Genomic DNA, 144179 nt, shown 5'->3' on the forward strand with positions numbered 1-144179 from the left:
ATGCCTTCTTGAAGGTAGCAATTGGAAATTGGAATGCGGAGGGTGGGAAAGGTCGTCAACGATAAGCTGAGCTGTCCTTTGAACTGCAATATAATACAGCTGTTGTTGACCATTGTCTTACTACAGTAGCAGTATTACCAATTATTCATGTAGTATGTTGCATACAGTATATGTCAAACCTTCAAAATTTAAAACAATCTTAACTGATCTTTTCTTCTGAAAATCCCATAAATTAAAATCAATCATTATTGTACTGTAAGTCTGACTGAAAAATGGAAAATCAAGAAAAAACTATTAACTGTGTTATGATTCTTCAAAGTGGCCTGGTAATGTCATATTTCTTTATTACGAGCTAGTGAATAATTATATATGGACAATTAACATTTGCTTTATTTAAATAACCAATTTTTACATCAAACATTAAAACTGTAATTTGACATTTTGTTCATGCTGAAAACTTTTGCCTACATAAAAAAAAAACTTTGTGGGCTGGAGATCACATGACTGAAATACTGTCATGGTGGTCCTTAGCTGGAGCTCGCATTTTTATTATTCCCATTTTGGTGTTTCTTTTGACTCAGATTATTCCAGGATGGTAGAGGACTTGAAACATCAAGAACAACTAAGAAGCGATTGAAAGAACGATTGAAAGAACTTGACAATCCTGATCTGACTAACATGGCCGCTGGACAGGACTAGTCACTGGATCAGTAAGCACAACTGGTGAAAAATGAAGTGACTGCAGTGATCTCCCAGATTGCTCCAAAGGCTGAGAACTTAAATATGACAACTGTTCAACAATTAGTCTTCAATCTAGACTTTTTTTACAAGCAAACAATGGGCACAAATAAGATGCAGACAGTTCATACATAAAAGCTGGAAATGCCAGCGCACAAGACAGTTGAGCAGGAGAATTGCTCACATAGCAACAACATGTAGGCTTACCAAAAAGGAATGAGCAGGATGTTCCTATGTGATTCATGAAATTCAATTAATGAATTCCAACGAGGAAACTTTTGCTTTTTGTTAACTTGATTATAGGAAAGTGAGCTTGTGTTTTGGGCATGATAGTGTTAATGGCACCGATTAAACGTAGGGGGGGTAAGGTGGAGTCATGGAGTCATGAGGGCTCCCATCTGCGGTCTCCTCTCACCCAGTTGGATCTCTTTTATATCCTATCCAGCATACTATGAGCATGACACTTGATTTACTTTCTGGTAAGAAAGACCAGTTATTTCATTTTGGAATGTGTGAGGGGTAAATTGTCGCACCAAATAAACTGGTTGTTCAGATTTCCTATGAATCTCTTCTTGTCAGAAGATGGCACCAATCTGGGTCTCCTCCAGCAACAGAAACAGATCTGGTTGTCTCATCTGACTGTAAATACAAAGTGACAAAAGTGAGTGTAGGACAAAAGGATAAGGTTGCCATATTGACGTTATTTATGCAAATGTGTCTGCTGTGAAAGTGTGAAAAATGTGAAAGTGTCTGTTTCCTCTCCTTAAGTCTCTGAGCCTCCTCAGCACAAACAGTAGAGCAGGTGCCAATCAACAAAGACTGAAGGAACAAGTACAGGTTTATTCCATGCTGAAGAGGAGAAAGGAAACACAATGTTTCAGCTGTTTGTGTTTCCTTTCTTCTCTTTTCAGCATGGAATAAACCTGTACTTGTTCCTTTGCAGCCTACGCACACTCACTGACGCAGGCACCTACTTGAACTAACAAAGATTGAATGGCACTATCCAGGATAACTGTTTGACTAGACCCAGGTTAATTGCCCCACAATCATTGGTGACATGTTAGGCTATGGAACAGCCTTTAACTGAACCGAGGAGATGGAGAAACACTACAACAAAAGATAGAGAGACAATTCATTTTTACACCTGAACAACTGCATATACTCAGTTCATTTATTATGCCCCCCTCTTGCCCGTCATTTTAGTTCTGGGGCTCTGCCCAGGAAGGGTATAAAAAACCTTTGGCCAGAGGGGCTGAGGGCAGCAGGAAAAGGATTTGGCACACCGATTTAACCATTGGACACATGAGAGAACTCAGAGACCGGGGGGGCGTTCTACAGAGAGTGGCAGCAGAAGGCTCAAGCATCGTCTTCCTCCCCTACTTTGTTGCAGAGAGACAAAATATTGATAGCATTGTTAGGACTGTTGTGTCTAGAGAGAATGCTATTGACTATTAAGGGACCACATGGAGTTCCATCTTCCTTTGGTGTGGCGGACAATGGTTCTCCCTGTTTTTACTTTTTCAGTTGGGACTTTGGGTCCCTGGGCACTGTGAAGTTAATGTTTGCTTTAGTGTTTGTGTCCCTTGAAGATAATATTTTGCCTCATGTTCTTTATATGTTTAGATGGAATTGAATTGTAATTTCTAGAGTAATTTATAGGTAATTATATTGTACTACAGTCTTGTGTTGCTTGGTGTGTTTACTGGTGGTTCTGGGAGATACTTTTGTGAGTTGAAGCCATTCAAAAGGTGGGTGGAGGAAAAACTTAACATTTTATGCCTTGTTCTAATACTTGTTGAGCCAATGATACTTTTCTCTCACTGAAAGGACAACTGAGGGGATTTTGTTTTTTGTTGGGGCAAATAAAGCTTACGAAAGTGATGAATCACAGCAGAAAGCCAAGAGTTTGTCAAGAGAACAAGAGGGGAGGGACAACAGATACCGGTACTTTTAGAGGTACAAAATGATCTTACTTTCCTTCTATGGTATCTTTGTTTGGGGTTCTCTGCTCATGTGGTCAAACATAGTGTTGCTTTGTGGCTTCATCAAAAACTGTTATCATGTTACCTTTAAATTTTGGTGTGAGGCAGGACTGAGGTCACAAATGGCACAGTGTGTGTGGCTAGTGTGACTTCATTAGTTACATAGAACTGTGGGAATTGGTTTCCTGGGTGACCCCCAAGCCACAGAGGCCAGTATTTTACAGATGAACCTTATTAGGCCTTTCAGTATTTAAAAAATAAACATACAAATAGAATGTAGTAAAACAGTATTTGTTTTTTTAAGACCAATAAATCTATTTAGCTTTTTCTTGTTTTAACACCTCTATATTATTAGTTAATTTGCATATAATTTGCAGTGTATAGTTTTATAAGACTCTCACGATTTCTTGAACAGAGACTTGCATTGCCATATTCCACATCTAATACTCATCTCTGTTTTAATACGCTAATAAAAAAAATGGTAAAAACAACAGTACAAATCATAATCAAGTTCTGGTGTATTTTTCTCTAGTGAATGGAGTTGGTGAATCGAAAAGTCTTTTTATATTCTAGGATATCTAATTATACCTCTGTCTTCAGAAAATAAATGTTCAAAATATGTTTGTATTAACATTTTCATTCAAAAAATTCAGATTAATGAAGGAATGGAACACTGCTATTATATTCATTCATGCTTTATATTTAAGCATAATATTTATTCGTTTTTAAAAGAAATGACAAATCAAGTTAAAAGATCAGTCTCTAATGCTCTAATGCCTTCCCTTAATCCACTGAGACCAAACTAATGATATAACTGTTTTAATTCTAAAACAAAAGAGCTTTCTCTGTATTCACAGACAAAACATTAAGCTATGTCCTTTCACTTCACATGAAAAAGTCTACAAAGCAATGACTGTTTAGCACCTGTTGCCCAGTGTAAACCTCCTAGGTGAAACTGTTGAAGTTCTATTTAAATGATGGCTACATTTCTTTTGTTTTGCATGGTTGTTGTAGTTGAATTCCTAGTATCTACACACAGCAAGTTCTTTCAGCCATGTAAAAGAATCCTCTCACTACATTGGGTTCAAGGAATGGTCACCCAGATAGCGATGACTGTGTGTGTCTGTTGCATCTTAATTGACCATAAGACATGTGTTGTAGGTGACCGCTGGTGAATGGGACACCTGCATCATTGAAAATGTTGTGCATTGTGTCCTCTGGCCTGAAACTATAAACCACTGCTTTTAGGATGCACAAAAAATGGTGTTCCAGAGCATCAACAAAAAGACTGGGAAAGTGTTCTTCATAGCCAAAAAGAGGGATTAGCATCAAAAATGAAAAAAAAATGAAAACAAGATTTAAATAATAAAGCATTTTGGAGTTGTTGTTTTTTTATATAATAGCACAATTTCTGTGCCACTGGAGAATACTCTATTGTGATTTTTTGCACAATCCCAATTTGAATTAATTTTAAAATATGCTGTTTATCATATCACTTTCTCTGGTTTCCCACCAGCTTCAAAGGCACTTGGTGTTCCCTATCTTACCAATGCCAGAGTGTGACTTTCACACTAGAAAAAGAGAAGAGTTATTTGGTTACGATAGTGAATAAAAGTAAGTGTTTTTGTGGATGCCCTCTGACATTACAGCTTAGAACATAATAGTAGCAAAAGAGAATCTGGTCACATACAAAAGGTTTGGCTGCAGAGCTTCTCTGATTCATTAAAAAAGCGCAGTTGTGGAGTTTTGTCAAGTCTGTTTGCTGTCAAGCAATGTTTAACTCTGCATGCAGAGTTTCCCACAGTCATTTCTCTCCATTTCATGCTAAGCACAGGTGGGTGAATAAAATATGCAGCTAGATTAAGAGCTTAAGAGCTTGTATTTTCTCCAAAAAAATTCCATATGCAAACTTTTACCTTTTGATTTATCATTTTAATATCTACTGTACAGTCATCATTTTCTTTTTTTAAAATAAAATCCCCTTTATTGATTGACATAACGTATTTTATTGTTGTTATCTTTGAATACTTTCAAAGACTTGACATTGTGGGTGTCATGGTGGCACAGTGCAGTGCTGGGGGCCTGACTTGAATTCCAGCGACATGGGGTGCTATGTGCATGGAGTTTGAGTGTTCTCCCTGTGTTCATGTTGGTCTCCTCCAGGTGCTCCAGTTTCCCCTTAGAGACTGAATACATTCTGGTAAGTTACTTGGTTTCTGGGCAAACTTGCCCTGTTGTGAGTGTGTGTCTGTGTATGCCCCGTGATGGACCAATATCTCATCCAGGGTGTGTTCTGCCTTGCACCCCTTGCTTGCTGCGATAGGCTATGGCTCCCCTGCGACTGGATGAATTGGATGAAAAGGTTAGAAAATGGATGAATGGATAAATGTCATTTAATTTACTGTAAATAAATAATTCTCTTTTTTGAGACATTTTTAGTTTTGTCTTAGTAATGTATTTAAAAATAGGAGTAGAAATTATGAAAGTGACAGTCCTTAAAATATTTTCAAATTTCTTCATCAAACCTTTAATTACAAATACACAGTTAAATTTGCCCCTCTGTTCACACTAATACAAATTTCTACAAATTCCAAGCACGCTAACATACAGTATTTGCGAGTTTTTTCTGAATGGCCTCCTTTCACTAGGTAACCTCTTTATGTTCTTACGTAGCATCACTGAAAGTTGTTTTTTTAACTACAGTACTTAGAAATAATTTTTCCATCTCTTTTTCAAGGTTTGAAGTCAAAGTATCTTAACCTGTAGATTGTAACACAGTATATGTATTCCCTTGATACAATAAATAGCTTTAAACAATAAGCCTACATTTATTTTTGTCAACTAGACTTCTTTAAAAAACAGCCATCAGTGACCTGAATTTAAAATCATATGTGTATTTGATAAGTTAGAAGAAAAAATGTTGTACTGTATCTAATTAACACGACAGAGGTTCTGCCTGTCTTTGGCAGAGGATATCTGTATTGCTTGTTTAAAGGAAGGCAGGCTAAGGGGCAATACATGCATCATAAGATGTATTCAAAGGATAATTGGTACTAGTATCTTCTTTCCAGCTGCTGCAACTTATAATAAGGCTGAATGTTCACACAGTAATACCAAGAAAGCCACATCAGACTACACTGTGTGAGGGATGAGCTTTTTGTTCCATTAAGGGAATTGCATTTGGTGCACTGATCTCAAATAATAACTGTTCTCTGGTCTTGGCTACTTGTATTTGGATGTCTAACCTCTGGCATAACAAGCAAAAATAATTTCGAGTGGGTGGTTAATTACTGTAGCTAAGGAGAAAGTATTAACTTCAAGGTGGGCGAATGGATTACAGATAAGTGGGTATGAATCACTATTAAAGTTCCTGTTCTAAAAAAACATATTGAGAGGCAAATACAGGGGACTCTATATATTTATTTTAAAGCATAGTAGAATCTCCTTTTATAAAACCTATTCATTCATAATATTGTTTTTTATTTTATATATTATATATTTAACTTTTTACCCACTATGGTTTCGATTTTTGCTTCCCAGTAATTTACGTTTCCTACAACCTATCATATAGCAGCTCTCAGTGAGTCCATCTGTGATATTTTTTATACTGTATGTTTTGAATGTAGCTCAGCAAGAACTGAAAGTTCCCCTGCTCAATCTTTACTGTTTACATCCTTTCACAAAGCCATCCAATCCTGTCATTTGTTCTCCACTGAGCTTTTCATGTTCAAGTTTATTTTACAGAGAAATTTTGGGACCCTTAAAATCAATGGGAGGATTTGCACTTCAAATGCAGTATGTTATTTGGATGGACATTTATAGGTAAAATGTTTTTGTTTTTTTTCCAGCAGGGTCACTCCTCACAACAGATTAAGCATGTTGTTGTATTGTTTTAAATCCACTGGTTCTATTCCAAGAAGTATTTTAAATAGTGCCTATTATAAGCTTATAAACTCACAGAATTCATAGCTCCTTTTTACATTGAGTTTAGTCACCCAAAGTAGCCATACTGAATATTATTCCCAAAATAAATTAAAATTTGACAGTAAAAGATAAACCTGTTTGGGGGGCATTATATATTTCTGACCAGCAACTATTTTTATGTATATAGAAATCAAACTCGTTTTTGTGGGGTTTGTGGCAAGGACATTGCTTTTTATATTCTTGGTTGGCTAAACAATTAGAAACCTGCTGTAATCTCTTGAAGTGAATCAAATTATGTATCTGCTTGAATGTTGATTACCTCATTATATATTTTCATAAAGCATTCTAATGCATTTTAAGTAAAATTCTCTCATGGAAAACATGATTAATACTATGATGTTTGCCCCTAAAATGTGTTTATTAAAAACTGTTTAATGGTTTAGTTATTCCGTGTTCCATGTTTCTGAGTGTTGTCAGAAAATAGTTAACACATGTAAAGCATTATAGACGTCATCTATACTCATGTCTCTTTAAGATGAGGTCATTGGTATTGTGTTTAGACAGGGCAAAGAACATTTTAAACAGGGATGAATTCTCACTGAAGCCAAATCTAAAAGAATTTAAGTCAATGCTTTTGAATTCCATTGTAATAAGACATTGACTAGAGCTTTTAGGAGTGTTATAAAACATCCAAAGAACAGGAAAATACACTGATTATTTTTCTTCAAGAATTATTAAGTTCTGTAAAAAGAAACAAACAAGCAACAAAAACAACTATAGAAAATTTGTTAAAATTAGATGAAAAAATTGGAATCTTTTTAACACACATCTCCAATTCTTCTACACTTCCACACAAAATAGTAGAAGAATCAGAGGCGGAAACAATGCATGCATGCTGCACTCTTCTGGAATGTTATAAGTGATAAAGTACAGTACATGCATGATGTTATTTTAGCACTTACTCCAACAGATTTAGAAGAAATGGGCTGCAACAGAAAGACAACATCTGTGGATTCAGGTTTGTAAAATAAATTACGTAATTATTTCTGTGGGAAATTGTGCAGGTGGTTGAGTTATATTATAATTTCCTCAACTTAATTAAATCAGGAATAGGAAAGCATATCAGTGTATCCATCTACATTTCTCTTACCCAGTAGTTTAATTTTAATTTTCCTCCATCAAAGAACAGTTGGTGCCTCCTAAGATTCACCAGGATGTGAAAGGTAACAAGGTCCCACTGAATCAGAAAGGTGACTTTGCACCAAGGGACTATGGCTGGCAGCTGAATGGACTGAGCTCAGTTTAAGAGCCCTTAAGATGCAGTGACCCGGGTTACAGCAAGCTCATGTGTTAGTGTAACTGAAACTGCCAGTAATCCTGACTCAGACTCCCAGAGTGTGCCTGCTGTCTCTTTTAATAGACTAAACACATATGTCTCTTTTAACAGTTGGAAAGTGACTTCATAATTGGCTTGTCACAAATGACATTTGTTAATGGTTTTAATGGGACATGACAATCAAAAAGAAGTTGAGCAATCTGCAAATGATGTGCTTTCAGTAGTTTGCATTGTTTGCCTATTGTGCGCCACTGAAACCTGATTTAAAAATCATTTTAGTTTCTTGAAGTCAAATAGCTACAATTTATATTCAATGGAAATACTCACAGAAAAAATACAATGCAGTCTGAAAACTGACCTCTTAAAAACATGTTGGATATTAGTTAAGAAAGAGAATACATTTTTGGCAATTTTTAAAGCAGAATATTAAAGCCCTGAAGACATTTCAATAGGCATTGCTAGTGATGTCTTTAAACATGCTCCCAATGTAAAGCAGTAAGACAGTAGAAGAGATTTTCACTTTCTTCGAACAGCAGCCAAGGGATTCTTATGGGGTCTCTGGGTGAACTTGGCCTTGCCCTCACTTTGTTGTAACCCTATACCCAGAGAGAGATGGCTGATATGCAAGAGGCTGAAAGTTCAATCTGCTGGGACTAGGATTCATTTCAAACCCATCAGTGTCAGTTATTTCGCTAAGTGGTGACATAATCACAATCCCGCATTCCACTGGGACTGTTCTTGGTCTGTCTCTCATTTGCTGACTTTACTTCCAAAGAATGCCAAATCCAAAGCTAATTGAGAAAAGGGACTTTGAAGGACTGGTTGTGATTTATGAAAAAAGGATTTGGTGACAAAATAAGTATAGTTTATAAGGTAATATTTGCTTTGTACGTAACTTTCAATTTATATTGTCAAACTGATTTTTCTTTCTGCTTAATGTCTTAAAAATAAAATGTAATTTTTTTACAGTAGAAATGAATGAAATACAAAAATTCTCAAAAACCAAAGTCTTGGGTAAGATGCTTCAAGTTAAATTTTCATCACTACAAAAGGCAGAAAAGTCAGCTTTCTGTGTTTCGGTTTTGCCTTTTCATCATACTGACATCTTTGGTAGCTGATAGCATTTAGGTTGTTGGTAGTCATTTTCATTAATCTGACATGAGCATCTCTTTCATTGTGGGGCCCCTGTTTAGCATAATGGAAGAGATGGGAGTTTCACCTGGTTGTTATTATTCTAGAGTTGAAAGGTTGTACAGGTTCACTGAGAATAAAACTATACATAGAAAAAGAAACTCTTCTGTAGCACAATACATGTACTATACATTTAAATTTATTTATTTTAAACTGCAATACAAGTATTAATCATGCACTGTACATGCAAAAGTGGTGTTATCACCAAAATTCTGCAAAAACACTGAGGTATGTTTCCTTAACCTTACAAAAAATCTACCCCGAGATCCCAACCAAGCAATAAGAGCAAGTTAATGCTCATCATCTTCCCACTTCCCTAACCACCTATACCCCCGTCTAGAAAAATGACAATATATAGACATGAAAGAAAGTAAACCAAGCCGCCCAGTCATAGCAAAAGCAGAGCAGAAGAAAACATTCATACACATGCTCAAAATGACTGGTTCCCCTTTTCTATACATTTTTAAATGATTTTGGTTCTCTCACTACACACATTTTCCTACTAACATTCGGATTTACTTCTAAGAAAGTACTTTCTAATAGATTTCTATGTATCACGGGTACAGAGAAGTGTGAATCACACATGTATTCAGAATACGATTTTTTTAAAATTTTAGAAATAAAAAGAATACATGAAAACCTAACCCCCCCAAAAATATGCTACAAAGTAAAAACTATGGTGCAGTACATTTTTTTGTAGATGTTTACTTACACATATAAAACACATTTTAAATAATTGTGATAGTAAATTAGACATTTTTCTTGGAGTTCCTTATGAACTGCCATTCCAGTGTACCTTGAAACACACTCGGTTTTTAAATTTTTATATGTTTTGACTATAATTTTTTTTTTAAAAAAAAAGGTCTTTATCAAACTAATGCATCCAAAAGTACAGTACAGTATCAGAAACCATGAAAAATGGACAGTTACACACTAGTGGTGGAAAACGAACGTTGAACATTTGAGTTTACAAGAACTGCTTTAAACTTCTCTAATGTTAACAGGACTGAAATCTAATAAACAGGGTACACAAAAGCTAAGGCTGTGGACCCATTATGTCAAAGAAGAGAGATCTTTGAATAACCAACAGTTCTGAAATTTAGTATAATGTTTAAGACTCTATGATAAGGGGGTCCTAATTCCATAAAGGACCTCATACATTATTGAGAGAAGTTTAAAACCTGAAACTTTCCAGTGACCAATGTAGAGACCTCTGCATTACAGTACAATGTTATATAGTAAGTGATCTGGCTAAGTTCTAACGCATCTTAAAGAGTTTAAAGTGTAAAAACTAATTCCTATTGTGTTCCTATTGCTTTTTGAGCAGTCTGAGCTGCTTTTTTTTTCTTTACAGTGGATGGTTGACATCTTACACAAGAGCATTTTCAATCTCTCATGCATTGTATCTTAAGTGTTCCTTTTAGCCATTTCAGAAAATGCTGAAAAATGAGTTTTGGTTTTTGTGTTCCCTATAACATGAAATTTCTCTCTTGAAAGGGGTCAAAGGTCATCAATTTTCTGGAATTCCTGATGACTGACTAGTAGTATTAAAATAGTATTACAGGAAATGCATTGTGCTGATTTTATCAGAATCCTGATATAAGTCTTCATGCTGAAGGACAAGTTAATGTTGTGTGGTGCTGGTTCTCAACCATATGACTGTAAACATCTATAAATGCAGCTTTGAACAGATGAATCATGCAGTAAGTACAAACTTTGGCCTAAGTATTGATTATGGTCTGGTTCGAAATCTTACTGTACCCACCTTAGAAGTACAATTCCCACAGATAATGAAAGCAAAATGGTGTTCACCAAGTCCTGGCTAGGGGAATGCCTAGCTCAGACAATATGACGGAGATGTGAGGCACACCATGCATGCGAAGTGTAGTGCCAAAAAAAATGATTTCATATCCTGGGAGAAATGTACACTGTATAGGTTTCAAGTGGGTGACATCATATTCTCTAGCAGGCTCCTGCCCACTAAGCCCCATCATACTCTCCTACTCTTAATGTCTTCTTTCTCTTCTGCAGCAACCACAGCAACTGATACACATCACACTCTGTGACTAAGTCACAGCACCAATGTGATGAGTTCAGCTCTAGCCCTGCTGGGATTTGATAAAAGATGCTTACAGTTTTAGACTACACAACAGCAACATAACCAGAACGTTTGAGAACTTCACTACGCCACAAGTCTGGGCCCACTAACATGGGAACATCATGCACTTGTTTAAGGGCCAGGCATTATCTTCTGCATCAGTGTCTCACACGCTGATCCCCGGTATATACTCTGGAGATTTTTCTGCAAACTTTGTGGTGGAATCATTATCAAAAACTTAGTAACCCATCTGTGCAACTGAAACAACATTATCAGTAGAAAGCATCCATTGCTGCATATTCCTTTTTTAAACATTCTAATTATTGCACAAAAGTCTGACACCAACCACATTATTTTGACCAAAGTGTATACAACATAGATATTTAACTACAGTTATATACAGTATAATAGCGTATATAAATTCATATCCCTTTATGATCTTGGCCTTCTACCTATTACGTGCCAGTTGTAATGGTTTTTCCTATACATTCTTTCCATTGAAGCATTTTTCTTTTATTTAACCACTACAGCATTACCTCCTGGAAATTCCACTAGCAGCATGGAAATGGAAAAATAACCTACAGTAGCAGGTTTCCAGGAGCTAATTAGGCAAATGTATTTTGTGCAACTGGACTTAAAACGTAGAACATTAAAAGCTATGATTCAACATAACATTAAAATCTTTTAGCCGGATCATCACTACCGTAACAAACAAATGGAGGCAGATTCAATTTTATCTTTTGTGGCTTCTTGGTGGATAACACCTTCTCTATTAACAAGTAGCACTGGGCTCAAGAAACACCTACATTTTGATTCTTATCTTTTCTTCATAGTCCAGATATGAACACATAACTTGATACCATTTCTGGGATCCACACTACATTTTCCATTAGTAATTAACTTGCCTCTTTTAAGTTTTATGTTTCTAAATGATTCTAAATGATTTATTAAATGGAATTCTGTGAAAAATATATAGAGAGATGATTGCATAATGCATCAGTTTTAAAATTAATCATATTTGGTTTGAGTGTTTTACACCACATTAGTTGTAGTATTTCAATGAGCTCTATATTATCATGTTTAGAACACTTTTAATATTTACACAGTCAAAATGCTGGGGTTTCAAATAAAAAACAGTACACTTTGAATATGATAACACAATCAAGTAGTGTACTTGATTGGAAATAGATTTACATAAAACTATGCAAGTACAAGACCTAGGTGTTGGTTAAATTCTGCATAATTTAGCTTTCTGAAAGCTGTTTTGTTTATTTTCATTTGAAATAGTTAATATTTGGTGCATGACTTATAAATTGAAATTACAATTTAAATATCCCTACAAAACTGCAAAATACAGGATACTGCTACTATAACTAATTTATTATTAATAGTAGTAATAATTCATATACTCTATACAATGGCAATTAATGTGAATAGTCCAAAATAATGAATATAATAAAAATTAAAAATACTTAAAAATCATTAAAACACATTTTCAAATATGTGTTTTACTGTACAGTATACGTACCGTTGATGTATACTGAGCTATTGCAAAGAATTCAATTCAGTTAAATCAATTTGAAAAATATAGCCTATAAAAGGAGCAACATTTAACAGATACATTACAATTAATTTGTATATTTTCTCATCCTCATTTTATATTGGAGAAATTTTGTGAAAAAAATGGCAAGAAAAGAAACGTCACAGATCTTTTCCTTTAGTTCTCATTTTATTAAAAAAAACTTTTATATTGTCTGTTTGGGTTTATGGTACTAAGCAATGTACTTACACTTTTTTGTGACAAAAAAGAATGTATTATTGCTGTTGAAATGTGTGCACTAGGTGGCACTAATGAATGAGTGATGAGGTACAGAAGCGATTTGAATACTTAATTGGCATCTTTAATAAAATGTGTTTTGGTAGCGTTCTGCAGATGGTGCTTTTCTTTTTATAAAGAACTTAGGCATATAATTTCTACAGTATGTATCAGTTATAAGACATGTAACAAAGCTACCAAAATCTTACCTTTAAAGCCATTTTAATATTTTTAATGTACTTTAATAACTTTACTCTTCATAAGGTTGTAATAACCATAGTACTAATATATCAAAGACAGTAACAATACACCTATACTACGATCATGATCCATTTCTTATATAATTGTATATGTATTAGAATGTAATAGAAATACCTGCTTACTACACAAACAAAAAATCATTCCTTTAGAACAAAAATAAGCCTAATGAAGCATTTTATATTCCTAAGAGAGCTTTTATGATGATTCTTGAAGAATTCCCATGAGTACAACATTGTTAAGGGCACATTATTACAATGTTTCTTTTTTCCTTTCCCTGTTGAAGATTTTTTTAATCGCACTAAAATATTTTATTGCCAATCCTGTTTTTATGTTCTACTTGGGACTGTGAAGTTTTCCAACATTTATGGATGATTTACAAACGTCAGAATTTATGTTTCCACTTTAGGGCACTTACAGTACTTGTAGCAGTAAGACTTACTTGTAGCAGTATTCATATGACATGACTGATCTCCAGCGAGCAAATCTATCACTGTTCTGTCACTGAGATGTACTTTTGTATGTTTTTAAGTAATCCAAAACCTAAAGTTTTAAAATGTACAGAGATATATACTGTCAGTCCCAGTAGGTATCTGATAATTTTGTGAAGACAGTTTTTTTAATTCAAAATGATCTTTTTTATATATATATAAATCAACCTAAGTTAGAATTAACATACTGTATAGTGACATATAGAATTCACAATAGCTAGAAACATACAATTGTCATTGAATTCATCATACTGAACTACGTGGACATAATATATTGCATACACCATGGGCACATAGCAGCTCTATTCATATTGAGTATTGTCTGAGTTTATTTTATTCAATTTCTCTTGTACTATTATGTATTATTATGTAACCTTTTTTAACTTTTGTAAATTTTGTGATCCCCCCCCCCTGGTGAGCTCGTAGAAAATACATTTCATTGCCATCAACTACTGCTGCATGCTGTATTGTTGTGCATTTGATAAATAAACTTTGATTTGATTCGATTTGAATTGCAGATTTCTACAAAGACTTAAATTACAGGCATGACACCTGTACCACATGGACAGAATGAGGCCTGGCTGACATGCTCCTCTGACAAGCCCATCTGTCAGAGTCATTCACCTGGTGGCACACTGCAAGGTCCACTTTTTCTCTTAGAAGAATCTCACAGCTCCAGTCAGTGCAGTCAGCTGACAAGTCAAGTGAGTTACTGTTTCACTTAAAGATGAGAAAACCCTGGCATGGTCTACCCATTTCTAACAGTTATGAATCACCACATTTCACAGTCACCCAATTAGGTGACCCATTGTCAAAACAGTGATGTTAAAATACAGGACTCAACTTGCACTTCAAACAAACAACTTTACTTTTTGAGCCATCCAAGATGATTATTTGAGGTTTCTTTAAGTTGAAAGAAGCAAGTTGGCAGACTGTAAGTGAAAGAAAAAGAATAAACACAATTTATTTTTTATGAAAAAAATATAATACAGTATTAAACTAAAGATTCCATCTTATTTTTAATCAATAAGTAAACTATATGTGATTATAAATATAAAAGAAGGTGAGATTTTTGTTCTTTTTATTGCTACAGTTTTCAGTTTACATACATGTGGGTACTGTATGTCTGAATTAATAAATGAAATTATTCTTGATATTCAGGCAGAAAAGCAAATTTATTTGGAGAGTTACAATTGCATAAATTTCGATTTACAGGAACCATCAGTTGATGCCATAACCTTTAAGGTATGCACCTTCAAAAATTCAGATCAAAAATCAAAAAAGATCTAAATGCAACGTGAATGGCTAAAAACAATAGCAACTTCCTGCAGAATTTTTTGTTTTTGTTCCTTTTTTCGTCCACAGCCAGCATATTTTGATAGTGTCTTTCTCTTTGTGTTTCATTTTAATTCCTTTCAAGATAAACATTTCTTCACGTCTGTTACCTCATTGATAAATTGAATTCAATTAACAAGCCCTGTGAACAGTTTGTAAGAAACTGTGGTTGAATCACATCCTGGTGAAAACTTGCAAAGGTTTCGATGTGCCTTATTTTTGTAATGACATTTTGTTCTAGAAGTCAAAGAGGGCAAATCATGAAATGACCTATTATACAGACATTTATATGAAAATAAGTTAGTGTTATTGGAATATACATTTAGTTCTTTCTTTAAGAAATACAAATTAAGGAAACTTTAACTTGTTTTAACAGGCACAGTCATCACAATCTAAAGGCAATAAACAGTTGTCTTCTTTTTGTAAAACAATAAGGTAAGACACAAAAGAAAATGAATGTTTTGACCCTGAAGTACAATGTGACTGGAAGCACTTGTGCCCTGCCTTAACTCTCATTAATACACATTATGTCAGTTCTGTTTATTCAGAGACCTCTTCTCAAAGCAATCATTTAATCTGTTAATGTGGTATGTCTGCCTTGATCAATTTATTTAACATGGGGACTCCGGGACATATTTGTTTGACCAATCTCACAAATTGTCAATTTCAAAAGCTGTCTTAGATGACTTGTTTTTAGGAAGTGATATTTTACTCAATAGAAAAATGTTCCCTCAAATCAAAACCACTTTTCACCACCATGTGCATGAAGCAAGAAAGCCAGATAAATCCAATGTGTTATCTGAAACATATCTGTTATTTTTATTTCACTATTAAATCTTGAAAATATTTCATTGAAAAATGTCTGCTAATGCAACAATTGTAAAATAAATGAAAAATGCTAATAATGCTAAATGCCTGAAGAATGCCTTGCCTGTCAGAATACAAACCAGTTCTGTTAAAAAAAGAACTAAAATAGCATGTGCAGCACAAGACGTATAGTGTTTGTTTTATTTTTTATTTTTTCCAGTCACAGTTATCTGAATCCAAATGATGCTGGCTCAGATAGCCTGATTCGTCCTTGATCCTAAAGTAAAGGGATGATCCCCAGTCTGTTCCTTAATCACTAAATCAAAGTAGTGTGACCTAATGTGCTTTATGGAGCCAGTATGAATTTTACATAAGTTTCTGTTTAATATTTTGGTGACTAACAAAGACAGCAGTTTGTGGTCTTCTGGAAAATCTTTTAAATGTACACATTCAGAAATTGAGCAGTGCATAAACTAATCATTTGTGTGAACTCATATTAAAACTATAAAAAATACATTAGGGGGCATATTTTTTCTTTTTTTTCAATGCTGACTTTTCTCTTCACAAAACATTCCCCATGGTTAGTGATCACAGCAGTGTGCAATCTATATTGTCATAGAATTGTAGCAGCATATCTTGATTTCATCTGCCCAATTCATAATCCATTAGAGCATAATTATGCTGGCAGTACCTTTTCAGCTTCCCTTCACATTTAAAAAGAATGGCCAGTCTGTTAAGTCAATTTTTTTTTTATTTGAGCCCTAAACCCTGTCATTTATAGAGGTAACCAACATAGCTTTATTCACAGATTTAACTATTTTATTTGGGTTACTATGTCTTTATTTGGAGGTCAAGGATCCCTATTACAAGAGTTGAGATTAGATTTTACAGAGGAAACTACAGCATTTTTCAGTTGTACAAGAACATTAGTGAAGCAGTACAAAGAAAGAAGAAATGTTCTTCATGGCTACATGTTGTCAGTGAATTAATAAGTGTATATTCAAGGTCAGGGTCTGTCTAAATCTCTTCTTGTGGTTTGTAGACAGCTTGCTGAAACAATGAGGAGGGAATAGTTTATGACCTATTGTTGTTTGTGTGGTAAACTAGATAGACATCACAACCCTGTTTCTTATACCTATATGCTGTATACCAAAGTGTACGCTTTGCAAACCATAGCCTTAAGAAAAAGAACTGTGGTCAGATATATTTGCATGACTTGTGTGCCTTTGAGAAAAAAAAATAATAACGAGGCTGTAGCTTCTTTGCTCCAGTTCAGTATACATAACTATTTATGTCTTTATGCATCAGTGATGTTTAATAACAGCTTAAAATAAATGTGTTATATAAACTTTATGGTGTGCCTGATTGCTTTTCAAACCTTGTACAAAAGCAGATGTAATCCTGCTACAGTACACACAACACTCTTATACTGTATCTAGCCTTACTGTACATCTTATCTAAGTTATGTTATTTGATCAACTGATTAAAACTCCTGAGAATTTAAAAGTGCACTGTAGTACTAAAGCAGGTATAGCAACAACAATGCAACAATATTATATACTTTAATTGCAATTAATGAAAGAACCATATCCATTTGAGCAAAGAAGAAATGTAATAGTTTTCTTTTGGCTACCTGGTAGTGCTGACTTTATTCCATGGCTGTGTATTATTGTCCACACAATCATTTCACTGAAAGAGTTTGTTTTTTTCTGTTGGTGTCCTTTTATTTTAGAATTGCCAATAACATCATGTTTAGAATAACACCATGCAGCTATGTTGGGTAAAACTTTAAAAAATTGTCTGCAAAAAGATATGAATATCGAAATTCTAATTATAGTTCTCAGATCTGATATGGTATGTTTCAAAAGATGTGGGACCCTAATCTGGTGACTATCCTTATGTACTAATGATTACCTTTCACCAATTAGCTAAACACTAATGTATTCTTAAATCCCACATTCCAAAGACATGCTGGGTAAGTCTGAAGTGTCCCTGGCTACATATGCTTGTATTTGTGTGTGTTCTGTGATGAAACGGTATTCCATACAGGGTGTGGTCCTCTGCACCCTGTGTCATCTGGGTTAGGCTTCAGCTTTCTGCATCTTGTAGAAGCAGATATGGATCTTATACATAATATCTGTAATGGAACTGGGAACCGTACCTGCCAAGAAGTTAATGAGAATGAACAGTTAACACCGAAAAAATGAAATGTTTAACCCCATTCTTTTCTAAATATTACTGTATGTATTCTACCATCTTAGTTGCAGGAAGAGGTTGTGATGTTATGGGCATTTATTAAGTTTACTGTTAACCTGTTTTGTGTGAAGAAGAAGATATACTCTGTAAGTAAATGAACAGGTAATGGGTTTATTCTATGCTGAAAAAATAAGAAAGGAAACACAAAGTTTCAGCTGTGGAGCCTTCTTCAGGTGTGAGGGCTTATGTATGTAAATTACATACATGTAACGATCGCAAACCCCTCCTCTTAAGGGCGCTCCAGCCCTTCCTTGTTTGTTATTTATCTTCCGCACCTGCTTCCTGTTCCAGCCCCTTTTCAGTTCCCCCTTAAAAGCCAGGCACTGACGCTATTCCGGGCTCTGCATTGGTTCCCGCATCAAGCGAGCCCAGGACCTGGATGTGCCTGGCCCCATTAAGCTTTTAGTTTCTGTTCCCATTCCCATTTCCCCTGCCGGTCCCGACCCGGTTCTGGTTTTTTAATCGTTTGTCTTGGAAGGATCGCCTGGCCTTGGACTTTTGCTCTGTTTTGGATTTCCCTTTTGACTCATCCCTGGATTGTTTGCCTCGACCACACCTCCCCCGACCACCAGCACTCCATGGACACGTTTCCCATTTCCCAGTGTTTCCTCACTCTACCCTGGATTGTGTCTTCTGCACAGGGTCCGAAAATAACGCATCCTGACAATACAAACAAGTACCTAAACAAAAATATTGGATATTCCCATTAGTAGATTCTTCGATATCAACAAAAAACAAAAAAAATGCTTTATTTCTCTTTCTGTAGTGATACAGTACTGAACTGCACCACACCACAGTGTGATCCTCACTTGAGTCACCAGTCATATACAGTACATTATTATTTCAATTACGGAAAAAAGTTTGTCTGTAGCCTAGTTTCCCTAAGGTAGAGGAACTTTATACAATTGTCCTATTTATGTTCTGTGTTTTACAAATGGAAAATGGATAAAAAATAAAATGAAATGAATCATCACGATTTGACAGCATAAGTAACCAGGCACTTTCATTTCTTTCTGCACCCCCCCACCTCTGCAAAAAAAAACCCAAACCAATAGGAAGTTATAAATGCATCTTCAGTTTATTCTGCAGGATTAAAAAACAAATGACAAGACAAAGCCCGGGATTCTGTGATTTTAACCTATTTTTAGGATATATTTATTTTTAGGGAATTAAAACCGAAAATGTCAAACAAACTATAATTTTTTCATACATTTCAGAAAATGAGTAAATTGCATTGTGAAAATGCTGACGTTATAATGAGAAGGTCTACTGATCAACTGATGCTGAATCACAATTGAAAACCCAAGGATGATAGCATTGGATGGCAATTCAGAACTAAAACACAGGTGTTGACATGCTGGTTCGTGCAATGGCCAAATGATTTAACATTATGATTTAACAAAAGTCAATCTCTACCTCTTAACCCACTAATTGGAGACATAGCCATACAAAAAAATAATACAAGTGCATGGAATTCAGTAAAACCTCAATCTGAATCATTTTCAGGGTCTACGGGAAATTAGTGTAGACATACAGTAGGTGTTATGGGTTCAAAAGCTGCTTATCTGGATTTTTTGCCATTCATGTACTGTGGTTGTATTATCTCACTAGTGATTGTCTTTACAGATAATTGTTCAAAGCTTATATATTGCATTATTAAATATGTTCCAGTCATATATTGGATGCTACAACTTCACTGCAGCTTAACAGACAAATATATGAAAAAGTAATCCAAAATCAATTAGTAATCCATATTAAGTGTTATTAATTAAGGTTACATTATTTTCTTCATTTTCAAATTACTGTGTTATATGCAAAGCTTAACTGGTGTTTGACACTGTTGTGTGTTTATAAAATGATAATGTATATCTTTCTTAAACGAGAATACATTTTTGTGTGTTTTATCTGTGATTGGGTTCACAAAATAAGATAAAGGAATGTGCAGCTAAATTAATGTAAAACCATCTGTCTAAGCATTTTATTAATAACAAGTATGATATAAGATAAAAAGAAGATATTTTTCTCTGTATATACAAGAATATTAAACTATGTAGTAGGCAAATTGTCTGGTTTCAGGGTTATCAGATTTAGTTATAATATGCTTTTTAAAAATGCTTGTAGTGATTACTCGTTCAGCAAACAAGTACTGTACTTCTTGATCTGCGATAACCGCAGTCCTTTAGGAACCATATTGCATGCTGATTTCTTGAGTTGTACTTGTGTCATACATTTCTGTGGTGTATCAGCTGTCATAGGAAAAGGAGATAGTTAATACTACATACAGTATACTAAGTATATGGATATATTTATTGGAAGAAAAGTACTATATTAAAAGTGAAGCAGTTTAACGTTTCAACAATTTGATACAACACACAGTACATATGAACTGAGTGCTTGCAAGCAATATACAGTATAAACTATTATAAGAGGATTTTTCAATGTAACAGTCCCCCTTAATACATTTGCCCCGTGTATAAGAAAAAAAAAGACATATGTGTGCTTTTGCTTTATTAAGTATTCACTTAACCTGTGCTAGTTGAAGCTTTTCAACCAGTTTTTGGAATAGCAAATGAGTAGATCATCAATGTTTATTGCATGTAAGAACTATTACAATGAAATATATCTAGCATGTGTTGCAAGTGAATAAAGAGATAAGAAGTTTTGTTAATGGCTCCACTTGTTGATCCAAATATCCCTAAATCAAAAGTGCAGTAGTGTTTTTTAGATAAAAATACTGTTTATGAATTCTTATTAATTGTAAAATATATTTCTGCTAATCATTTACATATTCCTTCAAGTTGAAATATATTGGTGTGATGTGCATTCCCTCAGCAAGTTCATTGTGTCCCTTTTAATATTTTGTATTCCGTATAGATTCATAATTTAGTGCATTGTTTAGATTGGTAGAAATGTTAGATGTTTTTATATTGCTATGGTCAGGCATAAACATTAGGGACATATATATAACATGCTGTTTTTAGTTAAAAAGTTTACATTTTTTTTCCTTTTTCAAAAAGTACAAAAGAACTGAGGAAGTCAAAGACAGACTCTAGTGTTGATTACTAAACAAGCCATCAAAATAACATCAGCAATTGGCATTCTTATGTGATGTGATATTAAAATGATGAAACAAGGTGAAAAATAAATTTTATAGAAAATAAGGAGATATATGGATAAATTCCTGAACAGAACATCATGGTATATCATATTTGTTTTTAGAGGCAGTCATTCTTGTACAGCACTTTTCTTATTTGGCTATAGTGGAGGGCACCATGGTGGCATGGCAGTTAGCATTACTGCGTCACATTTCATGGCTCCTGGGCTTGATTTTCAACTGGCACACCATCTGTTTGTAGTGTGCATCTTCCCCCTGCGAGTGCAGGTTTTTCTCTGGTTTCCGTTCCTGGTTTTCTTTGCAAAGACATACTGGTTAGGGTAATTAGTGTCTCTAAACTTGCAGCTGTGTGGAGTAGTGGTTAGGGTTCAGAATTTGCAACTACAAGGATGTGACTTCAAAATCCCACATAAGACACTAATACTGTACCTATGATGAAGGTATTTTATCTGAATCCAGTTAAATACCCAGTTGTTAAAATGGGTGTACATGCTGAAAGTCAAATTATTCAGTAAGTAAAACACCCCTGTGTGTGAGTACATGTTGGTACTCTGACACTTTAGCCACTCCTTCAGGGATAGGCTCTAGTTAGATGCTACATTTACAGCTTTTGGATTATTGATAGTTAGTTATAATGGATTTCTTACATATATTTTATGATGGGGTTATTTATTCAGCACTACATTCATAAACCATTTCCATCAATCCGAATACCACAACCAATGAAGTTAGTTACCATTTTATGTCAGAGATTTACCATTTACAGAAACGTATATAGTATGTCCATTTTTATATATTCTTATGTACTCAAAGGCATTTAAAACACAACAAATGCTATCAGCTATATTAATTATTAGTTGTATTTTTACTGCCTTTCCATATACTGTATATCCTGTTTTTACACTCACAGGTTTGAAGGATTTACATACATGTATTTGCAAATACAAGTGTCTCAAGAATGAAATTGAAGTGTGACTCTACTCAGAAACATCAAAAAGGCACTCTGTATCACCTGCACTATGGCTTACATTACCCCTTCACTTGGTTTACATCCAAAAAGACACATTGTTTATGCCTTGATGTTTGGTTCCATATGAGAACATTGTGAGATTACATATTTTCTTCTTAGGGAGAGAAATCTTCTTAAACATTCATATCACGCTCTTAGTATTAATCCCATCGAGTCTCTCTGGAAATTCTGCACAGGTGCTCACTGACAGCGTAAGCCATAGCAGAAGTGATATAAAGTGTTAAAATGTCTCTTGCCAGAGAAACAAATAGGTCTAGTTTTTAGATATTCGTATTTGTGTATTTATGCATCTTTCAAAATTAGCTCACATTATTTTAAAATGTTAAAATGGGAATAACAAGACTCGCATGAATTAACATGAAACTATTAATGTATATAAATTATAAACAATCTTCTATTTACAATATTGGTTATTCAATAATGAAACCTTTAAAAGGGGGAATTTCTCAAATGTTCAATTTTAATGATAAGTTCAGAAAATTAGTAGAATTAACTTTTCAAATTATCCAAATCAAAATAAATGAAAAACATTTGGAAGTAAACAGAAAGGAAAATATGATACTTGGTGGAGGACCCACCTGCACGTACAGAAGTCTTTTTAAAAAAATACTTTTTAAGGGACAAAGTTTATGCTGTAGTCTAACAATGATATTTATGATGGACATTTATTCCTGGTCAAACTTGTATACTCTCATCCCTGTGCAAAGCAAAATGCTTTAGTTCTAGCTGGTGTTGTTGGTACTTGGAAAAACAGCACAGTAAATCCATGTACTGAATAAGCAGGATCTTCTGAATGCCTGTAGTTTTCTATCATTTGCACAATTAACTGTTTTATGAAACAAATCCTTAAAAAAGTATTCCTGACTTTAAATTCATATGTTTTTTACAGTAGCTGATAACTACTCTTATTTATTCATCAATATATAAGAGTTATTGGTAACTAGTGCTGAGAAAAAAATTGAAATTTAATGCATACTTAACCAGATCTCCTAAGTAGTCATATGAATTTAAATATTTTACATTGACAATAGGAAGGACTACAGATTTCGCTCTTCCCTTTCTACAGTACTTTCTAGTTCTGTATGTTTTATCATGTAATGTGAACATAAGAGTGGAAGTGGAAAATTCAGGTCAGTGTGTTTTCAAAGTGAAGCAAATGCAACCAACATTAAGTAATATTGAATTCTCAAGAAGGACATTTAAAAATATTTAAATAGTTGAAACTATAACACCTCACAACTTTTGCTCTTCTAATTCTGGTCTACTAACTGTCCCCCCAAGCCCGTCTACATTGTATGGATGACAGGGCCTTCTCCTGTTATGCCCCCAAGCTCTGGAACTCTCTCCCCAAGGGTATCAGAGTGTCACCTTCTCTAAACTCCTTCAAATCCAGAGTCAAAATCTTCTTCTTTAGAAGAGCCTTTACTTGACTGGTTCCATTCTTTACCCCTCTGCTCCTACTATACTTAGTACCATCATCGACAGTCTCCTCTGTGTATTGTAATTGTGTTTTATCTTGTGTATTCTTTTTATTTATTGTAGCTGTCATTCTATAAAGCGTTTTGAGAAGCCACCTTTAAAGATGCTATATAAAATAAAGTTTATTATTATTATAAGCTGAAAACAGAGAAACAGCATTCAATATATATTAGGTTCAAAATCTAAAAAAAAATAATATTAAATTCTTTTAATGTTTAGATGATAAATTTTTTATTTCTATAAAGATAGAGATGTAGATTTTAACAGCCCATTAGCTATGCTGTTTATCAATACAAGTCTGTTTTGTAATAACAATCACTTGTAATGAAGCCACTAATTGCATTGGAAAAATAATGGAATGCTTTTTTTATGAATTAGCACATCATAATCATAACACACACTTTGATGACGTGAAGATAAAAATTTAAAAATAAAACTAAAAAAATGATATGAGCATACTGTATAACTTAATAACAAAATCCAAAAATAATGTCAATAAGTAAACACTTAACTTCAACATCTTTTCAAACATTTTACTTTTTCTTTTTTGTCTTCACATTTTTAGCTAAAACATTTATCTACTTTGAACAAGTAGCATAATTGTAAAAAACAATGCTGTTCAACATACTTACAGTACATGCTGTAGAAACTGTAGAGTCACTTCTTTCTGTTAACTTGACATATTCGTGCATCAGATTTAGAGTCTGAAAGACTACATTCAGTGTTGGAAGGGCTTAGTATTGTGAAACTAATCTATATTGAACAAAACTGAGTAAACATGATCTGTGAAACCAGTACCCATGCAACATTTAATGATATCACCATTTTAATGTCGTTTAGACATGAAATTTTTAATATTGTGAACAATTAAATATGTCTAACAATGAACTCAAAAAGATTTAGCATTTATTTGTATTTTATAATTAAATATAATGCCATTTATTTCATGTGATGTGGGTTCTGTCTGGAAGTTGTTTTTAATTACCACTGAAAAAACAAAAATCTGAAGCATACTTAAAGGAAAAGGTAGTATAATTATACTCAACTTTTTTTTTTACTGTAGGTTGATAAAAAACTGCGCAAACTGTATATCACTGCAGCTAAGCATGTGATTTGAGCTACACATTAAAAGTTCATCTTACATACAAAGCTTAATACAGTTATGTCAGTCGACCTGAACTTTTTAATTGAGGTCCATTAAACTTCTGCCTCCATGAAATTTGTCAGCACAAAATACTTGTAATATAATTTTAGCTATATGTTTATAACATGATTTAAGAAAAAATAGATATTTCCATTGTACAATTATTACATATCTACTAGCCAAAGTCATGGGAATCATGGCTTAGGGAACCTATTCCTGCAATTTCTGCAAGTATCAATCTTCTTTCACATTTCCTTGGATTAAAGTTTGTATTTCCTTTTTATGCTGTATTACTGTACATTGTGTCAAATTTATTCTTAAAAAGTCAAACATAAATTTCCCCTCTCTTTTAGGTGGTACTGTATACTCTACATCTTTGGTAAACTAGCAAATACACACATTTCTCAGAGAACATTTTTGGCAAAATTTCAAATTTCAATAGTAGACCACATCCAGCACATAATAGACTGTGCGTGTGTTTCTTTCCACGATAAAGATGCATCTTCCCCCAACTTCCTTTTCTCTTTTTTTCTTACCAAGATGTGTAGGAATATTGCTTCCAATTTTCTGTGATAAGGGCTTGTGGAAACTAACCACCAATGAAGGTGAAGCTCTTTAATGTAATCATTTATTTTATTTTGATTGCAGTTTTCAGATTCAGGTCAGACTTTTTTGTTATACAAAATGCTAAGGTAACATAAAGATTTTGAAAGCAATGCTGACCTTTGAAAATACTACTTTAAATCAGAAAACAAAGTATGACATCACATCTGATGTACTCGGAATGTACAGAGGTCATTTTCAATAACCACTAAATGCATTATTGCTGTAACTGTAACATTGTAGAACCACACTGGTATTCTGTGATGAGTAAGACAAGCTCTTGTAAGTACACAAAACTAGGAAACTGTTTTCTATGAATTCTCAAGTGGTTAGGGCAATAGCTTTTCAGTATGTATCACTGTTTCATACTCAGAATTGTGTATTTTTATGGACTAATTGTTCATTTTTTGCCACCAGTTAACAATATTTTCCCCCAAAAGTGAGTTCATTGCTGTCTCTGTGTCAGATAGTGTGTCTGCAGCACGCAGTTCCTGATACTTTGAACTTGTGCACATGCTCAGTAAAGTGATTAGACAGAATGAGTACAGGCTCCAAACAGAGCTGTGAATTTCTAATCTGAGGAGAGGGATTTTACTTTTAATAGGCAAGTATGATCTGGTTAAATACATCTGAAATATTTGAAAACGTGGATGGCAAAGCTTATAATTTAAAAGGTTTAAAAGGCAGTAGATAAGTTACTAAGTAGTATATTATTAAATACTGTTTCTAGACCTATACAAAACCTAGTATATTGCAGTGACAGTTGTTGTTTTTATTCTCCCATCAGGGCACATACTGTATATGGGCTGTATAATATGATCCTGCTGTTAAAAATCCTTAAGCTGCCAAACGTAAAGTTGAGTGAAACAAAAAAGGCAGGAATGGTCACAAGATGGGCAGGCTATACACATTTTTATTAAAGTCATATGTAGCCAACTGCAGGGGAACAGTGTGGTCTCACCAGTAAATATGTAAACAACACCTTTGAGTTTTGGAACAATGTAAGTCTATAGCTGTGACACTGTGATGCCTTTCATCTGTTACAAATGCCAAGACTACAAATAAAAATATGCATTATAAAACATGCATTTAATTTGATAGGGACTGTCATTGCCTATAAAAACTTGCCTTTTGTATAGTTTAGGCCTTTTCTATAGTATGTTTGCCCAAGAGCATTGTTCTTACCGATTTCCCAAATGGGAAAAATGAATTAGTTGAAATTTCTGTTGCAGATATGACTTTAATATTTCTGACATTGAAAAGTAAGAATATTAGCTTTAGGAAAATAATAACATAGCTGACCTCAACCATAACATTTAGAAAGCACATTGCAACAAACAAAGGGTGTTGGCATTTTTAATAAATAAAGTTAAGAATGTAAAGAGTTAAAAATTTTGCTGCAAAAAAGTTTCAATTTTGCAAAATGATGTTTGAGCTTACTGCACTACCAAATGCACATCTCTGACCACAATCAATCACTTCTCTTCATCTACAATGATCATTATCTATATATTCCATTAACAAAACCACTTAGCTTTTTATGCACTTATCTGCAAACTTAAAAAATGATGTTCATTTTTTAAATAAATTTGTTGTCTTTGAAGTGATCACATAATTATCATATTTTATAGTAGTATCAGAGCAGAATACTTATCAAAGTATTAATTTAAAATTTTGGCATGTCAAATACTAATATATATACTCTATACATAGATATTATTATGCTTTGACCAAGACATGAAAAGTAATGCATTGCATGACGTTTTTGAATAGGTTATGTATGAAGCAGCAGATGAAAAAAATAACTAAAACTAATGAAAAAAATAACATAAATATTTGGGAGAAAATGTGAGCCCCCAAAGATTTTGTAAACCATTTTATTTTCTGCACTTCACTTTTTTAACGGAAGAACAAACTTCTGGAAAGACAAGGAAATAGAGTTAACAAGTGAATTACCTAAGAAACTGAATGAATATGAGTCTGAGCGAATATGTTTTATTCAGTTTAAATCGCAGTTATAAGGAAATGATTAGTATTTTCTTCTATTAAAATAATACAAATGTCAACAATTACGCTCAGTCTCCATATATCTTGAGTTTAAAACTGCATTGTGTATGTGTGTATATATGCACTATATTTTATACATATATCAAATATAGAAGAAAAACAAATGGAGTTTATTTTACTAAAGTTCGGGAGGGATGGCAACAACCACGCTCAATCATTCCCAGCCGTCAGCAATCAGCAATCACTCCCTTCGTCCTTCTTCCACCGAACACTATAAACACCAAATGCGATATCTCTCTCCCTCGCGTGCGACTTTTACATTCCACCTCCACCCCAACTCCACCTCTGCAGCTGCCCCTTGGTTACCTTGCGGGGGGGGTCCTGGGCTCCTCGTCCTACGGCCAGGAGGTCGGCCCTCAGCCAGGCGTGTTAAGCCAAATATTCACTCAACAATAGTTTGTTACGCTTCGATTTTGGGGCGTTGTCATTCCTCGTGAATGAACACTTAGACTTGTGGGATACAATCAGTAATGTGTTTGAAAGCAGATCAATCAGGTCGCTTCATAAGAAAATAAACTATGAAATGTTCTCCTAGTCAGGGATAGCCAGTTATGGAACAGAATGCATCACAATTGAGAAATACTAATAAGCAGTTTATTTCTATGTTATAACTATATTCTAAATATCATATTACACAGTATCTGCTCAAAAAGTAGCCAACAAGTCACATATGTAGATTTAATCCTCGGCAATCAATGTTGTAGCTGAATATTTTTTTTAAATAACAGTAGGTACTTGAAGTCTATCACAGTGTCATGCATTTTCTAAAAAGTTCAGGAAGATAAATAATAACTACAAAAAACATCTATGTATTGGAACTGATGTTATTTTGTGGCATAACTGTAAAATAACTTCCCAAGTGACTCTGCAATGGTCTGAAATTTGTAGACTGCTGTTACTGCTAAGTTTAGAGTGTTGTTGGACCATTTAAGATGACACCCTACATACTGCGGTACTGTAATATCCGTTATAATTATTGGTAACTATATCAGTAATTTCTATATAATTGTGCCACATTCACTTCTGTATCATAGGCCAGATTTTTCCCTATAGAAAAAATGTCCTCTTAATGAATTAAAAAATTAAAACGTTTTGCTTGTGAGGACAACAGTGATTCAAGTATTTTGTCAAAATTATCTTTTGGGTTATCTGTGCACTGTTTTGTAATTTAATATTAAAACAGCCATTCAGAAATACCTAAACACTATTTTTTATCAGTTCAAACTGTAATCTTCAAAATCAACACGGAGTACCACAATAATCACTTTGACATTAATGATTAAGTCGTCCATCATCTGAGTAAAATCTTGAGCACACGTGCTTCTACTGTATGTCATAATATTTTTTTAAATGTTGGGCCAGGCATGATGTCGGTGTTCCTTTAAATGTAATATTGAAAACAACAATACATACTTGGAATACATAACAATAAATACTTGGAATTTTGACCTTAGTGAACACATTTGAAAGTTATTTATGTTGCATTCATATTTTTATCCCATACATTTTCTGTATGCTATTTTACTTCACAAAAAGTTTATTCAAAATATAATAGTTGCATAATATTTTCAGAACCAGTACTCAAAATATGTTAGTTATAGAATTAAAAAGGTTATGTGGAAGACCATTAAAACGTGCACAAATCTAACAAATGACAAATTATTGGAATTAATAAGAATCTACACTGCTGGCAATAATAATAATGGAGTTACAATACAAACCATCAGTGCACATGGAGGGGAACTAGAGTCAGAACTGTATTGGTATGTTTACTAGTTTAGTGTCAAACTGAGAAGATGACAAGGATACCTGATTAAAGTATTCAGAATCCTCAAAGGCATTGACAAACTCAACCCTACAGCCTTGTTCAGGGTTATCAGTGAAGCAAAAACCAGAGGACACCAGTGGAAACTACGGTATGTGTGAAACTGACAGCAGGAGGTACTTCTTTAAGGGTGTTTGGGATAAGTGACTCAGCTATGTTGTTAAAGCTGATAATACTAATGTTTTTCAAGAAACACCTGGAAGAGATACTGTACTCAGATTAATTTGCTACCAGAAAACAAACAACATAGATGGGCCAATTGGCAAAGTTTGTAAACTTCCCTACTGTACTGTATGTCCCATATGAGGACTATGGTGGAAGATGGTGGAATCTTTTTTAACAGAAATCCATTTGACACAAAATGCATTTCTTGCACACAACTTTGCAGTATTTCAAATAAACTCTAAAATTGGTGTGAACTTGAAAACAAATTTGTACAATAACATTTTCTTACTGCTAAAGCTGTACAATATATGGCATAAACTAATGACATAGATTTATCAAAACTGTATTTTTATTCTGTAAATAAAATATAATTGAAAATACGCTTTTTTAAGTACAGTTTGTTTTGTGGGACAAGAACAAAAATCCCAGTTTACTTTTGTGATTTGTGTCTTTTTGACTTCTGTAACCACAGTACCGCAATAGGTACAGAAGAAATAATGTGGACATTTGAAAGAAGCATAAAGGCAGCTTTAGATGAACATTCACACTCTAACCTACAATAAAATATATGACGAGAATAAATTCTATAGTGAAATGAATACTGAAAATTGAGGCTATTTTAATGTTTTGATAAAAAATTTTTAAAAGTCAAGCATTTAGATAAGATTAAATGTTTTTTTTAAAAAGGGTTTGAAGGATGCCCTTGAAATGTTAGGAGGTGACGTTCTGAGATACAATAATATTTTTCTGTGAAAATGTCTTTTTCCTTTTTGACCCTTTGTTGAACATCCTTATATTGTTTACACCAAAAGGCAATTATCATTGAGAAATGGTTGTATACCATTTTTAAACAATGCGTAAAAAACATGGTAGATAAAAATTTCACAAAATCATATTCTAAAAATAAAATTAATATCCAAGAAACTGAATGTCATCATTTGTTGAAAGCCTAAATGAGCATTTTTTATGTCAGTGTGATAATTTGTATGAATCCTATTTATAATATAATGACAATATTGCTATTAGACAAAAATCCTGAGAACATTGGTATATGGCACTGTATCTTTCTTAACTGAAAATGATGTATCAAAAACAATCTCTCCAAATTCTATACAAGCACTTAACATTTTGTCTATTAATAAAATGTTCCTAAAAGGAAATGTGCACTGTTGAGAGTAAGACTGCACATAATGATTACAAATGGTTATATCTGTGAGATTCTATACTGAAGATAATTTTGGGGTAATAGTTAATCTGTTAAAGCCAAAGACAAACTTTATTTTTTCGATCGCCCGTCTAATTCTTTCCTATCACCCAAAGGCACATTGTAGGAGCAACGTGCATTAAGGCAAAGCTAATATGTTGGAGTAATAGAGAGTACTTAAGAAATATAAACACATCTCAAAGACAACGGGTCATGCCAAAAACTGGAAATATTTTCAAAGTTTCAAAATTAAACAAGCGTCAATAAAATCTGAGTCACAATGATTGTATCTTAAAAACATTGAAAAAAGTTCAAAATGTGTTTACAACCTTGTGCCACAAAAAGAGTGGTATCTTTAGGTTTGGCAAGACAAGCATTTATGTTTGGCAGACTGCATTGTAAATAGAAATAATTGCACTTTCCCATCTGGATACTGAATTATAAAATGTGTGCCCATTATCTGTTTGAGAAGCCTGTGTTAATATTGTTGTTTTATTGAGTATGCTAGGTTGAAATGACCAGCTTCAGTAGTATTTAAGATAGAGTAGACTTTTTAAATTTACTCTGAATCATTTATATTAAAATAAACTAATTCAGTGTGCATCATTACATATTTCTATTTACATTATTTCTGTACCCATGTAGTTGTTTTTTAACATGCTCAGAATTTCTAATGTGACAGTTATAGTTTATAACTGTAGTTTATAAGAGATTAGTAGAACTGCCAGTGAAAAATGCTAGTGAACTGGGATTCATAGGCCATACAGTAAAAACGTAAAACAGGGAGACCATAAGACAAATAAGACAAATATAAATGCAATATGCTCCTTTAGAAAAATAATAACATATGCTGTGAAACAATAATTTGTACCAACTGCTACTCTTGCTGAAATAGCTTGTCTTGTTTGTAATCAGTTTTCTTCTACTCATGTCTTCAGTTAACCACTGCATGTCAAAGTGCAAACATGTTTTTGTTGTTGTATATTCTGATGCTTATGATGTTTAAGATTCAAACATTAAGTGTGTTGAAATGCAGTTGAAAAAGTATTACAAGACAGCATAAAGTAGAGATGATGGATCTGTGCTTTATGTTGTCAAGGGTGTTTGCTGCCTGTCTTTCTCCAAACCATACTGTACTTCCATCCGCAATTAGAAAAATGCATGACTTTTTTGTGTCTTTTAAGTTTTCCTGTTTGTAAAGTTGACAATGTATACTTGCAAAGGTTCAAAGGGCTTTTTGCCTGGCTTTTTTCCAAGTTTCACTTGCGAAAATGTTCAGTTACTTGTGGTTTATATTAAGTCAGCAATCGCAACTTTTTGCCACAACTGGAAATTATTTCCAATTGCCCATACACCTTCGCAAAACATGGTTCAATTGGTTTTGCAAACTTACTAATCCAATATAATTCTTAAAAGTGAAAATGAAATAAAGTTAAAGATTTCTTAAAGAAGCAAAGTAAATGTGTTATTCTATTAAGAAACAACAGATGTTTGATGAAAGGAAGAATGGTCTGATTTCATCACTGCTCTCTTTTTCATTTCAACAACATCCTTAGTCTGACAACAAATACTACAGACATGCAAGGAAACTTAAACTTTAAGCAGCCAATCGAGAAGCACTTTGTCACGGATAGGGGGGCAATTTAATCTTCAGATACTATTATACAAATTACCCCTTAATTACAGATTGAAATGTATTTTTTTCAGAAAACAAATATTAATATATAGTGTATACACTACATATGATGTATGCATATGTGAATGTGTATAGAAAGACCACGCAAAATCTGCCATTTTCTTTAGTGCTTGAAATGGAAGCAGCTACTAATTAGAGGCCTCATAATTTGCAATCCCGAATGCCATTTGTAAATATTTCCCTGCACAAAACTGATTTTTTTTCTGATGAAGAGTTGGTTTTCCACTCACAATTGGTATGTATGGAAGGAAATTATTAGGTACTACACATTACCGTTAGGGAAAGTTTAGTCGGCATTTTGAGGTTCATCAAAAAGTTACGGGAAATTTGCATAACAAAGGAAAAATAGAAATGTAGATTTCTTTTTAGATATTTGTAGATATTTGGGGGGGGGAAAGCCAGATGCTAGAGTCAAATTATCATTAAAGAAAATCCTTTTTATTTCTTTTTTATGCCAGAATCCAAAAGAGATCTAAGGAAATACGTAATGGAAAAACGTACTAAAACTGTTAACAAACGCTTTCAGCTCAAACAAAACTTGGTTTACTCTAAAACCTATAATAGAGAAATATTAATACTTGTAGGCAAATCTATAAAAAAACAACATTTATATTGCTTTACAAGAGATGGTCTGGGGTGCCTTAAACACCATGACCTCTGCATAAAACAAGTTCCTGTTTAGCTGTTGTGTTTATTACCTTCCTCCTGTCACTGTAATTAATATGGAAAATTGCTTTGCAGAGATAATGAATAAATAAATGCATACACTTTCAACAAAGCTTAATTGAGATCGACTTTATTTGCTTTTCTAAAATTCACAAGCTTATCTTCCTGTTTGCATATATGGCATATGGTTCTGAAATGATAAATGACCTCACAAATTCATGAATCCCCATTGAAGATGACAGGGAGGCATTAGAGAGCATTATAAAACTCAGCATTTCTATCCATAGTTTATGCCATCTCATCAACTACATGGGTTAAATAGGTCAACAGTAACTTCCTGCTCATAATTGCACACAAACCAAAATCAGATCTACAGTATAACATTTAAAAAGTGCATGGATAACCAAGAGCTTCCATGGTTATTTTCAACCATGGTGCCTACTACAGTACTAAGAAAATCTTCAGAATTTTGTTTTCAAAAAGTAATTTCCCTTAGAAGATAAGCAAAAGTATGTTAACAGCCTAATATCGCATACATTTAAATACCATGCTATTGTAAATGCAAAACTTCAAGCTTCAGTCAATTTATTTTTAGAAAGACATGGTTATAAACATTTTTGACATTTAAAACTAACCTTGAAAACATAATTAGATCAATTAGATATTAAGATTTGGAAACGTTATGTGACAAAAAAAGTGGTTCCAGTCCTTACCTTTGAATTTTTTATTTATATGTATGACAGCCATGTAACTCTTAAAGATCCTCACATTAAACCCTGTACAAGACAACTAGCTTCTCTTAACTACTAAAGAGCTGGCATTATCTGAAGATAATGTCTTGTATCCTGGGCGCTTAACAACGCGCTATCTACATTTTGATTTTCACATCCTTGCTGACAGCTAACTCTGATATAGGTCAAGCATATTTTGTTTTTTTTAATTCCAAGAAAGTATATAACAGTTTTATAGCCTATACATTTAAAAATAAAAAAAGAAACAGATATGTTTAAGACTTATTCATGTGTGTGGGAGGAATTTCTGAAATTAGGAACAGTATTATAGCATTAAAACTTATAATAATTCTTAGAAAAGAGCAGAAAGAAGCCCTGAGATTAATCACCAGAAATATCACATTGTAAGTGTTATCAGGAAGCTTGAAAGGTGTTCTGAGAGTGTTGCAAGATCATCAGGAAACTGATCAAAAGAGTCTGCATATTTTTCAGATGAACATGTACTTGAGCTTAAACACAGCACAACGTTACTCACAAAGACATTAACTGGCTGACATGCAAATACAGTGAGACCTCCCTTCAGTTCTAAGAATAAAATTGTAATAGTTGTTAAAATTGGACCTAAAGACCTTCAAAATAGGAAAGACACCTTGAATAAATCTGAAAAAGTCATATTGAAAGATTGACATAAAAAATTCTAAGAAAGTGATACCCATTTTTCAATTTTCTTATGATTAAAAGTTTCAGGTTTAAGAAATGCTGTTCCCACATCTTTCTTATTTTCTTGAAAAAAAAACAACAGTTGTCTAAGAATTACAGTGAATTACTGTGAAAGAGTTTGCAGGTGCATACAGAAACATATAACCAATAGTTTCCAATGCTGCTTTCATTGAATGTATTTTAAAAGAAAGCTGTCAGTTGAATCTCAAATGCTACTTAGGAACTATTTAAGGTTTCTAATAATAAGGAAATAAGAAAAAAAGTAAATAATATATCATACAACTGTTTGCTTGGTTGAACTACTGTCACTATAGAGAAGCTACTATATGTTTGAACAACTAGTTTCCTGGACATTTACTTTATATATGAACAACATGTTGAGCATTCCTTTTTCTTAAATATGAAATATTATTCATAAAATATTCAGTTGTTTTTATTCTGTATTTCTTTTATATAAAACCACTGAGAAACTCTCATGAAGTGTATTTCATAATCTATACTCAAAGTCCTGTCATATGTTTTAGCACTTCCAGGATATTTAATATGTAAAAGATTATGTAGCCTTAAATATCCCTGTATTCAAAGAGGGCATGGTGCATTTGGAAGGCCTGGTCTAGAATGTTAGTTGTGTGAAAGATTAATAAGAGCAAAATTATGTATCTTATGAATTAACCACAGTAACGTCTTTCTTCTACATCATAACTGGGACTTTCCCACAGCCCCCCATATAATAGGTCAATGAGAAGATCTGATTTAAGTTTATGACACTATACAGCGATATCGAAAGCGTACAAATTAAAAACATTCTAACCAAGTCTATATATCAATAATTATATATAGCTTTTGCAACGTAACATACTTTCTGAAAATCCTTTAAACTTAGAAAAATAAGACGTATGTGACATTAAAAGAATACGGATGATGTTCATAGCCATATGGATGAAAGAAAGATAAAACATCTGATCTGGAAAAAAGATTTTCAAAGTTCTTACAATGCTGAATGTGTGAGAAAAAATGATGAACAAGTCTTAATGTAAACCCAGGAAGTGTTTTTTTTTTTGAGCAGGAAATGAAAGTGGTTAAAATGTTTCAACAGCATTTATATTTTTATCTCATCGCTGTATTTTTTACGAATCCTTATGTTTGGTGAAAATTGGATAATTACAACTTTTACTTCAAAAATGATGGGAGCTGCATCCCTTTGGATTTGTGACTACTCAACGATCTTCTCCTGTACATCCACATTGCTTTCCTAGGAAACAAACAGGGACAACACAGAACAAAAAAAAAAATCCTTCTTTTAATTTTTCTTTTCCTGGTTTTACATTTTATCGAGACGTACATGTTTTCCTCATTACTTCCAAGCGTAGTATACACTGCCTTGCAAAAGTATTCAAACTTTTCCTGTGGTGTCCCACTTTGTGAAATGATGCAGATACATATTTTAACTTAAGATTTTATGTGAAACCTGAATGCTTAAACTGAAGACTTCTAGGGGTAAGATCATTTACAGCAAATGTCAGCAAAAACTAGAAAGAAATAAAATACAGTATATTGATTGCATAAGTATTGCATAAGTATTCAGACCTTTGAACTCAATGTAAACATACCTTTGGCAGAAATTACATATTTTTGTAACAGTAACAGTCTTTTAACAGTCTCTACCAACTTTACATGCTGGTTTGGTTCAGTTCTCCTCCTTTCTTCTTGACAGATTTGCATAAATTCTCTCAAGGTGCTTGGGAATCATTTATAAACAGCATTTTTCAAGTTTTCCACCTGAAAAGTGAATGTTTGTCCCAGTTTTAAGTCTGCATCAGTTTTTCCTTTAGGATTTCCGTGTAATTTGCTGCATCTATGTACCATCATTCTTAAGATGTTTCCAAACCCCTGTTGATGAGAGGCAGAACTATAATCTAATGCCATCACCAACATGCTTCACAATAGGAACGATGCTGACTAAATATGCACTGATGATGCACTAAGAAGGTTTTCAGACAAATGTAATGCTTTGGATTAAGATCAGGAAGTCCAATGTTGTCTTGTCTGACTACAAAATGTTTGCCATATTTTAAAGTATTACATGGGTGCTTTGTTGCAAACTCTATGTGGAATATAAGATGTTTTTTTCAGTTATAGACAAACTCTCTTTGTGGAGTGACTAGGATATTGTTTACACAATACCATCTGTTACGACCCCAAGTGTCTAGGGGTAAAGGGGTGTAACATTTATGATAATTCTTCTGGAAGCAGGTGGGTTTTGGTGAGGGACTAGGAAGTGTGATAACAAGGGTAAGGAACTAGAGTGGTGCCAAAGGAAAGAAAATAACAAACAAAATGGAGCTGGCTAGAACAGTGAGGGAAAGCTAATCTGACTACAAAAGAAAACCGGAAACACATGGTCTTCGGCGTCTTCAACACCCTAGCTAACCTGCACTGACTACCCAAAACCATACAAGACAAACGGCACTCACCCGTACTAAACTAGTGTACTAATACAAAATCAACTAAGTGTGTAAAGTGTACCCAACAACCTAAACTAACCTTATATACAAAAGTTCACACAAAAACACAAGTGAACCAGGAATACAAATAAGGGAAAACAAGAATAATCAACAGGATCAGGGTACAAGAGAACACAAAAGTTGAACATGTAATACCTCAGGGCAAGGTAATGGCAAAACAAGGATGAACACACAAACAAACGAAAGTACAAAGAAACTAACAAAAAAAAACAACAAAACAACAAAGCCAAAGCTATACGAAAATACACACACACAAAGCAAAACAAACCAACAAACGAAGCTGAAGCAATAACCAGAAGCGAAGCGAAGCAATAACCAAAACCAAACGGGACCGAAGTCAAACGAAAGGCCTCTCCTTGCTGAAAACCTCCATGTTATATAGTGAATAAAATGTGTAGGCTGAGAGCTAATTGGTGATGACGTCATACTGAAAGTGTGGTGTGATGGTGGGCCAATGGGGAAGGGAGAACAATCAAGGGTCAGCAGTGTGGACATGACAGAAAAAACACACACAGAACACACACTGGGACGTAACACTATCTCTGCCTCAGCTCCTGCACTCTTACTCTTTCAAAGTCACCATTGGCCTCATGGTGGCATTCCTAGCCAGTTTCCTCCTTGCTTTGTTGCTTAGTGTGGAGGAACAGCCTGGTCTAGGCAGTGTCTCGATGCCTTCCACTTATAAATGAGCAACTTTGTCACTGTCAAACAGATACAGTATTAAGGCTCTTTTAAATGTGTTTCTACTTTTCTCTGTGCCAGTATACAATTTTATCTGTGAGTTGTTTTGAAAACTCTTGGGCTTCATGGGTGCTTCCTAGCTTGAAATTCAAACCCCGACAGAGGAAACTTACAGAGACAGGTACAGTATTTTATTCTGAAATTGTGAGAATAACTATCACTGCACACAAATAAAGGTTTAAAGCAACAAAAAAGTTTTAATAGCTATTCATTTAAGTATTTTGTATTTTTCTTACAGATTACTTTGCTATATCTTTCTTTTTTGCTCCAGTACGCTCACAACACATCAGCTATTCGTTGGGAGAAGAGCAGGGTAATGAAGCCAGTTTACAATAGGGGATTATTATTAGGCCATGACTGGTAATGCCGGCATCATACTACACGACTTCACCTAGGATTTTCAGTCGTAGCCTTAACTTACATAATCATAAGAATATCATAGCAAGTTGTAGAGAGTTGTAGATAGTCGCAGTGCGTGCCCGTTACCGTCAGTTGTGTAGTGTGACACCCCCAGCAACTCAGTCATAGTGCCCTTAACAGCTCCTACGACTCTCTGCGACTCGCTACGACAAAATAAAACTGGTTTGATTTTCTCGTGGCGAGTCGCAAGTCGTAGGGGTGGGCTCTTGTGTCTGCGACAGTCAACAGCCAATGATAGCTCAACCGGAAGTACAATGCATACAATGCCCACAAACAGTGAAGAGCAATGGTGGCTGCAAAGAAAGGAGTGAGTGTTTTGGACTGTGCAAATGGAGGAGAGGCTCGTCAAACTTTGGAGCCAGTCCAGATGTCTGTTCAATGTTTCGTGTTTGTCATTTCATGTTTGTTGTTTGTTTACTTTCATGCAGTGCTCCTCTTCTTATTCCGGTGTGCTCCACGTTGATTGGCAACCAATATGAGGCGACCTCGCAGTACTTTCGCGAATAGTGTGTGGAAAAACAACCTTCCCTGGAACAGTGAATGACTTTGTTTGTTTTTTCGACAATAACACAATTCAAAAGGAATTTATAGCATGATCTATTTAAATTATTGTTTTTATGAATTATACTGTAGGTACAGAACATTCAATGTATATACCTGTGTTGGAATTATGTTGGGAATGTATGAAGTTAATTATATTATTGATTATGTATTTTAATTCCCCTTTCTACAGTAAGTCATTCCACTATAAGTTGCATTAAGAAAGTTAACCTATTAAGAAACCTATAATTATATTGAGACTTTCCGTACTGCATTTGGTTAGAAAATTAATTCCTTCATTCCTTTATATGTTGTATCAATATATGTCAATACTTGTGGTCCCTAATCCCAATGTATAATAGGAGCATCCTATATAACCTACAGTGTACAGAAATGGCTACTGCAAAGCTTCATGACTGCAAGCTTTAAAGCGACAGAATGTGAAAACCACAAGGGTCTGAATACTTTTCCAAGGCTCTGCAGTTTGGTACACTTATACTTGCTAGTAAGATAAAAGACAAATATATTGCTTGAACTGGGATTATCTGAGTCATTTTGTGTTTGTATACGTAAAATATGGTTTTAACTCCCCTATTAGTAAGCATTGGCTTTCCAACAAGTTTTTTTTTTGTGGGAGAACAAGTAATATTTTAACTGGTCTTGGTTATTGTGTTAGTTAAAGTTTTTTTCACTCATTCATTCATGGCAAACACTTGCTCCCCATACTTGACTCTTGCAGCATTTGGTATCAGTGTGCGGCTTCCTGCAAGCTGCCCACTAGCTCAGAGACAAATTCAGTTGTACCACTTTCCCACAACTGCCTGAGGCTAAAGGCAATATGAGACATTGGATCCTCTTACCCAGGCAAAGTATTTCTCAGTCAGCGGTTACAGAAATGTTTTGGGTTGCCTGGGCTAACACAGCTCTGTGGTAACATAATGTTTCCTCTATGGATATGTTGCATTAATTACAGAAAACTTTGTTGATATACACTTCTGAGATAAGAGGTGAAAGATAAAATTATTAGTGTTTGAACCTCAGATTCTTTAGTAATTTATTCTGTTTCTGTCTGCTGCAAGAGATCAATGCATGTTATGTAATAAGATCAAAACTAGAAAGTCACATATGTTAATGTTTGTTCTACTCTGTACTTAAAGTTCATTTTCCTGTCATTCACAAATATAATTCTTTCATCGACACCTACTAACATGCTCTGACCTCTTTCTTCAGGGATGTGTTAGATTTCTTTGAATGGCTTCCTATATATAGATTTAAATATTTTTGTGTTTTTTTGTTTTTAAAATAAACTAAATGAAGTACTATACAACAATTTAGGACAAACATATGTAAAGGCAGCTGTATAAGTCACCCCGTAGATTTCTCCTCTGTGAACAAACAGGTATGAGTAAAATTCCAACAGAAAATATATATTTTTTTCTTTATGAACACTTATTGATTTCTGAGTAGGTGGTCAAAAATGTCACTTTTGGTATTTCTGTGTAAAGTTGTATAATGAAGTAGTGGCAAGAAAAAATAATGCTATTAGTTGTAAATATTATGAATCCCCATGGAATTCACCAGAACACTGTGGGTGGGGGACAGCTGTAGATCCATCACTATTCTAAGTATTTTTACTTTTGTTTTATCCCCTCTTAACCTTTTTCTGCTTGCAATGGTTAATCCTCTTCCCACATAATCACTTTGAAAAGATCTTTTGAAATTATTCACCTTTATCTAACATCAAAGATGGGCTTTGCATGCTATTTCTTCTGCAATGCTCTAATGTTAAAAATCCACATATCAGACTAACACCCAGATTTAAAATCAATTACAACACCCTTTTTCCCCGTAATTTAACTGTCATTAAGAGAAGGAGGATAATTTAGACCTTTAGTTGTCACAACTTGGCACGATCATCTTTTTCACACAGTGGGCTTTGCTGAATAACTGCATCCAACAATACTAGCATTATCTTAATTAATTTTGTCTTGGGTTCACAGAAGAAGTCACTAAGAAGAATCATCTCACTATGACCCTTTCTTATTATCAACCTGAGGTCATGGAATATTATAACTTCTGGGTATCGCTAGCTGAGACTGGCACTGTACTTTGCCAAGAATTTAAACTCCCTGCTTTAAATTTGTGGTACATCAAAATGAGATGTGTCAATGCTTTTTATATCAATTGGGGATTCCACATGATTGAGTTTTAAAGTATTCTAATGCTAATTTATTTAAAATATAAATATCTTAAAAATACCTATGGATATTAACAAAAATGTATTCGGTATATTACTTAGTCTGTAGTACTTTATTGCAGTAGATCAGAATGCTTACAGATTTTTGTGATTTTCTCTCTTATTTTTTCATATCTTCATCTATACATCCATCTAAATGTTAAGATTTACTATGTATTGATACATGGGTGGTGTATTCACATGCACATAAAGTATTTACCAAGGAACAAGTAATAGGTTTATTCCAGGTGGGTAGCTGCGTCAGCATGCGTAGGCTGCAAAGGAACAAGTAATAGGTTTATTCCATGCTGAAAAGAGAAGAAAGAAAACACAACGTTTCAGCTGCGGAGCCTTCTTCGGGTGTAAGAAAGATAGGGCAGTCAGCAAAGCTAATATAGCATGGGAAAACAAAAGCCAGGAGAGAGGAGGAGGTGGGAGCAGGGGAGAGGCAGAGTGGCCAATCAAGTGGTGCGAGGTCGAGAGAGGTGAGGGAAGGTGTGAAACGGAACCAACAAATGAATAGGGAGAATTAGAAGAAAACAAGTCTGTCATGAAGAGAAGGGGGAAGGTGTGAACCAAGCTGCAGCGTAATTTTAGTTTCTCATTTCTTTCTGCTATAGTAGTTAAGAAACCCTATTTTGAGAACGGAGAGATCAGTGTGATCATGGCCGTCAGAGGTGAGATGAGAAATTATGGGCTTGGAGAAATCTTTAATCTTCACAGCTCTAACATGTTCTCTGAAGCAGTCTCCGAGTCTCCTTCCTGTTTCCCCATTGTAACTGGCTGGGCATTTACATCAAGAGATACAATAAATAAGGTTGCTGGAGGTACAGGATGTCATCTGAGTGATGTGGAATTGTCCTGAGGGGCTGTGAATTAGTGTGGTATTAGATATGTACTTGCAGGTGATACAGTGAACTCTTTTGCAGGGAAAAGTGCCTGGTGTGGATGGTTGCTGAGGGCGGTCAAGGGAGCTGTGAACAAGAAGGTTACGCAGATTAGGTGGTCGGTGATATGAGATGATAGGGTGGTCAGAAAAAATGGCCCCAATGGGGGGAGCATCCTGTAGGATAGGAAAGTTGTCGTTAATAGTCCTGGGGATAACGAGTGTGTTAGGGTGGTAGGGAAGCACCAGAGGATTGCGGTTGTTAGGCAGGGAGTTCCTGATTGAGTTGAAGGTCCTGATTGGTCTGAAGGCTGTTTTTGGCTTGGGTGAGGGCCTTGGCTTGGGGTATCCTCTGTTGATGAAAAAAGAGTGCATTTTGAGTGCTTGGTTCTGGAAATTGATATCATCACTGCAGAGTCGTCGTTGTCACGGATGTCGGAAAGGACGAACCGTGGAATGACAGGAGAGCGAAAAGACCTTATGCGTAGCGGCGAGACGGGGGTTAGCCCGGGCTCAGCTGTTCAGGGAATGCCGTATAGAAACCTATGCCCTCAGGTAGCGGACGTGGGGCGACCTGGTGCTAGGCGGGTCTCAGGACATCCGAACGTCAATGCTGAGCCAAGGCAGAATGAAAGACCCAGAAATATATAGCCCCAGAGAGAGAGAGAAACACCGGAAGGACAGCAAAGAACCGGAAATGAGAAACAGGACAGAGAAGGAGCGCCCTCTGGCTGCAGAGGGCGTGACAGTCATAGCCAAAGGAACTGTGAAAAAGGAAAAGGGTTTTTAGTGTGTTTGGGGTGAAATGAGCTGTACAGAAAATAGCTGTGTGAATCGGTGGGTTTGTAATAGACCAAAGTATAGAGTCGGGGATGGTTTATGGATAGGTTTATGTCTAGAAACGGAAGAGTAGCGGAGGATATGTTAAATGTATATTTGAGGGACGGGTGTTGAAGTTGGTGAAGTGATGCAGAAAGTGCTCTAGCTGGTCATTAGAGCATGTGGCATCACCGATACAGTCATCGATGTATTGCTTGTAGAGGTTTGGGCCAAAGCCAGTGTGGGAAGTGAAGAAGCATTCTTCTACCCAGCAGACACAAATATTGGCATAGCTGGGTCCCATTCTGGTGCCCATGGCGACTCCACTAACTTGCTGGAAAAAAAGGTTATTGAAAGAGAATGCATTAAGTGTGAGTACCAATTCTGCAAGGTGTACAAGGGTGTGGGTGGGTGGATCAAGCACTGTGCATTTGTCCAGCGTGTGCTTGAGGGCTGTAAGACTGTCATTGTAGGGAATGACATGTCTACTACCAGACCTTAATCTTCTAAGGTGTAGAGAGTTGTGATATCCATGGTAAACCAAGTATTAACCAAGTTATATGTAGCTTTAGCATCATACCAGTTAGTGAGGTATGATGCTATTTAATGGCAGCACTGGTGTGGTTCCTGACCTTGACGTCCGTGTATGGTTTGCAATACATAAAAAAACCTTTTAGAGTTTTGGTTTCCACATAATTCTGGAGCTCATGTGCTTTTCCTACCAATCTCAATAATTTTATATTCTAGATACAGTATCTTGGCCTTTATTGCATGGCTTTATCTAAGACTAATGTTAGATCTTCCTGCCATTTCACGATGTGCTTCTGTATTTCATTAAGGATATTTGTTGGAACTTGTTTTTTAGGACAGAACGCTGGACAGCAGAATGGAACAGGACAGCAGAATTGCTGAGTCACCAAGGTGTATTGTCCTTTAGTGGTTAACAGGTATCAAGGAGGGGTGTGAAGAACAAGTGACAGAATGTACTGTTAATGAGGTAGAGAGAAAGAAAGGAAACTTAAACTGTTTACAAAGGGGGAGACAAATGAAATAATGACAAAAGAAAAAAGTTTAAAACCCTATAATCAAAATAATTAAAGACCAAATATAGCATTCACTTAAAATTGTAAAGTAAATTAATCAGAAAGAATTACATTTTAACACATTTATATATACGGTACATATCACTACCTTAGACTGTAATGTTTAATAATTAAACACACAATGCACAGTAAATAATAAAATCACTTGGGTGCTTCCTTGGCATGATTGCAATATGAATCACTCTCAATATTTAAATACAAAAGTGTGAAATAATGTGCAGAAGTTACCACACCTGAGCAAAACCAAAGTGAGTCTGATCTGTAAAATAGAGCCATGGTGGTGACTGTATTACACTTAGTCTGCACTATTCATCCGCAGAAGGAACTTGCCACACTGGTTGTATGTAATATAAACTCTTCTAACCCAGAAAGTTGTATTATGGGATCCATGGAAGGTTTTTATATAAAGTCAGATGTGTGTAACCCAGGGAGAAGATGTATTTAAGATATCATTTTAGACTGCTTGCATTGTAGGGGGATAATGTGAAGGTTAAACATGTAATGTGAAATGCATATGATTTCATGGGTTATAATGAGCCTGTGGTCTGTCTTCTGCCTGTGGCACAGAAGTCACCAAATAAGACCAATTAAGATCATATATGGCAGGAAGAGATATGAAAATGGCATCCAGATCAGACTAAAAATGCTCTTTTTTTCATCAGAGCTGTTCAGTGTAGGTACACTTAACACAAATGTCCTATATGCAATGTCACGCGCTACCGACATGACTTTTCAACTTGACATTTCTCGACTGGATAGTGAATGAACTGCAAATCAGTCAGTTGTCTTAAGATTGGCGATTTTTAGGAAGCCTTTACTAGACAGTTCCCTATTAAAAGGGTTAAGAGCTCTTTTTGTAAGAACGACGTGTTCAGTTATCAGAAAAGCAGCTGAATTTCCCTGGTGATCAAGATTCAGAGCAAATGCACCTTGCGATTCACTTACAGATTTGCATCCACAGCCACAAGTGACCATCTCCTCCAGTCACTTCTCTACTTGCCTATTGCCTGAGAAATTTAAAAGAGTAGAAAAAGTGACAATAGTAGATAAGAGATACATGAGCCAGTATATAAATATTTTAAAGTGAGAAAGTCATTTCTTAGGTTTAGTCCCACTCCCTCCTCCGTGGAAACTGAAGGCTGGTAGCATAGAGCACTGTTTCTTCTGGTATTTCCTATGATCACAGTGGATAGGCAGTCGTCTGTACCTTACAATGCCTACTACAGTTTACAATAAGCCTTTAAATAATCTCTTCTATCTATGGCACTAGAACACTCTTCATACAGTAGGGTAGGCATTTCTATTTCATGACTAGTTTCAGGCAAATGGTCATCTGTTTTTGCACACCAGCCAAAGTTGTTTTCTAGAGAGTGGCATACAACATCTGCTTAGATGCAGTCAAGTTCTGGGTGCCAGTGGGGACCAAAGAGGGTCAAGCACTGCAGATCTTGCAGCATGTTCACCCTTCAGATGTACTACTTCCCCTTATACAGTAAGTAAATTTAACTGTATAATTACTGTGAGGTACACAGAAAGCTCTAGGATCTGTTGTTATCCTCAACAACCTGTCCACAATGTGGGTTTATTATTTTTTGCATTTCATCTAGCACTTGTGTATTATAGTATTCTAAAAGCACACATCACTTGCAGACATTTTCCTCCTTGTGTACATGATATTCTAATGATAAATCAAGGACAGATTTAACCCTGAGAGACTCCACATAGCATACATGCAACAATATAATGATATTCTGTTTTTATATTAGTACCTTCCTTCCTGATTGATATTTTCAGAAGCTACACTAGACCAGTTTGGTAAGCATTTCGAAAATGGGAAATATTAGATTGTACTCTTATATACATTATTATACGTATATAGGAGACCTCCAAGGAAATTCAGGTTGCTGCTGCGAATGGTTCAGTAGCATTTAAATTAATTTTCATTTAATAGATTGGAAATCAGCATTTTGTAATCCATTTCAGAGTACACTGTTCATTGTGTTGATGATCTCAAAAATGTTTGATAAGCTACAATATTTAGGTAAATAATTTAGATGTAATGGCCAAAGATGATTTATTTATTTTTTTATACATTACTGAATGATTTTGTAGCCCATATACTAATTAATTGCTTTTAAATCGCATCTTAAAAATACCTTTAAACTCCAGCTTTTAATCAAATTTATTTTGATAAATGTGTATCCAGATGTTTCGTCTTTTCTTTTTTTGTGTGGAAAATGCTTAGCAATGATGTTGTTAAGAACATTGTCACAAGTCTGTTACCCAGTAGACATTAACAGATGGATGCCTCTGTGATTTCTGTGCGTAAACATCCATTAGTAACAAATTTAGTACATTACAGAGAAAATAGATTACTTTGATTTCTACTAATTAAACGGTAATGTATAGAAACAATTATGCCAAAGTCCAACTTTTAATGCCCCACAAACTAAATATAGCAAATATGGCAGTTTGAAGATTTCATCTCCAGGTGTACGGGACTGATAGACCTCGGAGAGACCCAGGCGTCTGGAAGGCACACCTGTAGATGTGTGAGTGGTAAGAACGGGTGGGTGGCTGCAGTTGCGAGGGGAAAAAAAGCAACAGAAATTCTTAGAAAATGAAGAGGCTGCTACCTGCTTGGGAAAGTGCTTTTCTAATTTTAGCCCTCTGGAGGATGTGGTGGTTAAATTATAAGGACTTCAGATCTGCAAGGTTAAAAGGGATTGTATTTTGTTGTAAACTGTAAATTGCAGATGGCAGCACAAATAATCTCCTCTTGCTTAAAAAGATGTTCCGTTTCGTTGTCATGGTAAACGTGAGTGTGGCAAGTACTGCATTTGGTATTATTCAATACCGCATATTGAACACTGCTGTTCTATTCCAACATAATTCTTGGCAACATAATACTGTATTAATTAGGATGTCTTCTGCAAAATTGTAAAAACATGGATCAAACAAGAAACTGATAGATACTTCAATTAGCTGTTAACCATCAAATGGGTTATATTGGCCTGAGTGTCTTGAAACCTTTGTTTGGAACTTACGGTTTTAATACTAATTAATCACACTATCTTGCAAGCCTATAACAGAAAAAAAGAGGGGGTTCATGAGAGCTTTTTAAATGAGCCTGTGTGGGTGTAGAGGTTAACTTGTAGAGATGAATACAGGAAATAGCTACACAAGAAATTGATCATCATCTATACAGGTCACTAAGAGTTTATTTTGGGAAAACAGTGCTTTTCTGAGAGAAACAAATACATACAATTTAATATCTGTATTTTAGAGACTTTTAAAATAAGAAATTTGCAAATCTGAACAGTAACCTGTTGGTTTATTTATATGTATGTTTCGGAACGATCTGTATCTTTACAAACTGCCATTTAAGATTTTGTTATCACATATTAAATTATATAGGCATAGACTGCAACCAGAGTTGTAAAAATTTAGATCAATAGTCACGTTATTCTATAAAATCATTATAAATAATTTAAGGTGTTTCACTTATTGTCCAATAGGTGTTAGAAAAGCACCGTCTGTCTGAAAAATGAGATGTGCCTGTATGTTTACTGTACAGTACATCTTACAAGTGTCATGGCCACTTACTGTATGATGTTTCTCTGCTTTTCCTAGTAGCACAATCCACGGTCTCCTCTCTATATTGTAATTGTGTTTTATCTTTTGTATTCTTTTTTATTCTTGTTCTCATTCTGTAAAAAGCTTTGAGAAGCCACCTTTAAAGGCGCTGTATAAAATAAAGTTTATTATTAATATTATTATTATTAATATGATTGGTTTATTTTCTAAACTTCTTTTAGTTAAATTATAACATAACATTAGGGCACAGTTTAGAACATATTATAGCAAAGATAAAAATGTCCATAAAAGGCACATATTAATAAAAGGTTTTTCACCATTCCTTCCTACATTCTAAAGCAACTATAATACTTTGAGATTATTTTAGCAGATGTTCAATGATTCCAATGTACTATGAATATACAGTACAAGTTGTACAACAGGCCTACAGTTAAATATTGGAGTTCCTGCAAGGAACATGTAAAGTACTGACATGAGAAGCACTAAGTTTCTAATAAACCAAAATCGTGTATAAGAAATAGGAAATTATTTATTACCTTCCAACTTAGATATTCCAATGTATATCAAGAGCTGTGAAGATCACTGGAGTTGTTTCTGTGTTCCTTCCATTAGAAACTGGATGATGTTCAACACAACAAACACATAAAGAAAAAATGGGTAATTTATGGACATACAGATAGGAAATATTTCCAAATTAACTTATTGAAAAGAAGACCTCACTTTATTAAAGCAATTATTCCAAATCTTACATTGAGATCAAAAACCCTCTCCACTCTAACATCTTAATAGTTGTTGTATCTACAGGTTTTCAGTCTAACTGGCTTCTTAATGACTTGATTCGCTGTTGGCTTAACTGGACTAGTTTAACAGTTTTTCCCAGCTGTTTGGATGCTTGCTCGTGTTTTGAAAAGACCGGTAAAAGATGCAGACAAATTGACCATCCAGATCCAGGATTAGGTAGGTGGAGGTGGCACGGTTCTCTCTGGACTGAAATTTCCCGGTATGGAGAATTAATGACCCATCAACAGTTAACATGGTACTGTTCGTGAGATCAATGGGATTGACTCTGCTGTTTCACGGTCTCTCTAGCCAGTATGTCTTTGGAATGTGGGAAAACGCAAATCCTCATATGGATAAGGGAACATGGAGACAGCACCCAGAAAGCCCCCCTTCAGAACTTAACCCAGAATCCAAGATCTACAAAGCAGCAACACTAACATCCTTCCCTAATGGAATACACACAGATATTCAGATACACCAGACACACAGACATACCAAACTGAACCGCTTTCCTATTAATAGCTTGTAGGATTTTTTTTTGATCCAGAGGAAAATCCGCTTTCCACTTTCTTAAATTCAGTATGAATTTTTAAACATGTAAAACATATCAAGAGGCAGTATACTGTAAGTGTGTAAAATAAAATTGTTTTTTTTTTCTTATTGATGCATAGTTTTGGAAAATCACCTGAAGCCTGTTTGTCGTTACAGTAAATAAACAGTAGCAAGATTTGCACAAGTGCAAAAAGCTTTGAAATTCAACAGCTTAAAGACAGAGTCCCTGATATCAACTAAACGTTCTATTTATGGTGAAGGTTCAAACTTTCATGTGTATGAAATTATTTTTTTAAAAATCTTCAGAAGTGTTCTTTTGAAGAAATCATTTTTAATTTTTTGTGTATGTAGATAATTTTTAAGCTTGAAGTAAAGCCTTAAAATGCTTCAAAGCTTTGTATTTTTGATTCTTGGACCAGGAAAACTAATTTTTCTTCAAAGAGTATTTCTGTTTTTGTGTTTCCAATGCTTCCGTTATTACCTCTTTCCAGATAAGAGAGAGTTCATCTTCATGATAAAACCTGTTGACTCACTCACTGCTTAATTCCTTTAGTTTGAGCAAAATCATTTAGGGGACTGTTGATGCATCTGTATCTCAATAGATTTACTAAGTTGAAAAATGGATCTGAAAATTCAGTGGTTGCATGCAATATCAGTCTTAAGCATCACCAAAAACATATCTGCTTGGCAATTTAAACGCATTCAGAGGATGTTTGTACAGAATATTTTCACTATTCTTCTAAATTGATGAAACAGAATAAGGCTGTACAGAATATTTTCACTATTTTATTAAATTGATTAAACAGAATAAGACCTATATTAATTTTACAAGAGATCAGATTTTAGCCTTTTTTATCAGATTTTAAACGGGTCCAATTCTGCCAATAATGAGCTGATTCATTAAGAACCCAGCTGTATTGAAAACCTGTAGAAAGACGAGCCCTCCAGGACCAGGATTGGCAACCTTTGGGTTAGATTCTGATTTCATTCTGGAAAATCCTCACTGATCTGGTAAACACAGATTACATAATTTTCTGTTCAAAATGATTTGGAAACATTTCAGGTAAAACCCGACTCACTCCAAGGGCCATAGCCCAGGTTAGCTTCCAAAATTCCCCAGTTTTATGCCAGCTGTCTTCACAATGATGATGAAACTAAATGTTAGCTCCTATAATATCTACTGTACATAGTTCAGAATACTAGAGAAGATTTCTACCATCAGCTATAAAATAATATGTTTGACCTAAAAGTCTACAAAGTATCCCAATATAAAAAGTGAAAAACTACAGTACATTATTTGTTATTTTGTGTTATTCTTGTTCTTCTGTTATGTTTCTCACAAAGAATTGTGTTTTTTGTTAGTTGTACAGTATATCTGTGCACTGGGAATTGTGACTAACAGCTGCATGTTATAACTCTGGATTAAAAGATGCTTTTCCAGAGATTTACACTTTCAACCACATCTCTGTACAAGCCTTGCCATACAGACAGACATGCTTGGAAATGCTACATTTTTGACAAATGTGAGACCCCTAATGGTATATATGGCCACCCCTAACAGGCATTTAGGGGGTTTTGTTCAACAAGAAGTAATTTAAAGTGCTGTGCTGACTGTTCAATCACTTTCTGTAGATGAGTGCTCCTAATTGGACAAAGCTCTGATGGTAACATATTGTAGATGAGAGTTTCCAGTGTTCCATCATTATTTTCCATTTGGTGAAACCAAGATATATCGTAGAAGTGTCAGCATTAATAATAAACATATAAAAATTATACTGTAAAAAGACTTAAAAACAAAAATAAAGTTAATCATATATGGGCCTCTCACTGATCATTCCCTCTGTAGAATTTGTATGTGATGCTTCCTTTTTCATATGAACTCCTAATTTCTAGAATGCATTTTTGAAAATCAAGTAAATTTTAATTTGAAGGTACAGTATTGTCTTTTGTCAGTAATTAAAAAAAAATAGTTCATCTGTTGTGTTTAGGATCTACAGTACCTCTTTATGAATGTTGCTAAAGTCACTTATGGTAATAGCACATAAAGAAACACAAATCATAATACACAGGTATCTGAGGTGTTTGTCCAGTAGTAAAGTAAGGGATAGACTGTCTTTCTGCACAGACTTAGAAATAAAATAGACTTAGACCAATTAGTTTTATACCTGAATAGAGTCCAAAATCATCAAACATAGCAGATGAGGCACGAATAAAAAGTATTGTCAGCATATAACAATGTATCATTTGCTCAGTGCAATATAAAATGTTGAGTATTGCTATAAGTAACTTGGTTAGAGGCATTACATGAATAAACCAGTACTACTGAACCTGTGTGAAATGTTCCAAAGACCAGGCAAACAATAAAGGTGAAAGTGGACATCCATGATGAGACTGTTTTTTAGTAGGTGCTGTAGCTAAAGTAGTTCAAGTAGGTAGCTGCGTCAGCATGCGTAGGCTGCAAAGGAACAAGTAAAGGTTTATTCCATGCTGAAAAGAGAAGAAAGAAACACACTATATTGGCTGTGGAGGCTTAGAATATAAATACTGTAAGTATATGTGACATTACTGCAAGAGCAACAGGACGAAGATGGCTATGGGCTTGACATATTGAAGAACAGATCATCATTGAATCAAGGAGATACTGGAACAAAGTCTAAAAGAATCAAAAACAACTTAGACCTGGTTTATGGTCGAAATATTGTATTAATGTTGCTAGATGGATGAGGAAGGCTGAAGACGGAAATTTTGGGAACAATATCAATCGTGGAGGACATTATCCAGCCATGGAACAATAAAGGATGATGATGACAAAATACAGTATCTTCTTGGTGAAATATACATACTGAGTAGTTCCAATGGTCACAAAACCACTGTGTCACATTTGTACAGAAGGAACACCTCAACAGCAGAGGACAGACTCAAATAGTACAAGTGCAATGTTTTTCTGTTATGCTTGTATACCTATTAAGGTAATTAAATTTATAACATATGCATATAATTTATAATATACACATATTATTTTTATATATACTGTACATATATTCATATTATTATATTATACAATGTCCAAATTAAGTAATAAATAAAATACATTGTTCTTTGGCTTGGGTAATAAATTAACCTTGGATTTTTAACTTTTTTAAAATACTCATCCTATAAACAGGATTTCACAACTAATGTTTAAATGTGGAAAGGGAGACTGTATGAGGTTCAGAAAAGAAGAGTACCACTTTTAAAGATTAATATTCTCACTTATTTTTAAAAACTATGCCTGTTCAATTCAACATTCTTACCTCAAAAAGCATCTTCATTTCTGATTGCTATCTTATTCATATTCACCAGTCAAAAAGATGAATGAATTTGTTGCAATGGAATGATGAATATTGCTGGATTTTAATAAATCCTGTATCCCAGAGTTGTTTAAGTCTTCAAACCTTGCTTGACAACTGCATTTATTTTGAGACAGTTTGATAAATTAATTTGTTTTTATCTGTAAAGAATACTTTCAGGGTTGAATTGATCCTTACTGAAAAATGGCAGTATACAAACTGGAAAAGATTGCTACTATTTTTTCATATGAAAGAACAATTACTTTAAAATTTCTAAGTTTACAACTTAGAAACCTTCAACTAAATTGGAATCTCACTTCTTTAAAGTGAATTATGCCAATTTAAGGCGGTTTCCAGGATTAGTAAAAATGCTTTTGGTTTTAGTAACATTAATTAATCAGTATGTTGGATGCTACTGAGACACTGAATTCTCAGTAAGCTACTGTACACAGAGAATAGAGCTTTTATTTACTTTAATGTTGCTTGAACTGCATATTTTAAAACAGGGGTCTTCCACTCATAGTACAGTACTCTTTTTGGTCACAGTATATCAGATAGTTTTTAAAGGTTCAAAGGAAGTCAGATTTATTAAGAAGAAAAAGAAATCCAGTTAATACAGTAGGTTCAGCTTTATCTGCCTGTTGAGTTCTTCTAGCTCTCTTGGATTCTAGGTTCTAAGTAGAAATCATGTATTGTCACCGATAAAATCATTTAATGGTCACCTACAAAATCTGGTAAAGAGTACTCCAAAACCAGGAGACCTTGTTTTTTTTTTTCTTTTTTATAGGGGGCATCATCACAATATTGTTTTGTTAAGCATTGCATAAACTATTTCCATGTCTGAAAAGCAAAAGATAAATCATGTTTCTGGGTAACTTGGTCAGCAGATTATTATTAAGCTTGTTCGGTAGTTAATTCATCCACAGATTTCATCCAGCCTTTTCTTAAAAGAAACCAAAGTATATTTTTCCACAAAATGGCTGAGAGGCTTCTACAAACTTTGGGTTCCCACAAACCTTGAGGTGCAATCTCTTTGATTGATTGATTGATTGATTGATTGTTGATTGATTGATTTTAAATAAAGCAGTGCCTTACATGCAGGGAGTCAGTTTGTGCCCTCAGCTACTGAATTTACACTTTCAACTCAAGATGAAAATGTTGGAAATATTATATATCAATTATTAATATATGTTTTGGAAAAACAACTCAATAGATTCAACAAGGTAATAATGATTCAGTTTATTGGTCATTTCTGAGTTTTTGTAAATTTTAAAATATGTATTTAATTCTGGGTATTATATCAATTAAAGGACATACAGTAGATACCTGAGAAATTCTAGGGAAGAAAAACTAGAATTTTGGGGGGTTGAAAGATATAAGACATTATGAGAGACTGATAAAAATAATGTTTTAGTTTTAAAGATGAGTACAAAAGGGAGAATTATCTAAGTTTTTAAAATCATAAAATGGTTTGATTCTAGTAAACAGTGTAAAATTGCTTTATTAGTAGAATAAACTTTACTATTTTTACATCTTAGACTTAATAAAAAACATTTTTTATTTCTAGCATTTTTTATTAAAGGAATAGCTGTTTGATCATAATCATGTCATATGAAGTTATACAAAGTAAATCAATTAAAAATATTTTTAAATTGCTGTTTGCCTTAATGCATGAGGGACAGTACTATAGATGACTTAGATCATGAAAAAAAAATGATTGATGATAAATCACCTAGAAACTATGAGTGGAAATCAGAGCACCGATAGCAGTCTAAAATGGGTTAATGAGAATCATTTGTTAACCAAAATACCAAAGGTGAAGAGCTAGTTCAATAAATTACCAAAAATACAGCAGTTACTAATGATTTGGAAAAGGTATTTGAAGCAAACCTACTAAAGGGAACAACTGACACAGGAAATCCGGACTTTACACTCTCCAGTTTCAGAAAGAGTGAAAGCGCCACATGCGATGAAGGTAAAATTGCATATAACATCAACCTATACTACAGTGATCCAGTACTCTGGAACCCTCTTTACCTGCACTGTTGTATAATTTCAGCAGAGACAAAAGTACCAAAGTTGTGTCAAAACAACATACAATATGAATTTCAGCATCTGAAAACAAATGCAGCTATCAAAAATAGTGTTTTTAATCCATTTCACCTTTTCTTTGCAAAAAAGAATCTGTGTTGCATAAGAACTTAATTTTTCCACCATGGATAGTATATATTTTGTGTTGTATGTTTAGAATTTGAAGTCTCGTCTCATGCAGGTGTATTGAGTGATTGTGGTTTTATCGACTGGGAACGTGCAGCAGTTCATATTGTGCAGCATGAGAGTAGTGTACAGTATATCACAAAAACACAATCCCTCCTTCAGATTTCCCCTACAGAGGCTTAAGGGGCAGATAAAAAATAAAAGCAGCCTGAATCTGACTGCACATATACTGATGGAAAAAATAAACACAACACCTCCTCCTCCACACTCTGGCCTTCCCGTCTGCGTGGAACAGGCTGAAGAGCGACTCATCCGTGAAGAGGACCTGATGCCACTGCTGACAAATCCATCACAGCCTCTGTCTGGCCCAAGCCAGTTGGGTGTGACGTCTAGGAGGTGTGAGCAGAGGGCCTCACTGTCCTGTCACTGATGCGGACATTGTGTCTGCCGGCAGTTTCTGCAGCAGTACGGGTGGCAGATCTGAAACGATCTCTCAGATCAGTCGGTCCTGCTCTGGTGTGGTCACTCGAGGGTGACCGGATCTTAAATGGTCATCTGTCCTGCTGGTCTGCTAAAACATTCTCTGCAGTCAGGACACAGTGGAGCGGCTTATTCCATAGTGTCTGACAACGCTGGTACATGACATGCCTGCCTGCAGCATGCCAATGGCCCTTTCCCTTGCTTCTGGTGACACTGGAGGCATAATGGAATGCACAGAAAACTGACTAAGTGTGGCCTTTTGTTGTAGTGACCTAAGCTTTGAATTAAGGCCTTTTTATAGGTGACCTGATCAGGCATTGTTCTACCTGGACCTATTTGGGTAAAAGTGCACCTAACAAGATTTCGTGTGATTGGCAAGTTGCAATGGCTCACTGCACAAGCCGTATTGCTGGTCACAGGGCTTAAAACAAATTGACAACTTTTTGTGAAAGTACATAAGCTATAACTATAGTATTCTCATTCCAGAAAATGTTGCATTTCTTTTTTCCATCAGTATATAAGAAAGACATCCTCAAATGTCTTATTGCATGTTGTAAAGTTAAATGTGGTCTTTTCTTCACGGGAGATAATGAGACTGTCAAATTCTTGATGAACATATCAAATATATAGAAATGCAAAGGAAAGGCTTTACTCCTTTTATAAACTATTTGATGAAAATATTTGTCTTATACTACATCAATATTTCTGGTAAACATTGTTTAATGTAATAAACAGTCAGTTGTAGATTGCCTGGTGCTTTTCAATTATTGAAGAGATACATCAGAGATATCCTATGTTCATCATCTTATGTTAAGTCTATGCAAGAAAACTGAATCAAGACTGTTTCCTGATTTTTCCCTAGAATAAGTGACACTGGAGAATTACCTTATCATTTGAATTTTAACGTTTTTAATGAAATAATGCCACCCACGGGTCAGGGATACACAAGGGTTTGCAAACATGAATTTGGAAGGTTTAGTCCTGTAGTAGAGTGTGTTCCATGTACAGCTCATGCTCTCAATTTTGTTGGTGTTACCAGAATAAACTGCTGCTTGGAGGCAAGCAGTGATTTGCCTTTCTTTAATTCCTGCTCTAAATCAACCTCTTACAAGCAGATAGTTAGAGCAGGATTAGATGAAAATGACAATAAGCGGATTGAGGCTCTGAAAGCCCTGTTCAATATGTGATGGTCTGCATTGTTTGCTTATACCCAGGCTATGAATGCTTGGGCATGTGTGACTTTTGGCAGTTGTTTTCACATGAGCTAATTCAATTCAGTGATTTCACCTTTTAAGACAATGGAGTTAGTTAGACATTCCTTTGTGGATATTTTGTATTGGCCAGCAGCTAAAATTGGAGGGAAATGATCTGACATTAACCTTAATGGAATGTGACTTGCTCTGTCAAGTGGCTCTCAATGACCCTCTCAATGGGTTGCGGAATTGTGAAAATTCTGGGGAGGAAGAAGTGAAGGGAAATGTCAACCATCTCTCACCTCCCATTGGCATAATCGCCGAGACTGCAGTTACCGCAACTTGTGTTTTGAACTCAGCAAGGAACTGGTAAACAAGTAACACAATACACGGAACTCAAAAAAGTGAATCAGGCCGTGATCTTCAGGAAAATCAGATTTATCTGTTTGTTTTCATTTAGAAAAATCCCCATTAACTTCTTTCACTTTATGTACATCATTTTTAGAGACTCAAGATATTATTTTGTGGAAAAAATAGAGATTAATGTTTTAAAGTTGTAGTAAAAGTGAGTAATGCTTTGCAATAGTAGCAAAGCTTACAAGCAATAACTATGGTGCACGATTTGAGACAATAGATTATGCAGATCATGTACAAAATAGTCTAATCTTTCATGTCTGCAATGTTATGCAGGTAGAAGAAAGAAGTCCTTATGATGTTCCTAACATGCACCTCAAATGACAACACAAAGTCGAAAGAAATACCAAGGTTTCTTACTTCCATCAAACTTTGATTTCAGCACCTTCAACAACTTCAAAATTGAAGTCACCAACTTTGCAAAGCTGACATCTGGAGCCTATGGGTAACACCTCAGTCACAGTTTAGTTTAAGAAAGTTTTGTTGCATCCATATCTTAATATCAGACAGACACCAGTAAACTGCAGCAACAGGATTTGATTTAGCCTGAATAAATAAATCTACAGTAGTGCTATAAGCCATGGTGATGAATGAGCTGACAAAGAGGCAACATGTAAACACTAAAAAGTGAAAGTCCCAGAGCAGAATATTTCAGAACATCTCGGCATAAGTTGGATAACACCACATTTAATTACATACAAGATTTACAAACCAATGAAGGGAAACAGAGATTCTAGAATATGTTGCATCCAGTAGAATTCCATGATTTAACAGTTTCAGATTCTGTACAGTAAGAGAAGGATATTAAGTAACCTGGAGCCAAAGATCATGATCAAATCATTAGCTTTTTAACAAGGGTTGTCGCAGTGCTGTGTCTCTGTTTAAATCCTGAATGAAAAGGTATTGTAATGACCGTGGGCTTCAGTACGGAATGGAGCAGGCGTAGGACTGAGCGAATGGGGTTGAACAACATATTTAACAACCAAAACCGGGGAAAGGTACACACACAGGGACAGGGGTTACAGCGCTACACCTACACTAACACACACACGAAGGGAAGAGGCTGTCTCCCAGCCTAAGTCCCACTATATACAGTCCCGCAGTCCCGCCCCCAGGCGCTGTTCCCAGCCCGCTTTACGAGCGCATGGCTAAAGCGCCCCATGTGGCGTTACTTTGCCCCCACCTGAAGAGTCAAGCATCCCACCGACTTCAAACCATCCCTCCAGGCTGCACATACAAGGGAGGCTGCTCTGCGGGCTCCTCCTGCTAGCCTCTCTGTCGGGGCCTAGGACCTCCATCTGGGCAGGCTCTCCGTCCAGGCCAGGATCCTCCGTCTGGGCAGGCCCTCTGTCTGAGCAGGCCCTCCGTCTCGGCTAGGGCTCTCTCCCCGCGCACTGAGCCTCTCACTGCACCGCTCCGGGCCTCTGACTGCTCCACTCCGTCCCGTTTCTGACATCAATGTAACAACCGCGGGCTTCGGTCCGGAATGGAGCAGACGTAGGACTCAGGGAATGGGGTTGAACAGCACATTTATTAACCAGAACCGGGGAAAGGTACACACACAGGGACAGGGGTTACAGCGCTGCACCTCCACTAACACACACACGAAGGGAAGAGGCTGTCTCCCAGCCTCAGTTCCACTATACAGTATACAGTCCTGTAGTCCTGCCCCCAGGCGCTGTTCTCAGCCTGCCTTGCGTGCGGATGGCTAAAGCTAAAGCGTGGCGCTATAATATCTTTGTAAGTAAAGGCAAATCTGAAAGAAGACAGTATATGCTAAGTGTTTGAGGTTCCCAGCCAGTTTTTTTTAACACAACTATGATGATAGGAAACTTTGAGTCTACAGGCATGTCTACAGGACAGGCAGGCAGGTCTACAGGAAACAAATAAGACAATATTTAAGGGATGCAATGATGAGGTAAGTAACAAATGGACAAAGAGCTGAGATGCTATCTTTGAGTTAGGGGAGCAGTTACCATATATGGTTTATATTTACTAGAATCTTAATTATATATGCAGCACCAACAGTCTTAAAATGATAGAAACGGGAACCTGTGACAGTACAGTAGGTGAGGGGATGGATATCATCACTCCAGAAGGTGAGGTCAGAAACTGTTTTTTACTATTATGTGTATTGTTGTGCAAGGATTGTGTAAATGTGTTATACAGTTCAGTAATGTAGGGGTATTTGAATTATTAACTGGTTCCAGCATTTTCTTGATAGTAGAGAAGAGTTCGGTAGGATTACTCCAATCACGCACTGGAAGACAGGAATAGAAAAGGGTCTGCTGATGTTATGCCCCATCTTCCCCACAAACACTCAAGATGTCAGCTTGCTGCCTTCCGAGTTCAGTTCATTTGTTGACCATAGAGAAGAACAAGCAAATGAAGCAAGCATTTTTTATATATGGGATTGTTACAGGACAGCTGGCTCTGCTTAACCCATTCCTGACACTCCAGATCCAGCTGACCTGTTATAAGGTAGCTAGACTATCAATTACTGACACTGATATATGAAGTCACAGACGGCAGGAGAGTGTCCGAGATCGCTGAACTGTGGTTAAATGTCTGCTCAACAAACTGTAGTAAAGACTCATCAAAGAAAAAAGCTGGCCGCCCCTGTGATGCCTCTTTGCATAGAAAATTGGTAGACGTAACTTCACATTTTAGTGACATCTGAGATGGTAAATGATTTTTAAGTATTACTAAACTCAAGGTTAAAAGAAATTGTTGGTTAGATGACTCTTAAAATAGAAATATTTCTTTATATTTCTGTTTCTCTCCTTAAAAGTGGTGACAGCAAGATTAAGATCCATGTTCAATTTGACCATTGATATTGTCAGTTCACATGTTTTCAATGCAATTGTCAGTGACTAATTACCACTAGTTCTCTTTTAAGTTAGGATGGAAGTGGATTGTATTGGACTTTTTTTAAGTCGTTAAAAACCCCTTTCAAGTAAAATGTCTCAAAGCACTTTACACAATCTTGTAAAATCAGTCAAAACTATACTTTATATATAGTTCTGTATACATTAAAATAGTTCTGTATATATTAAAAAAAGAAATAATAAGAATCAGGGTCTATTATTGGAGTTTCTGGTAACAATGCCTTGCCTGCTGTCTCAGGATCCAATCAAGTCAACATTTTTGATCACCAATCTGATTTACGTTTGCCATGTGTCTATATAATTCTAGTGAACTGATTTTGGAGCAACTGGTGAATTAAGAAAAAATGTAATTTATGTGTGAAATGACTTCAAATCCAAACTGAAGCCGGCAGGAAATGTATGTACATTTCCTAAGCAACTGTCACAACGCGTGCAAATTCAAGAGTTGGTGATCTTGTATGTTTGCACCATCAAGCATGTCTGTCAACTAACAAGCATTGGTTTCAAATCATCATCTGACATTGTGTGCTGTAATTTATTAGATAATCCTACAGTTCAAACATCACTGTTTCAAAACATAAAATGATGTTGTGTTTTTTTTATAATGTTGGGAATTTAAAATGTATTTAATATTCAATATGATTATAAAGCTGAATGAGATTAAAGATACAAGAGACAAACGTCATATATAAATTGATGATATAAGAAGTGGCAGAATATTTTTATTTCACATTTTTTAATAGTTCATAGATGTAGTTCTCATGGAAGGCAGAATGGCATAAAGTACCCCATTCAAGAAACTTTAAATTGAATTAACAGAACATAAAATACATCTTTTGCAATGAAGAACAATGAAACAATCTGATAGGAGAAACACTACAACATTGTAAATCAGATAAGAATCTACGTCTTGAAGAAACATGCTACCAAAAATCAGCACAGAAGTGAAAATGGCCACAGCCTGCCCATTAAGACAACATTATGGTCAGCCCACCCTTTCTTGAGATGGTGTCAAGTAGGTCACATACTTAACCTGAAAAAAAAGAAATGTCATTACTAAAGTCAAGCTATACACCGTTCTGTCTAATCACTGCTACCATCACACTGCTAAATTTTCAATTCTCCCATATCATTTCAAACATTTGAATTGAATAAATCTTTGCATTGTGGAGTAGACTGCTGATTTTCAAAGTTTGTTATAATTGTTATCAGCATATCATCATGATATGATAAAAATCATGTTGGTATGCTATATGTGTATTCATGACATTGTATCAGTGCTTACCATTTAATTTTGTGCATTATATTTTGCACAGCTTTTGCATTAGACTGCTTTATTATGTTATCCTTAGTCCTTTAATTAACTTTGTTAATTCTATGGTACTTTCCTTTTATTATATTTACTATTTTCATTGCATTTAATTTCAGCATTCTATATATTTCACTTTGTATAAGGGTAACAGGTAAAGTAAGAAGACTGAAACAAACAGTAAATGTTTTTTTTCCTTTTTTCCCTCACACATTTTATAATAGTCCTTACTATGTAATTAACAGTAACAATACTAACATTTTCAGGTGATAATATTTTTACCCTTTTTAGATGTCATATTCTAATTTTATTCAAAACACAATAAATTATGCTATTAAAATCTGCTACTGACATACCAGACAAGTTTAAATGTTCTTTTAGCGTATTTAAACAATTACTGTTGTTAGACAACACGTACATTATTTCAGCTTGTAGTTTCAGGTGAAATAAAAATCAAAATGCTTATTTTGTTTTCCAAAAGAAAATAATACGCTGTATTGAATAAATGAACAAATAGATCAATAAAATAAAATAATAAAAAGATGGATAAATTTATTTTTTCAACAGCTAATTGAAAAATGCCTTTAGTTTACATGCTGCCGAATATTTTTCACCAGCACGCTTGCTGACCAAAGTATAAATTTTATAACTTAAGAAAGCTGCTTTTACAAAATGCTTAATCCACTGATTTTTTTGATAAGGTTTCCGCTTAAAAATACGGTCAATTTCTTTTTCCGATGTGAAGTACTTTTGTGGAGTGGTGTTCTTTATCAGTCATATCAGAAAGATAAATCTATGTCTATTATCTTAGCTATTTATATATGAAGACACAAGCAAATGATAAAAACATACATACTTGAAGTCACAAGCTACAGATACACCAAAATGAGCACTGGTCAGAATACTCATTGCAAACCACAGCTGGTTTTAGGTTGGAAACATTTCTTCCAGTGAGCTGAAGACACACATTTTACAGATGTCACAAGTTACAAATCTACAATTTAGCTTAAGGCAAATGTATTAATTGATAATTCTGGAATGTCTAGAACATGTTTGATAAACAGTTGCAATTTGTGTATAAAAAACTTTTTTTTACAGATAATTAAACATAGCTGGTTGTATTAGTTTCTTAGGATCAGAAGTAGTAAAAACCCCTTTATATTTCAAACTAATTTAAAAATTCTGTTTGGATTCCTTGTTTTTTTTTTCCATTTTAGATGTGTAGTGTTTTACCATCTTTGTAGCATCATACACAATATTTTAAACAATAAAACATGAATTGGCTTGGTCACGCCAGTATTCACAACATTTTAAATATTTCTTGAGTCTTCTTCTGTAACAACCTAGTAACCTTTTAGCCCTAACCTTGTCTTTTCTCCTTTTGTACTTGTCTGATGAATTTCCATACCCTGATACATGTTTTATCTGCTGGTCCACCTTTAAACATTATGAGATTCACAATCATATGTATCTCTGTTAATTATCTGTTTTATTCCCACTTCCTTGGGTATCATTATAAATTATCTTTCCAAAATAATTATCTGCACCTGAACTGAGTACTTATATTTTGCTGAAAAAAAGAACCACGTTTAATGACAATTATTGTGTCTGCCATTCTGATTGCAAAACCTGCCCTTTGACCCAAATCACAATAAGTTGACCTGTCCTGAGGACCCAGGTATAATTACGTTGTTTCATATCCCTTATCTCCCATCGACTTTGCATTGCTCTCTTTACTTACTGGTTCCTAAGCGTAATATAGTTGTGGTCCCTGTCAAAGTCATATTGACCTTCTTCTGCCTACCACTATTGTACTAATAAGAAAACCAATTAATGACTTATCCGTTTATCTCAATGTCAAGTCTTTTCTGAGGTGCACTATTATGCCTGTTTCTGTGACATGGTGTTAATTAACTTACACTCTTTGCCCATTATTTGAATTCAACATTTATTCAAAATATATAATAGCTTGTGTGACTGGTGGAGCACACTTTTTCTCAGAGTTCTAAAAATGTCAGTGTACAGTACAAGGTATGAAAAGCTATAATGAATATGATTTCTAAAAGTAATTTCAAAAGGAAAAGATAAAGCTTTAGACTACAAAACCAGGGACTTATGGTGTCTTGAGTTTCTAGGCAAGGACAGTGAAGGCAAAACTAGAACTGCTGCCTTACAGTGTGTAGCTCTCTTTCAATTAAATATAAAAATAAATACACTTTTAACCAATTATGTAAACAAGCTTTGACAACCCATTAAGCATAAACTGGATGGCATAATGTATGGATATAATGTGCAATTTGCTTCTTGATGTACAGGTATCTCATTTTGAATGTGTTATATGTAGACATTTTTGTCTGTGCTGTGGAAAAAAACAGCCAAAATATCTTCAGCATAAGACTAATTATATCTGCACTTATATTATTAAGGTATATATTGGTTGACAGAATTATGTCAATTATGTAAAATATGCAGTGAGCTAAACATTGAAATGTAATTTTAAAGACTGATACTTTATTAAACATTAGTATTTTGTTTGAAAAGCTAGGTATTTCCATGAAAAAAAGTCTATAAACCTTCAGAATTCATGCATTTTAAATGAGAGTACCACATTTAATTAATCAGGATTGTCACCAATGGTTATTTTTACTATATAACAGTTGAATTAAAATAAATTAAACAGCCTAGTTCAAAAATGAAAAACAGTTTCTCATATCAACGCTCAAAGCAAGTAATCTTGAGCTGATGCTCAATGTAATTAGCAACAATAAAAACTTGCAAGCACTGCATACTTTCTGAAAAAACATTATACTGCAGATTATTAAGATCAATTCAGCATGTTTGTATTAATCTTGTGTTTTCAACCAAAGCAGGTTGTAAAGGATAAAGTCCAAAGAACTGCTGGAAATTATTACTACAACATGGCATATTGTTGTTTTTTTTAAACATTTTTTCCCATTCTAAAATTGCAATTTTCTATTTCAGAACCACAACATGAAGAGTGTTTTAACTAGCTGGGGGATAAATAAACATGAAAGAGAATCGATGGTTAAAGTTTGTAAAAGTTATTGATCAATGCAAAGAATAATATCATCTCAAAAGTAATCAAACCAAAGTATAGGAAACTGTGACCTAAATAGTTTATTGGATCCATTATGAAAACTATGAGAAAGCACTCCAAAGAAAACACAAATTGAAACATTGCCAAGAGCAGTATTGAGGGAGCACTGGACTGCAATCAGAAACCAGAAAAATGATATTGTATGGCTAAGAGAGACAGCGAAGAATATTTCAATGGAACCTATAACCCACATAATCTGGTTTTACAACACTAAAACAGCAATGGTAAAATAAATGAAGAAAAAAAAAATCTAAGAGTGAATAACGGATTCCTTGAAAAGGAACTAACAAAATGTCCCGAATTAATATTTTATAAAGGTTTTTTTTGACAAGGCGGAAACCAAAATTATGCCTCAGGTTAAGCATCTCTGCTCAGTTCTGAAAAATCATGGCATGTTAAAGGCCAAAGGCTGGCACAGACTATGTGTGCTCAATTATATGAATGATCTTAAGATCACATGGATTTTACTAGATGTAAGGATAATTTTAAAGCTTTTCACACAAAAAGAGTGATACAAATGAGCTTATTACAGCACAATCAGCTTTGCTTATTTGAAACTAATGCTAGCAGCCTTAAAAACGAAGTACAAACTTCATCTAAAGCTAACAATAGATTTATCATAACAATGTATCTGACTAAATTGTTATAGCAATATTGTATAAGAAAGTCAGACAAATTTAGAAAAAAGATTACCTTATAAAGTTTGTGAAATAACAAAGGACAGAATATGCAGCATTAACAGTTTCTGAAGACTTTTGATTAAATCCACAATTAAGCAATATTTTTCATCTTTAAAAATGTAGGAATCTGACATAATGCTTGCATTTGGATTATAAACTGTGCAAAAACTAGAAACCACGGATAAATTGCAAGAATATCTAATTGAAATGAGGTAGTTAGTCTAGTGCCAAAGGAATCTGTTTTATATTTATATCAAAGGGCTACGCCACAATACAGTTAGTAAACATCTTAAATGTGCATAGGACATTGAAATATAGAGAGAAGCAAATATTGTTTTAAGCAAAGGAAATACTTTGATATACTATGATACAGGAATTGTCAAATATTACTTACTGTATGATTGGACAGACAATTAGTAAATCAAATTACACTTCAAGATATTTGTTTCACAGTTATTGTGATCAAGTACTTTGTGTGATTCACACTGGTAACTATACCATTTTGGGGTTTTCCTAACCTCCTGTAACATTCTATCTAATTAAATAAAATTTCATAATTTTAATATTCTGAAAAGATTGCTTCTTTTGGGATCAGTTTGATATTGATAGAAAAGATAGCAAGAATGTGTTTCTATCAATATCAAACTGATCCCAAAAGAAGCAAGCTGTAGAACTTTTATTTGTTTATCATTGTTTACACCTAGACAATGGGGAAACAAGACAACTATAAATACCATGCTTAAATTTGCAGTGGAAACTATTGACCTCAAATCAAATGCATGCAATTCACTTGTTTGACATTATTTGAATGTTATTATTTACAACAATGAGCAACACATAGTATCTAGCAACAAAAGGAAACATGGTGAACTGAATGGTTTTCTCTCATTTATAATCTTGCCTATGTTTGTACGTATAACACTTTCAAATCTCCAACATATGCAGTCAAGCTATCTATTTTTTTTTAGACTGGAACCTTATAGTTCAGACAGCAAGGCTGAGGTTCAGATGAAACACTGACATACTGTAGCTCTGTTACTGGAAAGTTTACTAGGCCAACCCTGGCCAAGCACCAAATTCCAGCAGCCATTGTCAACATTTGTACAGAAAGATGTCATTTAATATGCAAAAGCATGTTTTTACTTATTACAAAACCTTAACACCATAAACTGTCAGTTTAAAGCATGGCATTACAACTGTAATTTGTTTTGAGTACAAAAATGGGGAAATGTTTCATATTGTAATTAAAAGATAATTCATTCCACCTTCGAATAATGATAAGGTGACATATCTGTAATTAATCTTAATTGGAAATGAGCTTTTACAGAAATCTATACCTTTTGATTTTATGGAAAAGAACCTAACTCATATTTCATAGTGAATGTTGCAATGGACATGCCTCTTAGAGCGGTGGGGCTAAGGGAGTTCGTTTTCACATATGATGAGGGTCTGAACCTGTTGTGGATGAGGTCACTTTCTTGCCTTGGATGGTGGCAACCAGGATTCAGTTCGCAGTTGGACCTGCCTTTCCTGTGGAGAGTTACAATATATCTGGACCATGCTGGTTTGAGCTTCACTTTGACCATACAGCTGCTCACTATTACGTAACATGTCATTTATATATTTTACTGTTAGCAGAGGTGCAGATAACAGGGTTTACTAACGAAAAAAGCATTCTGAACTTGAAAAGCCCTGGCACCTAATCCTGCATATAATTATACATTGCAGATGGCTATTTGTATAATAATACTGCCATATTAGACAATAAATGAATGGTTAGCAAAACATCTGAAAAAACCCTGAACCTCTGCTGAGACAATTTTAGCATTTAGGAAGAAAGCCACATGAAAATTACTGTGTAAAAAAATACAACAAGCAAAAATTTGTATAATATGAAACTAAATTATAAAAACATATTCAGAAATGAAAATAGGAAATCAGACATACAGTAATACCTATTACAATTCTATTAATTACTTATTACGTTATTTTCTCTGTGGCAGCAGTTCAGATTGAATTAATCGTGCATTTTTGGTTCAATTATTGTGTGGTGGCAGATTAAAATGAGCAGCTGTGTCATACTGGATACCTATCTAGGTTACTGGTTTAAATGTGATATGACGTTCTCTGTATGAATAGTTCATGTCAATCTGAAAGAGAAAGAAATTCCATTTTAGACTATATCCAAATATGTGGTCAATACATCATTACGTATGTAATATTTATAGTGGAGCAAACTGCCTGACACTTGCAAGAACTTCTCGTATAGGTCCCCTGTGTTACAATTCTGTTGATCATGCTTTTCTGCCAGGTCACTGTACTGTACATGATTTTACTGTGCAGCAGATATTTCATTCTACTCAGAAAAAAATCTCTTACGTTAACCCCACCTGGTACAGTACAACATTTTTTTCAATAAGCTGCAACAAATGATAATGACGTACAGTACTGTACTGTATATAGAATTTGAAAATTCAAAAATATCAAAAACCAGTAATATTATGCTCTGTTTTTGCTACTCCAGTAACCAAGAACAGACTAAGGTTAGTCCAAAAATATTATTAGAGCATGAACATGAAACACCTTTTTTGATGGTGTTGTGAACATTTGTGAACATACATTTACTGTATGTAACTGCTAGGTTTTGTTGTCTTTAATTGATAGAAGAAATATTGGATGTATAATTCAGTGCATTCAAAGCTACATATACAGTATGTTAAACATACAGTATTTGTTTTGCTTGTATTTTGGTAAACAGAACACACCTTCAATTGTTTCATGAAAACTCAAAGGAACACAGTCAGGTGTTGTATGGGTTAAATCTAATTTTAAAGTCAGGATATTATGCTTAGACTACAGTTTTTAAATCTTCGCATTGTTACCTTATTGTATATGTTTTCCATTTAAAAGAATAAAACATCTAGTCCAAACCATCAGGTTATTATGAGATCAAATTAAATACTTTATTTCGAGATTTACTCCAGGGTCCAATGGTAGAGATAACAAGACGAGAACCCTTGCAGTAATTTCCTTGCAGTAATTCTCAAAACTTTGATTTTACAAAAAAAATAACATTTCACGCATATTACATGAATAATAACCTTTGTTTAAAGATATTTCAAATATATATATGTGAAAATAGTTAAACTGGAATAATGAAAGTCACTACTAAATCAAGGTGAATGATGTACAAGGTTTTGTCTTATGTGAGCCACACATAGCGTGAAACCTCAATAATCAGTTAATGAATAGATGTCATTAATGCTGAAATCTGACTATTATTCTGTTTGATGCAGTGCATTCTTGTATTGCAAAATAAACATATTATTTTTACCTTGAGAAAATTAATTCACGTCTTAATGTAAATATATTAAAGCAAAAAATATATATATATTTTTTAAAACACATTACATAAATATTTTTAATAAACTGATGATCTTACCTGATGTACAAGGGTTTTTAACAAACAAAAGCAATAAAATAACTGTAAATAGCAATTCTACACTGTACAATTTGCTATATTCTAATGCTGTACATTTATTTTCATTGTCTCCCATTTTAAATTATTATAAATGTATTTCCCAGATGTGCCACTAAAAAGAAGCACACATTCTGTATTTTTAATTTTACCTTGATTAAGCTTATTTATTTTGGTTTTTGAAGTTCAAGCTCTAACTTATTTTGCATGGCAATTGCAGCATTGCCATGTCTATTAATTTTAAAAAATGTAATTGATTGCTTTGCATACAGACTCAGAATTAATTAGTTTGCATTTGATAATTTTCACATTTCTGTGGCATGACTAAAGTGAGAATTTTTCCTTACCCTTTGCACTGACTGCACAAGTTTTAATTAAAACAAAATTTCCGAACTAAAACATTATCACAAATTCTAAGCAGTTAGGCTATTTCAAATGTTTTTTTTCCCTTTCAATTTTAGCATAGCTGATGGATCATAATCTGTGAAAGTGATTGCTGGAGGTGGTTTCATTTTTCCAATACATCGAACAATAGTATTCTAAAGCTGCTGATGCAAGCCCAACACCAAACCAAAGTACCTGTTACTGTTATGAGCACAGATCACTTGAATATTAAATGTTCATGTTGATTTACATTTATTTCTGTTTGTAATTTCAGTTATATTAGTTCTAAGTCATCTTTATTAAAATGTACGTTAAAAAAATGTTACTTACCTCTTTAGACACATCATATTTTTCAGTAGAACTCACATATATAATTTGTTTCATAGTAGTAGTTTCTCAACATTTTTATCTCCCATTCACCTGCATTGCGGTCTTTAAGCAGTATCTAATGAAGAATCTTTCATGTGAATATTGTGACTAGGTAGAGTTCTAAGATGCTTGTGAAAAAACATGTAAAACACAACAGATGAAAATTAAATATTCCAAATGGAGAAATACAGGTTACTCACATGAGTTACTTATGTATATTTTCAAACAACATAGTAAATGAAACATGTTAAAAAAAATAACAACAGTATTATTGTTAATAGTGCATTTTAAAATGAACTCATCTATCCATTTTCAGTCTCATTGTCCTGGTAAGCGACACAATTTTAAATTATTTCATATGAATTAAAATTATTAATTACTTCAAATCAAGCCTACACAAATCAACATTTTCTGCATATTGCTATCCAAAGTAATGAATTATGTAGCTGATTGTTAGTGTTACAATTCCTTAAATTAATCCTTTTCTGCTTTTTTGTCTTGTGTATTGCTACTGCTAAGAATAGCGCTAAACTGCTTTCAAAAAACAATAATGATAAAAAACATCATAGTTTATAATTAGGCAATGTAAAACACACCCTGGAGAAGGACCACGGGTTACAATAACACAACATTGTATCTTAATTTCTCTATGTAACTATTTACAAATGTTCTGTTGTATAAAAATCCAATCATTATATCATGTGCAATTGAAAAGTGACAAGTCATAACATTTTCTTTTGACAGACAAAAGATCATGGGAGAAAGAAAAACTTCAAATGCCACTGGGTTTGAGCCCAGAAAATCATTTAACACTATAATTAAAGCTGTTTTAGCTGAGTGGAGTGATTAGGAATTAAAACTAGCACAGATGATCTCACAGGCCTTTTATTTTTAGATACTCTACAAATTGAGCATACACAACCCTCACAAGCAATTTTGAGATGAATGGCACTGGTTATGTTTTGTAATAATTACAATGTTTGTAAAAGTATCATCTGGGAATGTTTTTTTTTTTTCACCTAGTAAGTTAATTGTCCTGATAAAATAAATTACTTGAAGAGAAATGCAGTCTAAACTTTACACTCTCCTGAAACTTTTTCATAGTCCACCAGGGAGCACAAAGGCCCTTGTTTTGTGTGTTCACAAGTGCAACTTCTTTAACTGTTTGACTTAATAAGATACACATAATAACGTTTATCAGTCTGTCAAAGGATTAAGAATTAAAATGTCAGCTTACTTTACCTATTTACTTCTTGTTGAACATCTAAAACATACAAACATCAAAAGTACAATTCTCAATCAAATTCACACACGCTGCTCACTGATCTCATGACTTGATATGGATCTCATACATCAGGTAATTAAACTAGTACACAGAATGTGGGCAGTAAATGGACTGATAATGGAAAGGCTCTTTTGAATCAAATGTTGTGTTTTGGTTGAGTAAATATTGTATTTTTTTAGTTTTCATAAAAGTGGTTAGGCCAGCCTTTGGGAAATATAAATAAGTTCTTATTTTCACATCATCATTAGCACAGGATAGCTGAAAGACGATTTCTAAATATTTAATGTGACCTGCATTTAATATTTAAAAAATCTAAGAAAGATAAAAAATACTTCTTTTGTTGGGAGCTTAGAAGGTGTCCCTATGGTATGTTTAGTAAAGTGAGTTATCTTACCCAACAAAATCAGCCAACATAAATGAGTGGAAGTTAGTGACAAAGATTGAAAATAAGGCTGTTTTTTTATCAGTTGGCTCCTACCGATCAGCACTACTGTAGGTCTTTTAAAGAATATAAATGTGGGCTAAATAGTGGACACAAAACTAAGAAAGTAGTTCAAGGAGGTAGGTGCGTCAGCGTGCGTAGGCTGCAAAGGAACAGGCAACGGGTTTATTCCATGCTGAAAAGAAAGGAAACACAACGTTTCGGCTGTGTGAAGAACACCTGAAGAAGGCTCCACATCCGAAATGTTGTGTTTCTTTTCTTTTCAGCATGGAATAAACCCGTTACCTGTTCCTTTACAAAACTAAGAATATGCATCGGAACAAGCCTAAATCACTATCAAACTTGTCAAGCACCTGTGTAGCATGTACAATGTACTGTATTAACCTCTGTATGTTCCTCTTTACCCCTACACAGCTTTACTTTAAAATATTTAAATGAAATGCCTTAGATACATTTCATGAATAACCACACATCCATCTTTGATTGTGTTCCACATTATATTTACTTATCCAAATCTCTAGTAGGTTAAGTTACAAAGAAATTTTATTCCTCAAGGAACCTGGCTTGGATATAATAGATTTTAAAGATGCATTAAGAAGCTGAGATTAATATTTCTATTTTTACATTGTCAGTACGGTAGTCACACTATTTCAGTTAAGCTACAGTAGTTAAAAGTCAATCATTTCAAAAACAAGAGCTGAACTTGAAACTTCAGCAACCAAGATTGTAAAAACAAAACTCATTGCCTGATTGAACAATAACTGACATGTTGATTTAACCTTGAATGGTATGGGTGGGCCCTCCTTCAGAACACAAAGAGCGCCTGCTCATTAGTCTAATGCCCTACAGGAAGATAAAGTTTGGCCAGGCTTACCTGTGATCACACCTTTTGAACTGAGATTCTCTTCTGACAGATATTTGGCTTAGAGCAAGTGTTCCTAAATGACATAAATCATACAAATAGTCTGCAACTTTTCTCAATCTAACACGCCAAGGGGTAGATTGATTTGATAGTGTAATTATTACTTTGCACCACTTAACAGTGAGATAGTATAATTATTATTACTGTAAAATGATAAACTGGCTGGATTTAAGATGTTATCAGAAAACCTTATCCACCTACCTACTTGTATTTCAACTTTTGGTCACTAATTCATTTTCTTTTTCAGCAAAAAGGTTAAGTTTAAAACTTTTTTTACACTTTAGTTCTTTCACAGAAAACAAATCACAGCCTAGTTAGAAACTAGACTAAAACATTCTAAAACATTTTTAATGTATAAAGTGACTGTGACAATGGTAAAAATAGATCATGTTTCAAACAAATGTAAAGAATCACAGTACATTGTGGTCCTAATTAAGCACTTCTATTTAATCTGTTATGCTTTGTAGACTTTTGACTTTCATATGAGAACAGCACACGTTTTTTGTGATAATATTTTATTTAGTGGTGGCATGATGACACTGTGGTTAGAACTGGTGCCTCGCAGTGCTAGAGTCCGGGGTTAGGGAGCTATAATAGACTTGGGCGGCTATTTGTGTGGAGTTTGCATGTTCTCAATGTGTTCAAGTGAGTCTCCTCCTGGTGGTGCTCTGGTTTCCTCACCACAGTCCAAACTCATACTGGTAGGTTTATTGGTTTCTGAGAAACTGGCCCTGGTGTGTTTGTTTCTCTGTCTGTGTCTGTGAGTGCCCTGCAATTGATTACCGTCCTGTCTAGGGTGTACCCTTCTTTGCACTTGTTGGCTGCTGGGATAGGCTCCAGTCCCCTTGCAACCCTGAATTGGAAGAAAAAGGGTGGGTAGATGAATGGATATATTCATATATATGTTTTTGCATAATCGTTTCCAGGTTTACCAGGTTAAGAGAATTCCTCACCTCTTTTGAAACTGTTACTGTTCCAAAACGCATCTATTACAATAGAGACATACAAAAAGCCTTAAAATGTTAACATTTTAAAATGTTAAATGTTAAAAGTTAGAGTGTTCTTAAAAAGTTTCTGTTTCACACTCTACAATATGAACATTTTCCAACTACTCTGGTGCTACATATTTTTAAGTAACCATTTTCATTTGTTTTAAGAGATCAAATAGAAGGCAATCCATTTTGTATAAAACTAAAAATTGACAAATAGGATATTTAATTTTCATTCTTAATTACAAATTCAAATCTTATCATTTCTTGCTGGTGAATGGAACATACATTCAAACAATGAGCAATCATGTTTTCAAAAGTGGATTGTGGATGAAGATGATCACTGCATGTTAATTAGAGATTATACTGGTAGAGTTTACTTGGCATTGATGCCAAGAATATTAACTATAGATGACAACAAAAAGAATATGTTTTTATTTATTTAAATTATGGAAAAGGATTAAAAATATCAGTAACACTTCAATGTAATGGCACGGACAATAAGGAGAATATTATACCTAATGTGACTGCCCCTAACAAAAAATGGAGAGATAAACAAATGCCCATATAACAAATTAAAATAATGACATTTAAAGGTGAATCAGTATTAAATTGGGGATCATTAGGTAAGAAGAACACAAAGCACATGGTTACAGTATGTCTGAATTCCTCAGCAGCCTAGGAAAGTTATCATAGCAGCACGTTCTTGACATTCTCATACACTATTTTTGGACTAAATTATTACCCAGTTCTGTTATTATAATTCAAATAGACCTTGTTAATTTATTACAGTATAGGAATTTTGGTTATAATTGACTTTTTCTCTCTCCTGCGAATCCCATCTCTAAAGTTAGTTAACTGGAAAGACCCACTCTTTAATTTAAAAAAAAAATCTGTGTCCAAGCCAAGACGTACAGGGCAGAGAGGCCTTGGTAATAAGATAAATGTCTTCAGCTGTCCTGGCTTCTCAATACTGGACAATATAAAGCCTAATTTTAGATCTCAGGACTGTAACCTGTTTTTTTCAGCTGGAGTTTAGTGGAATGCTGTAGGGAAAAACCCTTGTAGAACAACTGATTCGGGGACGTTTTGTCCAAATGTCCTAAATACACACATTTAGCTTGAAACAATTTCTGATAGCATCCTTTTTAGCTAAATATTAGCTGTATTATCCTATAAGTCTGAGTTTTGTAGAAATTTGCATGATATACACATTTTGTTCACATGAGTAAATATAATTTACTTTAAATGTAGATAGGCAGATCCCTTTACAGGCCATAAAGGCTCATGGGGGGAATGGGGGGCAAGGCCCCCCATTTTTCTTTACCCTCTGACACTGGAGGTGGAGGTGATGCAGTCAGCATCACGCTCTGGCAAGCCTGTTATCCCCAGAAGGATTAACCCCTGCTATTCATTTAGAAAGCAGGCTGAGTTGATATGGGAGCTGTCTAGAAGGAATTTGAGCAAGCTACATCACTTGTCCCTACCTGGAATTGAACCCAGGACCTTCCACTCAGGAGCCAGACACCCTTGCCGTCTGAGCTACCACGGCTCCACTTTAAATGTCATGAATATAATTTACATTATGGTCCTATATATTAGTGACTAAATAACTGAGATTTTATGCCATATTACAATACAGTGTGTACTTTGAAATTTATTGCTCTATAAAAATATAGATTGGTTTATTTGTACATTATGGTAGATTTTTTCTCATTGCCTGCCATATGTAATTAATTTCAAAACTTTACAGTTTGTCATTCAGATTATTTATGATAATGCTTTTGATTTATGAGTTCTGTCTAGACAGTATTTTTACTTCCCAAGTAAGACATACAGATTTGAAAAAGGGTGGATATGTTATAATTAATTGACTGTCATCTTTATTTTGGTTCTGAAATGAACATTTTGTCAAACTCTAGCTGTCTTTCTTCATACATAAAGACACAAATATTCCATTCAATATTTAATTCAAGTTACAGATTATATTTTAGTGATAGGTTACTTGAAAGCAAATGTATATTGTATATAAAATATACAGAGAGTATTTACCTTTACCACTTTACTATTATTCCAGTATATTGTATGATACATATAAATATATATTGTAATATGCAATTTTATATGTGTTTAGATATATTTTTCTGTGACATTCACTTTCCATAGTGCATCTCTGAAAACACACTGAGTCTTAACTAAAAAGACCAAACATCTTAGAGTTAGTAAAAAAGAATAGCATACATAATCTAGAAAAGTTCTTACTTTGGGTGATAATTCACAATTACACCCCCTCTAATCAGCATTAATCTATATGAAATTTAGGTTTAAAAAAAGCTTAAGCTGTATATAACTACAATATTAAAATAGCAATGTATTTTAGCGGATTTCTAAAATACTTGCTTCAATGATAATTCAGTTCCAATTCAGTTCCTATTAGAATGTTGTAATTACTATTAGAGCTACATGTTTTATTATTTTTTCTGTTTTGCTTGCAGCGGATGCAGACACTGTGTAACAAAACAATAGCAGTCCATCTTTTCAGAATACAAAGATAAGCCATACTTTCAACAATGTTATATTTTGATGCAGAAATTATCAAAAGTATATTTCTGTTGAAAGAATGTGTGAAATTGTCACAATAAGTTGGCCTTTATTATCATCAGCATTTCTGTACACTTTATCCCTGTGTTCTCTCTAATACAGATAATATAAGAAATAGAAAAGTAATTTATTGGAGAACATTATCAGATTAGAATATGCATATATAGGTCTCTTGTAAAAAAGGTCTTTGTAGCAGGCTTTCATACAGGATATGGTTGGTTTATATAGTTTTTTTTTCATCAAAGCTTTGAATTCCAACAAAAAAAAAACAGACACCTGTGGAACTCAGATATACGTTGACTACTTTGCTGTCTTGTCTGATAAAAGTTGTGGTTTTCTGATGAGATAATATTTTATGGAACCATAAAGGAACAGGTGATAAAAAGACGATAATGCAATGTTGTGCTTAATAAAAAGTAAATATTGAGTTATACATATGATAAAAAATGCAAATTGACATAATGACATTATGATTTTTCTGATTAAAACAAAATTATATTTTATAATGTTTAATACTTCCATAAAATTGAGGCAGATCACACATGAAAAATCAACCAGATAGTCCCCCAGCTTCATACATATTACTTAAGTGTAGATTTGATTATCTTAAAGAGAAGGATAAAAAAACACCAGATTTGACTAATTGACATTTGGCTGGATATTTCATTTAAAGGTATTCAGAACTTTCTGTCTTCAGCCAGATACTGTACCATGAAAAATCAAGTTAGAGTACATGAAACTGTAAAGATCCACATAAATACATAAATCTTTGGAAAAAAAAACTTTAAATATCATGAATCAAGCATCAGGGATCACAAAATTCCTGATAATGTTTAACTAGCAGTATATCCAATTATGATTTCCTCAACTATAGGTTTTACTTTTACTATAAGGAATACACAAAGACTCTTTAAAATATGCATGGGTCATCATCAAAATACTAAAATATGGCAAAAATACAGTTTTCTTGTTCTCAAGATGTGAGAATTTCATCACAGTATAAGCATCATTTAAAACATTTAAATATGCTGAGGAGAATGGAACTGTCATAAGGAAGGTGTTTAAAATGGAGTCCAATAATTCCTGAATCTAGAAATCCAAACTTTGTTTCTTTTTCCATAACTAATGAACATGTGATTATGGCATTGCAATAGTTATATTATTTTTCGAATAGTACAATATGGGCTAATGCTATGAGGAATAGTTGTATTTGTTGAGGCCTATTTGCAGTTGTTTTTCCTGAGTGTGGCATTTTCCTCTTTTTTTCCAGACACAGAATAACCCTGGTAATGAAGCAAATCTGATATGTAAAGTTAAGAAAAATAAAAAAAATGATCTAAAATCCATTTGTATCTTGTTATGTTGGAAGCTTTATGAGTTTGCATTTACTGTACAGTATATCCAAACACTTTTTTATATCCTTTAACTGGTAAAGAAAAAAAGCTGAATATTCAGTAGAGACTAGGAAGCCTTCTTACACAAAGGGCTGTGCAAGAGGTATGTGGAACAAGTTACCCAGCCAAGATGACTAAGCTAATGCCCTGGTGTCTTTCAAAACCTGGCTAGATGAGATCATCTGATCAATAAGCTACTGGACTAATGAGCTGAATGGCCAAATGGGGTTCCTCTCATTTCTAACCTTGCTTGTGTTTGATATTCCATTGACAATATTGGATGCAATATGGGTGGCCCACAGTGAGATAAGAGTGCAATTATGCTCCTCAATTAATACAAAACATTGTAACGACATTTCCAAATGTTGCAGGAAGGTTGTTTGGTTATGTTAGGTTTAATGGTTTAGAATGATTTTTACTATCTTTTTTATGTTAGACATTCATACATGATGTTGTCACCATGTTACAAAAGCTTACAACATTTCTGCTGGGTATATGTTTTACAAAGCTTTACTTTCAGATGCTTTATACACATATTATGTTAGTATTATATTTTTGTTTTATACATATATTATGATGACAGAATGTAAGAAAATTTCAAGTTGACAACTAAATATTGCAGAAACTCTATGTTAACTTCATGCCTTGGCAGAAGTGACAAAATCTTAAAAAGTTTTAGCCTTGTTTTTTGATTTACAAACATAAATAATACAAATAGATAAACAACACCCCCTAGAATCTACTTGCACTCTATGAATATACAGAAATACTAATAGCAAGTATGCCCCTTTAAATAATATTGGTAATATTTCTCTGGATAGATACTAATTGAACTATCAGAAATGCATTCTCTTTCCGTTTTGAACATCCATTTCTTTGTTAGCTAAGGATCTCATCCTTGCTGTTTCTTGAAGGTCCAGAAGATCCAGATGAACACAATATTCTATGTAAAGAAATGTCTCTTCTTTTCACTCCTCAATGCACTCCCACATGTCCTTATCTCATTGCTGAGCCTTCCATTGAGTTCATTTTTTCGAACCTTTCAAGATTTTGAATACTTGAGTTCTTTGAATGTTCAACTCCTCTTGTGATTTCCTCTGAGATTTACTTCAAAACGTCATTTGATCCTTATCGCTTATCTGTTCTTTGGAAACTTGCAAAGAACCTAATCTTAAATTGCTGACTACAACACTATACTCATGTAAAATATTAAAGAACAATCTAATATTGTCTGAAGAGAGCTGGCCATAACTGAATGATCACATTAGAATGTATGGAGTATACTTCACATACAGTATACAGTATATGGTCACCTTATACTTATATAGACTGTTCAGATCATACACATATAATAGGAACACAATGTGAAGGTTCATTATATCCACAGCATAGATGATTATCATTGCCAGGAATAATTCACGAGTGAAAGAACAAATCTATAATACCAGATACAAAACCAAAGCAAGTAAAGATTAAGATCTAAGGCCTTGGACAGCTTTGAGGTTTTACTGTGTTATTTAATTAAAATGTCAAGGTCATTCAAATGATACATACTGTAAGGTGCAATCAGCAACAGTAAATTAATATGGCAAATAACTTATATAACTGAAGGTAATTTTAGGGTGTTCTGTGTTCCTAATTTGTAAATCATTAAAAAAGATATCGTGGTCCAAACTCAAAGTCACAATTTATAAACATTAAAAAATATAAATTTAACTTGTATTATTGAAAAAAGAAATTGAACAACATGAATGATAATTTTACATAATTAGTAATTATGGAAATACTGTAATTACGACACCTGAAGAAGGCTCCACTGCCGAAACGTTGTGTTTTCTCTCTTCTTTTTTTCAGCATGGAATAAACCTATTACTTGTTCCTTTTTCCATGCTATTTGTTGTTTCATGCACATTAATTGCATAAAATTGCAGTTTTACTAAATCTCAGAACATTACAACAGTTTCAACAATTGGAAATGAAAGAAATTGCTATCAAAACTCTATCATTATTGCTATTATCTATTCACTGTTCTGTTTTATTAATTTCTCTAATACTTGTGTCTGTAACATTATTTCGGATAACATTGCATAGTGTGCTTATATTATGAAAATATTTTTCAAAGTAAAACATAAAGACATTTTACTGTGTCTTGCTGATTCTTAAGCAAATTTAAAGTGACTTGACAAGATTCTGTTGATATAGATTACATTGAAGACTTCCAGCTTTTTATAAAGTGTATACCTACTAATTTGTCCGAGGCACCAGATTCCATAGTTAAATGTGTTTATTATTCTACAAATCTTTTATTTGTTTTATTTCATCCATAGTGAACTCTATGTTCTATGAATCTAAGATTTGTATTTGTTATCAAGATAATAGGTTAGGAATAGGAACAATAGGAAACAAAACATCTTGCCACATACTGTATATTCCCTTACATATTATTCACAGATACAAGAGTTTCAGTGTCTTTTATGAACTGAGGATCAACTAGCTGGTATTGATGACCCTTTTCTTTCCTAATTCACCCAGCTGTATGATACAAGCCACATACAAAATGTAGCCTTCTCCAAAGAACAAAAGGAGAACAGCATTAAAATTGTTGGTGAATTTTGGTACACCATTTTGTCTGTGTAACCAAAACCACAGCTGTGTAACTTTAACTCAGGCTATTTAGAGCATTTTGCATTCACTGGAAGATTTCCAACAAGGACAGGGAGGTTTAATGGTATAATCTTTTTTTTTCTCTACACAGTGCAGTGTACCATTAATTGAAGGTAATTGTTGGGAAGAGACTTCGTTCCAAAAGCTACACAGCTCTCAACTGTTCCTGTCCAGGATGGACGCCCTAAATTCAGGATCAGGTTTCTCTACTGTCCTACATTGCATTTGTCTCGTCACACAATTGCATAATTGTGTCTGTCTAAATGGTTATTCTGTGCCGCTGCTGCTACGGCTTCAGATTGTGGATTCAAATGACAGTGCAGGGAAATAGAGACTTGTGTTGCAGTGGACGATTGACATAGTTTAAACAAGTATTTTCATCTCTTGTGTAGGGAGCAGGCTGAAGTATTGTAATTAACAAATAGGAGAAAACCAATGTTAAAATTACTATTTCATGAAAATCCTCTATGCGGATCAGACTGAAAAAGCAGTGTTAGTTTTACTATTATTAACTTAAAGTGAACAATGGAGTAAACTTTTAAATAAAAAGGATTTTGATCACAAAAACACAGGGGTAAGATTACTATGAAACCAATAATACTTGTATGAGTAAGATTAAACTCAGGAGATAACTTCCCTATGGATTGGTCTTATATACATTTGCAGTGCCCTACAAAAGTATTCACCCCCTTCTAATGAAGTCCTATTTTGTTGAATCACAAATAATGTATACATAAGGGCATTTTGGCTTTAGATTAAAAGGTTCACAATTTGATGGAGAACATTAATGTTAAAATTGCTATTTCATGAAAATACTCTATGTGGTTTATATTACTTTTATAAACAGCTTTGTAGCAAACTCCATGTGGCATTTGAAATAGGCACTGTAGTAGCACTGTACCATACAGGCTACAGGCCAGCGGTATGCAATGGCCAATATGTTATAGAATCATGGACATTTTCTCCCATCTCAGTTATCAAGTACTGTAGCTCTCTGGATGTCACAGGGGCATTCCTAACCAGTTCACTCCTTGCCCTGCTGCTCAGTTTGGAGGGACAGCCTGATCAAAGTTGTTTCCTTTTCTTAATAATAGCCATACTCTTACATACAATTCATGTCATTGCATTTCTTAAAATTGAGCTTTTCAGACCTGTGTATTTGCCACATTACAGGACTCCATATTTGTGATTTCTCTCCATCAAACACACTCTGGTTCCTTTTGTGCTTCTTATTTGCATCCATAGTTTGCATTTGGTATGCTAATTGTTAATCTGTGTTGAGCATGTCGGACTTCACAAACCTGATGAAGATGTTGCACCAGAATGCATACTTCTATTTAATTGTTTTCTTTTAAAGTCATGTTTAATAAATAAGATCAAGAAATCATTTTTATGTGAAATAATACTGATTTCATTCTGTTATCAGTCCTGCAACCAAACCAGTCTTTTGGAATGAATGATAAGGCCAGCTCTTACAAGGAAGAAAATTCTAGTCCATGCAAGCTTTTTTCTTTGATACCAGATTGATTAATTAACCTATTTCTTCAATTGGAAAACCTTGATTTTGAGGTTAATGTAGAAAAGCCAAAACTATTATCTATATATATATTTCATTGATCTAAGTTAGCTATGTCACAATGATGAGCCCTTAGAATGGCAAACACATGTCTCTGGATGCTTGTTTTACCTTTATTTATGTAAAGCATAAATAGAAGTATTGTAAAATTAACAGAGCTAATTAATATTCACATTTTAACCAGACGATTGGAAGTTAAATAAGGTACTGTTTTAAATTTTATTGTAATAATATATATTATACTATTATAATAATATATAATTTTAATATATATAAACTTTAAGAATACAATGTTATGTGGATAAAAAAACATAAAATTAAAGTTGAAATGGTTTATTTATATATATTTATATATACATTAAACTTCTCAATATAAAAAGCATTTGGTATTGCAAATTTGACTCTTCACATTTTCCTATTCTTAATAATCACAGATTTAAGTAATATGCAGTAGGCGGTCCACCATTCAACATTAACAATGTATTGCTTTCTTTTTTTTCACTTTAGTTGAAAAGGGGGGCTGGAATGACTGCTATATCATATGCCATATGGTTTCTTTCTCTCATTTACTGTACTGTATGTGAAAAATAGAGGAAAACCTCTAGACAATGAAATGGAAATTAATTACAAATTGAGTTGTGTTGTGCTGTGTTCACTCATTGAGTGTGTCTTGTGTTCACTAAGGACACCAAAGTTCTGTACAAAAAATTAAGACATTTAAGTAAATACTAATGTATTATATTAACAATGAAGAAGCTAAGTGCTAAATTGGAAGCACTCATGATTAATAAGTCTCCAGGTTCCTATGCTATCCTACTAACTGTAGTAAAGGAAACAAGAGACGTTATTCAGACACCATTGTTTCAACTCTTCTAACAGTCACTCAATACAGAGGTAGTGCATATGGACTGTATAATTGCTAATGTACAGTAGTAACTATTACAATTGTTAAAAGACTAATGCAATAACAAATCCATATAATTACAGACCTAAAAAATAAATACTGTATACTGTAAATAAAGTCTGACTTTATTATACCCTATTACATGTTATGTAAATAATAACTTAAATACCATATACGGAAATAACATCCTAGGTGTCAGTCATCACATGGATTCAGAAAAGGTAGATCTTGTTAAAGTAAGAAAGGTTGCAAATAAGAGAAGACCATTTAGACCATCTAACAAACTTGTTAGAGATGTTAGAACAAGCATAAGCTGTATGGACACATATTGTAGATCATACAATATTGTGGATTCATAATGATTTGATAAAGTCCTTCCACAAGCCATGCTCTCTCACTTTAACACTAAAGGAGCTTTCAACCAGTGTGGTAATGTGGCCTGGACATGGAAATTACCTGCATTTAGTATGGTTCCTCACAAAAGATTAGTTCACAAGTTACAGGTAGTAAGCATTGTATTTGGAATGGGATTATAGAAAACAGAGGACATACAGTAGTCAAGGGGTAGATGTTCAAATTTAAGAGATGACTTTAGTGGAGTACCACATGGATCTGTACTAGGATCAAAGCTCTTCATAATTTATCAATGATCTGGACTCTGGTATAGTTCATAGACTACACTGGTCAGTGTGTAGATAATTCCAAAAATAGGAGAATTAGCAAACACTATAGAAGCAACAAATAAAAAATTAAATGTATTACATTCACAAACAGACAAACACCTGGCAGATGACATTTAACATAAAAAACTAAATAGCAAAATCTAAATCTATAAATACAATATAAGAAATGCTGAGTTTGGTGAGATTAATTATGACACAGACATGTAATGATGCTGACAAATCATTTTTTTACATATTCCAGACAATATGGGAAGCAATAGGTTTTAGTTCACCATGTTAAAAATTATATATATACTGTATTATTGCTCTGGAGCCCAGTCAGTGAAGAGCAACCAGATGCAGTGCCTAAGACTAACATGTTTTTAATTCAAAATTTTGTTAAAAACATGGTTGCTCAGAATGCAGGCTTCTAACAGTAAGAAAAAACATACAATAAAAGTCAGCAAAACCTAAAGAAGAAAAAATATTTTGTTTGCATACTGTACAGTATGTATTTGGAGCTCAACATTTGGTGAAAGCACTTTTGACAACAATCACAAATGCAAATAGTTTAGTTAAATTTCCACCAACTTTGCACAGTGGTTTGATGCAGCTGTTGCCCACCTCTCTTGACAGATTTACTCGAGCTCTCTCAGATTGCTAGGGGATGGCTTATGAACAGCAGTTCTCAAGCATTTTCACAGATTCTCAATAGGATGCAAGTCGGGACTTTGACTGGGCCACTTGAGAACATTCAATTTCTTATTCTTAAGCCACTCCAGTGTGACTTTAGTCTTGTGCTTTTGGTCATTGTCCTGCTGAAAGATTAACTTGCCTTCCAATTTTAGCTCTTTAGCAGACTATGGCAGGTTTTGTGCTATGATCTGCCTGTGTTTTGTTCCATCCAATTTCCCCTCAGTCTTGACAAGTCCCTGCTGATGAGAAGCAGGCCATTAACATAATGTTGCTACCACCAGGCTTGACAGTAATGACGACTGAATGATGCAGTGAGCTGGGTTTACACAAAATGTACTGTAACACTCTGCATTTAAACCAAAAGTCTCGAAGTTTGTCTAGTATGACTACAAAATATTTGCCACGTGCCTGCAGTATTGCTTAAGTGCTTTGTTGCAAACTACATGTGGGATTTTTTTTCCACTCTGCCATACAGGCCAAATTTATGGAGTACGTGTGATGGGGCTGACTCACATACATTTTCTCTCATCAAAATGAACTGTAGCTCTTTTGTTGTCACTGGCCTAACAGTGGCATCCTCAACCAGTTTCATCCTTGCCCAGCTGTTCAGTTTGACACTCTCCTGGGTGTTAAAATACACTTCCCACTTCTTACTGATCAGCTTCACCATGCTCAAATGGATATTTGGTGTCATTAATATTTTCAAGTGCCCTTCCCCTGATATCTGCCTCCTTGGTCTCATGGTTCAATTTTGCTTGAAATTCAAAAACCTGACTGAGGGACCACATAGAGATAGGTGTCACTCAAGGTCCCTCATGTCTTACTTACCACTATTATTGTACACAAAAGTCACGTAACTAATTGTGTGGCTCCTTCACATAATATTTTTTGCCTAAATTAATTTAGGTGTAAACAGCAATAGGTAGAAATACTTATGCAATCATGATTTTTCTATTTTCTTTCATATTAATAATTTTCTTCTTTGAATGTGTAGAGTATGTTGTCTACATAACAAATATTAATTGCTGCTTTAAAGTATCATGAATGCAAGGATTAAGGTGACAAAATAGGAGCAAGGGGCTAAATACTTTCCAAGGTACTGTGACTGGGAAAGGTTTGTTCACGGAAAGGAATGTCCTACTTTGTCAGGATAAATGAACTAAAATTCTTTATTGTTGAACAGACAGGACTAGGGCGGATCCTGATTAAGAATTCAAAATTCTCAAAGGCATTGACAAGTGAACAGAGAAACATGAACCGAGAGCAACAAGTAGTAATAACGTGGAAGTGCATTTAAACACAAGAACAGAATCACATCTTTATGTGAAGGGTTGTTGAAGTATGGTACAAGTTCCCAAGCCATCCTGATAAGGTGATACTCTAGCTTCTTTCAGGAAACATCCGGATGGGCCCCTTGGATCAATTAGCTGCTAAAAACCAAAAGGCCTAGGTGGACCGAATGGCCTCCTGTCATTTATAAGCTTTCTTATGTTCTTATGAAAATTAGATTTAGTTTGGCTGTGTGGTAAAACAAGCCAATATTATATTGAAGAATCAAAATATTTCATTCACAAGTTACCTTCTTTATGTCGTCTAAATTTCTGTTGCAAAATCGTGTTTTCAAATCCTTTGAATGGGAAAAAAAGTAGGTACCAAATTATTTCAACTTGAGATGGAAATCACAACATTTTTTAAAGTAAATGACAGCAACAAAACCTTCACAATTCTCAGATGCTTTCAGTGTTCTCTTTAAGCTTCTAAAGGTAATGTTATATTATACAATAAAACATAGAAGAGCATATTTATAGTACTAAAAATATAAATGTAAATCTAAAATTGATAGTAGTAAAAATGTTAAGGTAAATTTCCTTATTAATGAATTAATAGACTGTTCAAAATTAAATTATTAAGTTATTCCCCTTGTGTGTACACAATACACTTACAGAATTCAAATCATGAGCATAGAACCAGCCATGAGGAACATAATGAAAACAGTCTGCTTCTAGGACACCTTCCAGGTTTCGGCGAATATCAAGTACTTGTTTGAACTGATTTAAACAGATGGTTTCAGATAATTTGCTTTATGCAGTGTTTTCATATGGCATTGTTTGATACCCAACCCAGATTCAGCCACAGTAGGTTTCTATCCTTTTTTTAGCAATACCTATAATGAAAGGTTCTTTTCCTGGACTGCCTCATTGTGTTGGATTACTTTAAAAGCGACTAACACATTTTCTAATAGTTATATGACACCTCCCAGATGTGTCTTCCTTCAGACATTGCAGAAAAGTATATTTAAATGTTCTTATAGATCCCGTTTCAAATGCTGTTACAGTCGATAATGAGTTTTAAAGAAATATAATAGTGTTATATAAACCAGCAGTTTGTCTATTCAGGAATCAAATATAAGGTTTGCTTTACAAGGACAGAAACTTCTCAGTAGTAGGGAAGGATTAAGGTCTAATTTTGTAGGTTCTTTATTGAAAATAGGCAATCCAACAGATTCATTTGGACTTTTAATTAAACACCAGTAATTATGTTGAAATCTACTATTAAAAGAAAGAATTAAAGTTTATTTCATCTCCCTAATTATAGAGACGCAGTGATGATGTACAGTATATAAAGTACAGTATGTTGTACTTATCATGTGAATAGCAACGCTGCAAGAAGATATTAAGTGTTCATTTCGAAGAAAAGGTGATAAAGATATGAAATTATAGATTACTAGAGGAAACTCACAGGACAATTTAGCTGAGCACTTTTAGCTGAGATTACACTGAGCTTTGTCCCACAAACAGTCCAGCAACAGTTTAACATTCCCTTTAGCCTACAGAAAAAAAACATTTAAACAGTTTGTAAAACCAGATGAACTATTAAAAATATCATCCAATATTCATTACTACAGAACGAAGTACAATCAATTGATTATAAAAGAAATGATACAACATTTTATTTTAATAGGGTGTATTCTATCAACAGAACTATAAGTTTTGTAAATGGAAATATTTGCATGCTTCTTCTAATATGGTACGGAGATTCCAACATTAAAAATAAAAAAGGACATCTGCATCTTAGTGTTTACAACGAAACCTTTTTGATTACCAATATAGTTACTATGTGTTCATACAGCTGAAAACTAAACCTAAAACTCACTGTTTCGGCTGTGGTGGGTAAAAGGGAATAAAAGAAAGAGAATGTGAGAATGAGGAGAAGAAGGTGAAAAAGTAAGCACAAAGATCCTTATCCACTCCTGCTCTCTCCAATTCCTTCACAATCCCGAAGAAGGTTCCACAGACAAAACATTGTTTTTTTCTTTTTTACTTTTCAGAGTGGAATTAACTTCTGCTTGTTCCTTTGCAGCCTGCACACTCACACAGCTCTCCACTCTAAACTCTTTAAATGTAGTAAGTTCAATTAAGCTAGTAATAATGTTCAATTAGGTGCTTAAGAGCTTAGGTGAAATTAAATTCACTTCACACAAGGGGTTTCTATAACTTAAGCTGTGCACCTCACAACACTGTTCTTTAGTTTCTTTCATTCAAAGAGCTAAAGAATTGATTTATGGTTAGGTTAAGATTAGTTTTAAGAATAGGGATGTGGTCATAATAATATGTAGAATTTAGGCTAGGCTAATGCTTAGGGTTATAGCTAAATCCTGTACTATGTTTTGATTTAATGTTTGAGACCTGAGATTACAGCCAAAGGTTAGAGCTGTGTTTATACTGCAAGTTCTAGTGGAAAGGTTAAGGCAGGGCTACTCAACTTGCATCCCCTCCAGATTCCCTCTTTCTTACACAATACTTTTTGCACAATTCTTTCACCCAGCTCCATAATAATGTGAAGGATCCAAGTCTAAAAAAAGCAGCTAGTTACATCAATGTACTACAAAGGAATGGACAGGAAGAACTGCAAGTTGAGCAGCCATGATTAGGATTATGGTTAGGATTCCTACACAGCGATGTACCAGGATGTACAATAGGATTCTTCAATTTTTTAACTGTGCAAAAGGCACACAACAATAACAAATAATTTATAATGAAACAGGCAGGTTTCATGTTTTTACCTTGAAAATGTCATGTTCAACACTACTTGGGCCATCATTTTTTTAAACATAATTTGTATAATGGAGCCTTACATAAGGGTAAACTTGGCTACTATACCTGATATTGAATATGATACCTCATTATAGAACCCTTTACTCTGGTGAAACAGATGAATAAAATACACAATCACAAATAATGTAAATAAATCTTTCATGCATTTTAAACCATCCCTTAATGAAGTTCTCATTACTTTTACAGGGCTTCAATACCTATCTAACAGAATGTTTAACAAATCCTATAATCCTAGCACAGTGCTTTCCCCTAGGGGTCCTCAGTGACTGTGCAGAGAGTTTCCAGTAACAAAAGACAAAAACAAAAGTTTTTTTTTGTCAAACCAAGTCTAGAGGTGTAAAATCAACATTCCCAGTCTGTCTCCTATGACATACTAACACTTGAATGATTAACCAGAAACTGCTGGTTGTGTGAACATCTCTCTTTGAATGACAGACGAACACATTAACTCTAAAAACTGAAAAGTTGCAAGGGAAAACCCAAAGGACCTAGATAAAACTCAACATCTAGTAGATGAAATTCATCTCAGACATGCAGGATGCTGCATGCATGTACTAAAATATAAACTATAAAGTGGGAAAAGCTGAGCTTGAAAAAAAAACAGCACTATAATGATGCAATACAGTCATAAAGGTCAAACAGGATGTACAATTTTGTAAATCAATGGATGCTATAAAAAAATGTATAATTTAATAGTAAGGCCTATTTTACAATAGTATGTTCACTCCTAGTCACTACTTAAAAAAAACATTGCTGCTTGAGAATCAATCAAGAGAAGGGATACCAAATACTTTCAAGGCACAGGCTGACTGGCTAAAAATAGTTAACTGTACTAAAATGAGTGACGACTATGAGGGGAACTTTTTCAAGTATTCAAAATCCTCAAAAGCATCAACAAAGTCAACTCAATGGACTTCAGAATCAACAATGCAACACAAACCAGAATACACAAATGGAAATGATAGAACTTGGAAGTGCATTTAAATGTTGCAATGCTGTGAACCTACTATCTGTGGGATTATCACCGATCACATTTAAGTCAGAACCCCCCCTAAAAAGTAGAAGAGGCACTTCTTTCAAAAAAGGTTGTGGGAAGCTGGAACAAGCTATCCAGTCATGTTGTCGAATCTGATCCCAAGGCTTCTTTCAGGAAACGATTAAATGCGAACTTCAGATCAATCAGCTGCTAACAACCAAATAATCAAATGGTCTTCTCTGTATGTAACCTTTCTTATGTCCTCATGCTCTTACAGTATGTTCTAGGTCCATGTAGAGTAGTTTTTTTTTTAATAAATCAACACAATTATGCTGTTGTACTAAGTTATATTTATCAAAATAAATTGATTTATTATATAAAAAAATAAGCACTATATATATGTATGTATTTAAAATAAATAAGTAACAACCAGACAAACAGAAAATCATTGAGCCCTATCTTAGCACTTGGGGGGTTAACTCCCCATAAGAAGCAATGTGGTTTGTTTTCCCTTCATAAAGCCCATTACCTTTCATGTGTAACCTTCTATATAACATATATTCAATATTCACTGTTTTTCTGAGGCACTGAAATTCTAAGAGTTTCAAAACAACAAGGTACACTCAGATCTGGGTGAAGTGATTTTTTTGCTAATAAAATAATCATAAGGCATTAGTAGTTCAGGTGGGTAGCTGCGTCAGCATGCATAGGCTGCAAAGGAACAAGTAATAGGTTTATTCCATGCTGAAAAAAAGAAGAAAGAAAACACGTTTTGGCCGTGGAGCCTTCTTCAGGTGTTATGTGTATTAATGTTATTTAAAAAAAACAATATACGTCCAAACTGCTACTATCTACTATTCGATTCAATGCAATTCACTGCATTTAAGTTATGCTACCATAAAAAAATTTTGCAAAACCTGAAAATGGAAGCTTTATGATTGCATTCAAATCATATTAAATTAAACCATTTTGAATCTGTTATTGAGATAGGTATGCAAAATCATATGATAATGAAGCTTTTAACATATTTTCCTCTGCTGTGTGTTAACTGGTAATCCAACCAACTTCATTTTGCACCTGAAAGCCTTTTTAATCCGAGTAGAATTTAAATTATTTAAATGAAAGTAACACCATATGAAATTGTATAATAGAAAGCATGAACAAACCAAAAGCACATTCCTTTTTATTCTTCTCAATGGAAGTATCATTCCAACATAAGTAGTGCTTGAGCAGAATGGCTCATAAACCAAATACAAACTCCAGTATTGAATTATTTTGCCTCAAGCCATTCATTATCCTTTGCACTATTCACTACAGAGCAGGAGACAAATCAGTCATTTTGTATCCTAACCAAAACAAATGGTGCCAACCAGTAGCTTTTAGTAGTGTTTACAATTGGCCTTCCCCTTGGCCTACACAGTGATTAATTTGGGACATGGAGGCAGGTAAACACATTGCTATTTACATGGCTTTTCCATGTTCTAATGTATATTGAGCTCCACTAAGCTTGAGACATAATATCCTTTAAGCTGAAGTGTTTAGTTTTTTTCACCATCTGTGGGATTCTACTGCTCAGATGCCTTTGCATAACCTGATGTGATGAGAGTAGTCAAAAGAAAAATAATTTTCTCAACACTAAAAATGGTTTATACTTTGTGAAAGACTGTTATCAAGAGTGCATCAACGAATAAAGAAGTAGTTGCCCAATGCAAATATAAATATCATGGAGCATACAAAGTATTTTAACTGACATTTTCTTTCTAAAGTGTATAGAAACAATTTTTCTCTCTCACTCTAACACTTTAAAATGTTAATGTAAGAATTCTGAACAGAAATAACCTTACTCTTATAATAATCAATTAAAGGCAAGTTATTATACAGTATTTATATTATACAGTATGCATTATATATTTGTTTCTAAACTATAAAGTACAGTATATGTAATTGCATATTGCATGTAATTATATGTAAATTCCTATGGAGTAAATATGAAATGCATTTTAATTCATTAATGACCTACTAATATGATTTACTCTCTTCCTCAAGTATTAATCATTGACAACCATTTATTGTAAAGCATGCATTTTAAAAAGGAACATCTGAAATAGTTGTGCTCCCAGTAAAAATATTTTTTAAATGATAAAACTGTTTTTCAAATTGAGAATGATTAAATTCAAGTTATATGAAAATGAACAAAATGTTTAGATTTTTTATGAAAAAGTGTTATGCTGTTAAAAATCATCAAGTGAAAATAAGTATAGTAATAATATGGAGAGCAGGCTATAGGAAAATGTAGTTGACTTGTAATTGAACGAACAGTTCTTTCCGGGCCCTGTGCAGATGACACGATCCGGAAGGGAGTGAGGAAACGCTAGGAAAAAGTCATGCAGGAGAGGGTATGGAGACAGGGGGCATGTCCAAGGGATGCAGGTGTCCAGGGAGAGTGAATCCGGGGCGAACAGTCCATGAGAAAATCCAAACGGATGATCCAAGACAGAAGGTAGAGTCCAAGGCCAGGGGATCCATCCAGGGAATAAAACCATGAACCAGGTCAGTACCGGCGGGGCGGGGAATCAGGAACAGAAGGTTAAAACCAAAACGGAGCCAGACGCAGCAGAACCCTGGGCTCTCACGAAGCGGAATTCAATAAGGAACCAGGAGTGACGTCTGCGTCTGGCTTTTAAGGTGGAACGGAAATAAGAAACAGGTGCAGGTAATGGGGCAGAACAAGGAAGGGCTGGAGCGCCCTTAAGAGAAGGAGTAGCGATCGTAACATAGCCAAATAGGATCACCTGAGAGAAGAGTGGGTGATGAGGGAAGGAGTTCGTTAAAGTGAATCTTTTCTAGTTTTTCTAGTAAATAAAAATCAATTTATTTTTTTATTTTTTAATTAGTGAATATGGAGAAATCCAAGCACCACACAATAAGTTCAGATTGAAAATTTTATGCCAGGAAATTAGTGATAATAGTGAGAATTGAATACTTCATTGCCTGATGTAAAGATGGTGTGAGAAGAAGAGAAAAGGTGTGGGAGAGAGTGATGAGACATGAGTTGTGTGTGTATGCAAAGCTAGATGAGGGAAAACCAGCAAAAGGAAGAGGTCTTCACAGTCTTCCCAAACAGGGCCCCCATGTGAGAGAGCTAGGATCCTGGAAGGAGTCCAAAACAATATATATGAGAGCAGAGACAGAACACTTGCTCTGAGAGTCAGGATGGTGAAGGAGTGTGGCAAAGTAAAGTCAACATTGTCACAGGGTTAATGTTAAAAACTGAGGTAACATATTTAGTGTCGTAGCACAAGACTCTGTATTACTGTAGGTCCACTGTTCTTTTATATCAGTGTTTGAGATCTAAGAATAGTCTGTCAACCAGTTAACCTTGCAGATGAAACCAGATAAGATAAAAAAAAATAAGACAGGGAAAACTGGACCTGGCTAGACCTGATAGATGGCATTTAATGTGGACAAGTGCACAGTGTTACATGCAGGTAGCAAAAACATAAACAACAGATAAAAAATAGAAAACACAATAGGTGTTTATGTTCACATGATTTTCATCTTCCAGATAATGAAACAAAAAAGAGGTCAAATGTAATATTAGGAAATATATTTAATGGTGTAGAATTTAAACCAAGGGTGTTACAGTATGTTAAAATTATATTATGCACTAATAAGACTTTATGTTCTTTACACTTTTCGTCATCAGGTCACAAACAAGATGTTGCGGCTCTGGAAGCCTTCCAAGGAAAGGCAACCAGATACATCCCCAGGCTGAAAGAACTGATTTTTTTTTTTCATTTTGAATATTGACAAGTAAGAGAGGCCTTAATTCATGAATTCAAAATCCTAAAGGCATTGATAAAGTCAACCCAATTGATGTCTTCAGAATCAGCAGTGAAACATAAACCATTAAGCCACAAAGTGGAAATAACAGAGATGTGCATTAAAAATAGAGCAGGAGGCACTTCTTAACAAGCTGCTGTCAGGGTCTGGAACAAGCTAACCAGTCACGTTGTTGTCAAAACATTGGCCTTTTTCTAGAACCTGCCCTTTGTTTTTTTTTGTTCTTTAATACCATGGAATATTGTGACAACACAACTCTCTTAAACATTTTCAAATAATTTCAATAATTTTTCATTATATTTTTTGCATTTCACACTTTATAACATGTTTTATTTCTCAAAGTCCTTTAATTCCTCAATTTTGTAAGAACACTTAGAAAAATGGATTGTGATTGAAGCTTCAGTACAGTAACATTGTGATTTATAGAATGTATGAGATTCCTCTAATTGAAATGTGGGAAAACCTATATCGTCACATTTACGGAAACCTAAGTTCCAGCTATTCCAGTACAATTATTCTAACAAGGTCGGCACTCTCTCTTAACTGGTATACTTTAGATTCTTAAGATATTCTTAAGATATTATCATTAGCATGAAGCCAAGGTGTGGAACACAGATGGACTTGTACTACATAATGCTGCAATGATTTTCAGCACCATTTTTAAAAAAAGGTTAAGCTGTTGATATATTATCCTATTTAATTATTTTTTTCATTCAGTGCATCACCTAACTTTAGACACTATGCCAGTGCTAGATATCTGCATGTGGAAGATTTGACATTCACATTCAGCCATGACATATATTATTTTCCAAGTATACAGTATGAGTGCTTACTGTGTCTTTATTATTTAGTGTAACACCTACAGTAGATCAATCTGAAATTAAAAAAAGGTGGCGTACGAAAAAATAAGTCAAGCAAAGGAAGCTAATACACCTATAGCTAAAAAATCTGATTTAACAGAGAACGACTTATTTTTCTTGATCTTAGTTTTGACCAGACTTTTGGCCTGTTGTGTTTATTTTTGTGGTTGTAATTTTGCCTACTTCAAAATATTGTCATTGTTGAATTTTTGGACTACAGAAATATAAATAAAAATTGGAAAAGTTCCTAACCTCTCTGTGTTTTAGATGTAATGTGTTAGTTGTTAATGAACAAAGAATTTGTAAATCCAGAAAATCAGAAGCAAACCAATTATTTGTGAGGCATGAAAAGAAATTCCATATGCACTAATTTAATTATTAGAATTGTGAATTTAGTGTACAATCCATGCTTTAAAGGTTTAACTATGGCAAACATATCATACAAATGTATTTTTAAAGAAAAGCCAAATCTGCCTTTGGGCTAGGATAATTACTTATCACTATCGCTGTGCTAAAAAGCAGAAAAATACACAGTAGCTGTCTATTTATATAGGATTTTTAAAATAGATTTGTCTATTATCTCCAGAGGATTTGCAATTTCATCTGCACAGTATTATTCCTGCTGTAGAGCTACCAGGTCATAAATCAAATTGTCAAGTAGATGTCTTGACACATGCAAGCCTAAAATTATTCCAGCCAACTACTTCTTTTTTTTGTGTTATGATTTCAGTACCTAGGAATGCATTAGGGTGGCAGAGAAAGCATTGAAACTGAAAAGTAAACTACCAGATTACAAGAAAAAAAAACTTTAAACTATGTTCTGCAACATGTGACCTCCAAATACACATTCTGCTTGAAGCCTGTGCATGCCGTATGAAATTCAAAATAAGCAGCCTGCTATGAAAGTAATCTAAATCTTAATTCTAGGGATGAGTTGTACACCATACTTCAGAAAGACTCCCTAATCATTACACTCTGACAATTTAATTATAGAAATGTCCAACCACACGCTGTAAGCTGAAGAGTTATGATCATTTACAAGGTAGACAGTGCAGAAGGTTTATAGCTCTGAAGCAAAATCATTTGCACAGATGGGTATGCTTTATGAGAATTATATTAATGAACTACAAATGTAGAAGGGAGTGAGGTAAAACAGTATGCAGAGTTAGAGTAGATATTTCTAGCATGTTAATATTACTGAAAAAAATAACAATATATGCTTTAAGTAATTTTAGAAAGCTAAATTGGTTATGTGAAGCAAGGAAAAAGTTTTAGGCATCTTTTCCATTTTATGTCAGAGGGTGTAAACTACTAATAACAAAGCAAGCAAACCTTCTGGTGAATTATGAAGGGCTTTCCGAAAGCTAAAGATAAGCCTTATTGATCTGATTGTACATTTGTCAAAACAGTCTTTTTTTCCCTTGAAGGGGTAATCTAATCTAATACAGGTCAGAGAAAATAATGTGAAAAGGCTGTGAAACATTTAATCACTAAATTGTTTTGAAAGTGTGTAAAAACTTGAATTGATAACATTAGTTGTGAAATTGTTGCTTGGAGCTTTTCTGGGCTGGTGCCGATGAAGTCCCAATATACCCAATATAACACAGAAGACAAACAAATGATAATAAAGATTACGAGTACTGCAATGAAAATTCATTTTTTTTGTTGTTTCAGGTGGTTGACTGATGGAATGCACCCTGTGCACATTACAAATACTAGCATAAAAAATAAGGATAAAGTTTTTCTTCATGAACATGTGACTAACAACTCTCCATTAATCAGACTAGGAATAAATGACCAAAGTGACTATTTTCTGACACTTTCCCATCAGCAGTACTGAAAAGGCTAATATTCTGAGTGGACTACTTAGAATAATGACAATGACATCACTTCTGTAATGCTATATAGCAATGAAATTAGCTATGGGTTGGAAAATGATGGATGCTGCTGAACAATAAATCATGTACACTCACTATTCTTTCATCAAATTACTTCTGCTTTTTATTTGAGGAAGTTGCGGCATTGTTTAAATTACCGTTTTTAGTTTTTTTTAAGCAAGCATTCAGTACAGCAAAATGATAACATTTATTTTGTAAAATAACTGTAATTTTTGCTTTTGAATGTATACATTTCAAAACAGTTGTTTTCTGTCACAATATAAAGCAATACATATCTGACTAAATCCTAAAACCTATCCTAAAAGCTTGAAAACATTAAAACAGAGAATCACAAAATGAGAATCATATAATGAAAATGGTCAATCCTGTAAAGATACACTTTAACTCCTCTTACTTCTTTGCAGCCAATGCACACTGACACAAATTTCCATTTGAAGCTCTACGATCTACAGTACATTTACTTAAACCACTTTCAATCATGGTTCTCCTTCCAAAAAAAATATCCTGAATTGAGTCTGGTATAATGATATACAGAATCATTAGCACTAATACGCATATTTTGCCAAATTGGTCCTCTCAACTAATATCATACATTTACTTACTTGATCTTCCTAACTTGGCAGTTCTCGTACTGTACATGAGAAATTGTTTCGTCAAATATCACTTCTTGGCTACATGTTTCTCTTAGCTGACAAATACAGTACGTAATGTAAAAAACCTAAAACAGTTGAAATGAGATTTAAGTCTATGCTGTCACAAGCAGTTGTTGTAACAAGAGGGACACAGTTGTAGAATGCTGATACATTAGTGCCTAGTGGAATAATCATGTGTTGCTGCTGGGAAGATTGGTAAGTAGCTTAGCTTGCCAGTCAGGGAAATGCATAAGTTCATATTAAATTACTATATTGAATTAAGATTTCTTCTATAAAGGATAGACATTTCTAAAATGTTGTGCAAGTAATACCATGATCATCAGAAATGTAATACAATTGTTGTATGATCTAAGTACAGATAGATACAATGTGGATTTAGTAACTGCATGCAGTTGTTGTTTCAGTTATTCTTGAAAGTCCATATGGTTATTGGAAGCAAAACAGTATACAAAAATATAAAATTGCATAATTCTTTGATGAAACCTATTGCATTTCCTGCTTTAATTATATTTGCATAAGTCTTTATTCTTTTGTTCACTATGAGAGCAATATTCAAAACACGTTCACTAAGGGGTAGCTAATTTCCATTACTACTTTGTAACACACTGTCTTACTGTGCACTGTGGTAGGGCATAGCCCTACTATGAGGAAAATATGGAAATTTACCTTATTAGTAAATGCATCTTTTAACCTTTTGAATACTCGGCTTTATGTTTTGTCAACTTTGTTTTGTTTTTTTCTGTTAATCTACAGCAGATTTTAAATTGTTCTTCAGTATGTGGCATTATAAAATTGTGTTGTTAAGACACAAAAGAGAAACAATTCAGTGATAAGTTGTGTTAATACTGCACTTCAGATCTGGGTAAGAATCAGACTATGTACCATATATAGAGCCACATAACTGTTACTGCTGCTTTTATTAAGTGTCATCGAGAGCATTATCATTTTGACTGAAAAATCAGTTAAATGCTTGCAGTTTCACAAAGCACTTTAAGCCACTTGAAATACTGCTAGGTATAGAATATGTCGCAATTATGTATTTCAAAAAGGGAGATAAGGACTCCTTAAATGTGCTCCTTGAATAAGAATCTTCCTTCTGTTAAAATAACTTTGTTCGAAATAAGCCACCTGCTCAATTAGTGCAGGCAAAATGACATCCAAGATGTAAAGGAGGACCAGCATACAGTATATTAATGAACACTACTTTATTGAGTGATAAATGTAACAGACTGCTCTCAGCCCTTGCACAACTCAGAGATGAAGAGATATTTTAACATTTTATCAAATACCATAGATACATCTTTACAATTGTTAGAAAATGTTTAGAATTTTATAGTTCTAGAAAAACAGCAAAAATAGAAGTGGAGAGTTATGAACTAAACCACAGCATCTTTTTTAAATTAATTATCTTCGTGTTTACCTGCAAATAAGATAGTGTTTTCATTTAGGGTTTCTTGGAAAACTGTATTTCTCCCTTATTTTCCTTATGCCAAGTTTTACGGGCCAAAAACTAGTGCAATTGCATGTGATAAGAAATAGTTTCCATTAAATATTACTAAGATTAAGAGCACAGATTTCTTTGCAAGGCTCAGTGGTTATGTGGTGTATTGTAGGGCCATGTGTGCTAATAAGCAGGCTCCCATTATACATGAATAGTGCCTGAGGGCTTTTCAGTTCACACTGAGGAAATATTTACAGAAAGTGAACATGAGTGCCCATACGTGTCAAGGCTTCCTCAGCATTCTTTTAGCCTACACACCAAACTGGTTCCATAGTGACTGATGAAGCAATACGAAAAAGGAAACAAATGTGGGAACTAATAATTACAGAGTTCTTTGCTGAAAATGTAAATGGTCTTTATATTTTTTATTCTCTTTTGTGCCCTGGGGCAAGCAACAGTTCCCTTGGGCCATAACACAAAGAAAATGCATTACAACCAAGTACCTCCTGGATAGACTTCTAGTACAGGCTTGTGCTACAGTCATAGCTCTACTCTTATTTTTGCTTTTTTTATGGCAGGACTGCTGCTTGTGGAAGACTGAGACAAACTGCCCTTTTTGTGAGATGCAATTCTGTTCTTTATGGATATACTCTACTTTCTTATATGTGAATGCATTTGATGTAGTCTTCAGTGTGATCTGTTCTCATGAAACTCTTTTAACCTGAGAGGGGAATTTAAACTGGGACACTTTTTTGTCTTATCTTCTATACTGGGACCCCTTCATGCTTCAACGTTGCTTTTGAATTCAAACATTGCCTGTGGAGGGACTTAGAACTCTGAGTCATAACTGGCACATATTTAATAACTGCATGAAACATCAGGGATTGGTATACCATAAGATATACCATCTTATGTGTTCTCTTTCCTAAAACGTTTTGCTGTTTTGCCCCTGAACTAACCTGATTTGTCTATGACTATCATTTTTTAATTGATAACATTTAAAATAAAAACTCATAATATTAATCAATTCTATAGTTTTATATTGGCTTTAATGGATATGTTTGGATTTTAGTTTGCCTAGGTCTACTATTTTCTTCTGTCACACTAGTTTCGACCCTGGCTAGAGTTTAATCTGGGTGTATGTCCCAGTATCCAAAGTCTCACAGCATGGGGCCAGGCTAACAAACCTGGTAATCTGAATGACCAGTATGGTGATCCAATGGGTTTGCACTGGCTTTCAGGCTCCAGATGGTTATGTCACTGTTTTTCATCAGTGTAATGCCTTTCAAAGACTAGCCACAGTATCTGGAAATTGAATTTTATCATCTACTTTACACACATATCTAAATGGTATACAGTATGTGTAGTATGTAATGTTGTAATGTTTGCATATACTTTTGTAAAAATAATGTTGACTTAATCATATTATAATCTATCACCTTGAAGACTTAATTATTCCCCTGCTCCAGAACAGAGTAGTAACAGCTGTATCAGATATCAGCGATGTGTTCAGGATTTATACAGACTAATAAACTGCCATGTCTAGGATGTCACAGTCCAGGTACGGTGAAATTTGTCTTCTACAGAGTCCACTATTTAGTCTCTACAGCCTTCCCAAAGCCGCATTTCAAACTATCAGATTCATACCAGATAATGATTAACCAGTTTTAGCTTTCATTCTGCAATTTCACGTCCACGATACAAAATCAGAGTAATAGTAGTAATGATAATAATAATAATAATAATAATAATTGCGTACACTTACAGTATATAGTGCTTTTCTGGACACTCCATTCAAAGTGCTTTACAGGTAATGGGGACTCCCCTCATAACCACCAATGTGCAGCCCCACCTGGATGATGCAACGGCAGCCATAGTGCGCCAGAACGCTCACCACACATCAGCTATCGGTGGGGAGGAGAACAGAGAAATTAAGCAAATGGGGATTATTAGGAGGCCATGATTGATAAGGGCCAATGGGAAATTTGGCCAGGACGCCAGGGTTACACCCCTACTCTTTTCGAGAAACGCCCTGGGATTTTTAATGGCCACAGAAAGTCAAGACCTCGGTTTTATGTCTCATCCGAAGGATGGAGCCATTTTACAGTATAGTGTCCCCGTCACTATACTGGGGCATTAGGATCCACATAGACCGCAGGGTGAGTGCCCCCCTGCTGGCGCCACTAACACCTCTTCCAGCAGCAATCTTAGTTTTTCCCAGGAGGTCTCCCATCCAGGTACTGACCAGGCTTAGCATGCTTTGTGAGTAGTCACAAAGCAGGGCCCTGCATCACCACCTGATGTGAGAGACAATAATATACTGTAATCCTCACAGTCCAATATTAGAGAGTACTGGAAAACTTCAAAACAAATGCTTTCATTACTTCAGTAGAACCCTTCCTAACCCAAGTACTGTAACTGAAGTATTAAAATTATGCATATTTTCCTTAAGTATATTAGCCAGAATATGCAAATTTCACTTAGCATGTCAAAGATACAGTATCTTGAGGTCTGCTTGAGCATGCTGTTTTTAATGTTTTAGGTCAAGATGAAAAATAGGAGAGTTGTATTTATTTGTAGCAAATGCAAATGCAGTCACAAGAGGATTACTTCCTTCTCCATCTTTCCCAGATAGCAACAGAAAGAGGGGGTTTTTATGCAAAAGATTTTTCACTCTGTATGACAATTGTAATGCATCAGTTCCTAGACATTTTAATCTATTTCAGGCAAACCAGAACCGCTGCTATGCAAGATATACAACCCAGTGCTGTTTTGTGATGAATGTGAAGAGGTGACGCACATGTACTGTAGATGTAAAGAAGAGACCTTAGCTGGACTCCATTGTGGTTTCCTGTGCCTACAACTTTATTCCAACTTTTTGTAAGTCCCGTGTACCATGGTATATTTGAATGTATAATAAGGATTCAGCTTTGCTAATTATTAATTTTAATGGCAGCTTGCAATTTTAAGCATATTAACTCCTGTTTGGAAAATGTTCAAACTTTTAATTTTCTCAAGCATGACTTGCCAGACTTTACAAGTGACTAAAGACCTGAAGTGACACATGTCAGATTCTCTATGCAGCATTCTAGTAATGTCACCTAAGTAAATGAGAGACCTTCACCTTACACTCCGAGATGCAGCAACAAAGCCATATAACAGAACATATATATTTTTTAAATTTGAACACCCCCAATTTGGAAAAGTGTATTGTCAATCAGTACAGCTTTACTTGTGCCGTGTGCTGCCTTTTGAAGGAATCCTGTCCACAGAGAGCTAATGACAGTGCCACACTTAAACCAAGGATATCTGGACGACAGGGCTCAGTGTTCACTATATAATACCATTATACTTCACGGAATTTATACAGGAAGTTCAGGAGGAAGGTTAGATCCTAATCTCGCATGCATTTGTTCACTTATATACAGTATATGCCTAAGTCTCACATCCAGGTCTTCCCTTTCGCATTTTGCATTTCGGTCTCACATCCCCTTCAACTCCCCATCTACACACTACAGCAACCATCTATATCTACTCAATCTTCGCATAGTGAGGGGGTCTGGGCAGCCTATCCTCTCCGATAGTCCGCTATTGCCTCAGCTAGGCGAGTCTCTCCAAATACTTTATACATCTTTAGTCTCTCTCTCGTGTTCATTTGGATCCAACAGAACTTCTGAAATACAGTATTAATTGCACTTCCCATTTATGACATTTACAGTATTTCTGTCCTCTCTGCCTGTCTTTAAAGTTGTAATTAATGCAAGACTGGAGACCACGTGGATTCAAACAAAATTGCTTTGAATTGGTTGTTTTTGGAAAGACTGGCTTTCAATAGATAGTGACATTAACTCACTTCTATAACAATTTTGATTTAAAATGAACTACATAGAATGCTTAAAGTATAATAGCTTAAACGTGGAAACATAACAGCAAAAGATAAGGGAAATAGTTTAACAGGATGCATGTTGCATTAGAATGAATGTTTTAAATAAAAAAGAATTGTAGTAATAAAATAAATGTCAGATTAGTTTTATCAGGCCGCTGTATCCCCATTGCCTAATTAACTGAAGAACAACTGAGGATCAATAAATAATTTCAAGATCTTTTTAATCTATGCACTACTTGCTCTAAAGAAGTACGATACTCTTCAACTATGATTTTTGAAAGCTGTGAGAATATTCCGTTTTCATTTCACTAAACTCTTATGGATCTAATTATTTGCTTAAATTAACTAGTTTAGCCATTTTCTCAAGCTGAAAATTGTAGACAATTCAAATATGTTTATTTTATATCTGTCTGTCTGCTTCTAATATAACTTAATTTTTACTTTCGCCATATAGTGGAACTAGGCAGTCTTCGATGCAACAAAGTACTGCTGAAAAATGTTAAAGTTTGTCCAAACTTTCTTGTCATTTTAAGATATAATGTGTACAGTATATATGGCATATATGATATGACAGGATACATATATGTATAATATATGAAAGCACTTCTAAGCAGTGCAAGTGTGGCAACATTTTGCATGAGACACAAAAAATAATGAATATTTAATAAAACAATATTTTGTTTGGGTATTGATAGAAATAGGCTCCGGCTCCCCTACAACCTTATTGGGGCAAAGCGGAAAATGGAAAGATTGATTGATGGCACAAAGCTTATATAAAAAATAAATACATCTAAAAGGGAATTAAATGGCAAGACAGTTATATTTTTCAAACGGAATACGTATCATTTTAGTAGTAAATGCTTCTACCTTGGGAAAAAAAGGTAAACACTTTTTCATAATCTTCATAGGTAGAAGACTTAGCTGATAAATTTTAATCCCATCATTCTGACAAACAAGATACAATATGAATAACAAAATAAACAGATAACAAAGTGCTTTGCAGATTAGGCTAAAAAAGGTTGCAATTGAATTAAAGTGTGATGAAAAGATTGAATATATTCCTTCCGTATACCAATATTCATTGTGCCACTGCAAAAGGTAAAATATCTGTTGTGTTTTGTTTATGCTTTTGTATCATGTACTTATCTGAATTCTTTTAGAAGTATTTACTCATTGAAATACCCAGGGTATTCAAATAGAATTTATTTTTGTCAGGAGGACGCACTGCATTCACTGATATAATCCTGTGACAATGGCTGTTTAAGTCCGTAGTTGGCATGTAAATATTAGAATTCTGTGTCTGTTGACATTTGATCTAAGGATGTTTAAAGTACTTATCCACTAACTTGTTGTTGAGACAACTCATTGATATATTATTTCCGCTTTTATGAAACTTGAGTACACTTTCCTGAAAGGATTTACTCTTGTATCATAAAGAAAAAAAAGAAGACTTCACACAGGCTGTTTCATCTATTAGGTTAAATTAAATTAAGCTCTTTGATGATGTGGAGTTTGCATTGTTTAGACCTGCTTCAAGACACACTTTGACCTTTCATCACAACTTTGTCTGTTTAAGAATTATATGGCAATGACTGCTTTAAAAAATCCAAATATTTTTTGAAAACATAACTAATAACTTATTTAATCAAAAAACGCAACAGCTGATGACTTATCTTTTCTGTGTGGGAGAGGTGTCTAAGGGTACTAATTCATTTTAGTCATTCACTAAGTCATTTTCTATAGATGGCTGCACAACAAATGTTCAAAGGATAATTCCAAGATACTGTACCAAGGTCAAATGCATGCCATACGTTAAAATGTGTTTCTCACTTTTATGTGTATACATCTGAAAGAACAAGGAATAAGTAAAAAACTATTTTTCTTTGTATAGTTAAGTTGAAATAAAAAGGCACACCTCGTAGAATTGTTCACAGATTAATACTTCACTTTGATTCCTATTCTGATTTCCCAGAAAGAGCAACCCCTATAATAGACATTTTTTAGAAAGAGCACCGATTCCAGAAAGAATTTCTGCAGCTTCAATTTAAAGCATATCATTTGTCAAATTTGTCATCTTGATATACATTTTAACACTAAATGGTAAATTCTTCACACAAAGGGCACTTAAATCCCCGATGTTTTAATGCACAGACTTGGATAAATCCATACTGGTGGTCTTACAGTACGTCTGTTTCTCCCAGGCAAGTGTGCTCATCACAAGCCTTCTATTACATTTGCCACAAAGAGAAACCTAGCTTAGCTCTAAAATCTCTTAGAAACTGAGAGAATGAGATGATGGCTGTAGTGCAACAGATGGTGCTCTGCTTGGGAAGAGAAGAATTGGCAGGACTACAAAGAGCTGTCTCTCATAAGCATCTCCAAAAGAACTCTGGTCTTGTTGATATAATGGGTGTTACATAAATGGCTATATATAGTAATTAGTTTCATAATTATTGTAGTAATTTGCTGAAGCCATCAGATCATATGTAAAGTAGCTAATTTTGAACTTTGGGTATTATAAACACACAATTATAATTGGAATTGAAATAACAGCTTCACAAAGAAAATTTACAATATATGGTAGATCAGGAAAATGATTATAGTCCAACAATTTGTGGCTTTAAAATGGTGTCTGTATACAGTAGGTCTTCCCTCACTTCTGTTATGTTAACCTTTCTCAAAACCTGAGAGCAGGTAGCAGGAATAGGTGCTTCCCACCATAACGAACAGTCTCAAAACAAATGTATCAGCATTCACTTGCATATCCTAAACCTAAGTGAACATCAACTGAAAATGCAGAGAATGATTCTTGTGTGAAGGGAGTTAGGAAAAACTGTCAATGTTTTAAAAGGAAACCGCTTCACTGTTTGCTGAGTTTTGCACAGAAAACATAATTGCGTTTTATTATCTATTTATATTGTCTAAGTGCCCTGGGCTGCTTTGAGACAAAATGGACAGGGAGTTATTTGAGAATATAAGGGGTCTTGGATGAGTGAACCTATAGCGTCTAAAGCTCTTAGAATGGAATTTGAAGGATCTCAATAGCATGTAGTCGTGTTATATAAACACATTATGAACAGTACCAATGTATCCACATTGCCGGCGCCACGATTGCATTAGCTGAAATTTTATACAAAAATGGTGAAAATGCATTGTCTCCAAGTATATTTGCTGACTGTTTTTGCGATCCTTCTTTCTACTACAGTAGCTTGTCATTTTACGAAACAGTTAAAGCAGATATGATGAAATGCAAAGTAATGTTTTTGGTTCTTTAAAAAACTGATACCCTTTAAGATCTGTAAGCATCTAGCCATGGCTATAAAATGTATACATATTATCCAAATCCACATATAATACAAAACATTTACAAATAGTTTTATTAAAACTCACAGATTTGATCATTTTCCTACAGGTAGAGTTAAGCAACATAGATTCATTGTACTGTAGGATGTGTAGCTAAAATATTAAAAATACTATTATTAATATTAAACATATTATGTAAATAAAGGAAGTTAGTAAGGAAGGAGCGCCTATTCATGCTACCTGCTTATCTGGTCTTAATTTTTGAGAAATATTAAAATAATATAATGGAAGTGAGAGAAAACTTACACAGACACCATTTACAACTCTCATATACCTGTAGTTTGTCTTGATATGCAATTCTAACCAGCTCATATAAAACATATCACATGTGAATTTATTTCTAACTCAGATAATGTGGTCGGTCACCCTGCGGTTATTTTTTTCTGTTTGTTTTTTATTAAAAAACTGATCAAACTAATATTAGAATAAAACTAATTGAACTTTGGAGTCAAGTCCATTGGATGGACTCTCCAATCTGTTACACATTTTTTATGTAAAGGTTAAGTTCCATGAGAACATTTTATAAAATAGATTAATGGTATGTTTTAAAAAGTCTGCTTGAAATATTCTTATCTTTGTGTTCTTTATGTCTGTCCCCTTCCTCCCCCAAGAAATGTTTCAAATGCCTTACATTTCCATGCACATATCACAGGACTGAGGCACATTATTAAAAAAAACTGTCAAAGCAATTAATTTAAGATACAGAAACAAAACTGGCTGAAGGCTGTTAACATGAAAATGAAAACAAATGGTGTGATCCACATTTCTTCTTTGTAGATTGTCTTTTAAAGTTATTTAAATACTGTATATATATAATTGAAATAATGCTAAGGTTTCTTGTTTTCTAAAACTTCAAAGTTCAAAGCTTCTTTAACCTAAGGGCTTACATTGAAGCCAAATACAGCACAGACAATAATAGTCAACATTTTTTCTGTTTTATGAATTGTAATGCATTTAAGAGTTACCTTTAGAATCTTCCATATCACCTTCTATAACTCAAGTTATTTTGCAGAATGTTTTCAGTTCTTTAATATTTCCAACTAATTGCTGAAAATTATCAAATAAGATCAGTGTCCTTCATCAGATCAGTCTACAAAAAATAAGTAGATGCACTACCATTATTTAAATTTCTAACAAAAAAGGTCAAACTAGAAGTTTAAAAAAAACTAAAATGTTGTGTAATTTGTACCTTTATTTAAGGAATATTTAGCTAAACACAAACCATAAGCTATATTCCAAAAGCATCCTCCAGGACAGAATTGTTTGATTACAACATGTGAATATAAAAATGATGAAAGGCAAGTATTAAGAAAATACTGGAGTGGCATTTTTGAAGTGCATTATGTTCTGCCTGTTCTGTATCAAAAGAAGTCTTCCAGTGTGGGAGTATTTTTTTTAGATGCTGGAAGTTTGTTTCTAATACTTCTGCTGTGAATATCCCTGCAATTTCATCCTGATTCTCTTCCATTTGATACTACTGACTTTCCAGATTTCCTGTATTTTTTCTGGATGCTCAAGGATTCAAAAATTAGACTTCATTTGCATGGTAAATATATAGGTTGTTCTGGACACATAACTCAAATTTGAGTTATTTAGTAGCCAACATTTCAGCTGTACAACGTAATTATTATAAAGAGACAAAGTTGGCTGTCAACATCTGTAAGAGATAACGTCCTCACCAATGTCTCTTATTTTTCTGTTTCTAAAGAGGAAGGATTAGTTCATATATGTTCAGATATGCAATACTAGCAATCCAAGGACCACTATGTAGAACCATGCATATTGTTCTATTCTCTATGTATGTTGTTTCCAAGTCATGTTGCTAATTAGAAAAAAAAGAAAGTAAACGTTTTCACAGAAACTAACATATTTAATATGTAGGAATCCTGAGTCGATTTGTCAGGCAAAACACAGGCAATCCCTAGTTGCACAATTTTCCAAAAAAAAGAAGGGCATATTATGTTCCAGTCAGACAGACAACTTCCATATCAAACTTTTGTGAATGTTGGAAGAGAAGAAAGTTGTCTTTTTCAGGGTTACAAAAAGTTCAGTGAATCTAATGTCTAATTTGCAGAATAATGAAAAGTATCATGCTCATTCCTTGCCTCTCTGTACAACATTTTTTTAAAGTTTTGAATGGTCCTGAAAATTAGAATATGACTACTAATATTTGCTGGTTGTTGGCAGTCTTAACCTCAGTTTTGCTTACTGATATTCCTGCATGTCTTTTATCCTCTTTGTTAGATGTTTACATATGAAATGAGGTGAAGCTGACATCTTTCAGAACTGAAAACAGGTGTAATGTCTCTGCACGGCTAGCAAGGAAAAACTTTGTACCTGTTAGCAGGCCATTCTAAGTTTTCAGACAACTTACAGTAGGTCAGGAGTAAGTATTGGGATTAATGAAAATAATAAGATCAACATTTCTTCACGATAAGAAACTTTTTTTTTACTTATTTCATGCTCAAAGTAAATAGTGAAGGAAGAGAGAAAGTGAGGAAGGTCAGTAAAAGAAGAGAAAATATTGGGATTTTTGTGCATGCATTATACTGTATATACAGAAAAAAAGAGAATTATGTTTTAGGTGCTACAAGAGGTAGTAAGAATAGTCCCTCTGGTGAAAACTGAGGGAAAGATCTTTTGCTCTTGAAAAGTGACAAATGTTTATCACCCAAAGAATGCAAACATCAGCACATTAAGCCAGAAGAATGGAGTACCTAGATTGTTTTTTAGCATCCAAATGCTGCCTGGGAAAATGTCCAAAAGGCAAGAAAGCAAATCTGAATGTCAACTGGTTAGACCTGGCAAATGCATATGGGTTTGTGATACATAAGCTGTAGGAATTTTCTATGGATTACTTTTGGATGGCAGGAGGCATCTTGGCATTCAGAGCTGGTTACTTTGAGGATTTAGAGACAGCTTCCAACCCAAGGCTACCCAGACAAAAGCAAAGTGGAAGTTATGAGTGCCACAGGCAGAACAATTTTCCCTGTTGATCTCTATAGCACAAGAGGAAGAAACAGAGGTTTTCGTTGAGGATGTAGGGTTTAGAATCACATGAAACTTTCCTCACTTTATTCAGAAGACATGTTGATATTGGGCCATCCTTACTCTGTGCCAGTGGTACTTCAAATGTATTTGGTTCCTAACAGGACTAATGCACCATAAGGTATCCATATATAGTAAGAATTGTATTATCAGATGAGTTTCTGCTCAATTCCAATGCCACCAAATTTATGTCATGTAATCAGACAGCACCATCTCCTAGGCACTATCTCCCTGGCAGTGTGGTTTTTATCACTGGATCGTTTAGGTCAAATGATCTCCTCTCATCTATAAAATGTCTTATGTTCTTATAACTCCACGATATAGGGCTTACTTAAGAAATTCAACTGTGTTTCACAGTAGCTGAGAAAATTCTATTTTTGGTTGATACCAATCAGTTTCATTCATTACCACATAAACGTTTTAGCACTGCCCTCAGACTTGTTTAGCAAATGTGTTTTGTAGGAAAAAAAATTATACAGTATTGAAAAACTTAAGAATTAGCTTCACTTGTGATGTCAGTAGATTCCAGTGGCTTCATTTAAAGTGGACATGGCCAATGAAATACACAAGAGTTAACTAAAATACTTAAACAAAGAAGACACAACACAGGCCCACAAAAACAACCTTGCCTTGGTATTTTCAGCATTGCTTGATGGTAATACAAAGGACATTGCCTTAGCTTTGACTGCTCTTTCCACAGGAATTTCCTGAAGATAGCCCCTGGATGACCTCACTCCTTATAGGATAAAAGGACACCCAGGCCTGGGAGAGGCAAGAACAGTCTATTGTTTTTCAGCTGTCTCATCAACAGGTGTCTTATTACTAAAATCTATGCAGGTAGGCGTGTTTAGGTCACTGAGATAATAACAATGTCTCTAAATTACACTTATGCTGCATTTATTTCTAGAATGTCAAAATTTCCTGTTTCCTGTCAGTCTCTGTGAAAAGAAGAAACATTCGAAAGGCTACAGAATTACAAATTAGCTCTCATGTCTTTTGAGTACTTTGAAAAGCAAATGCCTTTTCTTCACGTAAACATCTCCCTGCAGCTTACAAGTTTCATGTTTATTTGCCCAACGATTCACATGCACAACACATTTTAAGTTGCTCTGCTTACAGTCCTAACAAGATGGTCTTAAAATAATTGAAAGGTGTATAGGAGTACATTGACAACGAATAATAGAATGAATAAGTACTTGAACGAATGTGTAGACATTTTAGCTTAGGTTTTCCTCTTTCACTTTGCAACAGAAGAATTCACCACCATAGTTTTTTGGTAACATATTGCTGTCCATTTCCTCTCAGAAACAATTTATACATGCCCCAGTGTCACCGAGGTTCAAGAACATAATTTTCAAAACCAGGGGCATGAGGATGTGCTTCAAAGCACACATCATAGTAGAAGTAGTAGAGTGATATGGAGATATAGAGCATTTAGTGCCACAGCTTGATTTAAGAAAATATTTTTTGCTAATATTTGGCTTAAACATTAAATAATGTCATTATTAATTCCACATGATGTTGAATGAAGGGTCTGTCAGACAGAAAGACCTCATCTTACTTTTGGTAGACTCAGCTTTACTTTTTATCTTGTTACAGTACCTTTTTATCATTCAGCTGTTGTCTGCTGTGACAAAACCACTTTATCTACAGGGAGAGCTTTATTTAGATTCTGATTCCTTTATTGCCCCTTTTCCCCTCAAATTATACATTGTAGTTACTATAGAAACTAAAACAGGTAAATACATGCATAAAAAGGGAGTGTGCAGTAAAACCTGAAAAATTACAATATAATTGCATAAGCACAGTAACCCACCAAACAATATTTTCCAAATTATATTATGTTTTATAATCTCACAGGAAGCAGAATATAATTGAGAAAAAACTTGTTCTGGGTAGCCTTGGAAAAAAATCTTTGTGTCTTAGTTACTGTTATTTTTATACATCTTTTTTTAATATTGATGTAATGGTATATTGATGATTTAATGGTACAGTAAACTGTGTTATTTTAAGTCAACTTGGATACCACGTAATTGAGAAATGCTCATCTAGCACTAAAACAAAATAATTTAAATTACATTTAAATGAGACACCTTGGTCTGTGATGCAAGGATTCAAAAAAAAGACCTATACAAGAGGCATCAATAGCGCAAAAGCATTGATCGTTTTGTAAATGAGGCATTGTCTGGATGCTACAGTATATACTGTAGTTTTGTGCTTGAACTGTGTGAACCAGGAATTTACGGTGTTTTATATGTAGTATATCAGTCAGTATTATCAATCACTGTGCCTATTAAAATATCCGTGTAACCCTATTCTAATATAATTGCTAAATAAACACACCGGCCTGGTCATTACTGGGAAGTGAGAATCCAAGCAAAACAAGAGGTGCTGTGCAGTAAGTGGTCTAGCAGGCACTTCTACCTCTGTACCAAAATTTACAAATACCTCAAAATTGGGAAACTGGACACCATAGGTTCCATCCTTCAGGACAGATGTTGAATTTAGTCCTGACTACTATTGTTTCTAACAGAGGGGTGTTAACCCTGGTGTTCTGGCCAAATTCCACTCTAGGCTTCCTCTTAAATTTCCTCCATAATGTAATAGGTGAAGTAATGTCTTACTATTGCCATTCAAAATCTGAGTATGAAAATGCTGGTGTTAAACTATTGTTAATAAACACAGATGAGAAAGTAAAATACTTTGTGCATCAACATGAAAGGATTTCCAAGGTATTCTGCATAAATGTCACAGTGATTGACATTTTTGTCGTGTGAAACTCAAATTCAAAATGGTTAGCTGGTTGAGCTTAAGGACATATTAGATCAATTTGTTGGTACATCATGTACTTAACTACATCAAAAATGCACTCTGAGCTTTGAAGCTTTTCAATTGTACATAAAATGTTTAATATTTAATGTGAGACAGTTTAGTATCCACACTTTGTCCTTGAAACCTTTCTGATTTTTTTTATACACAGTATAGGATGTTTGCTATTTTGGCTTTTTTTTTTGTATTTGATAGGTGTACCGCCTGAAATGTCTAAATATTCAACTAAATGTAAGTCAAAACACGTACAAGAGTCTTACACCTGTTGCTTTACATCTTCTAGAATTTTATAAATTACAAAACTAAAGTAATATAGTTAAAGATTAAGAAAAATATAATAAATTCAGTAATTTTAAAGTTTCATTTTAAACCTTTTTAACAGCAAATGCTAACACATTTTGAATATTTATGGTCCTTTCTAAAACCCATAGGGACTTTACGGTTTTCTTTTTTCTGGATTTGATTTGTCTTCATGTTTTATAAATAAGAGGCTTTACTGAATTAATGAAATTACCTTAATGATCTTTTTTCCCTGTAAGATTAATCAAATGAATTACAGTGGTCTTTATCACTGCTCATTGATTTCAGCATTTCTAAATGTTCTGCGTTAGAAATAAAAATCCGCTCATGGTGTTGCAATGAAAACAGTTAACTCTAAGAGACGTCGAGGTTGTTAGAACAGCACGTGCTAAATGCAAAATCATTTCATAAATGAAAGCAAACCAATACATTCAAGCACTGTATTTCTAGTTGTATAATATTGTACAGCTATACTACATTTCCTAAGTGTTTTGTTCAATGCTTTGCTCAATAGTTAACATTCACTAAGAATATGCAGTTGCCAGGCAGAGAAAGACTATGCTGTTTGTAAAACCGAGTTCCTCAGCAGGGGGCAATAGGAGGCTATGCTCTCTTCAGTGAATTCCTTCAAGGCAACTCACCATTGGATTGGAGTTTCAGGCTGTTCCAGAGTTAGATACTGTATCTTCTAAAGCTTTATAAAGGTACGAAATGTAACATTTATATCATCCCTCTCACACAGAAGTGAATACCAGAAACAGTGGACTGTATTTAAAACATCTCTTCAACAAAACAATATTATGACAAATCTACAGCTTTTCTAGTTGTTAAACATATATTTAAAATATCAGGAAAATTGTAGAATGTATTAACTTAATTATATTTTACTAGTTTAAGATCTTTTTAATGAAATAATGTTTGAATTAAATCAATTGCTTCCTTTTTTTACACATTGGGCATTACACAGTAATGTCTAGATTTACACATATTTTAGATTAAAAGTATATCAAATCTATTTATAAATATACACATACTGTATATATGAGAAAAAGTACATGTAAAATGCAAGACTAAAAATATACATGCTTTTCAAATTTCATTCTTACATAAAGAACAATTAAGGCTTTCTGGCCTTTGATCTGCCTCTGTGCCCCTTCGGGTCATATGAATAAGTGTTTCTTTATCTTAATTGAAAAAATTAAATCATTAACCTGATGGCTCTATTGCTGATTGAAAGTTGAGGTTTTTTCATTATATTTCTATAAGAGTGGAAGAGAGGAAAGTTTAAAAAACAAGGAAGAAACTTTACTTGGGGTAATTTGATTAATAATACTAAATGAAAACAGAAAGACATAGATATCACACTTGCAGAAATTACTCTTCACAGTGAGGGAATAATTTATGTAACACATAATATCTAAGAAGAAGGAGTGAGAATAAATAATGGTCTTGAATTTTGAGGTTTTGAAGCTGAAATTGAGGAAAGTAAATTAAATATCCTCTGCACTAGTTTGCTATATAACTAAAAGTAATGTGTGAGCTTTTTCTTATCTCAAAAATGTTTCTCCTTTATTATTAATGTATGTGTGAAGAATTTGGATTATTATAGACATATAAACATATATTAACTATTTACCCTATGTACACTACTGTACATAGTCGTATGCATTAGTGAATAATGGACATTAATCCAGTATACAGTACGGTATATCCACTGAGACAGTGAACTTTAGCCAGTTACAGTTCAAAATGACACAACTTAAGGATATCTTTACACTTAGATGAACTTTTAATAGTAATTCTTCAATAAATCAGTCTTATTCTTTATGTTTTTATTCAGCAGTTTAATATATAGTCATCACACAATGCAAGTGTAACTGATTCATTGTTGGTGATTCACTCCCTTTCCAAAGAAAGTCTGAGATTTTTATTTTCTCTTACAAGTTGCAGCTCTGTTTCTTTTTTACATACAGTATTTCCTCACCAGAAAGTGGTACCTTCCATCACTCCACGGGAAACAATATAAACTTACAATGTTATCTTAAATATATATTATATTGCTGTCCTCTCCACTTATACAGTCTTATACCAATGCTAAAATTATTCAAGAATAATTAGATTGTTCTTGAAGTTATTAGACACTTGAAGCTCAACTGAAAATTCTATTCAGACAACATGAATGAACTGAAACAAATTCTCTTCTCAGTGAAAGCATACTATGTTTTCATTTCCACTTTCACTACCTTTTCCATTTTTTAAATAAAATACCTAGAGATAAAAATGGCATAATTTTAAGAAACAATTGTTTATGTTTCCTAAAATTCCCTAATCAAAGCAGTAAAATTTCATATTAATACAGACATTGGAATGGCTATTCTTTAAAAATCTACTATGTTTTAAACAAAATATGAAAATAAGTGAAGAAAGTGTAGTATTTATAAATGAAATACAGTAATAAAGTAGATTCGTGATACACAAAATAAAGTTGATAATTATGATTAATTAAGCATTTAAAAGACTTTTTGTTCATATTTGTGCACATTCTCCAAGAAAATTTTTTTTAATTACAACGTTAAAGCTGTTTTAATGTTTTATCCTTTAATCTTTTAAAATAATAGCTCATGTGAGACCCACACTGCAGCAAACTATTGTACGCAGTGAGCCACAGGGAACTACTGTAGGTTGTCATAACATGTCATTGTTTTGCTGAATAAATGAAAAAATGACATTATTGTCCTGGGTGCCTGTTCTTATTAGCATTAACGTCAATACCTGTATGCGGTTTCATTCTACCTTTTATAAACTTGATTTTCAAGGGAGGAAAAACGGTGAAAAAAGCCATGGTAGGCAAACGTTTAAAACATTATAATGACGAATGGGGGAGTCAGAGAAAGAAAGACCAGAACTACCTCAGACCATTACTGTACTGTTATAAAGCACTGGCTGCAGATGTCTAGTTATTCTGTAACTACAGTAGCTGAATACAAGCATTGACTGTAAATGCCAATTAACAAATACTGCTAATGAATAATTTTAACCCATATTTTGTACACTCCACAATAGTTTCAGATGCTTCACCCTGCAGGTGAGAACTGAGCTTTCTGAGCTTCATGAGGTAAAGATGTTGTCCTGGAGATATTGAAGTTTGGCCTTCTAGATTTCTGTGCCAAGCATGACAGGCCTTTCTCTATAACTGCTGTGTCATACAAAGTTATTCAGCAAGAAACATTCAGCACATTGTCTGCAGCACCTGTCAGTATAATCGAGATAGAATCAGGAAAGTCAGCAAAGAGGAGTGGTGTCTCAGTATTCATGTGCATTCTGAAATGATACCTGCTTCATCTTAAAGTTTCCTGGACATGTCAATGTCAGACGTGCACGGATTAAGACATTTTTAGACATTTTTCCTTGCCATTTGTGTACTTTATTTTTTAAGTAATATCAAAAATAAAAAGATTGAGTTTTTTGTGTGCTTTATACACAATAAGTGAAGGACCAAAAAGTATCAGGAAATTAAATATTGAATAAACAGTCAGAATTACCATAAATAAGTGTGTCTTCAGGTTTGGAGAGGAAAGGGGTTGGGCCATAATTTTCAAAAATTAGGTTTGGTCTGTGACAGGGGGCTGTCCAGAAACCCTTATCAGTTCAAAGACAGGAGAAAGAAGTGATTAGCATCTAATTTATCTCCATATCCTGCTCAATGATCTTCAATGCAAAAGTCATATCCTTTTATATATAAATGTAAGTAGCAATCATAAGGCAGTGCCTTTCTCTTTTGTATTTGAAGAAGCATACAAACATATTTACATTTGAAAAGGCTTCCTTTAAGCCTTTTTTTTAAAGGTATTAATGTTGGAATGTATTCACACAAGCTAAAGCCGCCGTGAGCACAAGATTCAGCAAATATTTGCATAAAGCAAATCTGCTTCAGGTGCGACGTCTGCTGTTGTCAGCCTTTTGCCTCAAAATATATGAAAATTGATAAGTATTACAAACTGCGTTGCATATAGAAAAAGAGGCTCTGGTTGCAAAGTGCCTTGTCTTAAAGCAAGATCTGCCCAAACCAGAAAGTGAATAATCCTTTACTAAGATTAAAAGTGTCGATTTTTATTTTATCCTGCAGCACCAAAAAGGTAAATGTCAAAACATTTGTTACCTGGCTGTTCTAGGAACATGATGTAAAAACTGGCTTAAATGGAATCCGCTGCTACATTCCTTTAAAGAAGTAAATATAAAAACCTTTATTTAAAGCAGGATGCACTTACTCCATTCACTAATTCCTTCGTGTTAATTTGTCTTTTTTAACATATTCTGCCATGAATTTCATGAATTTTTTTCAGAATATAAGTGAAGCGTGTTGTACAAAAAACTTTTAAGACTTCATTATGGCGTTATTGGTAAATTAAGAACAGTTAAATTGTTGGTTTTACCACAGACAATTTGTAAAAATGTTTCAAATGTGTATTTCATGGTTGAAGAACATGGGGGCTGAAAAATATTACTTTAGTTTAATTTTTTACTTTCAAAATTTCCTTTGCATTCAGTATTGCAAGACAAAGACAAGTACAGTAAGAAAACTATAACTTAACGGTAACTACTGTACAGTGCTCATGGAAAAGAAAGTAAAAGACACAGTCTTGAACAGCAAAGTAAATAGAAAAGGAGATGATCGAAAAAAGGTTGAACAGTTTGGCAGCTGCTGTACTTTAAAGTTTTGCATACAGTATGTACTGTAGCGGGCCTTATATAGAGACCACAGTTATATTAAGAAATAATTGGAATATGTTCTGCATTTGATTGTACTTTCTACATGAAAGATCTTGGCATCTTATGGTAAGGAAAAGAACATTTCCAAATGATTTAAAAAAATGTCATGTTCATTTGCAAATGAAAGAAGTATATTGAATACATTTGCACCTCAAGTAATTTCTTTGTGCATTTCTCATAATAGGCATTCCAGTTTTTATACACAAGCTATTATCATTTCTCTCTGCTGTAGCCAGTTTTGACAAGATGAACTTCATGCATCACATATATGATGTATCACTTTGTGAGAAACAAAAGGAACCTGCATGGGCAGTTCATTGCCATCTTTTCTTTTTGTTTCTGCTCAAGTCACAAAAGAAATAATTACAAAGCCATTTCCAACTGAGAATTCTGTGCTCTCATGTTTGCTACCACTTTTAGTTGTCATCCTTCTTTCAAAATGGAAAGAAATAGGTCATTCAGTTTATTAGTGTTTTTCAGAGAAAATAAGGAAAATGCCCCGTTATTTCAATACATTTGGTAACGTTACAAAAGTAAAACCCATGATCCTTTTATTCTTTTATAACCACACACATGCGTATATGTACTGTATAAATACAAACATGTAGTTTTCATAGGAGGAAATTTCATGTTTAATATTTTAATGACTTGCAGTTTATGCCCTTAAAAGAACTGTAATTTGACTACATGCTTTCTGCAGAAGCAAAGATGCATTTCAAAATGCTATTAACAAAAGCAATTTCTTCATATTTTCGGTCCAGTGCTTGAAGGTCCTGCCAGCTAATAGTCTTTGATTACAAGTTTCCTCAACTGCACAGCCTGGCAATTAGGCCGCAGCCATGCTTCACGACCCTGGCTGTCTCTTCAAAAGCTTTGATCAGTGCTTTGTTCAGTGACACACGTCTAATAACCAGGAGTGGCACAAACTGCAGTGTCAGGGCACTGATTTATGCCCCTACCCACATCCCAGGCCAAAAGAGGTGTAATTAGCAATTACAGCAACTACTGGTTTGACCTGACCCTCTTTTTCAATGTAGGCCTACTTCCTTACACTTCTTGGGGGGTGAAAGTACTGTACAATGTGAATTAACACAAAAATGTATCATTTGCAAATATTTAAACCCTTACAGGGTGCAGGGAGAGAAAAAAAACTGTTCGTGGAAATCCCTGTTGTTCATTTAATGCAAAACAGATTTTATAAACAGTTTTAAAAGAACAATTACAAGTTAACCCTGTTTCATTAAGTAAACACATTGCTGTAAGATTTTAAAACTCCATTTATTTTTAGTCCTTTTAATACAATGTATATGCTGTTAACTGAATGTTTATCTAAGGAACAAATTTCAAACCTTTCTTGAGAGACATGTCCATTGACCAAAATTCACAATTAATTGAATTATATTTTACACTTCATTCATTTTCAAATAGTTTTTTTTTTCATTGCTCTGAAGGATATATGATACACACATTGTTAAGCACTGCCATATAATGATATATAATGTCAATGACTATTTCGGAAATAATAAAATTGAATTAAATATGGCAATATAATCAAACATATAACTTTAATTTAAGATCTCTGATTGGCCTTGGCCTGGTGACTTATAGCTTTATGTCAAAACAGATTTGTAACTGATCAGTAAATAGTGACACCTATCTTTCCATTGGATGTGTCAGTAACACGTTAAGGTAATCCAAACAATGTGAAATTTAAATCTGACTGCTTTAGGTTGAAATTAGCCTTCTCAACTGTCATATGACAAAACAACAGTGAATGTATCTTACATAAAACTGTCATAAATACCTTAAGGACAGTCTGCCTGTACAGAAAACAAAAAGGCCACCAAAAATTACGTAATATCAGAGGAATCATTTATGATTTGTAATGCTTTGAGATAAAAGTTTTTTTAATTATTCTTTACAAACAAAAGAAGGCTTCTATAGAGAGTCTGCAGTTGAAACTGACAACAGAATGTGAATGTTCTAAACAGGAAACAAAGTATATTATTGGGGAGAGGCTGTCCAGTGTATTTTATTATATTTTTCAGAGAAAATGAAGCATTTCAGTTTCTTTGGTAAAGACAGAAAAGTAAAACCCATGAACCTTTTACTCTGGAATGGTCCTTTTAAACACACACAATCAATAAAAAGGAACAAAGCATTTCTAAGAACATAGCCTGGCGATTGAGTCAATTAATTTATGAATGGCATGGATGAAACATAACAGATGATTTCCAGCAAGGAAGGAAGAAAGCTATTATTTTGGTTTAAACCAAATGTATAATTATCATTTGCTTTTAACTCTTAAATTCAATGATTTGTTTTCAATAACAGGAATGAAAAACTCCCATTTGGCTTCTGTGGAGATTTGTCTTCGTCCTTCCTGTTTAGTAGTCAAACACTTAACAAAAATCTCCTGTGCCCCCAAAGACCAATGGCACAACAGTGACAGGAGCTGGTGGAGTTTGTACAAACAGACAAATGTGTCATCTAATAGTCCATCAAAAGCCCTTTGTCACACACATAAACCCTTTATCTCCCTCTTACAGATTCTAATCAAGGGGCCTAATTTGCATTTTTAACTTGGGTCTCTGGAGCAACTAATCTGGAGTGGGATTCCTCTGCCCGGGGAAATAAAACCGTTTTCTCATAAATGGAACATTTAAAAGCCTTGATTTATCTCCCTCCCCTTTTCACATTTACATAATAAGTTTTAATTGGATTTAATTTGTGATTAGAGCTGGGGAAGGTGCAGCGCTCTCCAAGGGGATGTGACCATCCCAATTTGGTTTACAAGGTTTCTGACACTTGCCGAAATTATGCAAAGGACCTCGAACCATTTTTAAACTGATGCTGGAAGATGTTGATAGATACTGCATTACACAACCTCTCTTTCTATAGTGTAGACAGCCAGAAAAGCCACACATATTAAATTGAGTCGGCAACATATTGAAATCAAAGTTTTACAGAGCAATTGTACAAGTGCCTAAATACACCTTTATATTTACACAGGATTTTCTTTACTGTAAACCTAGAGTAAAAAAAAACAATTGTGGTCGAACTGAATTATGTAAAGGTCAATGTAACAATGCCTGTAACTCAGACACCATTTCTAAGATAAAATTATTTATCTTTGTCTTCCATTCTGTCTTCTGTGTAAGTTATGTTTCGAAAGCTAGAATTTCAGTCACTAAATTCATTCCATCAAAGAAACTAAAAAATACAATACACACATATGTGTGTTTAAAGTTTCTCCTGTTTAAAGATATATTCCTGTGTTAAAAATAAAGTTCCAAAGATGTTGATTCCTAAATAATGAATGTTTCTTCTGAATCTTCTTGCATTTATGACTCCTAGTATTCTAAAAAGCTTGACTTATTTATTATTCTTCTAGTCTTTGAACTACTATGGATAAACCATTTTCTAAAAAAGTGTTGTATTTTTAGTTTCCTAAAACTATGAAAAGTGTTTAAGAAAAGTTATTTTTAAAACGTTTTAAACAGACATTTGAACTCGTATTACATACAGTACGTACTGTATAATATCTTGGCAAGTTATAATTTCTAGTCTAGAAAGTAAAAATGTATGTACCGTACTAAATGATGTATGGCAGAATCTTTGGTTTAGTACTTCCCTTTATACTTGACCAAAGTCATTTTAAGCATTAAACAGTTTTCTCTCATTAGAGATAGTTTCTTCTATTGACATTGGGTTCTTTTAGGAATCAGCCACCCAAAACAGATGAAGGTTAGAAAAATCAGCTTCAAAGGCATTCAGTGTGTCTTGTTCACCTTTTCACATTCAAGCACTGGAGCCAAGACTAAAGACTCAGGTATTTCAGGTGTCTGCATTTGAAAGCCTTTGTTTGTGTTAAAGCTGAGGTCACCTTAACAGGTATGTTTTAATGAAAACATTACCTCTAACTGACCCGCTGAATTGAAAGGTGAAAATTCAGTCAATGGAAGAAAATGGCTTTTTGTTTAATTATACCCATAGGAAATTATTATTTTTATAAGTCATTAGCATGTCAGTTTTAAAGAGAAATTAAAAAAAATAAGAATGTGATGGAATATAGGCTCCAGATTATCTGTGGTCAGTCTATGGACAGTCTGTGGTGAGGTTTTGTGAGAAGAGAACAGGGTTAGGTTAAACTGGATATCTAAGTTCTAATTAATCATAGCTATATTATCACCATAGTTTGGACTAGTGTCAGTGGAATTGCCTTGAACCCAAAAGGATGATTGTTCATGTTCCTCTGCAGGAATTTACTGAAGGAAAAAAAAAAGTTTTGCTTTTTGCTTTCAGCTGTTACCAACTCTTTCATTTTTTTACCTAGTTAGAACCCCTTGGCCTTTTTTTTAATTTTTCGTTAAGCATTCATACATTTTCTAACTGCTTAATTCAATCAGGGTAGAGGAGGACCCTAATTGGGACAAGGCAGGATGTACCCTGGACGGGATGCCAGTCCATCACAGTACGGTACTTGAAACATTGTTCCTTTTAATTTCTGGTGGTGGCAGCTCCACATTGTGCATTGCTTAGAAAAGTAGCAACAACGTTTTAATGTTTATCTATTTTAGTGGCCTGTTCTTGTTCTTGTTGTTGCACTTCAAAACAAATACTAGAAACAGAGTAAACCATACTATTTTAATTCATCAGCAGAGAAATTACAATGAAAATAATAATGAAATGAAGAAACAAACAAAAAACTAAAACAGCTTAGACCTGGCTTATTGTTAGCATCTAAAATAATTTAGAAAGGAAATAACAGTGGATTAAAAAAAAACAATGTATTTTCTAAACCGTGGTTGCAATAAATGACATATTGGTGGGTTAGATGCCCATGCCAAAAAGTTCAGTATGGATGATGGCTGGCTGGCAGCTCCACTGCCTCATAACTACATCATGAACAGGTCCTGACGGGCAAACAACTTTCTTCTTTCTAGGCCCAGAGTACTCATAGGTTTCCAGCAGATGATAATGTTCAGCCCCATGACAGCAAATGCATGTCCTGAGTTTGATATATCATTGGTTCCTTTTTTAGTGTGGAATTGTATGTTATTCTTCAAAGTGATCTTATTCTGCTAATCTCAGAATGACAACAGTGACAGAGACATCATCTGAGATGTGGTTTGCCAAACATTCCTTCCTAAAATGGCGATTGCTCGTCTTTTTTACATTGTGATTCTTGATTTCATGCAGGATGATATTTTCAGTTTTTAGAATTAGTCACGTGGACAGCTACAGAGGTAACAGATGTATGGGTTAGTCCACCCACTTCATTACTTCTACAGAAATATAACCCATAATTACAGTACAAACCTGTTTCAGTTACACAATGGTTTTACATGTACAGTATATCTCATTCATTGTAAATCTTTTTTATATGGTATTGTACACATGTATACCTCTATACGGATCTTGCAGATGCCAAGATTATCTCTTATTCCCTTTTCCTTTTCTGTAAAGTAATGCTGTACTTCATTTCAGCAGACAGTAGAAAATATGAGGATAGTATCTTGCATTTATATAGAGATTTTCATCCCAAACACTTATATATATAGGACAGGACCCACTTCCCCCACCACTGAAGTGCGGAACCTATCTGAATGATGGACGGCAGTCATTATAGGTCAGCAGTCCCACTACACAACAGATCAGAAAGTGAGAAATTGCTTCATCAGTTGAAATTAAGGGAAATCAATTGGATTTTAGGAAAGTCACGCTGTCTAAGCCCAGAGTGGAAGTTAGCCAGGGCACTGGAGTTTTTTACCTTTACTCTTTCAAATGGTATCGTATTAAAAGAGATCAAGTACACATCCTATTGATGGCACCACCATAATGGGACAATGGTTTCAAATTATTGACTACAGGGGCCCCAACATCATTTGCAACAGCAAGTTGTTTTTCCTAAACGGTCTTCCATCCAAGTACTGACCAAGATAGTACCACAGTGTATGAGCACAATACTCTTCACCTGGCTTGTTAGCTTTTGCTGCTCAGGTGGTTTTGAATGATGTTGCAGGATCTTACCATTAAGTCAATTGTCCATGTTCCATTGCAAAAAATGGCATTTGTTTATGGCTGTATTTGTTGTGTAAAAATACGCCTGCCAGACGAATAGATGGTTCTATACAGTAGCTGCATAATACCCTTTTTTGGAAGTCTCCTTCAGTTTCTCATAGAAAAAAACTCTCCCTTTTTTACAACCTAACCTGTGCCTACTTATATGGCTCTTTCCCTAAACCTGACACAAGTTTGTTACTTTTGTAGTAGAGTTTGTCTTTATTATTATTTGTTGGCACAAAATCCTAATACTAATATTAGAGGGATATAAGGGGGTCTTTGATTCGAGAAGGTTATTATTTTGTATTTTTAAAATTATTTTGGTTGTTGATTTAGAGTTGAGTTAGAGTTGTTGATTAAAGTCCTTCAATTTCAAACCCAACACCGGAAAATGTAGATATGCCACATTGCTAAAAATGACACAATAACAGGAAAAGACAACTAAATCTTGACTTTGAGCAATTATGGAAAATAAGTAGGATATGTTATACTATTTACTGGAACTTGGCAAATATATGCAAATTGAGTTGATGCAACATATTACATAGAAAATAAAATAATTATAGCATCATGCCTAATGCAAATAAAGTTTACTTGACTGTGTTATTCTCTTCCTCGTGTTTACAACTGGCAGTTGTCTTTTAATAAACTTAGCTTCATAATGCAGGTGGAATGAAAATAACATGCACACATTCCTGAAAGGCTGAACTATTGAGGCACACCCTTTATAGCATTGCAGACCCTACAGCACCTACAACAGAGTTGATGGAGCACCAGTACAGCTCTTAGAGTCAGTGGTAATATATATTTACACCCACATATTATTAGATGCTTACAACCATTTTTTATTTTTAGATACAAGTTATTTTATTTCTATACACCCACAGGTTTGGAACTACCAGTTTTTACTAACTGTGCTCACAGCCTTGATACCAGAAGAGGAGGTGTGAGGTCTGCTCTGTCAGCCATTTTTGACTTTGCAAGTGCAGTTGTGCTTGCAGGAGAATCTGTGCTTATAAGAGCAATCGAGCAAGTCTCCTTGACAAAACTGCAGACACATGGATGCCCACCAAATTACAACATTTTGAGGTTTTTTGATGAGCTGAGCATATCTTGTCCATCTCAGACCCGCCCAGTTCTAGTAAAGCCTATTCACAAACAGTTAAGCGCATAGCCTGCTACTGTTTACTGATTATTGATCCACTTCAGTCCTGTTGTCTCCATTTTCATTTGTGATGTGACTATAATATGGCAAGAAAATGTGTGTTTTAAGTGTGTTACGTTCCTTGATATGGAAAAACCATATCTAGTTTTCAAAAGTATAAGACTTGGAAGCGGACCCTGCCGATGCGGGATTAACGCTAGGATGAAGAAGAAGAAAAGTATAAGACTTGGCTTCTGACTTCAGAATACTGGGCATAGGACAAAAGTCCATCCACTGTATCTCCAGAATACACAGTGAAGTATGACTAAAATATTGTAACACTACAGGGTTCTGGCGGGCGCCCTTGCCGTTGCCGCTTACGGTCGGCCCCGCACCGTCGGGGACACGAACCCGGGCCTCCGGCGTCACTCAACAGGGACCCAGCCTGGTGAGCTAAAGAGAGATCTCCCACAGCCCAGCGGCTGTGGTCCTGCTATTACAGGGAAGGGGCGGTGACGTCACCGCTCTGGTAAGCCGGCTCTTACACAGTCACTGTCGGCCGTGAGCGTTACAATACACTTCAACTACTGCAACACCAACTGACAATTAGTCACCTGATATACTGTATAGAGTGCAGAAACTAGTCCCTAAACCTGAATGACTAAGAAAATACAGTAATACTAAACCTATTGAGTAATGTAGAACTTTTAACTAATTGATCTTTTATCCAAATGCTTTAACTCCCTAATATAATATGCTTTTAAACTGAAAACAATGTATGTATTATGCCCAGTATTGGTGCAGTAATGCTTGCTACTTTTGTTTACTAGAAATGCAGATTTATCTGTCAATTTTCCCACAGATTGTTTCGGTAAAGTACCCATTAAAATACACTCAATTTCATTTACTTTAAATTTAATTTAGCAGTAAAAATTACTGGTACTTTGGGCAGAGACAGGATAGTGTCTGCATAGTGATTATGTTATATTATTTTATATTATACTGTACATTTTGATGCTTTTCACTGATCAATAATAGATGCACATACTGTACTGTACACAATTCTACAAGGCCAATGTAAAGTAACAGAGGTAATTGAGAAAAAACACAAAAAAGCAACATGTTTCTTGAAATACCTAATTTGATGAGTTTTGAGGAGACTACCATGACTTTGACACTTTCATGAATGATAACATATTGGTCATAATTCCTATTGTACTGCTGTGTTGTATCTTCCTATCTATGAAGAAATGATTGTAGTTTTCAAGCTCTTGTAAAATGTTAAATAAGTGACATGAAAACTTTTATTGGCATCAAAAAATAATTTACCCATTTTTTTCTTATTTACATGCATTTTTATATAAACAAAGTACAAGGGTAGAAATGGTATAGCAATAATTAAAATGAATGTTAAGAGTGCTGTATATGCACTATAAAGGAGGAAGGATTGCAAGAATATTAAAGTCCTATATAAACTATACATTTCTTAATGAAATGCATCTCCATGCTATCTTCTCTTTTAAGAAAATAAGGAAGATTAAGTTGTTTTTCTTCCTCTTTCTACTCTTTTGTGGAGTCCCACATACCATTGTCCATTTACTATCCAAATAACGCCTGATTTTCAGATGCAAAGAGATACAGTACAGTGTAAATTAAATTAAGGTGCTTTTAGGTTTCCTAAATGTTGCTGTTTTGCTAGTATTTTCATTAGGGTTTTAAATATTTATTTCCTCTACTGTATGTAATTGATTAAGGCAGCACCCACACCTAAAAATTAATATAAATGTATATGATGTAAGGTTTCTGCCATGATAAAGCAAACAAGAATGATTTGTTCATCCTTAATTGTGACATGATGTTTTGTTAAATTACAATAAAAATTATCATTAAAATGCTTTACCAAATATACACAAGGGCAGAAGGTTAAAGATGATTGGAAGTAATGTGCCATCATGACAATCAAACTCGAACACTGATGATTAAAGTCCTGTGGATTATTACTTTAAAGATAACAGCTCGATGCTTTAGAGCTTCTTTGTCCAAAATGATTCTAAAATACACGACATGTCATATAGAGAAAGCTGTAATTTGTTGTTCATTACACGAACTTAATAAAATTATTATTGTTAGTGATTTTCCTAATATTTCTGTTTATACAGATTCACAAACAGATAAGGATGACATTTCCCCTTTTCTCTCAAAAATGTACTATTGTACTAAAATGTACTAAAAGAAAAAGGGAACAAAATATTTCACCAAAATGAATGAACGAGGCCAGGCACGCTCATCCTTTTGCCCAGCATGGTGTACAAGTGGGGGCAAATATAGTCATGTGGCATGCCTCTGTAGCAGATGCTTCGTTGGCTGCCCAGGCTTTGAAATAACACAAATAATTCAGATTTAAATTGTGTTTATTAGCATTGTAAGATCCTGCCTGTGACAATTCTATAATTGTTTGCAGGGGAGCCCTCTTAATGAGCTCAAACTCATATCTTTTGAGCTTGTTTATATTAAATGGAATCTGTGTAAAACTTAGTTGGAGAGGCTTAATCCAAAAATAACATAAGGCGACACCAATTTGTTGAATATCTACTTGAAATATCACACACAGTTGGTGAGCTCAAAAAAAGTTTAGCAAACTAGGCAGTCTGCGTTCTTTTCTTATCGCAAAATGTCATGATGTGTCAGTTAGATGACAGACAGGTGAAGCAATAAAAGTGATGACTGAACAAGGCTCATTATCGTGTAAAAAGAGATAAGCTAATTGGAATTGGAACTTGCTGTCTTCCAAAAAAAGCTTGTCTTGTAATTTAAAAAAAATAAGTCTTAAGCACAATGTGTAAAATCCCAGTTTAAATAGTCATATAGGTTTTTGTGTTGTCACATTTAAGTCACACTTCGGATAAGCCTCTTAAATTGCAGAATGCTATATTTACCAGACATTTAATTATCACTCACTCCTACAATGGTAGCTAATGGCATTATTGCCGGCTATTAGCCTTTCTTTAAGAAATCACAGTGGTGATGGCCTCAGTTTGACCAGAGGAGGTCATTGTGCACAAAGGCCAGACATTAGTGCCATTGAACTAAATTACAGTGGGTGTAGTCAAACGCCACACCCACTGACAAGAGCTATTGGACAGATTGTAAGAAATGTTGCAATAAAACAAACTTCAAAGTGTGTGGGCTAAAATCAGTTTACTCTAATTGATAAACTTGAGTTATATGACTTTTAATTAGAATTTCCTAAAACACAACTCAGAACTAACTTATTAATTAAATCTTTACACTGGCATCTTCATGCTTTAACAAAATTACAAGTCAGTGTCATGTTTTCCTATTTTGTATCTGTTCCTTGCAAACACCTTGCCTAACTTTTTAGACCTTAAATGACTTGGAGCACATTTTGTTATAATAAATAGCACTTCTTTCCTACATATTAAGAAATGGATGTATGAAAGATGGTATAACAAAAGGATCTATGGTAAAATATTATACATTCTAACTACCGCAAAAACTACAGTGACAAGATCCATGTAAAGACATTTTGGCTTTAAACAAGCATTTCTTCACTGGATAGCAAATCATTCAAAACCTCATGAAGTCTTGATGCTTATGTTAAAGCATCCTTTTTCGTTGCCCATATGAGAAGCCAAAAAACATTAGCATGTGTCATATTATCAATAGTCTCTTACTGGTAAATCATAATATGCATGGGATGATGTAAGTCAAATGGGAAGCAATGCAAAATTCTTAATAACAGTAATGCAAGCAAGTCAAGTGGATTAGTAAATACCAAATATACATATAAATTAGCTTTATAAATTAAAATTTACAGGTTTTATGGCTTGAACACATTGAAAAGAGTGACAAACAGGGGAAAAAAGCATTGTGTTCAATACTAGTGTCTACGCAACTGCAAAGAGGTATCATCTGAACTGCAGAGGACTCTTGCATTCTTTTTTCACAACATTATGTTCTTTCTCATTTAACTCTGTAATAAATTCTAATGAAGACTGGATGACTGGGGAGAGGGTCTCGGCCTCACTGGAATAGCAACACAGAGCAGCTGACAGAGGAAGTTGCACTGCACGATGTGCATTATGATCTATGGCACTTCCTAGAAGAAAGTCTTCTGGTTTTTGTTTGAAATGAGGAACTCGGCGAGTGTCATCTGCCAAAACAAAAAGTGATGTGTTAAAATGACTTTAGCTCTTGGTATCAAGAGATGATTCAATAAACTAGAGACCAATCACCAATATGTTTAAAACAGAATCCAAGATTAACAAGCATATCATCTAGATATTTATAGAACCTGTACCGTGATCCAGTATTATTCCTTCATGTCTTAATTTGGCTAACTTTAGGGTCTTTGACACTGACAAGGTTCTGCATATTTAATTACTACCCAAGAACTGCATTTTCTATAATCCGTGAACTGCAGTCATCTATTGCACGTACACGTAGCCATTATGTGAAAATGTTGTACAAGTGCCAACCCTAAAATTTCCATCTGATAAATCAACATTAATTTTAAATTGCGTATAACTTGTTATTGCTTAGAGTTAGAACTTAACTGAAGTTGTTTTTTGTGTTCAATGGATACTTTATAAAGGGTATTTTGAATGCAGTAAAACAAGATGTAATAAAGTTTTGTAACTACCCAATTTACAATTTTTTTATTTATCCCTTTATTAGTGAGCTAAGCCATTAAAAAAAAAACTCAATTACTATTACAAACTGGAAAACCATTTATGCAGTGCAGTTACTGGAGCAATTTGAGTGAATTTGTTCAAGGGTAAAACTGTAGCATCTAACCCATGAAGCTCTATGAAGTTCATAGCCCTTAACCACTGCTCTTTCTAGGTATCCAAGACCATTTAGAAACTAATATGAGAAAACCATTTTAAGTATACAGTAAGTATAAGATTGCCACAACATTTGAACATAATACATATCTCAATTTTTTCAGGTGAGGTTATTTTGTTCATTGGCAAAACAAGGGAACTGAAAACAGAGCTCAGATTAAAGCATGTGGTAAGACAAATACTGTATACTGTTGATGTCACAATCCACAAAACATCTATAAATCTAAAGATTCTACATGATTCTCCGCTATGATCGTTACACTACAAACCATAAAGAAAATTTGTACAAATGTCCCACTTTAATCAGCATTTTAATCTACAGAAATTAGAAAACCAGTAGTTACATTTCCATTAACTCTGCACATTGTGATTATGACTGGGCAGGAATGAACATTAACTCTCATGACATTAATAGCAACTTAACCTCAAACATCAAATATTCATTATAACCATCTTATTTTCTTGTTATTCATGTGGTTATGAAAAGCAAACATTGAAAGTGATAACTTAGTTTTGTTATTTTAATGTGATATGTTGTGTTCACGCAAGATGAACCACTCAAGCTTAGCTGTCAAAAAGATATTAATTCTTAAAATGCTGGATTAAATACCAGAGCCTGTCCCATCATTTGTTAGTTTAAGTTTTTTTTAGTTATACTCTCTTCTCTTGCATCATAAGATTGATGTGCTTTGCTCAGCATTTCTTTATATTAGTCTTTTCCTGTTTTCTGTGAAAATGTCAATGGGACCAGCTCAGTTTTCTAAACCTACAGCTCCCTCCCACACCAACACTATTTTGTTTCTGCCTTACTTTTCATTTCTTTTTTATTATGCTTTACAGTTGCCTTCTGTTAAAATGAGTGTCAGTGACCATAACATTAATTGTTGTTTATCTAAAAGATTGAGCATATGAAGCGAATCTGAGAGTTAAGGTTTAGCCTGCACAAATTAAAAATGGCAATAATTATGCCTAATATACACATAAAATACAGTACACTATACAGTACATGATCACTTACAGTATATGAATTACATGGTAGAATTACATAAGTGCTCCAAGGTTCACAAGCAATAATAATGTCAGTTAATTCTCATTTGACTAATTACACATAAAGTTGGCCCAAGAGCATTCGTTTGAGAAAACGAATTAGATCCCTTTATTAATAAGAAGAGATAAAAAAGCAAAACACAGGCTTTTCCACAGTTGATTCCACAACTGGTTTTTTCTGTCTAACTTGTAATTAATGTATCAAGTAGCCTTCCATCTTGACAGAGAATTTCATAAGAGTTCTGTAAAATAACCTATCATGACTAGGTAATTACCACCAAATATAAACAATTCTCATTGCCAAATCTCAGTATATAAATGCTTGGGAATTTGTCAAGCTCTCAAATTTTATTTAACATAATTAAAAAGAAGAAAAAGAAAGGCGTATAAATGCTTATCTTTTGCCCGTGAAAACACATTTCCAATAGCGTGAAAATAACATTTACTAGGCTCATAAGAAAAGATGGTCATAATGATTACACATGTACAGTTTAAAATTATCTGGAAAATCTCATCTTTGCTCGGCAACACATAAAGTACATAAATGTTGAGTACACGTACAGCAGGCATAAGACTATAAAAGAAAACCATTGGCAGTTTTGTGGTACTGTGTCTCTCAACACTAGTACACCTGTCTGCTGTCTCATGGCAGACATCCTGTCACTACGTCAATTACACGTGTCCATTTAAACCCTACCTGTAGCCCAATGGTTTCCTTGTTCTCTGCATTGACAATCGCAAGAGGCTCCCGCCAAGTGGCCGCTAGCTACAGACTGACCCCTACTCTGGTGCCCCTATTATTGTAATTGCAAGACTGGAAGCAGCAGAGACAGGGGCCACATTATGGTCTATTAGGTATGTCCAGGTCCGAGTCTGGAAGGTCTTAAATTACCTAGACAGGAGAGGGACAGAGTTGTACTCAGGAAAATAACAAGTTTTCTCCTATTCATCTATGGTTTCCAGATAGACAGATCTAATTTGTGGCTGTCATTAGAAGACAATAAAGTCTATGTCTTCAGATGCCTTCTTTCTATAACACGAAAGGAAAGATACCTTTCTTATTTTTTTTTACATCTCCTTAATATTGATAAAAATTATACAAAAATATAAAAGTATAATGAGCTTTTGTATATGACACACAAATGTCTCTTATACAGCATTTTTTAAATGAGTACTGTAATGTTCTGAAACAAATGATAAAGTTATGTCCCTTTAGAAAGATAATTTGCTAATGCTGTAGAGATAAATGGCAACATTAATGATTTTTACTGGGAGGATAAATAAAAGCCAATACCGATATTCAATATTCAGAAGAATATTAGAAAAAAGCTTACGAAGGATTTTTATTACAGTTAATCTCTCAAACTGAAAAGCTAGCTACTGTATATTGTTTTGTCACAGGAGTAAAAGAAAAATAGGGTAGACTGAATCTAAGGGAAAATGTTTTTACTTCTCTGCAGAACGCTTAAACCTATGTTGCCTAAAAAGGAAGATTTCATAAGAAAAAATGACATTTTTTTCTCATATTACGAAACACAAAAACAAAAACCTCAAGAAAATAAGCACTACTAGTGATGAAAACTGTGATTCTTACACAGAGATGCGCAGATTCTGAAAGACCTGAAAAAGCTCTCTAATCAATGTTTTGTAATTAAGAGACTAAACTAGAAATGCCGAAGTGGGCTACAGTTTATAGTGAGTGTCTTGATAGACATTCCTGATTGCATGTGTGTGGATGTTTGGAGATTCTTAGACATAAAAATATAAGTCACATAGCCATGAAAACAGTTTAAAAATCTGTTTCCTTTAGTAAAGTCAATACTTTTCTCATAAACAATGTTGCATATATGAAAAACTTAGGAACAAACCCTCAAAGCACTTTTTATAAATAAGAACATAAGAAAATATGAGAGCAGACCATTCATCCATCTTCTGTAGCTTCTATGGTTACTGGTTGCTAATTGATCGAAGGGTTTCATTCAGCCGTTTCTTGAAAAAAGACATGGTATCAGATTCAACCACATCGGTGGGTAACTTGTTTCATACTCCCACAATCTTTCATGTAGAAAGTGTCTCCTGTCCTCAGTTTTGAATAAAAACAATTTGTACTGCTTACAATTAACAGATATCAGATCGCATGATTGCCAACAACTAAGATGGCCTTTTGCAAAAACATCTACAGTACATACAGTATAAAATTGAAGCCCACATGACTGCTTCTGAACATTTTTGTGAACCTGCTGCCAGCTTTCTGGAGGCCTGCCATGTGTTTGAACCCAGTCAGGCCAAATGTGTCAACTTTGCATCACTGAATGCATTTGAGTCTATTCCCACATTTGAAGGCAATGCTTCGGCAAAAGACAAGTTGTAGCCCTGCAGTATGTTTTTCCAAATTTAAGTGCCTTGTCATTGTGGAATTTTGGTGCAGCCAAAGAGATTATTTCCCAAACCTTCCCATAATATCTCTGAAATATGTAACAGTGACTGTTTACAGTGTAGACTGCAGTTGAAATTATATTATAAGGTTTTTAACAGGCAATTTAAAAGCCTCCATACTGATGCAGCCAAAATAGCATTAAAGGTATACATTTTGATTCAGTGAAGCTTTGAACAAAAGTTTGGGATAGCAGCTAATCAAGTCATCCTTCACCTGTGCTACTCTAACTCATAATTCTTCATGACGTCACTTCCTGAAAAGCTTTAAATACCATAGTAAACTCATCAGTCGTCCTTGCATTTGCCTTTGTGTAACCATTGACCATGCCACGTATCTCTTCAGAGTAGATCGGCAAATGCCTAGCTCACAGAAGGCAACTTCACTAATGCCTTTGAAGTAAAGCCCTAATTTCTGACACCTCTTCTGGAGGTGCTGGCAAGCAAATAATATTTCACAGTCTATCCACCGTCTTGGAAGTTGTCATGTGGCCAACTGAGTTTGCTTACTCCTACTTTCAGATTCATTTAGTGTTTTGTTTTTTTTTGCCAAATGTACATTTTTGTCATCTCTGCTTTTTGGAGGATTCACTGGAAGCCAAAAATTAGTTCTTATCCACACTATCAATCAATGGCACACCATAACCCCACACATTATTAATCTTCTGAGACACATCTCCTTCTTCAACCATCTTGCAATTGACACTACTCATGTTTCCACTTACGCAAACCAAATTGAAGGATTGCTCTATCATTCCCAAAACATAAATGCTTAAGGGTTCTTTAATAAAGTTGTCGTTTCCATTTATTTGTCTTACACTTTAATTTGTAGTTTTGCATTGGTGGTTTGGGTCAGGTTCTTCTAACTCTAACTTCCTTGTTCTATGGACAGGGATGTCCAATCAGTCAAGCAGGTTAAGCTGCTTCTCCTCTGAATTAACATTCCTCTATGCATTTTCTCATTGGGTGATACCATTGCTCATGGATTATTAATTGCCCATGTCCTCTCCAAGGCTTTTTCTTAAAATGCCTGCTCTAAAAACATAGTTCATGATCGTTCTTGATATTTTCTAGTGCAAGAACAACACATAATAACAATTGCTAAGACTAAAACAAATTTCATTATACTAACAGCCTTGTTCAGCTACCAGAACACCAAATTACACAACTGTTACCAGAGTCTACATGCTGATAGAATCTTTACAATTCCTTCATTTCAACTTTCCCTGCTTTGCCTAAAACACACACATTCGTATACTGTATATCATACACCCAAAAGGGTCAAAAGGTCAACAACACCTTCAAGCTGTTTAGAATGTTCAGAGAAAAATGTTCAAAGCTTCTTTTTTTAAATACTGAAGAAAAAAACTCAGCTAGATGTTATCAACATGCTCATCAAAGTATTTTAGTTGGTTAATCTACTGTCAATAAATTCCATAGTTCTTTTATGAAAAAGTCAATTTTCCACAGTCTGATAAAAATTAATGAGTAAAATTAATAGCCAACAGTTTAAGATACACAAAGACCGTAGGGTCTCTTCCTGATATGTGGTGCGTGAATTACTTAATTAAGTTAATCATTTTTCAGTATGTTTACATGTTTAAAAACACAGCTCAATTCCAGCAATTCATAAGTGCAGATGGAAGAAAAATAAATTATATTTATGATATTATTGTAAAAATTAGCAAAGTCCAGATTAATTCAACTGATCCTGACAATTTCAAATTACAAACCCAGCACTTTCTGTTCTCCAGACGTTTCTTATTCTATGTCTATCTGGAGTAAATTCTATTCCAAGTATTTGGTTCTTAACTTGTAATTAGTGGGTGAACAGATCTTTTAATTTAATCAAGTTGATAACAATATAATGATTTACAATGGTATTTGCCTCTTGATTTATTTTTGCTTAAAATACTTTTTTTTTCCTCTGGAAACTCTCAATAATATATTTTACCCAACCAGTTTGGAATAACCAATGGACTAACAGTCTGACATTAAAGTTACAACATTTGTCCAACATGGGAAGAATGAAGATCAATAAACAATGTTTCTGACATCTTTCTGATAGGTTTTTATCTTATCTTTTTTAGGAGCTTCAAAGTGCCAAGAGATTTAATACCAAACAGAATGAGAGTTTGATCAGACTGGAAGCTTGATTGAAAGCAGCTTTCTAAAGCCAAGCCAAACCTGATGGCTCTTGGCCTTTTGAGCCCCATGAAATAGGGAATCCCAGTCACAGCTGGACACAGACATGGAACTGATCAAGAGGCCTGTGCTCTGAGTCTGGACCTTTATTGGCTGTTCCCAGAGCATTAAATATAAAACTTTGTTTACAAATTCAGTAAAAGTTTGAACAATCTTTAGTTATGTATATGATTATGCTGAGACTTTTAGAAGACTCTTTTTAAAAAGTGACAGCGACCAGTTATAAAGAAAATAGTGGGAATAACAGAGGTTACATTTTGAGACTGGTTTTGGATCCTATGAATATCTTACCTATTTTGCAGGGCTTATTTGTAATAGGTTTGTAATCAAATTGTAATTTGAATGTCCAAATGCAGGTTTTTCTTTTGCACAAGCATTTAATCCCCAGAATCCATAAATACCAATTATTTTTTGCTGTTGTATTACATAATAAAAGGCATTTCATTGTTTCTCATTAGCCTAAAATTCACAAATTAACCCACCTCATGTTATTTTAGTAACAAAGATGATCGTGGTGATTTTATAGATACTAATTGTTAAGGTCTCTTACATATCAAATGCATTTTACCTATGTATCCATTTTAATGCTAAATTTATTTTTTTTCATCCTTACACTTACAGTGGTGTGAAAAAGTGTTTGCCCCCTTCCTGATTTCTTATTTTTTTGCATGTTTGTCACACTGAAATGTTTCAGATCATCAAACAAATTGAAATATTAGACAAAGATAACACAAGTAAACACAAAATGCAGTTTTTAAATGAAGGTTTTTATTATTAAGGGAAAAAAAAATCCAAACCCACATGCTGTGGTAAATGGAACCATGAATTCTGCTGTCTACCAAAAAATCCTGAAGGAGAATGTCCGGCCATCTGTTCGTGACCTCAAGCTGAAGCGCACTTGGGTTCTGCAGCAGGACAATGATCCAAAACACACCAGCAAGTCCACCTCTGAATGGCTTAAGAAAAACAAAATGAAGAGTTTGGAGTGGCCTAGTCAAAGTCCTGACCTGAATCCGATTGAGATGTTGTGGCATGACCTTAAAAAAGCGGTTAAGGCTCGAAAACCCTCCAATGTGGCTGAATTACAACAATTCTGCAAAGATGAGTGGGCCAAAATTCCTCCACAGCGCTGTAAAAGACTCATTGCCAGTTATTGCAAACACTTGATTGCAGTTGTTGCTGCTAAGGGTGGCCCAACCAGTTATTAGGTTTAGGGGGCAATCACTTTTTCACACAGGGCCATGTAGGTTTGGATTTTTTTTTCCCTTAATAATAAAAACCTTCATTTAAAAACTGCATTTTGTGTTTACTTGTGTTATCTTTGTCTAATATTTCAATTTGTTTGATGATCTGAAACATTTCAGTGTGACAAACATGCAAAAAAATAAGAAATCAGGAAGGGGGCAAACACTTTTTCACACCACAGTATATAGCACTTTTCTGGACAATTAACTCAAAGTGCCTTACAGGTAATGGGGACTCCCTGACACCTCCACCAATGTGTAGCTTCACCTGGATAATGCGATGGCAACCACAATGTGCCAGTACACTCACCACACATCAGCTGTCACTGTAGAAGAGATCAGAGTAAGATTTAATTAAGCCAATTCATAAATGGGGATTATTAGGAGGCCATGATTGGTAAAGGCCAAGGGGAAATTTGGCAAAGACTCCGGAGTAAACCTATTGTTTTTAGGAAACGCCCTGGGATTTTTAATGACCACAGAGAGTCAGGACCTTGGTTTTACATTTCATCCATTATTACAGTAATTCAATTAATAGCGTCCCCACACAGGGCTTTAGGACCCACACAGACTGCAGGATGAGTGCTCCCTACTGGTCCCACTAACACCTCTTCGAGCAACTACTTTAGTTTCCCCAGGAAGTCTCCCATACAGGTACTAGCCAGGCTAACACCTGCTTAGCTTCAGTGGGCTTGCCAGTTGTGAGTTGCATGGTGATATAGCTGCTGACTTTTAAGTTGCAATTCATTCAGAAGCATATAGCCATCACTCATCATTGGCTCCAAGACCTTGCAGTACCGTATGCTAGAGCTATAGCTGCTCCAGTTGAATGAGGAGTGGCACTGTGGCTGAGGGCAGTGGGAAACATGCCAAGTGCATGCTAATGACTTTGTGTGGAACTGTGGTGCAACGAAAGAATTTAACTGGCATCAATGTTGTTCCTTGCATTGTTCTTTTATGCCATTGTCTGTCAGTCTGACTGTGTTGCCACGTGTTGTACAGTGTCCCTGTGAGGAATGGACAAATTAAATTAGGCAGCACCAGGTTCCCTCAAGGCATGTCTAAAGGCATGTGGTCTTCTTTGTCAAAGGACAGCATCAAGTGCTCACTTCAGTGATTGGAGACCATTATATTTTAGAAAAAGATCTATTACACCAGAGTAGTGTGTCATGAGAAATCACCAAAGACTTGAATATAAATCATACAGTATATACATTCATCAAGGCAGTATATTTTGGTTATTTGTTTTAAATGTAGCTATCACTTGAAGAAAATGTGTATATTTTTCAAAGTAGTGTATTTATTAATTCCTGAATTAAACCACAAAAATATCTACAGTTTAAGAGACATATTTTAAGTCTTAACACATTTAAGAGACTACATATTAGCCATCTATTGACTTATGTGAACAAAATTTGTAATCAAGAGCAGATCTAGACCCTTTCTATCGTATGCCATTCTCTATAACTTTACATTCTGGCTTCAAGGTGCAAGGAGGTCAGGATCTGAAGAATCTCTTAACAAACACAGCAAGGTGGGGATATCAGAGATTTGTATTTCTGATCTTGCACAGGGAAGTAATTTACAGCCACGCTGTGTTATCTTGAGCTGAGGCACGGAGAAAAGATTAAATAATGCTCATGGATGTAAACTGTCCAGGCAAAAGAAAGAAAAAAAAATACTGCAGTAGCCTTACTGCCAAATCTGTGTTACAAACACAGATAAGAAAACAAAGTATTATGTCCCAAGGGAAGGAATGTTTAGTCTGCATTGGCAGGTGGAAAGAAAAAGTCTAGCAAATACAAAATGTGAGAAACTGGGGGATTCCTACAGATATGATGCTCACATTTTCACTACAAGTAATGCTATAATTATGTATTTAAAAAAGTGCACTTTATATACTGTATAGAGAGCCTTACAGAAGTATATACAGTAGTATAAGACGTTTACCATTGAAAGATGTTAAATGTAAGCAAAAACTGCAACAAAAAATCAGAAACTGAAAATGCTGATTGCATATGTATTTACCCCCATTGTGTCAATACTGGGTGGAAGTCCCTTTGGCAGCAATTATAGACATGAGTCTTTTTGGATAAGTCTCAACCAAATTACATAAGAACATGAGAGAGGTTACAAATGAGAGAAGGCCATTTGGCACGTCTACAGGTAGATCGTGTTGTAGTTAACAGCTAATTGATCCAAAGATCTCATCCAGCAATTTGTTCAACAAAGTCAGGGGTATCGACTTCAACATTATGATTATGTAGTTTGTTGTTTGGGAACTCTTTGGGTAAAAAAAATGCCTTCTGTTCTCAGTTTTAAATGTACTTTCACATGTTTATTACTTGTGTCCAAAGATCAGGGAAAACAACAACCATTTACTGTATGTCCACATGTAAAATGAAAAAAATAATAAAAGACTATTAGTAGATACAAACCTTTTTATGGAAAAAAGTACTTCAGGGGATTTGGTGGGTAAAATAATCATCAGAAATAAAAAAATGAAAGAAAAAGGAATTTAAAAAGATACAAAATATCATTATACAGAAAATTAAACAAATCACAGCAAATATTTGGAGCTATTTATTATAAAACATTAAACATTGAACTTAAAAAGAATACCAACAACAGCAGTTTCAAATATGGATGAACTACTGTGTGCATATGCTTTCTGTCAGTGCAAACATGCGTCAAAGTGTGATTAAAGAGAGAAAAGAGATTAAATTTAACACAATTGTTTTTCCTCTATTATTTCCATTCAACAGGGATCATAGCAGTGAAGCATATCTAGCACATGTTAATTTCTTCATAACATGAGCTAATAGCAGTTTCAGAATTACAAGTTTCAGATTTTTAAGTTTATATTTATGCCTTGTTTATAACAGGAATTGTAAATTAATGGTTGGTTACAGTTATGATTTGATCATTAAAATGAAATGCCAAAATTAAACTCATTTCACCAGAAACCTCTCTCTTTTAATTAAGGAACAGAAAAAGCCTAACAGTCAACAGTTTTAATACTGATACAGATAAATAGAAGGCTATGATACATTTTAAGAGAATATATAAACCCATATACTTAGGGATTTATTTTTTTCTTTTGGATGAAATCTGGGTGATGTTTTTTTTTTATAATTTTGAAAATTTTATGCTTTTAAACATTTTGTGAAATTACAGTTATGGAAAATTGATATTAATTTTTGAAAGGTCCAATAGAAATACTACAGTATACTTTGATTATAATTAAGGAAAAATGGTTAATATTTGAGGTATCCCAGTGTATCTACAAATGATGGTATCACTGTATATTAATTAATGTATTCCAATGACTTAATTACTTCAAGTAATTAACTCTGTAGATTAAAGGGACTCAGCAGTCTATGGGAGTCCATTGTGAGCAAAAAGACATACATTTCTGGGTATCTCCACACAACAGAATGAAGAATGTTTCAGTGGAAGTGGCTATTAAATGGCAGAAAAAGTAAACACCAACAGTGGAAAACCAAACAGTAATCTCAGATATATATTTTCAATCCATTTGCAAAAAGCTAACCTACTTTCTAACACCTGTTTGGAGAAAACCAATTCTTCATTGTATCCAGTTTGCCTGTAAGCACTTTCCTTCTGTCTACTTGTAAGACACTGTCAGAAAAAGGACTGCTTTCACATTATTAAGATATTATGCCTCAGGGAAGTAGGATTTGTGAGCCCTTTGTTAATATTGTTACAACATATTTGCAGAGCAGTAAGGTTTTTGTAACCCATCATCACAGATCTTTTAATTCCGATACAGTGGTTTCATTTACACCGCCCCACCGAAAAAAAATTCCATGAAAACCACCCTTCTTGGAAAGATCACTGGTAAGTATTTTGGCTATGCTTGCACTTTGGCAATTAAATTAATTATTAGTATTGGTATATTAAACAGCAAAAGAAACCACAGATGCGGACATATACAAATTGTTAACACAGAATTGTTAGAAGGTACACTGTGAGTTGATAAGTGGGATAGAAGGCTTTTAAATAAGTGAGCCAGTATATTTTCAGAGATTGTAAATGTGTAAGGCATGCCTAATGTAAAATGAGGTCCTTTTCTGTCGGCCTACTGTAAGAAGCTTACCAGTGTGAAGTTAGCTTTAGCCCAGAAGCTGAGAGCAATCGAACCCTAGCGTTCTTTTGGTCATATAGAGCAATTCATTTCAAGAGATGCTGAGAAGCAAGTGGAACCATATGTACAGTATATTGCCACGAAATGGATGGCTGAACTATTTCATCACAACAATATATTTTCTCATCTGCTTCCAGACTGTAAAGCAAACACACCCTGGTCATCACTGGATCAGTAATGGTACTATCTTGTAGCATCGGCATGCGGTAGTTTTCAGCAACATAGATCTGAAATTACATTGAAGAATTAATATCCTGCAGCTCAAAAGGCCATTAGGAGTTTTCTCAGAAATGCAAATATTAATGTCATGGAACCCTGCCCTACATTTTGTACAAATCTAAATTCCATCAAGCAAAGTAAATATGTAAACCAATAAATAAACAAATGCAGGTCAATTCCCCAGAAAACATTATAAACAAAAGTGCTGCTACACATTGAGAATTATTAAGAAAACATTTTTGACTTACTGTAGATGACCAATCCTGTCCTTCCAAAAAATAATGGCTTTAATGTTTTTAATGGCTTATTATATTTAAAGTTCATAAATAACATCCTGGAATAATATAGTGCTTTGCAAAAGTATTCCTTTTGCTGTGACAAATCTAAATTAGGTACATAAATGTGTTAATGAGCCAAACAAATTGTTAAGTAGCTTCTGACGGTGTCTAATGACAGTTCCTCTAATGATTTCAAAATACAAATCCCTGTCTTTGTGAGGTTCTTTGTTTAGGTAAAGAATTTTCAGCAAAGACTAAACCATGAAAACTAAGGAGTTCTCAGGGCTAAAGTCATTGAAAGCATAGATCAGGAGATATTCAATCATCAGGAAATGGAAGCTGCACTGTACCAATCAGACACTACCTAGATTAGGCCGCCCCTCCAAACTGAGCAGCCAGGGCAAGAAGAAAACTGGTGAGGGATGTCAGTGTGAGGCCAGTGACTACTTTTTAAAAACTAGAGTTCAATCGCTGAAAAAATGTGCAACAGTCAACAGTATGCCAGTAACTCCACAAAGCTGGTCTGTACGGCATAGTGGAAAACCCACCTCATATCCCACATGCAGTTTGCAGCTCAGTACCTAAGTGATCCAGAAAAAATGTGTCAAAAGGTATGGTAAGATAACACCACATTGGAAAATTTTAGTCTAAATGCCAAGAATTATGTATGGTGCAGACCCAGTTTAGCTCATCTCCCAGTCAACACTATCCCTACAGTCAAGTATGGTTGGTGGCAGCCTCACCATAATTTTCTTTAACTGGCACTGGATAGCTTGTTATCACTGAGGGAAAAAAGGACAGAACAAAGTACAGGCAAACACAAAATGAAAACCTGTTTGAGTCTGTTAAAAACTTAAAACTGGGGTGAAAAATAACCTTTCAGCTGGACAGTGATCCAAAGCACAAAGCCAAAGTAACATTAGAATGGCATAAGATTAAGAAAGTGAACAGCCCCATTTTGAATCCTACTGAAAATCTGAGGAAACACATGAAAAGTGCTGTCCATAAGTGATGTCCCAAGCAACTTGAGAGGCATAGAGCAAACCTGTCAAAATCAAAGGGCATAAATTGTGCCACACCAGTGTGCAAAGTTGAAAGAAACCTAGACAAAGGTGCTTTCACCAAGTGAAATATGTACAGTATGCATTATTTTGTAATTTCATAAAAAATTGGAGGCCATAGAAAGGGTTTTGTAATTTTACATTATTTGAGAAAAAATCAAGTTTACAAATGCAACATAAAATCAAATACTTCCTTGAATCATTGAAAACACCAAATTATAACATCCACCGCAACAATTTTAAACATGTACGTTTCCAAAAATAGTTGCAGAAAACGTGATAAATCACTGGCATCTTTACTGGCAACAAATTTTCAAACAGAATTAATTAATCAGTACAGATAATGTTTTGGAAATACGTCATCAAGGTTATTGCAAAACAAATTGTGTGGAAAACATATTTGTGTTACATCACATATTACATTCTTTATCAAAAGGTATGTAACAGGAATTCATTGCCGCAGAACATAATAAGTAAAATCTCTGTTCCTGTTGAATAGATTTTTGCTTTACATTTACAGTAGCTCAGCCTGCAGTGATAAATGAACTAAACATTTTTCATCATTGTTGACATTGTTGCTGAATAATTATTATATTAACATTGTAATGTATATGCATTCTTTCTTCTACATATGCTCATGGGGTGTGAGCATACTTACAAATCACTGCTGACTGCTGAGGTGGGCTGTATGAGCTACTTAACAGATGCTTACGGGCTGTTAATTCAGGAGTTATTCTCCTCAGGCCTGGATCCCTGATATACCGAGACTCCATTCTTGTGTAGGAAATGTAGTTTGTGATCTTTTAAAGATGGTACAGTACAAAGGCTGCGTCTTTATGGATTTACAGGAATTGTTTCTCATGGTGAGAAGTTTGGCATCTACCACCCACTAGAAGACACCTGTCACAACATTTATTGCTATTGCCCTTAGGGAAGATTATGAAAGGGTGTAGGCTTATGTGACCTTCATCATTGTGCATGCCTGTTAAATTTCTCTGTTCGTTAACATGGGATTCTTAGTTTTCTCACACTGTGTCAGAAGTCTGCTTTGGAATCAGTAGCAGGAAGTATATTGGTCTTTCCTCAGGGGCAATGAAGAAGGCAGAGAAATTGCCACTTGTCCAACTCTCAACAGTGTGGGGAGAAGGTTGGCTGGTTCCTCACTGCAGTACCTTAAGAGAGATGCTTCCCCAGAGATGGGTGAGCAGATGCACCACTGCTGGTGCCATGGAGCACTTCAGCAACCTTCCACATGAACAACACTGAACAGCAGAAGACTCGTAAGTCGATCTTCATGGATTCTGTGCTCAAGGAGGGAGACAGTGGGCTCCTTAGTGGTCCCGGAGAAGGGATGGCCCAGCTCAGTGTGAAGATGTTATATTAAAATCAAGCAATGCACGAGTAAAATCTCATTCAGAATAAAGTGTATTATTTAGGTCACCATGTTATTAAAAAGGTATTGCTTCTATGGAATCAGCTCATAGAAGATTGAGGTGAAAAAGCCTGTGCATTTTTAATCAGGAGCAGAGAAGAGTGGACTTCATTCAAGTATTTTAAAATTCTCAAGGGCATTGACAAAGTCTGCCCAATGGACTTATTCAGATTTAAAAGTGAAACATGATCAGAGGACATGAGCTTGTAAAAATGGGAACAGAAAGAATTGCTTTACACAATGGGGTATGGGCGTTGGGAATAAGCTACATATTTATTTTACCGAGTCTGATATCCTGGCTTCTTGAGTAAACAGCTGGATGAAATCCCTTAATCAGTTTGGTACTTGTAACCTCTAGTATCTAGATGAGCAGAATGTCCTCTTTTTTTAACCATTCTATGTTATAATAGTCTTATTCATTTATGAACAGAAATATGTATTTCCAGCACTTTGAGGCTTATCACTGAAGCATAAAGCAAAAGCATACGATTAACCAATTAACCTATCCAAAATTCCCTTGGAAGCATGGAGTCACGCTCGTAAACCCCTCCTCTTAAGGACGCTCCAGCGCTTCCTTGTTTTGTACTCATCTCCTGCACCTGCCTCCGGTTCCTGCCCCCCGTGCTATAAAAGCCAGACGTTCCTGCCAATCTGGGCTCAGCTTTGGAAGATGGACGCCCGGAGTCCAGGAGCGTCTCGACGGCACAGGCTTCACAAGGGCGTCCTGACCTTCTGGGTCCGGGACTGGAGCATCTGGTATTGTTACCCCCTTTTTTATTTCCCCCCACCCTTCGCCGGATCCCGCTCCGGCTTTTAACCCTGTTCGTCTTTGTCTTGGATGGACCACCCGGCTCTGGACATTTGCGTCGTCAAGGATTTCCCCATGGACACCCTTTAGACTGTTTGCCTCACACCCCCCTGAACACCAGCACACCTAGAACACGCCCCCTGTTTTCCTTCCAGCCCCTTTGCGTGCTTTTTCCCCCGTGTTTTCCTCAATCCTCACCGAATTGTGCTGTCTGCATACGGTCCTGAAAGAACGCTTCGTGACACATGGTTGGAGCACTCATCTACAACCCACTGAACATGGAGAGCACATATAAATACCAAAGAGAAGGTTCCTCAGTCCAAACCTGAACTGAATAAACGTTTTGTGGTCTATGTTTGGATTTTCTTGCACAAACACCAGCAGCCATATCACCCTGCAACTCACAACTGGCAACCCACTGAAGCTAAGCAGGTGTGAGCCTGGTCAGTACCTGGATGGGAGACCTCCTGGGAAAAACTAAGGTTGCTGCTGGAAGAGGTGTTAGTAGGGCCAGCAGGGGGCGCTCACCCTGCGGTCCATGTGGGTCCTAATGCCCCAGTATAGAGACAGGGACACTATACTGTAAACAGGTGTCGTCCTTCAGATGAGACGTAAAACCGAGGTCCTGACTCTCTGTGGTCATTAAAAATCCCAGGGCGTTTCTCAAAAAGAGTAGGGGTGTAACTCCGGCGTCCTGGCCAAATTTCCCATTGGCCCTTACCAATCATGGCCTAATAGTCCCCCTCTATGACTTGGCTACATTGGACATTTGCGTCGTCAAGGATTTCCCCATGGACACCCTTTGGACTGTTTGCCTCACACCCCCCTGAACACCAGCACACCTAGAACACGCCCCCTGTTTTCCTTCCAGCCCCTTTGCGTGCTATGACTTGGCTACATTACTCTGCTCTCCCCACTGATAGCTGATGTGTGGTGAGAGTTCTGGTGCACTATGGCTGCCGTCGCATCATCCAGGTGGATGCTGCACATTGGTGGTGGAGGGGAGTCCCCATTACCTGTAAAGCTTTGAGTGGAGTGTCCAGAAAAGCGCTATATAAGTGTAAGCAATTATTATTATTATTATTATTAAACACTAATTTCGCATGTTTTCATAAGGTTTGTTTTATTGGTGTGTATTAGTTACAAAATGAAAATCAAAAGCCCAGAATATAATAATAATACATGTTCAAATACAACAAACTGACATAATTGCAAAGCTTTTATCTGAGGTGTTATATTTTAACAAACTAAAGACTTTAGAATTGAATGGCAACAGGGAACATCATGTCAAATCTCTTACGTTGTTCTCCTCATAGATCATGACAAATGAGAGCCGGAGAGACAACTGGCCAAGCTAACAAGTCAAACAGGTCATACGGCTGTATTTACTGTGCCTTAATATTCATACCCTTGAGCTGCTGTCTCATTTTGTGAAATTGAAAATTGATGCACACACATTCTTCTTAAACTTAATATTGATGCACAAACTGCAGACTTCTGTAAGATCAATTACAGTGAATGTCAGGAAAGAACTAAAGAGAACAAATGAAATGTTTGGAGTAAGCTGTGCATATAACAAATACTAATTGCTACTTTAAAGTGTCATGACAGTATGCTTTAAAGCAACAAAATGTGAAAACTGTGCAAGGGTCTGAATATGTTTGCAACACACAGTATGAGTATTCATCTTCGCTCACATGAATAAGTTGGTATAGAAAAGACATCTCTGGCATGTCTTCTTACTCTTTCAGCAAAATGCATCTCTAAGTGCACCTTCACATTGACAAATTAATGATTTCACTACTTGCATTTGTGCACTGAAAACAAATTAGTTCAATTTAATCTGAAAATAGGACAGTGTTACACAGTTAAAGCAAATACTCAGCAGTAAATTAAATAGCTGTTCATTTTGAAAGTGGAGCCTGACATTCTTTTATTTAACTGTGTATTTAATCATTCTTTGTAAAGTAACGACAGGAGCTGCAGGGCTACGTTCTTTGTTCAGAGTAAAAAGAAAATGAAGAGATGGGATTCTCCGACCAGAATAATCTTACTTTCCTGTCTAAAAAGTAAATGTAGCACAGTATGTCTTTTTGGCCCTTGGTGTCAACTGGACCAGCTATTACACCATTGCTTTGCATACATTCTCAATTGCGTTGATCCCAGAGCTGAAGACACTGTTCACAAATGTTCAAATGCTGGTATTTAGGATTCTAAATTGTATTTTTGTTGTATCTAAAGTATTTTTAAAAAGCACTCCTTCAGTTATTTTAGAAATTACAATTTCTAAATCAGGCCAGACTTATTTTAAAAATAAATTAAAAATAAAATCATTAATTTTGTTAATCTGATTT

This window comes from Atractosteus spatula, chromosome 8 (genome assembly GCF_055471065.1).
Source record: "Atractosteus spatula isolate fAtrSpa1 chromosome 8, fAtrSpa1.hap1, whole genome shotgun sequence".
Classification (NCBI taxonomy): domain Eukaryota; kingdom Metazoa; phylum Chordata; class Actinopteri; order Semionotiformes; family Lepisosteidae; genus Atractosteus; species Atractosteus spatula.